The 137,083-nt window shown below is 35.3% G+C and overlaps 13 protein-coding genes and 2 pseudogenes across 26 annotated transcripts; 7 read left to right on the top strand and 8 right to left on the bottom strand.

The window, feature by feature from the left end:
* Positions 1-2,264: 2,264 nt before the first annotated feature.
* On the bottom strand, positions 2,265-5,959 carry LOC131005455 (chromatin remodeling protein SHL-like; annotated as a pseudogene).
* A 614-nt stretch (positions 5,960-6,573) lies between these two features.
* On the top strand, positions 6,574-8,138 carry LOC131005442 (uncharacterized). Of its 2 annotated transcripts, XM_057932445.1 has the most exons (4): positions 6,575-6,997; positions 7,262-7,363; positions 7,622-7,753; positions 7,821-8,138. In XM_057932445.1, the coding sequence occupies exons 2-4, from the start codon at positions 7,291-7,293 to the stop codon at positions 8,012-8,014; spliced, it is 399 nt and encodes a 132-aa protein (XP_057788428.1). In that variant the 5' UTR covers positions 6,575-6,997; positions 7,262-7,290; the 3' UTR covers positions 8,015-8,138. The 2 variants fall into 2 exon arrangements, with proteins under 2 accessions (XP_057788427.1, XP_057788428.1); XM_057932444.1 differs by having other exon boundaries at positions 6,574-7,363.
* An 18,903-nt stretch (positions 8,139-27,041) lies between these two features.
* LOC131012217 (putative E3 ubiquitin-protein ligase XBAT31) lies at positions 27,042-27,685 on the top strand. The gene is given in 2 exon segments (XM_057940125.1): positions 27,042-27,443; positions 27,446-27,685. Coding segments are annotated over 2 exon segments (405 nt in total). The 5' UTR covers positions 27,042-27,278.
* A 2,206-nt stretch (positions 27,686-29,891) lies between these two features.
* LOC131012206 (uncharacterized) lies at positions 29,892-31,348 on the bottom strand. Its single transcript, XM_057940113.1, has 2 exons — positions 31,153-31,348; positions 29,892-30,648 (listed from the first exon to the last, which is right to left on the bottom strand). The coding sequence occupies exon 2, from the start codon at positions 30,633-30,635 to the stop codon at positions 29,892-29,894; it is 744 nt and encodes a 247-aa protein (XP_057796096.1). The 5' UTR covers positions 30,636-30,648; positions 31,153-31,348.
* A 6,860-nt stretch (positions 31,349-38,208) lies between these two features.
* On the top strand, positions 38,209-39,266 carry LOC131012195 (putative E3 ubiquitin-protein ligase XBAT31; annotated as a pseudogene).
* Positions 39,267-42,216: 2,950 nt separating this feature from the next.
* Positions 42,217-43,193, top strand: LOC131005446 (uncharacterized). The gene is made up of 2 exons (XM_057932454.1): positions 42,217-42,731; positions 42,864-43,193. Exons 1-2 carry the CDS (start codon positions 42,594-42,596, stop codon positions 43,104-43,106), a joined length of 381 nt encoding a protein of 126 aa, XP_057788437.1. The 5' UTR covers positions 42,217-42,593; the 3' UTR covers positions 43,107-43,193.
* Positions 43,194-56,627: 13,434 nt separating this feature from the next.
* LOC131005349 (BEL1-like homeodomain protein 7) lies at positions 56,628-61,900 on the top strand. Its single transcript, XM_057932271.1, has 5 exons — positions 56,628-57,831; positions 58,519-59,438; positions 59,967-60,346; positions 60,437-60,497; positions 60,906-61,900. The coding sequence occupies exons 2-5, from the start codon at positions 58,557-58,559 to the stop codon at positions 61,566-61,568; spliced, it is 1,986 nt and encodes a 661-aa protein (XP_057788254.1). The 5' UTR covers positions 56,628-57,831; positions 58,519-58,556; the 3' UTR covers positions 61,569-61,900.
* Positions 61,901-62,006: 106 nt separating this feature from the next.
* LOC131005344 (protein CHROMATIN REMODELING 35-like) lies at positions 62,007-67,471 on the bottom strand. 2 transcript variants are annotated; one of them, XM_057932264.1, is made up of 8 exons: positions 67,273-67,423; positions 66,895-66,972; positions 66,152-66,702; positions 66,027-66,068; positions 65,734-65,943; positions 65,365-65,523; positions 62,389-64,157; positions 62,007-62,295 (listed from the first exon to the last, which is right to left on the bottom strand). In XM_057932264.1, the coding sequence occupies exons 2-8, from the start codon at positions 66,962-66,964 to the stop codon at positions 62,292-62,294; spliced, it is 2,805 nt and encodes a 934-aa protein (XP_057788247.1). In that variant the 5' UTR covers positions 66,965-66,972; positions 67,273-67,423; the 3' UTR covers positions 62,007-62,291. The 2 variants fall into 2 exon arrangements, with proteins under 2 accessions (XP_057788247.1, XP_057788248.1); XM_057932265.1 differs by lacking the exon at positions 66,027-66,068 and having other exon boundaries at positions 67,273-67,471.
* Positions 67,472-70,171: 2,700 nt separating this feature from the next.
* LOC131005353 (SUMO-activating enzyme subunit 2) lies at positions 70,172-75,231 on the top strand. 3 transcript variants are annotated; one of them, XM_057932274.1, is made up of 11 exons: positions 70,172-70,511; positions 70,594-70,683; positions 71,366-71,449; positions 71,535-71,753; positions 72,061-72,162; positions 72,515-72,973; positions 73,058-73,287; positions 73,606-73,699; positions 73,805-73,987; positions 74,069-74,166; positions 74,512-75,231. In XM_057932274.1, exons 1-11 carry the CDS (start codon positions 70,479-70,481, stop codon positions 74,858-74,860), a joined length of 1,941 nt encoding a protein of 646 aa, XP_057788257.1. In that variant the 5' UTR covers positions 70,172-70,478; the 3' UTR covers positions 74,861-75,231. The 3 variants fall into 3 exon arrangements, with proteins under 3 accessions (XP_057788257.1, XP_057788258.1, XP_057788259.1); XM_057932275.1 differs by lacking the exon at positions 70,172-70,511 and adding an exon at positions 70,816-70,964 and having other exon boundaries at positions 70,592-70,683; XM_057932276.1 differs by lacking the exons at positions 70,172-70,511; positions 70,594-70,683 and having other exon boundaries at positions 71,535-71,766.
* A 1,015-nt stretch (positions 75,232-76,246) lies between these two features.
* Positions 76,247-79,864, top strand: LOC131005392 (26S proteasome regulatory subunit S10B homolog B). 2 transcript variants are annotated; one of them, XM_057932358.1, is made up of 10 exons: positions 76,247-76,504; positions 77,417-77,536; positions 77,895-78,031; positions 78,155-78,316; positions 78,395-78,481; positions 78,552-78,638; positions 78,729-78,866; positions 78,980-79,171; positions 79,265-79,363; positions 79,586-79,864. In XM_057932358.1, exons 1-10 carry the CDS (start codon positions 76,402-76,404, stop codon positions 79,658-79,660), a joined length of 1,200 nt encoding a protein of 399 aa, XP_057788341.1. In that variant the 5' UTR covers positions 76,247-76,401; the 3' UTR covers positions 79,661-79,864. The 2 variants fall into 2 exon arrangements, with proteins under 2 accessions (XP_057788341.1, XP_057788340.1); XM_057932357.1 differs by having other exon boundaries at positions 76,259-76,504; positions 79,265-79,864.
* A 154-nt stretch (positions 79,865-80,018) lies between these two features.
* On the bottom strand, positions 80,019-83,211 carry LOC131005402 (bifunctional phosphatase IMPL2, chloroplastic). Its single transcript, XM_057932375.1, has 9 exons — positions 82,707-83,211; positions 82,530-82,608; positions 81,938-82,032; positions 81,807-81,856; positions 81,551-81,675; positions 81,309-81,375; positions 80,792-80,881; positions 80,421-80,532; positions 80,019-80,332 (listed from the first exon to the last, which is right to left on the bottom strand). The coding sequence occupies exons 1-9, from the start codon at positions 83,050-83,052 to the stop codon at positions 80,262-80,264; spliced, it is 1,035 nt and encodes a 344-aa protein (XP_057788358.1). The 5' UTR covers positions 83,053-83,211; the 3' UTR covers positions 80,019-80,261.
* Positions 83,212-84,908: 1,697 nt separating this feature from the next.
* On the bottom strand, positions 84,909-86,132 carry LOC131005441 (late embryogenesis abundant protein). The gene is made up of 2 exons (XM_057932443.1): positions 85,456-86,132; positions 84,909-85,352 (listed from the first exon to the last, which is right to left on the bottom strand). The coding sequence occupies exons 1-2, from the start codon at positions 85,705-85,707 to the stop codon at positions 85,113-85,115; spliced, it is 492 nt and encodes a 163-aa protein (XP_057788426.1). The 5' UTR covers positions 85,708-86,132; the 3' UTR covers positions 84,909-85,112.
* Positions 86,133-86,975: 843 nt separating this feature from the next.
* LOC131005390 (uncharacterized) lies at positions 86,976-92,031 on the bottom strand. Of its 2 annotated transcripts, none has more exons than XM_057932353.1 (5): positions 91,700-92,031; positions 90,268-90,701; positions 88,821-88,849; positions 87,722-88,690; positions 86,976-87,194 (listed from the first exon to the last, which is right to left on the bottom strand). In XM_057932353.1, the coding sequence occupies exons 2-4, from the start codon at positions 90,593-90,595 to the stop codon at positions 87,743-87,745; spliced, it is 1,305 nt and encodes a 434-aa protein (XP_057788336.1). In that variant the 5' UTR covers positions 90,596-90,701; positions 91,700-92,031; the 3' UTR covers positions 86,976-87,194; positions 87,722-87,742. The 2 variants fall into 2 exon arrangements, with proteins under 2 accessions (XP_057788336.1, XP_057788338.1); XM_057932355.1 differs by lacking the exon at positions 91,700-92,031 and adding an exon at positions 91,289-91,557.
* Positions 92,032-111,229: 19,198 nt separating this feature from the next.
* On the bottom strand, positions 111,230-113,937 carry LOC131005451 (protein CASPARIAN STRIP INTEGRITY FACTOR 1-like). The gene is made up of 3 exons (XM_057932462.1): positions 113,607-113,937; positions 113,337-113,386; positions 111,230-111,601 (listed from the first exon to the last, which is right to left on the bottom strand). The coding sequence occupies exons 1-3, from the start codon at positions 113,683-113,685 to the stop codon at positions 111,458-111,460; spliced, it is 273 nt and encodes a 90-aa protein (XP_057788445.1). The 5' UTR covers positions 113,686-113,937; the 3' UTR covers positions 111,230-111,457.
* A 4,012-nt stretch (positions 113,938-117,949) lies between these two features.
* On the bottom strand, positions 117,950-122,359 carry LOC131005404 (chaperone protein dnaJ 10-like). Of its 8 annotated transcripts, XM_057932379.1 has the most exons (10): positions 122,071-122,252; positions 121,523-121,631; positions 120,803-120,865; positions 120,281-120,363; positions 119,705-119,867; positions 119,489-119,618; positions 119,173-119,331; positions 118,906-119,078; positions 118,734-118,814; positions 117,950-118,245 (listed from the first exon to the last, which is right to left on the bottom strand). In XM_057932379.1, exons 2-10 carry the CDS (start codon positions 121,616-121,618, stop codon positions 118,219-118,221), a joined length of 975 nt encoding a protein of 324 aa, XP_057788362.1. In that variant the 5' UTR covers positions 121,619-121,631; positions 122,071-122,252; the 3' UTR covers positions 117,950-118,218. The 8 variants fall into 8 exon arrangements, with proteins under 8 accessions (XP_057788362.1, XP_057788367.1, XP_057788360.1 ...); XM_057932384.1 differs by lacking the exon at positions 121,523-121,631 and having other exon boundaries at positions 122,071-122,359; XM_057932377.1 differs by having other exon boundaries at positions 117,950-118,814; positions 122,066-122,255.
* Positions 122,360-137,083: the final 14,724 nt, after the last annotated feature.

Raw genomic sequence — 137,083 nt, 5'->3', positions numbered from 1 at the left:
ATAAAAAAAGTGTTAGATACCGAAAAATGAACTCCAACAAAATTAGACATATCATTTTACCTAAATTTATCCTCAAATATACTTATTTAATTATATATACTTCATCCGTCCATAAAAAATAGTCAATTTTTGTCATTTTGGAATGTCCATAAAAATTAGTCCATTTCCATTTTTGGAAAATATCTATCACATGGTGGGCCCTATTCTCCACTCACAACATCATTATAAACACTACTCATATTTAAATGGGTCTCTTTCTCCACTCACAATACAATAATCATTTTTATTAAAACTCGTGTCGTTCACCTTTAGGACTATTTTTGGTGAACGGATGGAGTATAATTTTAAAATTTCCCTAAAAAATCTAATTTCAAATTTATAAAATTTAATTGAATATAAATTTGAATGTGTGAACGCATATTTATCATTATATGTGAAATATATAAATTATTTAAGAATGACAATTAATACAAATTTTATTGTTAAATATTTTATTTTAAAACTAAATATTTATATATAAAATGAACCAATATAAAACACAAAAAAATATTTTATTTTAAAACTAAATATTTATATATAAAATGAACCAATATAAAACACAAAAAATATGTTGGGTCCCGGAGGGTTAACTGAACAGGTGTATGGGGGGATACACATGTAGGCTATTTTTGCGAAAAATAAACAAACCAAATTTCAGTTGAAAGATGGTTGTAGACTAATACTGAAATATATATTATATCAATTTCTTTATTTTTTATTTTGATTTCATTAATATCTTATAATTTTATGTATTATAATATATTTTTATGAAATAATTGAACGACATGATCAACACGAGACACAATTTTCATAGCTATAATTTGTTAGTATCAATTTCATTGATATCTTATAATTATAATCTTCTATATCGTAGTATACTTTTAAGAAATAATCGAATAATGTTGATTTGGAAAATTATATAGAAATTTAAAAAAAAACTATATATATCAAAAGAATTGTAAGAGACTTAAAAATATCGATGTAAAAAAAAAGCCGAAACTAAGAAAATTAAGAAAAAGAGAAAATGGTGGGGGTATCAAAAAATTTGGTCAAAGCAATAACATTTGAAATAAAAAAGAAAATTAAAAATAATTAAAAACATAAACTTAAAATAATCTCAAAACCTTTACACAAAATCTTGGGTAAACCTGGGTGTATACCGTATAACCGGGTTGACCCGTACTCAGAATAGTATTATTTATATGATTTGAGTCAGGATATGAGTTCAAATAAGAGTACGAGTCAAAGTGCAACCTAGTTGTACGGTACAATCCGGTGTACCTAAGATCACCTCTAAACTTTAATCGATCATATTTTTCATATTTTAAACTAGTTTTTTTTTTACAAATTATACATCAATAATTTTTTTTTATCACAATCTTTAATATAATGCATATTACAAATTTTATTTTAAATTAAATAACCCAATTTCTGGAAATAAAGAGCAAAAATAAGAGAAAAGAAAGAACTAGCCGGAAAAATGAAATTAAAAGAAAACTTTATCTTTGGCATGGGCAAAGCAACAAATTATGGTTGGTTTCGTTCTAGAACTTGGAGTTACTGTTCAAGCATTTTTTTTAATAAGACTGTTGAATTTAAATTGATTGCATATCTGTAAAAGATTATAGTGATTTTTAAGGATGCAAATCCATGATTTATTTCCTAATTCAATAGTGTATAGAAGGCAAAAATCAAAAAACTTGTCACATTTAATCAAATAACCGATAATATATGAAAGGGGCAAATCAGCCATGATCGTAAATATTTAATAATAGAATTAATTTTTGAGGGTATTATGTATGTACATGTTATGTAAGAAAATCTTTTCCCTTCTTAAATTATGCAAAATATACCGCCACAAGTTACTTTACTTTTATACTATACATTTTTTTTAGAATTATTTGTATACTTTTTTTTTTGATCAGTAAAGTAAAAATTTTATTAAAAGAAAAGGGATCAAGGCATCAGGAATGCCAATCAAAACAACAAAACAAGTTTGAAGTCTTTGGAACACCAAGAAGTAAAAGTAATTCCTAACTCCACGATTTTGTAGGCCTCATTCCAACTCCAAAGTCTCCCCTTAATCTGTAAAACAAGTCTATCAATATCCCAAGCCTTGTCCCGAAAACGACTATACATTAATCTCATTCTATTCACAGAAAAAGACAAATTTATCAAATAGATGCATCTTACTTCCCCCACATATTATTGGCATGAAGCCGCCATTTTCAAATGTCAAGCCCGGAACTCTGCAGATAGGAAAAGTGAAAACGCAACGCAAGCATGGAATTTCTACATCACATCTAAGTTGAAAAGGCTACAAATCCTGAAACTATAATGGAAATGATAGAAACAAGGGAACTAGTTCAATGCTTTGCACTAAATGCTATTATTAACTAAATCAAATCTACATGGAGATAATATAACACAAGGGAACTATTCATCTACCACTCAACCTTAAGCTCTATCCGGACAGGTAGCATTTGCGAGTTGTTGGAATTTGATGCTTAAATTTATCTGTATACACGGAAATTTACCCTAGTAAGTAGCATCTCATAAGCCTTCATAATATCTTACTCTAGTATCGGTCAGTACAGCAAGAGTCCTTGAAATGTACGTAAAAATGGATCAAAGGATCGTCATTCGACTAGCCTACAATACATAACTACAGCCTACAGACAACTGGAGACACCCCTAACCTTACGAGGACATAAGTTGGTCTTCGTGACGAATTTCCCAACTAGTTCAATTCTTACCTCCTCTTGGATTTTCTTTTCCACAATTACCTCGGAGTATTTTCCATTGTGTATTTCAGAGTGTGAATTCATTTCTTGCATGCATCACCTGCGACGGCGTTTTGTATTCACCTGAAAAGATCCATGTAAAAGATATTGAAATTGGAATTTTGAAATACCAATCCAGTCAATCTAACATCAGAGGAACGTTTCAACTGTTATAGCTCTTAGATTCAAGATTTACATATCGTGCAACTAATACTATGCTTGAGGCTCCTAGAAAGTGAGTACTAGGTTTGAGAGGGGAATAACTCCTAATTTGTTTTCAGCCCTAAGAGTATATTCAGTTTTGTTGTCTTACTATTGCTGATTGTTCATGCATACATTTCTTCTCAAAAGAATAAGGATCTAGCAGAAGAATTAATCATGCTCTGATCACCAGCTAATATCTGTTCCAATCTTCCCTAAGTTTTATAAAGAAACAAGCTCAAAACCTTATAACTGAGGAGATAAGTTTGGTACATTTGAGGATGTTGGGGAGTTAGAGTTTGCAAAGTTATCCCTTGATGAACCAGAGTTGGAGAGTGTTGTCTTCAATGATGAAAGATGAAAATGAAAATATAAGGGAAGGGGAAGAGGAAGAGGACGATGAATGAAAGACGGTAAGAAATGATTGAATGATTGAACTTTTATTTGTTTAGTGTGTTTTATTAACTATTAAGACAATGTTTTATTTGCTATTTGGTTAACTTTATTATGAATTAGTAGTATTTTGCTTATTTTATTGATGAATTATGAATTTATAATATATATAAAATATATATTAAATAAAAAAACTATAACATATTTTTGACATATCGTATCGTATCGTATCGTATCGTATTCGTCCCTATTCTTCTTAGGTGTAAAGTTCTAAGTATAAAAAGGTCCTTTTAGCTATTGGATGCAAATGCAATGAGTATAAAAGGAGATCTTTTATGCATTGCAACAGATATACTCTGCTCATAGACATCAATACTCTAGATTTCCTTTATTTATCAAAATGAGCTAGTGTATTTTACTTACAGATATTCTTGAAATCCTAATCATACAAATATATATTATCATGCTAAGGACCTCAAATTCATGAGTCCAGTTGTCCAATCTAGGAAACACTAAATAGAAGGAATCATTGAAATGTAGCCCATAATAGCCAAATTACCTGGACATCAGTGTCTCTAGTAGACACACGAGAATTGTGTAATTTCTTCTTATTTTCAGGGAAACAATCAAGACAGTAGAAATGATCTAGCCTTTCAGCTTCCTCTAGGTTCACGTCAATACAAATCGGATGAAACCTGAATAAGGATAAAGAAGTATATTTCTCAGTGCCACATCTAAGCCTAGCTCAAGAACAAACTGAAAATATAGTGCATAGGTTGGCTGGAAACACTAATTTTCAATATAAGAGCCAAAACCCTATCCCAATGAACAAAAAAAATGCACGACTTGCATAATATCTTCACACCCGTAAATTAACTCGAAATTGATTATGGACATATAAACTCACCAGTCGCTGCATCCATCACATTGAATCATTAGGTCATCAGGATTATAAGGCATCTCACATTTACAATACCTGCCATACCAAACAAGCTAGGAATAAAAACCTCTTCAAAACAAGGGATCAAAAACTAGTGTTTTTTCTAGAAAACCAAGGCTACTACACATTTCAGCATATGGTGGAGAAATCGACAGATGCTGGACGCTATAAGACACTTCAAGGTTTTCACTCTGGATAATGTGGTTGACAGTTTGGATAGAGAAAAATAATATATAAGCTAATTCACACATACTTTGATGGATTGGACAATTTTGAGCTTGTTCTTTCTCGTAATCCTTTAAATACTCAATCCTTTTATAGTAAATCCAAGCTATTATCCAAAGTAAACGCCCCAATAACTACACAACATACTGTGCAAAATACAAAGATAAAGAATGAATATATAAGTCAATCAATTACACAATCTTTTTTGTCTTCAAAAATGTAGTGAAATTTACATCATTCTAGTTGCAATTTTAGATGTTTAAAAGTAAGCTTCAGTTTCAATCAAAACTAAAAACTCTTCCATGAAACCATACAAACACCTCAAGAGCCACCCGAACTGATCAATTCAACATAGGGAAGCATAATGGAAAACTTAACTAAGCCAATCTCGTCATACATTCAACACCTAACTATATTAAGCATTTGAGTTCTCTCTTTTGTTTGAAAGTCTCTGAACTTATAAATTCACACATATATACACGTAACAAGTTCACACATAAATTCACTTATAAATTCACACATAAATTTTGCGAACAAGCTAGAAAACTCAAGTATAAAAAGAAATAACTCCTGGAACAAAAACCTGAAAACCTAGGATTCTCAATTTTAAACATTAACTCAATGAACTCATCATCTACTACTGAATTCAACAAATTAAGCAGATCAAAGAGGCAGAGCACTTATAGCACTATAAGAAAACATTAAACCTACACGGCGACTCTATCAGGATTGAAGGCACCAGTAGATGGATTGTACGCAAAACGACAGAAAAAGTAGTTGTTTCCAACGGCGTCGAGCTTAGTGTAACTCTTGAAGCTATGCACCGTACACTTGCCTTCTATGGTATCAGCACTCTGAATATCAAAATGATTAGACAAAAATACCTCATTCGAGCCGTGGAATTGCCGGCGGCCGCCGATCGACTCCTCCGGCCGTTAGTACCACCTCACGTTCTCGCCGTGGCCGTCAGCCTCGTTCTGCTCCAAGCGCGCGATGTATGACGGCTTCGACGAGTCCGACGGCCTCACTAGAACGCAATCGCCGCTTGCACCAACGAAAAATCGACGGAATACGTTAACAGATCTTATTACCTAGCTCGACGCCAGTTCAATCACGCATGAGACAGATGAGTTCGCGAAGACTCACGGCAGACAGCTTTGCCGATGTGCTTAACGACATAGGAATCGAGTGCGCGGCGGAGGAGTTCCGGCTTAGCCATGTACTGCACTGCGGATGAGATGAGCTGCGGAGGAGAGAGATAGAGACAGAGAAAGAGGAAAAGAAATGCGTTGTGTGTGCACGTAGAGAGCAATGTAGAGCGAAAAACTCTGACGGGCGATTTTAATGTTAATATGAAAACATTGAAAAGAAAAATAAAATAACCCTATTAATATTCTTCTGTGTCGCAGAGCATGGGCCCTAAATTTCGTTCAATTAGATTAATGGTGAAAATTTATTCACATCGTTATATCGATGATCACGTGAGGGTCGAATCGAGATTTAGTGGAAATTGAGGGTTATTTTGGAAAGGAAATTTGGGTTCATCAGGAAAAGTGATACACCACATCGCGAACGTGTGTCATGAGTTATGACATGGCAACGACAAAGTCTTTGTGGGTTGACTTTGTCCTTTAGTTTTTCATTCTATTTATTTTCTCTCTCTTTCAAAGAGATTAAATAGTGAGAAACTGAACCCAAAATTATATACATCATCCAACAAACTTTTCATTTATTGTTCTTTTCTGTATACTACTAATATTTTGTTTTTTGTCATTACTCGTGGAAATTCAAAGTTTGGTGAATTAAAACAATCTATATATTATATTAAAGACCAGTTAAACGGTCATTTTTCCCGCCATCTACCTCTCCAAATTTTAAATTTTCAAATTAATAGGTGTCATTTTTTTGAAAATAACTGTCTTAATATCATAAATACAATTATTTAATTAAACCCATTGAATGTATCCGAGTAATTTAATTAACTCCCACTAACTCCCAACCATAACCGTCTAAATCACACAATTTACAAATCTCTCTGATCACATCTCTCAAACTCAAGCACCCTCCCTCTGGAAACTGCCGCCGCCGCCGCCTCCTCCGGCCAACGACGCCTCTCGCCCCCTCTTAAACTTTCTCCTTCCCTCTCTTACTCTCTTCTCACAGAACACGCCCACACACGAACAACCTACGCCGCCGCCCAGACTCCGGCGACTTCGCCGACCGCCACTGCCGCGGTCACCACCACCACAGCCCACATCTCCACCGCCTTCCACCTCTTCACCCAAAAGCCATATATCTCCCCCCGGTACTCTCTCTCGTCGCCGCTGCACAGCCGCCGCTGCACATGCAGCGACGGTGGCCGTCGCCGCCCCCTCCTTCACCAACGTGCTCCTGCTCGGCCTCAATCCTAAATCCGGTGACCACCTCCACCTTTGGCCATCTGCCGCCTCCTATCTCAATCTCAAAGTGTCCAATTTTATTCCAATTGTGTAACTGACAGAATTTTATTCTACTTCTATTGGTTCTAATTTCTTTTCAATTTTCGATGAGTTTAGAGGAGATGAATCGTTGAGGGCATCAGATTATGTATAAGCGTGTGTGTGTTTTCTTTAACCGAAGATGTGTGTTTGGGCATCTGAATTTAAGAATGAAAATCATGTGAGAGGTGACTTCGCTACAGGCCGGAGAGCCTTGCACTACGCGGCTGAAATGGGAAATTTGGTGATTTGCGAAATCTTGATTGACAAGTTCGGAGCCTTTGTTGATATCCCGTCTTACAGCGGTTCTCTCTCTCTCTCTCCTGCTTGTTTTTGTTCAAATAATCTTGATTTGATATGATTCTTGATTTTTTCCTTCTGGGGTTTGGTTTAATTAATTGTCAATCTTGATATACTTACGCTATAACCTGCTTATGTTATTTTGAAATAATTTGGGATTGTCTGCCTCTGATACTTTTATTAATTTGACATGATTCTTGAAATTTTCTTATTCATTCATCCCTCAGTTAATCTTGGTGTACTAAGACTATAAACTGCTTCAGGGGATACTCCTCTGCTAGAAGCTGCCAAAGGGGAACATGTTAAAGTTGTGGAATATCTGATCAACCATAATGCTCTACATCAGGTGCCGAATAAAAAGGGATTCACCGCGTTGCATTATGCAGTTCTAAAAGGTCAGTGACTTGTTGTTTAGAAGATTGTGATGTCTGTTGTATGCTAAGTGATTGGGTTTTGTTTCAGGGAACAAGCAGCTTATGGAGATCTTGCTGGCAAACGGTGCTCCTACGGAGATAGATTCTGTGGATGGAACACCTTTACAAATTGCTGCATCTCTTGGAAATCTCAAGGCTGTGAAGTTGCTGCTGAGAAATGGGGCGGCGGTTGGAAATCTCATAAAATTTAGTTGTGCTAATTTTGTGATTAGCAGCTTATGAATGGTGCTCTGCTTTCTGTTTTGCAGAAAGTAAATAAATAAGAAGATAGTTGAAGGTATTCTGCTGTGTCGAATAAAGTTATGAAAATTTACAGACTAATAAATTTTACAGTTGAAGCTCTGCAGTGAAAAGATCTGAATGATTGTTGGGCAAAGAACAGAATGGGAAGTTTTTTCAAATGAGGAGTAAGATTTACGGTTTCAGAAGAAATGAGATAGAATGAACTTGATGAACAATGAATTTATGTGGTTGAACGTGGCTTAATTAGAAAAAGAGTGAGGATACGCAGATTAAATTTTTATTCCAAGAATGTCATTGACTCCTGCTGATCCAAGATTGTCATTTAAGTTTGAACGACGACAATTCCCCCTGATTGTATCTTATGCAATGACGATCAACAAAAGTCAAGGGCAATCGTTTTCTCATGTTGGTTTATTCTTGCCAAGACCAGTTTTTACACATGGTCAATTGTACGTTGCAGTGTCAAGAGTACGAAGTCGAGCAGGACTTAAAATATTGCTTTCTGAAGATGGTAGAAATGATGATACTACTACTACAAATGTTGTGTATAGGGAAGTTTTTCAAAATGTATGACAATATGTGTGCTATTGTTTTGCATTTAATTATAATTAAATTTAATTTATATGAATATCATGTCTTATTTTCATATTTATTTATTTAAAATATTATTTAAAAATAACACTCAACGTGCAGCACTTGTCGTGCAACGCACGAGTGGGTGTTCTAGTTAAAACAAAGGATCAATAATTCAATACCTTGAAAATAGTATCGTATAAACAAAAGATGATTTATTCCAATGAACTTCCATGCATGTTTGTGGAATTAGATCGTTAAAATTTTTCTTTTGGCTCAATCGAGTCTCCAACTATTATTTGGGTTGTTTTGTCATTAAGGTTTATGTTATTATTGTACAATCAAAATTTATGGTTTGATTTGATCAAGTTATTATTGTACTATCGAAATTAATTTATAATTTCATTTGATCATTAAGTTTTATGTTATTGATGTACTATCGAAATTAATTTATAGTTTGATTTGATCATTAAGTGTTATGTTATTGTTATAAAGGTAAATTGCCTTCAAACATATAAAAAAAAAAAAGCTGAAAATTATTTAATTTTCAATTGAAACTATTAGTATAAAATTATATTGTAACTGAAAAATGGTACGAAAGTTGTTTTTCTAAACACAATCAACGTGTATATCCAAATTGCATTAATATGGTGGGAAATTCAAATTTTACATGGATCACATGCTACATTGCAAACATAAGTTTGAAAACATAAAAGTCGCAAAGCCATAATATTCAATAAGAGTGAGGAAAAAGAGCATAAAATCAACTCAAAATTTAGTGAATGCATTAAAATAGTAGTACTTCCAACGTCCTATTTTTAAATGGCATATAAATAAAAAGGGCAAATTGCATGAAAATACCCCACTTTATACAAAAATCTGGTTTTTTGACAATCTTTTCAATTGTAGCAAAAATTTGAACTACCTTTCAATTTGTTGCAATTGACTTCCGGAGTAATTTTCCGGCCAACTTAATGCTGATGTGGATTCCCGTAAAGTTGATGTGGCACGCCTTGCCGGCTAATCAAACGACAAATTGCATGAAAATACCTCATTTTATACCAAAATCTTGTTTTTTGACAATCTTTTCAATTGTAGCAAAAATTTGAACTACCTTTCAATTTGTTGCAATTGACTTTCGGAGTAATTTTTCGGCCAACTTAATGCTGATGTGGATTCTCGTAAAGTTGATGTGGCATGCCTCGCCGGCTAATCAAACGACAACGTCTCTAATTACCTTAAACGATGTCGTTTTCCACGATTTTAAGCAAATTACAATTTCTAGTTTTATATATTTGTTGATTAGGGCTTCAAATGTCCTCATTTCTTCTCCCAAAATTTCTCATCTCAGTTGAAATTCTTGTTCCATAAATTTTCTAAAGAAAAAAAAACATATGAATTAAATAAAAGTATATTTTAAAGAGTACAAGATACTTGATGTGGGTATTTTTGTACATGATGAGAAGTAGCGCCTCTCCGGATTAGTCACACTATTTGAAGCCTGCAAGATGCACGGCTCTGGTTCTTCGCATCTGCAGAATTTTGGAGGTAAAGGAAAATTGTATGAGCTCAGTCGTCCCGTTTGAGAAGAAGAATCCACCAGTTCAAAGATTTTTGCTGCAAATGAGAATTTATGGAACAAGAATTTTAACTGAGATGAGAAAATTTGAGAGAAGAAATGAGGACATTTGAAGCCCTAATCGACAAATATATAAAACTAGAAATTGTAATTTGCTTAAAATCGTGGAAAACGACATCGCTTAAGGTAATTAGAGACATTGTCGTTTGATTAGCCGGCGAGGCGTGCCATATCAACTTTACGGGAATCCACATCAGCATTAAGTTGGCCGGAATATTACTCTAGAAGTCAATTGCAACAAATTGAAAGGTAATTCAAATTTTTGCTACAATTAAAAAGATTGTCAAAAAACCAGATTTTGGTATAAAGTGGGGTATTTTCATGCAATTTGTCGTCCGGCGAGGCATGCCACATCAACTTTACGGGAATCCACATCAGCATTAAGTTGGCCGGAAAATTACTCCGGAAGTCAATTGCAACAAATTGAAAGGTAGTTCAAATTTTTGCTACAATTGAAAAGATTGTCAAAAAATCAAATTTTGGTATAAAGTGATGTATTTTCATGCAATTTGCCCAAATAAAAAATAAGATGTTAGTGTAAAATGGATAAAGGTTGCTTATATATAAAGTGTAAAATTAGTAGGGATCAACTATTATTTTTATAAAGTATCGTTATAAATGAGACAAACTAAAAAATAAAATGAATCAGTATAAGAGACGAAAAGAGTAATAAATACCAAATTAATTACAGAAAGTGCACGAAAGGCTAAATATGACAGTGACTGTAAAAATGAAATTATGAAAAACTGAAATGAATAATGATAGTCGATTTAAAAAAATATATATATATTAATAGTAATGATAGTCGCAGGGAAAGAGATGCATTAGTAGACAGTTTGAAGCTATGGTCCCGTACCAAATTCAAGTTATTTGTGAGATTAGATTAGATGAACACAATATGTGGATATTAAATTATACAACTTTAAATGTAGATACTTTCACTTTTGATGCTCGTGCGTGCGTGTGAGACAGATTATATAAAAAGAGATTATTTTTTTCCCTCTATTTATTCTCCCTTTTTTCTCTATTCTCACACCATTTTTTTTTTTCACTTTTTTTCTATCTCTCTTTTTTAAATTATTCTTTGAGCATGTCAAATTTGATTTATGAAAAAAAATATTCAATATGTATCTTAAATTTAAGTTTCCGACAAGATCTTTAATATAATATAAAAATTATTAAAAATTAATTAAAACAAATAAGTTATGCAAATTTAAAAAAATATATATTTTATTTTATCTGTCTTTATTATTGATTACAACTTTTAACTTATATATTTATCTATTTATTAAAATATATTTTGCATTTTTTTATATTTTGATTATGTTTAATATTTATATTTATTTATTTACACGTGTTATTTAATTTGAATGATCATCGTGCATTGCACGGATGAACGTACAAGTTGTATTTAAATACTAATCGAATCATATCGAATATTTATATTTGAATTTGAATTCGAATTCGATTCAAATATTTGTCAAATACAAATATCAAAATTTGAATATCGAATTATAATATGAATTATTTGATTAGTTTACAATCAAAGTGGCTAAGTAGAATATGGCGGAAGAATGACTTCAATTCATAATTTTGGTTTTATAAATTGTGAAGTCTTACTTTTTGATAATTTTTCGTTATGTATGTATATTATGATTCTTTACATTTTTCCTTTTTTAAATTATCGATCTTTATATAATTTCATATTTTTTAATTATTTTTCTCTTACAATGTTATAATTCTCTCATATATATATATATATATATATATATATATATATAGGGTTAGGTTATATTGAGAAGCTCAAATGTGTTGAGAAGTTGAGAAGCAATCTAATAGATGAACATGCCAATTAGTTTTTATGAACACGAGTTTGATCTGGGGTTCGATCCTTGGCGGTGACGTATTTTTTAACAAATTAAATAGATTCGTATGTTCGTCAGTTATATTTGGTATGTTCAAAGAATTTATTGATCTAGGGTCTAATTACCATGTTCATCAAAATGTACTAATATGTTCATCTATTACATTGCTTCTCAACTTCTCAACACATTTGAGCTTCTCAATTGAACCACTCCCTATATATATATATAGGGGCGCGCTCCAGTGAGACCCCATAATTTTCGTGAAACACTAGGACAATGAATAAGATATATAATACTAATGAACAAAACGTATATCTAATGAACAAGATGTATATACTGATGAAAAATAAAATTTAAAAAATTCGTAATGAATAAGACATATATACTGATGAACAGGGCTGTATATACTGATGAACAATGCAGTATATGCTGATGAATAACAAAATTTAAAATATTCTGCTCCCTCCAGGATTCGAACCCTGTGAAAAAAAATCACCCTCCAGATACAATATCAGACATTGGATTGATAAAATAAACGCACCAGATCGTGCCCTAGATCTCACTAAAATTAGGGGGTCTCATTGGAGCGGCCCCCTATATATATATATATATATATATATATATATTGTTTAATTATTTAATCAAATATCTACGAATATTGAATTTTAATTGAATATCATAATTTTATATTTTTAATTGAATACTAAACAAATCAAATCGAATATTTTTGTTAAAATTAAAATAGAATAATTTCAAATACTAACATCAAAAATTCGAATTGAATCCAAAATCAAGGGGAAAAAAATGATTCAGTTACTAGCTTAATTGATGGTCATGGACTCATGGTAATATTAATTTAAAATAGCACAAAAGGAGTGGAAATTATAGGGGTGAAATAATAATAAATATTGATATTTTTATTATCTTTATAAATAAAAAAACATAGTGAATAAAATAGGGCTATATATAGAATCACCCTCCTTTTAGCCCATATCGCAAATTAAAAGGCCCACTTTAGCTTATCTGACCAATAAAAGTCCTACCCCTATCCATTCATTTATAATTAATCTTATTTTTTATTGAACTTATTCGACAATGTTTTTTTTTTTTTTTAATAAAAACTTATTCGACAATTTTAATTATAAAGAAATCAATCCTTCTAACTTGATTATTAATGTTGAACATAATTTAAGCAACCTCTTCATTAATTATTCATTCATGAGGTTACTTGTATAGTTGTATACACAGTGTGTGAATGTGTGATATAGAATCATCTAGAGAGGAGAGAGAATACCAAGAGAATTTATTGGAATTTAATTATTTATAGGGATATTAGCCCCAAAATATATGAACTTTGCTCCAATTCTTGTTTTGCCTCCTAGCTTTCCATAGTTGCGAAAAAATATACCAACTTTGAGATTTGTCTCAAATTGCACTTTTTCATGTCTTGAAAATTGGAGATTAACCCCAGAAAATGATAAATTTTTAGATTCACCCCAGAGACTAATGGTTTTGGACTAAAAGACAATTTATACCTAAAACATGTATAAGATTGGGCTTGAATGGTATATCGGCTGGAAACTTTCCTCGTGCCCGATAGATTACCTGGTAATCTGGGTCTGGACTGTGAGACAATGCCACGTACTTTCGAGCAAAAAACAGTTTAAAAGATCCTTGTTCAAAATGGTATAAGAGCGGGTTTTTATAGAGAAATTATATAGTTTTTAATTTATTTTATAATTAACCTATGTGGGAGGAGACTCCATTGAAATTTATGGATCCGGACGAGTGTCCGAGATGCGTACACTACAGGAACTCTCTCCAAAATCTGGAGATAGAAACCAGTCGCCTAATAGGCGATCTCAATTGGAACAATCGAGCCCTCGTAACCAACCTACGACGAGGAGGAGATATCGAGCTTATTCGCGATATTATCGCGAGTATCCAATTCTATCATGAGAATCTCATGAGAATGGCTGCAGCCAGAACGGCCATTGAACGAAACATGGACGAGGCCCATCAGTCACACGATTGATGGAACCAAAAGACAAGGCGGGAGTAGTTTATCCAAACTACCAAAAGATCGAGCCAAGCTCTTCCGACAACGTCAACTTGCGGGAGATCCAAAAGACGGTGGAATATTATGGCATCAAGCTGTATGATCTACCGATGGAGATAAGCAGAATATCACTCAAACAAGAGGAAATACTAACCCTCTTGCGTGATATCCAGACAAGAATGGAGGAGATCGAAAGGCGAAAACCATGTTCCGAAAAAATTCAGAATCAATGGTCCAAAGATCCGACGAATCCATCTCTATTCGATGCAGCACCCAAGGAGTTGCAGCCGAAGGACATAATCCGAATCATGAAAGGCAAATATCATGAATAGCCTTGACAGAATCGGATTAGAAGATCTACAAGAGTTAGCAGAATCTTTTGCTAACCTCAATATGGTTGATCTAAAAATGAACCAAGGAGACGAGGTTCCCAAAATCGAGCCTCAAGAAGGAGAATCGTCAAAGAAGGGGTCAGCTCAAGACGATGCAAGCCAGTTCCAAAGAACCAGGCGACGGAGGCCCCAGATGCAGGATACTCCTGTAGGAAAGGTCACACTAGAACCAATCCATCCATACGGATTGATTCTCAACCTTGACGAAGCCAGTTTCAAAGAATGGGAGGGTCTCATCGACGAGTGGGCTTCATCATTAAAAGTCGTGGTTGCTACAATTGATTACGACAAAAAAGAATTTGCCAGAGTCTTCGAAGCTAGCTTGGCAGGGATGGCAAAACAATACTGGGAAAAACTTGAAGTTTTGACCAGGGAAGAGTTGTTTAGTAGTACGTCATTATATGACATCATTAAGGAGACTACTAAACAGATTAAAATCCATTTCTTGGGAATGGGTTTTTTCGAAGGATCCGCGGAGGAGAAACGCAAGAAATATCAACAGGCACTTTATAATCTAAGATTGATGGTGCTAGAGCCCAAAGCTCTCGATGAATTTCTGCGTCTGTACACCCTATATGTCCATATGGGTGAAGTAGAAGATCAGAAGACCATGGACCTCTTCTTTCCAAAGTTTCCAAGTCCATGGAGGGAGATGCTCATCAATGAGTATGTTTCACCAGGAGGATATCCACTTGACAGTGCTTCAAGAAGGATGTCTTATGTCCACAAGAAGCTGTCCGAATGGTGCCAGAAGGCGGCGGACCTGAGGAATCTCAAGAGATTGAGGAGACTCAACAAGAAATCCCCATTGATGTGCGACAACATCGATCTTCCAACAGAGATTGGTGCTGAGTTGCTGTATCAAAGGAGAAGCAGAAAGAAACATAGGTATCAACCCTATGAAAGAAAGTCCAGAAGAAGTTCTTGGAAGCCAAGAACTATGTGGACCAGACAAAAGGCACGCTCCTACAAATCAGGCCAACGGAGCGGACCATCAAGGAACCGTTTCTCTTCGCAAAAGAGAACCCCGGCGAGGAAAACTTTCAGGCGTACTCAAGCCAAAACAAATGAAAGTTTTAAGGATTGCAACTGCTGGACGTGCGGTGCAAAGGGGCATATTTCAACTAACTGCCCAGACAACGAGAAAAGAAAGATAAGAAGATTCGAATCCACACCGGATATCGAAGACGCTATCTACAACCAGGAATTGATACCCGTGTATCAGTTCGAAGATATATCCTCTGATGAGAGTATATATGAGCAGGAAGAAGTCTTTAGTTCTGAAGATTCAGAAATGACCGATGGATCAACCGGAGACGAGTCAGACTAAAGAAGAGCACGAGGTTCACCACACCCAGAAAGAGGATCAGAATGGATTCACTAGCCATTTTCTGATTCCACAGGAAGAAGTGGTGAAGAAGCTCGTGAAAAAACTCAAGAAGGAAACCGAAGAGGTACAAACATACCAAGGGTTTTCTAATGGGAGACTGAATCGAGTTTTTCATAGCTTGATTCCAACCAAAAGGAAGCATCATGTCTATTTTGGCGTCACAAGCCAAGAAATGGCGCTTCCCATTGAGATCACAAGTAATCAGGTGGAAATCCAGTTGGTTCCAGCTGAAGATATTAAGCAGGATCTCAAGAAAATGAAGCCAGAAGTCGCAAATACGATGAAATGGATTCATATTGGAGCAATTCAGTTGGTAATCAAATCCTCCCTTTTCCCGGGAACAGACCAACCGATTGATGTTGCACTTTGCGACAAAAGAGTCAGAGATGCCAGAAATTCAATTCTTGGAGCTTTTTCAGGCAATCTCTATGCCAAGAAGATTATAACCGAGTTCTATCCACAAATCGCTTATAATCTGCAAGATTCATCCTTCAGCCGAGCCCTGACTCTTTATCAGGACTACAAGAAGAATGAGTATATGACGAATGGAAATAGGCCATACTCATTGACTTATCAAGTCTCGTATGCCTTATCAAATTCTCATCACACGGAATTATTTCTGGGAAAAGAATATATTGAAATCCCAGAAATATTCAAGGCGGTTGCCAAGGCAGTCAGTCAAGACCGAGTGGAGATTCCTCAAATCGGAGAAATCGACATCGACATTGGAGACAAGCCGGTGCTCAGCCATACCCAAAGTCTCAGACTTGGAGCACCAAGACTATCCTTCCAAGGAAATAGGCTAACTTCAGGGCCTATATCAAGGAGTTTCTCTCAATCATATGAGAGAAGGGCGATTCAGGAAACCCCAGTTTCGGACATGAGAGTTAAGCTTAAATGCCCCGAAGGATGGAGACAGGTTTCCACAAGATTTGATACAACTAACAAGGAGAACAAATTTCCTTGTAGTTCGTTGTATTATTTGGCAAATCCAGGAGACAACCGATACATCGGAACTCTGGAGATTGGAGGTTTTGAAATCCAGACCGAAGGCCAAGCCGGACAAGAAGCGGATGTCCTGATCTTAGGACGAGATTTCCTTGACAAATATAAACCATGGTCATGGAAAGGAGGAAGAATGGAGATCACAATTGGACACCAAAGAGTGATGATCCAATGACAAGTCCATTCTCAATATACATCTCTGTAGGGATGTTATACGAGAAATACAAAGCAGAATATTTTGCTGCTTATGTGGATTTAAGAGCAGGAATCTGTACAGCAAAACGAGGAGTCTTTCCAGCAGAAGTGGAAGAAGATCTACCTCGAATTGCAGGAAGGGATTTCTCCAAAAAGATTTTACTCCTATCAAAAGGAGTAAAACAGACAGAAATATTGATCGGCGGTGCAGGGCAGACACCTTGGTACAAGGTCAAGACTCCACCGATATATTTCCATGATACTGGAGCAGATATATTATTTGAAAATAATTTTCTGCAAAGCTTCAAGAGATACATACAGGACAATGAAGCCAGGAGGCTAGTGTTCACAACCAATTGTGATCACAAAATCATTGTGCAAAGGCTCAATGGAGCTTTTCATCGCTCAATGCCAATCAAATTCCGCAGCAAGCGTGGTGATGATGGCAGACTCCGGAGACCTCAAATGAAGGATCAAAGGAGATTCGGAGAAGTTTTGCTCAAATGCAGAACTGAGGGATTCCCAAATCTCTCTGAGGAAGAAACTCAAATCCTCAAAGTATCCCTGATATCACACAAAGATATCAAGGAAGAAGAACAGGTGTCCATTGCCGATGTCAAAAGGAGGATTCAGAGGTGTTACCATGAGAATCCTTTGGCATGGTGGGACAAGAACCAGCTCAAAGCAATCTTGAAAGTTAAAACTGGAAAGGAGCATGAGTTCGTAAGGTTCAGACCTATCCTGATGAACCCTCGAGATCAACAGGATATGATGAGTATAATCAAGGAACACCTTGATTTAAAGCTGATCGAAGAAGGAAGATCACCCTACAGCAGTCCGAGATTTCTGGTGAGAAATCATGGGGAGATCAAGCGAGGAAAGCCAAGATTAGTCATTAATTATAAAGGGATTAATGACATTCTTGAGTTTGACGGATACTTCATCCCAAGTAGAGAACACCTCATCAATTGCATCAGAAGTGCAAAGGTATTCTCAAAGTTCGATTGCAAATCAGGTTTCTACCAGATTCGCATGGAGGAAGGGAGTAAGAAGTTCACAGCCTTCTCAACTCCACAGGGACATTATGTCTGGAATGTCATGCCAATAGGGTTAGCCAACGCGCCTCAGATATTCCAAAGGAAGATGGATAATCTCTTCAAAGATTATTCTTCGTTTATGTTTGTTTACATTGATGACATCCTTATTGCATCAAAAAACATTCATGAACATGTCAGGCATCTGGAGATCTTTGCGGATGTTTGTCAACAAGAAGGACTAGTGCTGCCAGAAAAGAAGGCAGTCATAGCCACCCAGAAGATGGAGTTTTTGGGGATCGAGATCGATTAATCTGGGATAATTCTACAAGATCATATTGTGGAAAAAGTCCAGGGATTTCCAGAAGATCTTAAAGAAAAGAAGCAGCTCCAAAGCTTTCTCGGAGTTGTTAACTTTGCAGGAATGTTTATCAAAAATCTTGCAGAGCACCGGAAAATCTTCAGTCCTTTACTGAAGAAAGATGTTCCATTCATATGGAAGGAGGAACATCGGGAGGGTATGAAGAAGTTGAAAGAGATTTGTAAAAATCTCCCGAAACTTTCAATACCACAAGACGAGGATGATTTGGTCCTCTACACCGACGCGAATGATTTCTGGTGGGCAGCAGTGCTTACAAAGATCACCCCTTTTGGAGAGGAACCTTGCAGATATTGTAGCGGTCTTTTCTCCGACGACGAGGCTGTGCGATGGCACATAAACGAAAAAGAGTTTTTTGCAGTCAGGAAAGCGTTCAAAAAATGGCCGCTATTCTTACTTGCTAAAAAATTTGTTTTGAAAGTAGATAACACCAACGTTAAAGCTTTCTTAACTAAAAAGATTGAATCTAAACCTGAAAAGGCTAGATTGATTAGATGGCAAGCAGAATGCCAATATTATGATTATGATATTGTCGTTTTGAAATCTGATCAGAATGATCATGAGGATGTTCAATCTTCAGGAAGCAACCAACAAGCCGCTCTTGCGCGCTGTCCGTGAAAATCGGGCTAAAGCAATGCTTTCCGTACAGGGCGGATTACCTGTAGCAGGGGATTCAAGTACCCCTAGCACAAGTCCTGAGACAATGGTTTCACAGCCAGACTCTCGAGGAAAAGATGTTGTTAAGGGGTTACACCCTGAATCAACATGTCAACCCTCCACCTCTGGGGTAAAAGAGGGAGAGATCAATCTTAGGCCCATGACAGGCCAAGTTAAGGTTGATACTAACTTTTTTGAAATTTCTCCTTCTTGGCAGATATATCAAGACAGGTGGGAGAAACTTCTCATAAGGAAGGGCATTAATCCGGGAAATTGCCGGGTTGATGTTGCCGGAAAGTATCCAAGGGTTTGGACGACTCCAGGAGCCAATCCAAACGATGTCAAGGAATGGTATGAGTTTGGGGCTTTGGCCTCAGTTTATACCACCGCCCCATCCTTCACCGAAATTAAGGGTCTACCAAAATGGATCCAGAAAACGGTGTTCGACACATGGGAGAACAACGAGTCCCTCAAAAGGGGAGATGTTATGGAATTGTACTGTTTTAGTGCAGCACCAGAGCCAGTCGGAAAAGGAATCCATGAAGCTTTCCACTTCATCAAGCTTCGGAGACCTTATACGGGAGCCCTTAACAGGATCAAAGTTCCCGACTTCCAGGCCGCAATCGTCTCAACATTCACGGAGGATCAAATCTCCACTAGACGAGCATGGGGTCTATGGGTCTGTCTCACAGAGATGGACAAAATGAAGTCCAGATTCAAGTTCTACCAAAGCTCGGATCTGGGAACGTTCCTAGTTAATACCATGACAGGAACAACAACTCCTTTTGCCGAACAATCTTTCGAGAAGAAACGGCTAATGTTGTGGGAGAACAAGATTGCGGGGAGCCAGGAGACTCGTCGTAAGTTTTGCAATATGGCTCATTTGGGCCATTGGATCGAGAAAATCTGCGATCAATGCTCGTCACAGAAGGAGCCAGAATTCGGTAAAGGATTCTTTCCAAAACCGGATAAAAGGAGGTTCCGGTCTGATGAACATGATAAGCATCAGACTCCAAAGGGAAAGACACCTCGGGCACCAAAAAAGTAAGGTGGCCGACAAAGCTTAGTGAATCATGTGATTCACAGCAAGGATCGCACCCACAAAAGAAACGACAAAAGTGGGTGGAAGAACAGGAGGACCACTCACCAAACGCTCCAGGACAAAAGTGAGTGGAAAGAAAAGCAGCCGGCCCCTACCAGCATTATCACGAGACGATAAAGCAAGGGTCCAGCACCATGTGATGCCACTAACAAGTGTCGGCAATCAAGGCCGACAAAAGAAGGTGGATGTCATATTCAAGCAAGCTGGCCACAAAGATGGAATCCGAGGCCACCAACCGAGTAATAATAGAGGGGTTCAAACCTCTATATAAACCCAAGTGCTGGAGAGAAGAAGATCATCGAAAATTCACAACACATTTTCATACACCACTTCCTCTCTCTGGGAAAAAATTATCTTTGTTTTTTTTTTAATTTTGTTTTCAAAGTTTTTTCGTTTTAGTTTTAGTTCCTTTTTATTTAATGTACACAAGTATTAGCTACTATGTGTAGCTAAACAAGTTAGTCTCCTCCCTGGGGGAGTATTTTATGAAATAAATTAAATTTTATATAATTCCTCTATAAACGCTTAGTTTTTGTCCAACTATTCCGGGTTGAGTAAAAATATTTTCTTTATTTTTCCAACAAAGTATTGAGTCGACACTTAGTGAAGGAGAAGGGTTGCAACCATCTCTTGCGAGTGTGTGGTTGGTGCGTGCCGGGTGGGCAGACGAGCCGTAAAACTCAACAAGACCGACTCCTGAAGAAGACCAGTCGACAAAGGTATAATGTTGGTTTAAATTAAAGATTTATTTCGAAGTGTTACGGAAGCATGTTGGGCCTGATTAAATTGTTAAACTATTTTAGAAATCATAATGAGGGTATTTTGTCTTAGTTTTGTATCTTGTTGGGGTGATTCTGCAAATTTTATTCTTGATGGGTCGATTTCTAATTATTTGAAAATGGGAATGTCAAGATTGGCTACAAATTGAAAGGTGATATATTTCTTGGCAAAGATTGAAAGGTTAGAGGCAAAGATCGAACACATTTTGCCTCTAACCTTTCAATCTTTGCCAAGAAATATATCACCTTTCAATTTGTAGCCAATCTTGACATTCCCATTTTAGAGGCAAAGCTTCTATTTTACCCATCCTTGACCAACTCAAAGAGTTCATCGAAGCAACAATGAAGAATAACTCCGATGGAAGCTCCAAGTCATCGTTAACTTACTCCAAGCCATATACTCGGCGAATTGACAGTATGAGGATGCCTCTTGGTTATCAGCCCCCCAAATTCCAACAATTTGATGGCCAAGGAAATCCGAGACAACATGTGGCTCATTTCATTGAAACATGCAACAACGCTGGTACTTATGGAGATCATTTGGTCAAACAGTTTGTTCGCTCATTGAAAGGTAATGCCTTTGATTGGTACACCGACTTAGAATCAAACTCAATTGATAGTTGGGAACAACTGGAGCATGAGTTCCTCAACCGCTTCTATAGCACTAGAAGAACTGTCAGCATGGTGGAGCTCACAAGTTCGCGTCAATTCAAAGAAGAGCCAGTCATTGATTACATCAACCGATGGAGAAACCTTTGTCTCAACTGCAAGGACCGATTGTCTGAATCATCTGCCATCGAAATGTGTATTCAAGAGATGCATTGGGGCTTGCAATACATCTTGCGAGGAATCCAGCCAAGAACATTCGAGGAACTAGCCACTAGAGCTCATGATATGGAGTTGAGCATGATGGCAAGCGGGATCGAAGGACCACCAATCCAGGAGTCTAGCAAATTCAAGCCAGAATTCAAGAAAGAAGGAAAACCATATGACAAAGCACCAAAGAAGGAATCCATGGCAGTGAAAGCAACTTCCGTGAAATTTCTAAAAAAGGAAGCTAGACAAGAAGACAACCAGAACACTCCACGAGACAATCAGAACTCTTCCCGAGACATGGGGCAAAGAAGATCTACCTTGAAAGAAATGCAACAAAAGCAATACCCTTTCTTAGACTCTGATGTTTCAGGAATTTTTGATGACCTGCTCAAAGAAAAGCTTATCGAGTTGCCAGAAATGAAGCGACCAAATGAAGCAGGGAGGACAAATGATCCAAGTTACTGCAAATACCATCGTCTGGTTGGGCACCCCATACATGATTGCTTCATCTTCAAAGACAGGGTCATGCGGTTAGCTCGAGAAGGGAAAATATCTCTTGAAGAAGACGCTACTGCTGTAAATATGGTCTCCACCGACTTGAATGACATAATAGAAGGTATTGGAGCTCTGTATGATACATCCAATCAAGTAGATGAAGAACCTGAGCTAAATATGGATGAAGACGATGATGCATTGGCAATCACATTCTCCAATGAAGACTTGCAGCTTGGATCTGAACCTCATAACAGGCCATTGTTCGTGAGTTGTTATACACAGGAGCAAAAGGTTAATCGAATTCTCATCGATGGAGGCTCGGCGGTCAATATTTTGCCACTAAGGACTTTGAAGCAATTGGGAATCCAAGTAGATGAGCTGTCAAACAGTCGATTGATGATCCAAGGTTTCAATCATGAAGGGCAAAGAGCTCTTGGAACTATAAGGTTGCGATTGCTGATGCAGGACATGGATTCGACAGCGTTGCTTCATGTTATCGATGCCAAGACGTCCTATAATATGCTTCTGGGTCGACCATGGCTTCATGAAAATGGTGTTGTTCCTTCTACATTGCACCAATGCTTCAAGTACTATCAAAATGGTGCCATAAGAAAAGTGGTTGGTGATCAAAAGCCGTTTACGGAAGCAGAATCACATTTTGCTGATGCTAAGTTCTATTTGGAAAGAACCAAAGTCTCAATGGTGAAAGATGATACATCACATGACGAGTTGAGATCTTGCCAGGAGAAAAAGAAAGAAGAATCTTTTCTGAAGATGGAAGGATTCACCATGCCTTTAACGAAGATTGATGCCAAGAAGCCAATTCACCAACCATTTGAAGGGTTTGTCCGACCAAAGCAAAGTAGCATCACAGAGCATGAAGATCTCTCAGACAAAGAACTCTCAAAGCACTTTGGTCCGAAGGCATATAAACTCCTCGTGAATGCTGGATACAATCCTCAAGAAAGCTCTATGTCAAGGTCTCATTTGGAAAAGACTGATAACGCAGGCCAAAACTCCAAAGCAGGTTTGGGATATACAGTGCAAAGCCCCATTCGAATTGCCATCAAGAGAGCCACTGCTAACTATGCTAGCACCAAGCAAATCCTGGAATCTTCAAGCAATCGGAGAACCCAAAGGGTTTCTATTTTCAATAGGATGGGTAAAATAGAAGCTCAACAAGTATCTGTCTTTAAAAGACTTGGCAAAGGCAAATCATGGAAACGAAGCAAGACAAAAGGGAGTGATGAACTGCACATAACAGAGAAATGGAGAAGTTTGATCCCTCCTCGAATGAAAAGATACACCACTTTGATTATGTCATGTGGGAAAAAAATGAAAGCTCAAATGAAGACCACCATCTTCACACGAGATGCCATAGATCAAGAAGATAGAGAAAGTGTGGCTTCCTCTTACTACACTACTAATAGTGCTAATAATCCAGTTCCTCTTCCTCATACTACTCAAAATCAAGTGCGTCGTGAAATTGCAAGTCTCGTTAGAAGTGGCGTTATCACAACAAGCGTTGCAGAGAATATAACCTTCATACGCCAGAGAAATGAAAGCATAATGACGTGTTTTGATTGCAAAGATCCTCGCCGAAAAGATGAAGACGATGTCACAGCAAACCATATCACCTCCTGCGAGAAAATGGTCGTTGGAGAAGAGAATTCGCACTTAAGCCCCAAAGAACTGGAAACTCTGGATGAAGAGAGACTAGAAGTCCAGCAAAAATTGGAATACTATCAAGCTCTTCCTTCAAGATCCTTCAACAAAGCAGTGCGAGCGCCCTCTTTTCAAATTGGAGACATGGCCCTCGCTGCAAGGAGGCCAATTGTTATCACTCTCAACGGAAAGTTCTTGAAGTACTACTATCCTTGAAGGGTGGTAGAAGTTGAAGCATGTACATATGTATATAGTTCCAAAAAAAAAAAATAAAAAAAATAAAAAAAATAGAAAAGCCAAAAAAAAATGGAAAGCATAAAAAGCCAAAAAAAAAATAGAAAAGCAGAAAAGCCAAAAAATGAGTCAGATGAAGAAAAGCAACAAAATGGAGTGTATGAAGACAGCTCCTTGACGCACGAGCCTAAACTGCATGTTACTCCTGGCCCGCATGAGTATAAACTGTGCACGGCACCCAATCTCAAACACTTGTTGATCCTATGAACTACGTTTTGACTTGATCCCTTTCAAAAGGGTACGTAGGCAGCTTAGATAATTTCTAGGTTCAGTCATGAATTGTGTTTGGCTCTTTTCAATTTATATCATCAAAGTTATGATTTAAGTTGATTATGTGAAGCCGAATATGTCTCAAATTGGGAAGAAAATCAAGCCATCAAAAGAAGCACAAGCATTTGGAGAAGATGTCCCATCACAAACCAAATAAAAATCATCAAGAGAGAAATGATAGAAATTGCGGTTTGCACCAATACTAAGCAAATGGGTCTTGATCCTCCAAAGTTCTCTGAGCAAAGATCAAAAGTGACTCTGAAGTCTTCAAAATTCCGCAGCATTTCCTCATCAACATGTGCAACTTTATGTTTGTCAAAATCTCTTTTGAATTCTGGGATTGCACCTCGGACAATATGAAAGGAGGCACTATCTTGCTTGAAGGACAACGTCATCTCTGTCTTCCACCTCTCTATCATAGCAAGCACTTCCTTGATTAAAGCAATTCGGACGATAGCTTCATTCTCCTTGGCTTAAGCATCAAGAAGAAAATACTCAATCTTCTCGAGCCGTTGTGCAGAATTCTCCCAACTTCGTGAGATGCCAAACATAACAACAACCTCACTCAAACCAGATTCAAACAATCCCAGGCCTGAGCGCACCCAAGACCTGTCAAAGAATTGAGTCATGTGGCATTGAGGTCGGCTATGCATAGACAACTTCACTTCTCTCCAAGCTAAAGTTGAATTCGTTCGTGGAGTTGAAACACATGTTCGCCAAACATAATAGAACACCATTGAGTAATCTAGCCTGCTCGAATGCGCGCAAAGAGAAAATGTAACCAGCAATCTTCAAAGGTTGGACTCACAATGGCCCAGATCCGAGCGCACCCGAAATCTGATTAAAAGCCAATTGAACCACCTGAAGTGCAAAGTAAACATCACTCAAATAAGGTCTTAGATGGTCTGCTGCCAGATTTTTGGACAAACTCTCTGAGGATGGTCTTTAGTCGGAATGATGGAGTCTGAAAAAAAAAAAAAAAAAAATGACAATAGATTCCAAACTTTGCAAATACTCAAAGCATCTCGTTTGGGGCAAAATCCGCCATCAAGTTGGTTGATAAGACTGCGTCAATCCTGAACATAACCCTCCAAGGTTGTATCACCAAGCTTTCGCTGCTGCCAACTGCAAAAAAAAAAAAAAAAAAAAAAAAAAATTGAGAATTTACTTTTATAAAAAAAAATGTGAATTTTGAGTTATTGAATTGCAATAAAGGAGACTTAAAAAGGAAATTCTAAGAGAGGATTAAGAATTGGCATGAGCCTGATCAATCTGGACCTTACTACGGAAATGGGCTAGATGAGATTTGGGCCTGTTTAGATAATTGGCTGAAAAAAAAAAAAAAAGAGCCCAATTTTCCTTTTCTCCAAAGAAAAAGGCCCAACTCAGAAATTTCTCTCTCAAAATAGAGGCCCATCAGCCTGAGACCATCTCTTTCTCTCTCTGGAAGTCGCCGCTTCGTGTAGCCATCGCCACCGAACTTTGCCACGTCTCGCCGGAGAATATGTCGCAAAAAAAAAGGGCAGCAATAAGGAGCCACTCACACCGCCGTTTCTCTCCACGCTCGACGCGATCAAAGAACTTCCTCACCGAGGACAACCCCAACTCAACCTCCATTTGCTGCACAACCTTCCCCGCAGCAGCAGATAACACCTCGTCTCTCCTTCCGCCGACGTTGCTGCTCTGAAATCGATGAGGACCCTCCGCTCGCGTCTGGATAAGCAAGGTCTACGAACAGACTCTCACCGCCATCATCATACACACATGCACGATGCTGATCCGTTCCTTTTCTTGAATCCGGCGTCGCGCCGCCGCATAGCTCCGACAACAGCCCACCCGCTGAAAGAGCACCGCCGCGGTTGACCGCCTTTGTCGACAGCAAGAGCTTCAGCAACGGCCCTTCTCCCTCCGGCCGCGGTCACCGCCATCTCCCGGCATGAGCAGCAACAGCCTCAGCCACTGCCGCGCCTCTTTCAAAGTCTGCCGGCGATGTGTGCCCTCCTTCACGTCGGAACGCTTCCTCAGATAACCGGCGACCGCTGCAAACCAAAGCCAAAAGCCACCGCCGGTGAGATAAAAATAATGATGCGGTGAAAACTTAGAGTCCTCTGAAACGGAAGCAGATACGATTTCTTAGGCATTGGAGAACATTGAGAAGATAAGATCAGAGAAGCTCTGCAGCCCGTGATTGTGCAGGACCAGCGGCTGCGGCGAGGGGATGTTCAGCTTCGACGTTTGCCTGCTCAACGAACTGGATTTGACGAGCTTGTGTGTGAGGAAGGATCTCAGCATCTGCTCCCCTTGTGACTTCTCCTCCACCTATGGCAATTCCTCTCCGACAAGAACATAGCCCGGTTGCGAGGCGAGTCGATATGCCTGGAAGGTGTTCGTAAAATTAGAGATAGCAAAGGGGCAACACCGTTGCACTTGGCAGCGCGTCAAAGACGCCCTCAATGTGTTCATATATTGTTGGATAATGGAGCCCTCGTCTGTGCTTCGACTGGTGGATATAGCTTTCCTGGTAGTACTCCTCTTCATTTGGCTGCAAGAGGTGGTTCTCTTGATTGCATCAGAGAATTGCTGGCTTGGGGCGCTGATCGACTCCAAAGAGACGCCTCAGGGCGAATACCATATATGGTAGCTTCAAGGCATCGCCATGGTGCATGTGCCGCCCTTCTGAACCCTTCGTCAGCAGAGCCTCTTGTTTGGCCATCGCCTTTGAAATTCATCAGTGAACTCAATCAGGAGGCAAAAGCTCTATTAGAACAAGCCTTGATGGAGGCCAACAGAGAAAGAGAAAAAAAACTATCTTGAAGGGAACTGTTTACTCTCTCCCGTCTCCATCAACATCCGACTCTGATGACAATATATCTGAGGCAAGCGATACAGGTCTCTGCTGCATATGCTTCGATCAAGTTTGCACGATTGAGGTTCAAGAATGTGGCCACCAAATGTGTGCACAATGCACGCTTGCCTTGTGCTGCCACAATAAGCCCAAACCAACAACTTCTAGCTCTACCCTCAAACGCCTGCAACTCTGAAACCGCCGCTGCTACTGATGCAGCCGAGTATGCTCCCTACCCGAAACTGGAGCCGGACGATGTCGCTCTAGTAGCCGATACTTGGAGCTCCGCCCCTACTCACGCCGCCACCACCATGCTCAAACCCAAAGCTTCATGCACCACCAAGATGTTTTGTGGCAAATGAACATGAGATCAAGGGAACAGATGGAATCTGGACCTTATCCAGTGCGTGAAGGTGAACCGGATTGTTCATACTACATTCGAACAGGAGTATGCCGATTTGGGCCTACATGTCGATTTAACCACCCTCCCAACAGGAAACCGGCTATTGCCACAGCAAGGATGAAAGGTGAATATCCAGAAAGGATAGGACAACCTGAATGTCAGTATTATTTAAAAACAGGGACATGCAAGCTTGGAGCCACATGCAAATTTCATCATCCTCGAGACAAAGCTGGGATTACCGGAAGAGTTGCCTTAAATGTTTTGGGCTATCCCCTTCGCATTTTGCAGAAAATCAGCATCGGATGAAGACCGCAAGAAAGCCGACAGCGGCGCTGAGCTTCGGAGATACGGTGGTGAACGTGAAGCCGTCGCCGGTGGCGGAGAAGCCCACTGCCCCGGAGAAGGACGTACCCCCGCAGCCGGAGCCCGAGCCCGAGCCGGAAAAGGTAGCGACGCCGGCGAAGGAAGTGGCAAGCAAAGGAATAAAGGAAACAAGAAAGAAAGAAATGAGCTGAAGGAGAAGCTACTGCTGTCAATACCAGGATCGCAGCATCTCTATTTATAAGCAAACTTCTCACCAAACCTCTAAACTTAGCTGTTCTTCCAGCGCCGAAGAGTGGAGTTCCAGCTGTTTTCCAGCCTGCAATAGCTCTCAAGCCAAAAAAAAAAAAAAAAAAACATTGTTGCAGACTACATTTAATGCCATAATACTTCTCTATGCATAAAACTCCTTTTTTTCAGTTATGGGGCCAAAAAAAAAAACTTGCTGCGAAAAGGATAAAAGGGCAGTGGAGTTAGCTGGAATTGAAGTTGTGTTGCTGGAAAGGGTAGCCAAATATAAAATATTGGGCCTAGCCTTAAAAAAAAAAAAAAAAAAAAAAATTCGTAGCAAGTTTGCAAAATTTTGAACTCCTAAATACGAGTATAAATTATTTACAAATTCAAATTCAAAATCAAGAAACTCCTAAATACGAGTATAAACTATTTATAAATCCAAAGAAATTCAAGAACTCCTAAATACGAGTATAAACTATTTATAAATCCAAAGAAATTCAAGAACTCCTAAATACGAGTATAAACTATTTATAAATCCAAAGAAATTCAAGAACTCCTAAATACGAGTATAAACTATTTATAAATCCAAAGAAATTCAAGCACTCCTAAATACGAGTATAAACTATTTACAAAATTCAAAATCAAGAACTCCTAAATACGAGTATAAACTATTTACAAAATTCAAAATCAAGAACTCCTAAATACGAGTATAAACTATTTAAAATTTCAAAATCAAATGAAGGACTCCTAAATACGAGTATAAACTATTTACATAAATTCAAGAAATTCAAGAAACTCCTAAATACGAGTATAAACTATTTATAAAATTCAAAGAAATTCAAGAAACTCCTAAATACGAGTATAAACTATTTATAAAATTCAAAGAAATTGAAGCACTCCTAAATACGAGTATAAACTATTTAAAATTCCAAAATTCAATTCAAGAACTCCTCGATAAGAGTTTAAACTATCAAGATAAATTTCGAGACTCGTCTATTACCAAAGACAGTGGCGGAGCCAGACTTTGAGTTCAGGGGGGTCCAATTTTTTTTAATAAAATAAATAAATAAATAATAAAAAATTCGAAATAAATAATAATCACTAATACAACTATAATGTCATTTAAATTACATAACAAGTCAAATAAACAACATAAACAATTTTTTTCAGAAATCATAACATTTCTCTCCTGTTTTTCATGTTCTGAAACCTCTGCATAATAGCTTCATTAGTAACATTTACAAACACATCCTTTTCGATGTAAGGTACTAAGCAATCGTTCAAAAGATTGTCTCCCATACGATTGCGAAGAACACTCTTGATGATCTTCATTGCTGAAAAGACTCTTTCAACTGTAGCAGTAGCAACTGGTAAAGTCAATGATAACTTAACTAACAAATACACCAAAGGAAAAATGTCATGTTTCCTTGTAGAAACCATCTTCTCAGCAAGATCTCCAATCCCTGATAAAATTGCCTTGGTTCAAAGATTCTTCTGACTCATCATGTCCTCGAAAAGCCATTCCTTGCATAAGGAGATAGCGGAGACACTTTATTGATGCATCTAATCTAGAGCGATAATCCATCTGTGACTGTTTAGATACTCTAGAAATTGTCACCTCAATGTGTTGGGCTTGATTCATCAAATCTTGACATGCCAATCTACATTTATTATGATCACTATTAACCTCTCCAACATGATCTCTCAATCTATCTTTCTTGCGCCAAGTATTAAACCCTCCAGATATAAAAGCATCATGTCCTTTTTCGCTACTACCCGATGAAAACAAATAACAATATAAGCAAAAAGCAGCATCTTTTGCAATACTATATTCCAACCACATCTTGAATTCATCAAACCAAGCCGAAACAAATTTTCGCTTTCTATTGGCCTCTATCTTCTGTGGAAAATCATGATTACGCGGTTGACATGGACCTTTTAATAAATAAGCTCTACGCACCTGCTCAATCATGTTTGGAGGATAGCTCATTATGTTAGGCCGTAGTCCCGGATCACTTGGAAGATTTAATAAATCAACCACTTTCGAAGATGGCTCAAGCTGAAGATCAACTTCAATATTCACTTCTTTTGGTGATGCTTCAGGTTCCACACGTGCATTAGGACCATTAATCGTTGAAGATGAACCCGCCCCACTTGTAGTAACTATGTGATTATAATATCGTTTCATTTTCAGCTACTTCCTGTGAATAAAAAATATATACATTTCAGTCAATATATAAACGCATTAATACCAACAAATATATAAGGCAAATCACCAATCAAATGAAGGGGGATTGAACTAGGTAATTACAAGAGTGCTCAATAATTCATTTGGGGGGTGATTAACTTATTCATTTGGAAGCAAACAAACACATTGCAGTAGTTCGGCAGTTCCCATTTTTGGTGATGCTACTGGATTCTTTTTCAATATCAAAATAACAATTCTCATTCATACCAAAGGAACATTACAATGTGAATACTACTGATTTAGACATCACATCAAATCATCAATAGAGAAAAACAAAAGAACAAACAAAAAAGATCAATTGATTTAAACATGTTGCAGTTCGGCAGTTCCCATTTTTAATTTCAAAGAAGAAGAAAACTAATTCAGATTTTAGAATCGCAGAAGTGAGTCAACATTCTTAAGCATACAAACTTATATTTTTAAAACCAACATGAAATTAAAGCAAAAGACGTCGCACCGGAGAGAGACGACGCACCGGAGAGAGATTGCTGTCGACGGAGAGAGATTGCCGGCGACGGCGTCGACAGGGGCAGGCTGGCAGCAACCGGTAGAGAAGTTGGAAAGCGGCGCGGCACCTGGAAGTTGGAAAGCGGCGCAGCTGCGCAATGGAGAAGGGTTCAGAGGTTAGGTTGTGAGGCAGGGGGCTGCGAAAATTGTTCCTAAAATTGTTTTTTTTTTTAATTTTTATTAATATATATGAAATTACTAAAATACCCCTGCGAAAATTACCAAATTCCAGGGGGGTCCAGTGACCCCACTGCCCCCCCCTTGGCTCCGCCACTGACCAAAGACATTTCGTCCATAAACAAGTCTCGATGGGGCAATTTGTAGACAATTAAATTGTCGTCGAATTAAATCGTGCCACGTGTAAATTCATGAATTAAATATTCAATTATATTTTCTATTTTATTAAATGGGATTTTATTCCTAATTAAATAGATATATATGATTAATATTTAATAAAATGAATTAATGGGCTTATTGGCCACCTAAGGCCCTAAGGCCCATGCATGAAGGCCCAAAGCCCATAAAGCCCACGAAGCCCATCTCTAAAATCTATAAATAGAGGTGTTGGGAGCTCATAAATGACAACTCGAAGGAGCAGAAGATCGAAGAGCATAAAGAATTCTCTCTAGTATCACAAGTTGAAGTGGAAGATTGAGGAGTTCAAAGAATTCTATCAAGTATCAAGTATTCATCAAGTATCCTTCAAATCTTCAAGATCTTCAAGGCAACATTCAAGTATCTTTCGAACATTCAAGTATTTGAGCATTCAAATCTTCAAGTATCCTTCGAATCTTCAAGTATTTGAGCGTTCAAATCTTCAAGTGTCTTCAAGAATTCTATCAAGTCTTCAAGTATTCTTCAAGTATCTTCAAGTGATCAAACCTTCAAATCTTCAAGTGATCAAGGCGTTCTTACAAATTCCAAGAACGATCTTCCTCAAATCAAATCAACCAAGTCCCAAAGCTTCAAGGCGTTCTTACAAATTCTAAGGACGTTTTTCTCAAATCAAATCAAGTTCAACGTTCAATCCAAAATCATGACTTAAGTCCTTTGGATTGGCGTCATCAAATCAAGTATTTCAAGAACCTTCGAACTTGTTCAAGAATCAAATAGAAGAGAAGAATCAGAGGATTAACTAGAGATTGCAACTCGCATAAATCTATCTTCAAATCTATCAAATTATCTTTGTAACGCGTTTTGTATTTTATCAAATTGAAATACAAAAATTTGTGTTTACAAATTTTGGCACGCCCGGTGGGACATCTCTACCTCTCATCTCTACTCTTCACCAAAAATCTTGAACGATGTCTACTCAATCAAATGCAGCTGCTCCAGCTTCATCCAAAGCTTCTTCGGCAAACGTGGGTATGATCACGCGAAGCAAAGCAAAATTGATGCAAGAGGTGTCCAAGTCGACCTCCCGTCTTCCATCTATTCATGAAGAGGATGACAACTCCAGAAGAAGCTTCACATTCCCCACTGAAAATTATCAACTCCATGCAAGTGTCATGATGACAAACACTTCCACCATGGAGGAACAACTCTTGAACTTGACAAAGATGGTTGAATCTCTAACCAAGCACATCCAAGAGCAAGATGCCCAAATTGCAAAGCTTAAAGGAGAAAAAGGAGATTCAAGCCACGCCAACAACGATAGGGAAGGCGAAGAAAGCGAAGAAGATGGAGAGAATAATGATGAAGAAATCTCCAAAGACAAGCCAAAGAGTGATGGAAAAAAGCCTTCAGGAAAAGACATTCTCTTCTCGTCTGGTGGCCTCATTCCCATTGACCAACTCAAAGAGTTCATCGAAGCAACAATGAAGAATAACTCCGATGGAAGCTCCAAGTCATCGTTAACTTACTCCAAGCCATATACTCGGCGAATTGACAGTATGAGGATGCCTCTTGGTTATCAGCCCCCCAAATTCCAACAATTTGATGGCCAAGGAAATCCGAGACAACATGTGGCTCATTTCATTGAAACATGCAACAACGCTGGTACTTATGGAGATCATTTGGTCAAACAGTTTGTTCGCTCATTGAAAGGTAATGCCTTTGATTGGTACACCGACTTAGAATCAAACTCAATTGATAGTTGGGAACAACTGGAGCATGAGTTCCTCAACCGCTTCTATAGCACTAGAAGAACTGTCAGCATGGTGGAGCTCACAAGTTCGCGTCAATTCAAAGAAGAGCCAGTCATTGATTACATCAACCGATGGAGAAACCTTTGTCTCAACTGCAAGGACCGATTGTCTGAATCATCTGCCATCGAAATGTGTATTCAAGGGATGCATTGGGGCTTGCAATACATCTTGCGAGGAATCCAGCCAAGAACATTCGAGGAACTAGCCACTAGAGCTCATGATATGGAGTTGAGCATGATGGCAAGCGGGATCGAAGGACCACCAATCCAGGAGTCTAGCAAATTCAAGCCAGAATTCAAGAAAGAAGGAAAACCATATGACAAAGCACCAAAGAAGGAATCCATGGCAGTGAAAGCAACTTCCGTGAAATTTCTAAAAAAGGAAGCTAGACAAGAAGACAACCAGAACACTCCACGAGACAATCAGAACTCTTCCCGAGACATGGGGCAAAGAAGATCTACCTTGAAAGAAATGCAACAAAAGCAATACCCTTTCTTAGACTCTGATGTTTCAGGAATTTTTGATGACCTGCTCAAAGAAAAGCTTATCGAGTTGCCAGAAATGAAGCGACCAAATGAAGCAGGGAGGACAAATGATCCAAGTTACTGCAAATACCATCGTCTGGTTGGGCACCCCATACATGATTGCTTCATCTTCAAAGACAGGGTCATGCGGTTAGCTCGAGAAGGGAAAATATCTCTTGAAGAAGACGCTACTGCTGTAAATATGGTCTCCACCGACTTGAATGACATAATAGAAGGTATTGGAGCTCTGTATGATACATCCAATCAAGTAGATGAAGAACCTGAGCTAAATATGGATGAAGACGATGATGCATTGGCAATCACATTCTCCAATGAAGACTTGCAGCTTGGATCTGAACCTCATAACAGGCCATTGTTCGTGAGTTGTTATACACAGGAGCAAAAGGTCAATCGAATTCTCATCGATGGAGGCTCGGCGGTCAATATTTTGCCACTAAGGACTTTGAAGCAATTGGGAATCCAAGTAGATGAGCTGTCAAACAGTCGATTGATGATCCAAGGTTTCAATCATGAAGGGCAAAGAGCTCTTGGAACTATAAGGTTGCGATTGCTGATGCAGGACATGGATTCGACAGCGTTGCTTCATGTTATCGATGCCAAGACGTCCTATAATATGCTTCTGGGTCGACCATGGCTTCATGAAAATGGTGTTGTTCCTTCTACATTGCACCAATGCTTCAAGTACTATCAAAATGGTGCCATAAGAAAAGTGGTTGGTGATCAAAAGCCGTTTACGGAAGTAGAATCACATTTTGCTGATGCTAAGTTCTATTTGGAAAGAACCAAAGTCTCAATGGTGAAAGATGATACATCACATGACGAGTTGAGATCTTGCCAGGAGAAAAAGAAAGAAGAATCTTTTCTGAAGATGGAAGGATTCACCATGCCTTTAACGAAGATTGATGCCAAGAAGCCAATTCACCAACCATTTGAAGGGTTTGTCCGACCAAAGCAAAGTAGCATCACAGAGCATGAAGATCTCTCAGACAAAGAACTCTCAAAGCACTTTGGTCCGAAGGCATATAAACTCCTCGTGAATGCTGGATACAATCCTCAAGAAAGCTCTATGTCAAGGTCTCATTTGGAAAAGACTGATAACGCAGGCCAAAACTCCAAAGCAGGTTTGGGATATACAGTGCAAAGCCCCATTCGAATTGCCATCAAGAGAGCCACTGCTAACTATGCTAGCACCAAGCAAATCCTGGAATCTTCAAGCAATCGGAGAACCCAAAGGGTTTCTATTTTCAATAGGATGGGTAAAATAGAAGCTCAACAAGTATCTGTCTTTAAAAGACTTGGCAAAGGCAAATCATGGAAACGAAGCAAGACAAAAGGGAGTGATGAACTGCACATAACAGAGAAATGGAGAAGTTTGATCCCTCCTCGAATGAAAAGATACACCACTTTGATTATGTCATGTGGGAAAAAAATGAAAGCTCAAATGAAGACCACCATCTTCACACGAGATGCCATAGATCAAGAAGATAGAGAAAGTGTGGCTTCCTCTTACTACACTACTAATAGTGCTAATAATCCAGTTCCTCTTCCTCATACTACTCAAAATCAAGTGCGTCGTGAAATTGCAAGTCTCGTTAGAAGTGGCGTTATCACAACAAGCGTTGCAGAGAATATAACCTTCATACGCCAGAGAAATGAAAGCATAATGACGTGTTTTGATTGCAAAGATCCTCGCCGAAAAGATGAAGACGATGTCACAGCAAACCATATCACCTCCTGCGAGAAAATGGTCGTTGGAGAAGAGAATTCGCACTTAAGCCCCAAAGAACTGGAAACTCTGGATGAAGAGAGACTAGAAGTCCAGCAAAAATTGGAATACTATCAAGCTCTTCCTTCAAGATCCTTCAACAAAGCAGTGCGAGCGCCCTCTTTTCAAATTGGAGACATGGCCCTCGCTGCAAGGAGGCCAATTGTTATCACTCTCAACGGAAAGTTCTTGAAGTACTACTATCCTTGAAGGGTGGTAGAAGTTGAAGCATGTACATATGTATATAGTTCCAAAAAAAAAAAATAAAAAAATAAAAAAAATAGAAAAGCAAAAAAAAAATGGAAAGCATAAAAAGCCAAAAAAAAAATAGAAAAGCAGAAAAGCCAAAAAATGAGTCAGATGAAGAAAAGCAACAAAATGGAGTGTATGAAGACAGCTCCTTGACGCACGAGCCTAAACTGCATGTTACTCCTGGCCCGCATGAGTATAAACTGTGCACGGCACCCAATCTCAAACACTTGTTGATCCTATGAACTACGTTTTGACTTGATCCCTTTCAAAAGGGTACGTAGGCAGCTTAGATAATTTCTAGGTTCAGTCATGAATTGTGTTTGGCTCTTTTCAATTTATATCATCAAAGTTATGATTTAAGTTGATTATGTGAAGCCGAATATGTCTCAAATTGGGAAGAAAATCAAGCCATCAAAAGAAGCACAAGCATTTGGAGAAGATGTCCCATCACAAACCAAATAAAAATCATCAAGAGAGAAATGATAGAAATTGCGGTTTGCACCAATACTAAGCAAATGGGTCTTGATCCTCCAAAGTTCTCTGAGCAAAGATCAAAAGTGACTCTGAAGTCTTCAAAATTCCGCAGCATTTCCTCATCAACATGTGCAACTTTATGTTTGTCAAAATCTCTTTTGAATTCTGGGATTGCACCTCGGACAATATGAAAGGAGGCACTATCTTGCTTGAAGGATAACGTCATCTCTGTCTTCCACCTCTCTATCATAGCAAGCACTTCCTTGATTAAAGCAATTCGGACGATAGCTTCATTCTCCTTGGCTTAAGCATCAAGAAGAAAATACTCAATCTTCTCGAGCCGTTGTGCAGAATTCTCCCAACTTCGTGAGATGCCAAACATAACAACAACCTCACTCAAACCAGATTCAAACAATCCCAGGCCTGAGCGCACCCAAGACCTGTCAAAGAATTGAGTCATGTGGCATTGAGGTCGGCTATGCATAGACAACTTCACTTCTCTCCAAGCTAAAGTTGAATTCGTTCGTGGAGTTGAAACACATGTTCGCCAAACATAATAGAACACCATTGAGTAATCTAGCCTGCTCGAATGCGCGCAAAGAGAAAATGTAACCAGCAATCTTCAAAGGTTGGACTCACAATGGCCCAGATCCGAGCGCACCCGAAATCTGATTAAAAGCCAATTGAACCACCTGAAGTGCAAAGTAAACATCACTCAAATAAGGTCTTAGATGGTCTGCTGCCAGATTTTTGGACAAACTCTCTGAGGATGGTCTTTAGTTGGAATGATGGAGTCTGAAAAAAAAAAAAAAAAAAAAAAAATGACAATAGATTCCAAACTTTGCAAATACTCAAAGCATCTCGTTTGGGGCAAAATCCGCCATCAAGTTGGTTGATAAGACTGCGTCAATCCTGAACATAACCCTCCAAGGTTGTATCACCAAGCTTTCGCTGCTGCCAACTGCAAAAAAAAAAAAAAAAAAAAAAAAAATGAGAATTTACTTTTATAAAAAAAAATGTGAATTTTGAGTTATTGAATTGCAATAAAGGAGACTTAAAAAGGAAATTCTAAGAGAGGATTAAGAATTGGCATGAGCCTGATCAATCTGGACCTTACTACGGAAATGGGCTAGATGAGATTTGGGCCTGTTTAGATAATTGGCTGAAAAAAAAAAAAAAAGAGCCCAATTTTCCTTTTCTCCAAAGAAAAAGGCCCAACTCAGAAATTTCTCTCTCAAAATAGAGGCCCATCAGCCTGAGACCATCTCTTTCTCTCTCTGGAAGTCGCCGCTTCGTGTAGCCATCGCCACCGAACTTTGCCACGTCTCGCCGGAGAATATGTCGCAAAAAAAAAGGGCAGCAATAAGGAGCCACTCACACCGCCGTTTCTCTCCACGCTCGACGCGATCAAAGAACTTCCTCACCGAGGACAACCCCAACTCAACCTCCATTTGCTGCACAACCTTCCCCGCAGCAGCAGATAACACCTCGTCTCTCCTTCCGCCGACGTTGCTGCTCTGAAATCGATGAGGACCCTCCGCTCGCGTCTGGATAAGCAAGGTCTACGAACAGACTCTCACCGCCATCATCATACACACATGCACGACGCTGATCCGTTCCTTTTCTTGAATCCGGCGTCGCGCCGCCGCATAGCTCCGACAACAGCCCACCCGCTGAAAGAGCACCGCCGCGGTTGACCGCCTTTGTCGACAGCAAGAGCTTCAGCAACGGCCCTTCTCCCTCCGGCCGCGGTCACCGCCATCTCCCGGCATGAGCAGCAACAGCCTCAGCCACTGCCGCGCCTCTTTCAAAGTCTGCCGGCGATGTGTGCCCTCCTTCACGTCGGAACGCTTCCTCAGATAACCGGCGACCGCTGCAAACCAAAGCCAAAAGCCACCGCCGGTGAGATAAAAATAATGATGCGGTGAAAACTTAGAGTCCTCTGAAACGGAAGCAGATACGATTTCTTAGGCATTGGAGAACATTGAGAAGATAAGATCAGAGAAGCTCTGCAGCCCGTGATTGTGCAGGACCAGCGGCTGCGGCGAGGGGATGTTCAGCTTCGACGTTTGCCTGCTCAACGAACTGGATTTGACGAGCTTGTGTGTGAGGAAGGATCTCAGCATCTGCTCCCCTTGTGACTTCTCCTCCACCTATGGCAATTCCTCTCCGACAAGAACATAGCCCGGTTGCGAGGCGAGTCGATATGCCTGGAAGGTGTTCGTAAAATTAGAGATAGCAAAGGGGCAACACCGTTGCACTTGGCAGCGCGTCAAAGACGCCCTCAATGTGTTCATATATTGTTGGATAATGGAGCCCTCGTCTGTGCTTCGACTGGTGGATATAGCTTTCCTGGTAGTACTCCTCTTCATTTGGCTGCAAGAGGTGGTTCTCTTGATTGCATCAGAGAATTGCTGGCTTGGGGCGCTGATCGACTCCAAAGAGACGCCTCAGGGCGAATACCATATATGGTAGCTTCAAGGCATCGCCATGGTGCATGTGCCGCCCTTCTGAACCCTTCGTCAGCAGAGCCTCTTGTTTGGCCATCGCCTTTGAAATTCATCAGTGAACTCAATCAGGAGGCAAAAGCTCTATTAGAACAAGCCTTGATGGAGGCCAACAGAGAAAGAGAAAAAAAACTATCTTGAAGGGAACTGTTTACTCTCTCCCGTCTCCATCAACATCCGACTCTGGAATTGATGACAATATATCTGAGGCAAGCGATACAGGTCTCTGCTGCATATGCTTCGATCAAGTTTGCACGATTGAGGTTCAAGAATGTGGCCACCAAATGTGTGCACAATGCACGCTTGCCTTGTGCTGCCACAATAAGCCCAAACCAACAACTTCTAGCTCTACCCTCAAACGCCTGCAACTCTGAAACCGCCGCTGCTACTGATGCAGCCGAGTATGCTCCCTACCCAAAACTGGAGCCGGACGATGTCGCTCCAGTAGCCGATACTTGGAGCTCCGCCCCTACTCACGCCGCCACCACCATGCTCAAACCCAAAGCTTCATGCACCACCAAGATGTTTTGTGGCAAATGAACATGAGATCAAGGGAACAGATGGAATCTGGACCTTATCCAGTGCGTGAAGGTGAACCGGATTGTTCATACTACATTCGAACAGGAGTATGCCGATTTGGGCCTACATGTCGATTTAACCACCCTCCCAACAGGAAACCGGCTATTGCCACAGCAAGGATGAAAGGTGAATATCCAGAAAGGATAGGACAACCTGAATGTCAGTATTATTTAAAAACAGGGACATGCAAGCTTGGAGCCACATGCAAATTTCATCATCCTCGAGACAAAGCTGGGATTACCGGAAGAGTTGCCTTAAATGTTTTGGGCTATCCCCTTCGCATTTTGCAGAAAATCAGCATCGGATGAAGACCGCAAGAAAGCCGACAGCGGCGCTGAGCTTCGGAGATACGGTGGTGAACGTGAAGCCGTCGCCGGTGGCGGAGAAGCCCACTGCCCCGGAGAAGGACGTACCCCCGCAGCCGGAGCCCGAGCCCGAGCCGGAAAAGGTAGCGACGCCGGCGAAGGAAGTGGCAAGCAAAGGAATAAAGGAAACAAGAAAGAAAGAAATGAGCTGAAGGAGAAGCTACTGCTGTCAATACCAGGATCGCAGCATCTCTATTTATAAGCAAACTTCTCACCAAACCTCTAAACTTAGCTGTTCTTCCAGCGCCGAAGAGTGGAGTTCCAGCTGTTTTCCAGCCTGCAATAGCTCTCAAGCCAAAAAAAAAAAAAAAAAACATTGTTGCAGACTACATTTAATGCCATAATACTTCTCTATGCATAAAACTCCTTTTTTTCAGTTATGGGGCCAAAAAAAAAAACTTGCTGCGAAAAGGATAAAAGGGCAGTGGAGTTAGCTGGAATTGAAGTTGTGTTGCTGGAAAGGGTAGCCAAATATAAAATATTGGGCCTAGCCTTAAAAAAAAAAAAAAAAAAAAAAAAAAAAAAAAAAATTCGTAGCAAGTTTGCAAAATTTTGAACTCCTAAATACGAGTATAAATTATTTACAAATTCAAATTCAAAATCAAGAAACTCCTAAATACGAGTATAAACTATTTATAAATCCAAAGAAATTCAAGAACTCCTAAATACGAGTATAAACTATTTATAAATCCAAAGAAATTCAAGAACTCCTAAATACGAGTATAAACTATTTATAAATCCAAAGAAATTCAAGAACTCCTAAATACGAGTATAAACTATTTATAAATCCAAAGAAATTCAAGCACTCCTAAATACGAGTATAAACTATTTACAAAATTCAAAATCAAGAACTCCTAAATACGAGTATAAACTATTTACAAAATTCAAAATCAAGAACTCCTAAATACGAGTATAAACTATTTAAAATTTCAAAATCAAATGAAGGACTCCTAAATACGAGTATAAACTATTTACATAAATTCAAGAAATTCAAGAAACTCCTAAATACGAGTATAAACTATTTATAAAATTCAAAGAAATTCAAGAAACTCCTAAATACGAGTATAAACTATTTATAAAATTCAAAGAAATTGAAGCACTCCTAAATACGAGTATAAACTATTTAAAATTCCAAAATTCAATTCAAGAACTCCTCGATAAGAGTTTAAACTATCAAGATAAATTTCGAGACTCGTCTATTACCAAAGACATTTCGTCCATAAACAAGTCTCGATGGGGCAATTTGTAGACAATTAAATTGTCGTCGAATTAAATCGTGCCACGTGTAAATTCATGAATTAAATATTCAATTATATTTTCTATTTTATTAAATGGGATTTTATTCCTAATTAAATAGATATATATGATTAATATTTAATAAAATGAATTAATGGGCTTATTGGCCACCTAAGGCCCTAAGGCCCATGCATGAAGGCCCAAAGCCCATAAAGCCCACGAAGCCCATCTCTAAAATCTATAAATAGAGGTGTTGGGAGCTCATAAATGACAACTCGAAGGAGCAGAAGATCGAAGAGCATAAAGAATTCTCTCTAGTATCACAAGTTGAAGTGGAAGATTGAGGAGTTCAAAGAATTCTATCAAGTATCAAGTATTCATCAAGTATCCTTCAAATCTTCAAGATCTTCAAGGCAACATTCAAGTATCTTTCGAACATTCAAGTATTTGAGCATTCAAATCTTCAAGTATCCTTCGAATCTTCAAGTATTTGAGCGTTCAAATCTTCAAGTGTCTTCAAGAATTCTATCAAGTCTTCAAGTATTCTTCAAGTATCTTCAAGTGATCAAACCTTCAAATCTTCAAGTGATCAAGGCGTTCTTACAAATTCCAAGAACGATCTTCCTCAAATCAAATCAACCAAGTCCCAAAGCTTCAAGGCGTTCTTACAAATTCTAAGGACGTTCTTCTCAAATCAAATCAAGTTCAACGTTCAATCCAAAATCATGACTTAAGTCCTTTGGATTGGCGTCATCAAATCAAGTATTTCAAGAACCTTCGAACTTGTTCAAGAATCAAATAGAAGAGAAGAATCAGAGGATTAACTAGAGATTGCAACTCGCATAAATCTATCTTCAAATCTATCAAATTATCTTTGTAACGCGTTTTGTATTTTATCAAATTGAAATACAAAAATTTGTGTTTACAGTACGATGATTAGGGTATACAATATTTGCAATTTTTTTGCATGCAATCCATAATCTAACCCGATTTTATCTGACAATGAGAGATATCTTCAGAATATTAATTACTCACATGCATCTATATATCCCATTTCATGAAATTCAATTTGATTCTCTTACAAAGATACAAACCCTAAAAAAACATAGTCCAACAGGAAATTCGGAAATAAATTTTTTAATAGGGAAAATTGCACCTAAATACACAAAGTTTGCCGAAAATCCATATTTGACGCGAAGTTACGATTTTACATTTTAATACACCAATTTAATAACTTGTTCAATTTTGACACAATTTTCATTTCACCCAAATTAAAATCCGACGTGGCGCCTATGTGTCTGGCCGGCACACGCCATTCCGTTCGCCGGACTAAACACAAAACGACGGCGTTTTTTCATAAGAAAAACTACGTCGTTTAAGTAGTCTTCATTATTTAATCCCAATCTTCTGAACCTAATTCCAAATCATCCTCCCCAAATTGAAATTTCGAACCCTACTTTCATCCTCGTTCAAACCACGGGCGATTGAGACTTTCAATCGCAGAATTGGAGTGGTGTAATCATGTCGCGCTCTTCGTCGTGGTCAAGTGTGCAAGAGGATGCTCTCATTACATGCCGTTGCAAAATACCGGCGAAGGTGGAGACGTCTAGAACTTCAAAAAATCCTGGTCGGAAGTTCTATTGCTGTCAGTATGGAGACGTAATAATCCCGTTCATTTCTATTTCTCGCGGAAATTTTGGAATTCCTCTTTACAGTTTTCGAAATTTCTGATTTCCCCATTTTAAGTTGTAAATTTTGCAACTTATATTCTTTATTTTGCGCCATTGTCAGTGTCAATTCTTTCTCTGGGTGGATGCAGTACAGAATGCTTTGAATGTTGTTTCGAATGTACGTTTTGCTGAATTTGCTGACATGTGCTTAGCAAGAGTGGCCGAGCTCGAAGAGAATTTTAGTGTATTGGAGAACAAGATGAAAGAGTTGGAAGATATGAAGATTTCTTGTTTGAAGAAGCTGTTTTGGATGCGTTTGTTGGTTGTAGTTCTTATCACTTTGATCTTTAGATCACTATTGTAATCTTGTTAGTTGCATTGTTAGGTGCTAACCTTTTGTAAGATTTCTGACTTTGTTCATGGTATGAAATGAATGGCATATTTTGATCCATCTCTTGGCAATTCCAACACTCTAAGTATTGTGCAATGAAGAATAATGAATAAGAAGCTTAATATCACTGCAAACTGAAATGGCATTTCATTGATAAACTGAATAAGAAGCTTAATATCACCATAGCATTTTGTTCATGGCTTTGAAATGTTTGCCAACACAGAAATACCTTACAAAAAAATAGCATCTTGGTTTCCAAAAACAAAAACAGAAGAAATGCTATCTACTCCCACCAAAAGGACAATCCAACATAAGTGCTTCATTCAGTAACATGGCTTTGTTGGGTTCCAATTTCAGCTTGTGAGCTTGGTTGATTGACTGCATCCGGTTGAGCTTGTGAGCTTGTATTCTGACCACCTTCTTTGCTTGCATCATCTCCTCCTCCTTTTGAGCCTCTTCTTGCTCTCTTCCTTGAACCACCATCAGTTATCAAACTTTGATTTCCTTCATTGTTTGTTGCCCCTGTTTTCCTAGGTCTCCCTCTCTTGCCCTGTACAATGAATTGGTTAGACATTTATGACAAAACTGAAAATATGAACCGAAAATAAGTAATGATGTACCTGCTCCTTCGATGGCTTAGTCACTTTTTCATTTTTACAGCCCCTTGCATTGTGCCCTACTTGAAAACAGTTTTGACAAGTCACCCGAGATCCAATCTTCCTCAAGCGAGTGGGCTTCTTTGGATCCACCTCATCATGCTCTCTTCTTCGTTTTTTCTTAGGTCTTCCTGGCATGATCCTAACCAAGGGGGGCAACACATGATCTCCAGTGGCTTTTGGCCACATTTTCTCACCGTTTATAGGCTCAAGTGCATAGGAATAGGCTTTCTTGTATTTCTCCAATGTGTAAGCATCATGTACAAAATCTAGTGGGTCAAGTTTCATGTAATTAATGGCTGCCAATCCATGAACACATGGAATTCCAGTGAGATTCCAAGACCTACATGTGCAGGACCTATTGCTCAACTCCACTACAAACTTCTCATCTAGTCGTTGCACTTCGAATTTCCCCCCCAAACCAGGATGAGCAATGCATGATCTAGCATTAACCATCAACTTGTCAACTTTCTTCTTTATACCTGGACAAATCCTACCTTCAAATTTTTCAGTCAATTGTAGTTTCTTTACTTGCCTCTCCATCAAAGCGATCCTAACTGACCTCCCAAATGTGTCTTCAGAAAACATCCATCTAATCCCAATATCCATCTACAACCTTCCATAAATCCTTTCTTCAATGAACTAAACCCAATGTATAAAGCTTTAAATACCCCACCATCAGTCAAGAGCTCAAACCTGCCCTCTGGATCAACCCTCATCAACTCTAATATGTAAGGCCTCAAGCTGGCATAGTGGTGACTAACTGACCCTCTCAACAACTCCAAGGCCTCTGTCTTGGCTCTATATAACCTGCCCCTCGAGGGTTCAATGCCATACTTTGCTACAATGTCAGCCTGTAGCTCACCTACATCCATGTGTGGCCTCAATCTAAAATGGTTTAAATATTGCCTAGCAATCCATTTGTAATTTGCAAGCTTTGTATGGATGGAGAAGCTACAAATATGTGGTTCACCCTCTAAGATTTTTATCTTAAAAACATGTTGACTCTTGCTCATACTACCATAGATTCTCCACTTACATGGAGCTGTACACAAAGCCTCACAGCTTTTCTTCTTAACTCTCCTAAAGTGCAGTGGATATCCTTTGTATATTGCCCAAGTCCTTAATGCCTCTTTACACTGAAACCCTGTTTGAAATCTCATACCCAACTTTGGTACAAGCTCTTTATGATCACATTTAGGATCATATACCACTCTAGGACACCTCTTCTGCCCTCCACTCTCATCCTCATCAGTGGAATCTGAATTCACATCTTCATCTGAGTTAACATAATCAGATGTGAATCCAGCTTCTACACCTTTCTCAACCTCATTCCCTAACCTACCCAATACTGCATTGCTAGTTTCTGGAACTTCACTCCAGTTAACATCAGAAATTACATTCTCCTGGAGCTTAATCCCAACTCTTGCAGCCCTATACTCCTCATCATCACTCACTAATTCACTATCCCCTAAGCTATCATCAGTCTCTATCCCTTCATTATCATCTAGAACATCAAAATCTACATCCTCTGAATCACTGTCAGTTTGACCTTCAACCACTTCACCCTCTACAACCTTCCCCTTCCCCTTATCAGCAACTGTACCCTGCTCCTTATCAGCAACTGCAACCTTCCCCTTTCCCTTATCAGCAACTACAATCTGCCACTTATCAGCAACTACACCTATATTTCCACTCTCTTCAACTGCAACCTTCCCCTTCCCCTTATCAGCAACTACACCCTCTTTCCCCTTGCTATCACCCTCTTTCACCCCATTATGTAAGAACACTTCAAAGTACTTACAAGAAGAAGACAAAAACTCCAACATAGCCATACAATCACCATCATCATAGATGGGATAGTATTCCTTAGTTTTAGGGACTTTATATTCTAAGTCACCATAGTCTACATACCCTAGTTTGGTGATTTCATCCTTTATGTCAAAAAATCCGAATCTATCTTTATCAAAGTTGGCTATAAACTTAACTTCACCCCCCAAATACAATATTTCTTTTCCTAAATGTCGGAATGAACCCCCATGATGGAGATAAATCCCGAAAACATCACTGTAAAACATATACAAACATAAAACAAGAATTAGACACGAATTAATCAGTGTAAAACGACTAAAACATTAAAACCCCGCAAAAATTAACACTAGTCCTGAACAACAAGCACGAAAAAAGGTAATAAGACAGAGGCAACAGCAAAAGAAGAGAAGGGGAGATACGGTGCAATACCTATCATTCTCCATTATGCCACGGTGCGACGCCACTTCGTGCAACTATCCGCCAGTGTAAAACGACAGAGTGAGACGCCGGCAACAGTTTTAGAAACGAAGAAAGGGGTGATCGGAGAATGAAATTGGAAGAGAGAATGAAATGGAGATGAAACGTTGCATGAAGGAATATGAAGAGTGCGAAGAAAACGATGTCGTCTTGTTGATAATTCTTCTGAAACCCTATTTTTAATTCAAAGAATAGAAACGACGTCGTTTTGTTATTATAAAACGCTGTCGTTTCCATTCCACGCTGGATAAGTTAATGACACGTAATAGCCACGTCAGAATTTCCGATCACCGGAAATGAAAATTGTGTCAAAATTGAACAAGTTATTAAATTGGTGTATTAAAATGTAAAATCGTAACTTCGCGTCAAATATGGATTTTCGGCAAACTTTGTGTATTTAGGTGCAATTTTCCCTTTTTAATATTACAACTTTGTAAATATTTACAATTAATTTTCTGATAAACCAAAAGATAAATCGAGAAAATGGCTACACTTAGACTAGGCTTTGCATCATCAGCCACCGCAGGGGCCCAGCCCTTTGTCGCGTGGGCCCACTTCGACGTCACAGCTTACGTCGTGGCAAATATTAATCATCAATTAATTATAATCAATAATCATAGACTTATTTAATAAAATATCAGAAGTTTATCGTCAAGGTTTGAAACTTAGATTAAATAATGTGTGGTGTCAGGTGTGTGCGTGTAAGTTGTAACTACGTTTTTGAGATATCGATAATATTGAATTCAGAAACAATTTCAATGGGTCATGTATCAAAATAACACAAAAATTTGAGTAAAATCAAGTCTACGAGACAATTGAATTGACCTGCACTAAGATCTTGATCTATATTTTAATTCGAGCTCGCATTCAGATTCAATTATATAAATGACACTATTCGATTATATAAATGACACTGTCTATAATTGACATTATTCGATTATATAAATGACACTGTAACATTTTAAAATATTATAGTGTCATTTTCAATTTTATAATATCCCTCCGTCTTAGACCATCTTTATTCACGACTCGATCGACCGGTCATCAGATAAGACAAAATGTTTGATTGAAAATAAAATAATAAAATATTTTTAACATCACAACCGATTGTAAAAAGCATGTTATGACCGACTTGTACCACAACCTAATTTGTCAAATGAAGTTATGCCATTTGGCATTTTATTATTGAAAAAATACAATAAACAATAATAAAAGAATAAAATATATTTAGGTTGGGGTGGGTTATTGATAAAGTAAAAAAATAAAAATAAAAATTGAATTGAATTATAACCTTTATAGGTTGTATATGTGGAAGAGAAAGAAATTATTTTTATTAAAAAGTTGGGTTAGAATGCGGATCGACCGGGGTGTAACTCGATTGTACCCAAGATCACCTCTTAAAATAAAATAATCACCTAATTAACTACATATTTGTTTATAACTCAGAGTTTCATGAATTCTATACTATGATTGGATTCCCCCTCTCCCCCTCCTCCAAAAAAAAAATAATAATAAATAAAGAATTCTATACTATGAAGGTGTGTTTGCTTTTTATCTCTTTAAATGGAGGGATAATGTAATGAAGTATAAATTTATCACTTAAAGTGTAGATCATATTTTTTATATATTTTATTGGATTTGAAAGATAATATATTTATCCACTCTTTATAAGGTGGTATAAAAGTATACCACCATCTATTAGATATAAAATTATTCATTTTCCAAGGAATAAAGAGTTGTCTGAAAAATTATACAACTTGCTCGAATTTTTTTATACATTAATTAAAACAAATAAGGTATTAAGTGATAAATATAGTTTATTCATTCCTTATATCTAAAAGCAAACACACCCCGATTATTATGCGTGAAACTAAAAATTAGAGTGAATTGTCGAAGTTTACTATCTTTTATCAATTTTGCAATTACATTGCAATTTTTAAAACATTACACAATTCACATATCGCAATTTTTTATTTTTTACAATTCTAGCATTCTCAATTTTCTTATAAAATGTAAAGTGCACACGTACATTGTGAGTCTTCACCAACAAGTTAACTCAAACGACGATTATGAAATTATTATATTTTTGTGAATTTTATTGAGGATGCTATAATTGAAAGAATAAAATAATTGTAGCATATTATAAGTCACGTTGTGATTATAAATTTACTAAAATATTGTGTTAAATTCAACAATTAATCAAAAATAATGTACGCCTGATAATGTTAATCATGTCCACGTAAGATTTTTTTAGTTTTATCACATCATTTATTGCACGTATTAATTTCACCCATTTTTGAAACGTGGTGATTCAATATCAATAATTTTAGATTGAAATTAATATGTGATGGATTTCAACTGAACAATAAATTTATATACACACGCGCGTTGTGTGCGTAGAAATTTGGATTTTGAATTTCTTTTAAATGATTGGGTTTTCAAATTGTATTAATAGGCAAAAATACCCACATTCTTAAGTTTGATAGTAAAAATGCTCTAAATTGTATTTTAAATTTTCACTCAATTGTATTTGTGTTAATAGACAAAAATATCAAATTTCTTTAAGTAAATTTACCAGCCAATAAGAATTCTTCTCATCCCCTTTTTTCGCCTTTATTTTTTGGAAACGGACGATTAAACTTTTTATTTTTTGTCTACATTTTGTTACATTTTCTAATTTTGAAGGCATATAGTTTGAATATAATATATCGCTTCACTATTCATTGTGAGCACACATTAATGTGCTCATTGTTGATATAGCAATGTCATATGAGCAAGAAAGTCAATCAAATTTGAATCGTTATTATTCAATCTGTCTCACTATAAGTGAAACTCCTTCTATTTTGAGTATTCCATCATAAGTGAAACTCTTTCATTTTTGGGTAAAAGTTTTATTCTTTAAACACCTTTTCACTTTTTCACTCACACACAAAATACACATTTCTTAATTTTCGTGCCCAAAAAAAGGGTCTCACTTATAATGGGGCGAAGTGAGTATTACTAATTTTTTTAAAAAAAAGTTCTTAATAATTATAAAAATATTATTCTAACAAAATATATACTAAAATTCATAAACATGTACGCAACATAAAACAAGAATTAAATTACACGTCCCTCGTTCGAAGAAGCCATACGAGGCAATGAAAAGAAAACAAAGGTGAGAATAAAATGTAAATAAATTGTTAATTAATGTGTGAAAGTATGTTTACAAGCGTATTTAAAGGTTTGAATGGTGCAGATGTGAAGGAAATTAAAATGGATGATGGCCACTTGATATTACAATCGTTTATTTTTTCCTCATCAAAAAAAAAAAAAAAAAGGAAACGACCAGTTCCAATCATGTTGCCCATCTTATCCATTTTCTTTCTCAAAAATTTATTGCACGTGGTAGAAAATCATAGATAAAGAGCTCATATTGCACTTTTGTAAGGCATTGTTGTCGGGGAAGATTTAACTTAGATTTAATTATATATTTTATTGTAAGTTTATATTTAGTATAGATATAAATATATAGCAGAGATTCATCCATTCAAGTACGAATAAATAAATAAAATAAAAACAGAAAACTATATTTAACTCTTCGATTATCAAAATCTACGGTAGATGCACCATCTTGCTGGATGAATGTATCACATAGGCTCAACTCATGAATGGAGCAAAAATATTTTTTTAGTGCATTAATTTTGATAACAGATGCATTAATTATTGGTTAATATAATTCTCATTGGAACCGCACCCTATATATGTACAATAACTTGATTAACAAAAATAATTTAATATTTTTAAAAATATAAAAATAATAAAAATAAAATATTTTACTATAGATTGACATGTAGATCGATTGGAGATAAATATAAAGTTACACTCCATTTTCATTACACCTTGCATTAAAAGTTTAATAAAAAAAATTTATGGTGTGTAAAACTCATAATTTAGTCAAAATTAAGTAATTTACAAGCTATTATGATTATCCCAACTAAAAAATACTCATATAAACTTGGGAATCTTTTGAAGATATTATCAATTTTTTAGGCATATTCCTAAATCCACATCATACGTACAAGCCATACATGTTTGTATATGCATTAACAAGCATCTCGTGGAATAAAATTTAAATATTTGGTGTTGTCGCATATTTGAGTTCTGGTGTAACAAAATTCTGGTGGAGTGTGGTTTTAAATCTATGTTGGTGTCGTATATATGTGCTTGCCGGTATGTTATCATTCAACTAAAACATATAAATATGAATTATTTAAATGGAATTTGGTTAGTACGAACCCAACTACCGTGACATAAGCCCTCGCCGAAAAGATAGTATTCTTTAAAAATTTCATTAATCATGATTACTGGCGACTAAATTTTACCAGTGTGATGAAACTTAGCAGATTGAAAACCGACACTCTAATAATTAAGATATAATTAGGGTAATCAGTATATTAAAATTACAATAATCTTGCTTATTTATAATAAGATCATTATTTGACAGTAATTGTAAGTTCAGTAAATGGTGAAGGTCAAAGGATTAATTTTATGCATAACTGTTCATTTGACGACCTACTACATAATTATTAAATAAATTAATTAGTCCTTATTTCAACAACCTCACTAATTAATATAGTTTTCTTAGTAATCTAAATCAAAATCTGTTAATTCTTTAATACCCGCAGCTACAATAGAAGCTGCTATCTTCACGACTTTAATTAAATATATGTGTGGTGGATAGATCTAATTTTGGCTTAAATTTAGAGTAGTACTCCCATTAATAACTCGGGAATTTAAGATAAATATTTTTATTATTATTATTTCCTTTATACAAAATGAAGTTTTTAGTACTGTTCTTGCTCATCATTTTTTTTCCATTAAAATTTGCATTTGCTATTTTCCAAACGCATTGGTCTTTAGGTAAACTCACATTTTTGCAAATTTGATTAAGATAAATTTCTTATTCGGCCTAATTGAGTATTTGGCGCAGCCAATTAATTTGCGAGCTATATATGATGAACTTTTTCTCATATTTGTTTTTTTTTCAAAGAATAAAATCTCTCTCCTTATGCACACATCACATCAATTTAGATTTCGTAAATTCGTGTCTCCTCGTTTATTTTGTTTTATGTTATTTGTCTCACATTTTCACTTTTACCATCGGTAATAAAGAACAAAATCTATTTCTCCCTATTCGTTGCAGATTGCATCAATCAGAACCACGTAAGTATTTGTATTCTAGTTTATTTATTTTTTTATTTTATCACTGTCATATTTTCACATTAACCAGTAATAACGACAATAATTATAATAATAAGGTTAATTACCCTTTTTAACACAAATATTTGAAAACATTTTTCAAGTCGTTCTTTCTATTTTAGTCCTAATTTTACCCATCCTTCTCATGTCATCGCAACAATCCGGTATCAGAAAAAGGGCTCAATCCAAATTTAAAAATGAAATACATTGAGAGTGATGCTAAACAGTCACGCCGTAGTCACCCACAAATTATTTAAATAAAAAAAATAATTTATTTAACTTATTTTTGAAAAAATAAAAATAAAATTTAATTATTTTATCGAATTCTCTACATTTTAGTTATTTTTTGTAACTTTTTTATTTTTATTAAAAAATAAAATAAAAATTAAAATGCAAAAAAATTAAAAATTAAGTACAATGTAGAGAATAAAAAAAATACTAAATCCTATTTTTATTTTAAAAAATAAATTAAATAAATTTAAAAAAATCTATTAAATTAAATTATGAATTACCACAATTTGACTGCATAAATTTATTGATACATTTATTATATAAATTGTAAACATCAAAACTAATGTTGAAGTCCCGTATGCACCACATCATCAATTTGATTAAAGATATATTGCTTTAATATAAGTTAAATAATTCTCTCTCCTTATAAGCCATCTCAATAGAACGATGAACTTATTCTAATACGATAAAAAGAAATCGATTTGATTCACGTGTAATAGTTAATGGTCATATATATTGACTTACATGTGAGGTGTGGTTGAAATTTCGTTTATATGTCTAGACTGAAGTGAATATATAAAAATTAATTTAATCCGTTTATTATAAGCTTATTGATCATATCGATCTACATGTAAAAAGTGTGGTCACATATAAGTAGTATGACTGAAGTCTCGTTTATACCCCTCCACGTTTAAGCTTGTATAAGTGGAGATATGTATAAAAAATAATTTAGTCCAATTATTATAGGCTTATATATATATGAACGAAGGGGCGATCGAAGTCTTATTTGCTCTCATATGAATGAATACTGAAGTTTGATTTGTCACACTTGGATTTTGATGAAAAGAATGCGCAATTTCCCTAATAAAATAATAATCAGATGCATATGCATTAAGTCAGCCTCCATGCTCCAGCCAATGATTTCTCTTCTTTTTGCAACCTTAGATTCTTCCCTTTTCCGAATCCCTATGCTTTTCTCTCAGACTACAGTAATTCTCTCTGATATCTCTCTGCATATCACTTGCTGCTTTCTGGCCACTGTCTAATTCACAGGCTTTAAATATTGTTTTTTTGCTTTTTAGCCCCTCAACTTTTAGTTGATTGCTTACATGCCCTTTTCATTTGTTCCTAAATTGGACCCCAATATTAAAAGTGCATGGACCATGAATAACAAGAAATGAAGAATCAAGTTTGTTATATATTTGAGGGTTACTTATTTAAGATGGAGTACGTCACTATTTAACTAGTCTTCCTCATAAATCTTATTCAAGTGGAATAAATTATGTGTGCTTTGGTGGGACTAAATGTAGGCATGAATATAATTACTTTCCATTATATAGGTTTGCTTTTTTTTTTCAAAGAAAATGATATATTTTTAACTGATATATTAATGTACCTCTATTTAATTATTTGATTTAATTTAACATTAGTGAATTGTCAAAAAACAAAATAAGCATATCATCAACAAATTACTTGTATAATTTTCTTTTAATAACTTTCTAAATAATTGTACAAAATTCAATCAATCTATATATAATTTGGGCGGAGGTAATATATGCAATATAAACTATAAATCAATGAATACAATCACGTATTATGTTTGATTTTTTCAAGAATACGAAACTAATCAAGTACTATTTTAAATTATTGATTTAGATGATCCCACGAGTGTTAGACCACCAATAAATATTGCTAAAAAAGGTACTATTATCCCCCATTTCTCTTGTACTTTATGGTTGAAATATCATATTAACAAATGATTTTAAATCGTTCGGAACAGATGATAATGCATTTTCTTTCAAATATAGTACTAGCTACTTCTTATTAATTTGGGGGGAATCATAAACTATAAAATTTACAAAATGAAACAATATTCGATGAAGGATTTTTGCTACCAAAAATATGCTCTCCAAAAAGAGATGCTCTTGCAATCCACCTATCAACAAACTTCCAAAAGAAAAAAGACTACCAAATTGGGCGATTTTAGTGCTTAGAACAAGTGAGGCAAAGAAAGTTGGCAGGCATATGCCACTCTTTTGGTACATGCCTACCTTCATTAAGCAAAAGTTGGTGCTCACTACTCATTAATTTTGATTTTAATTTAATATATTTCATTGATCATGTTTTAATTTTGGGTTAGTGGTATATAATATCACATTTTTTTTCGTTGTATGATTCACAATACAATTTTTAAATTTTAACACCAAAATACACGAACTTTTACAAATTGCCTCCGTCCACGAATCATCTTCCTATTTGGTGTTCGGCACGGGTTTTAAGAAAGCTGAAAAAGGTGGTGTAAAGGTGGTGTAAAAGACTAAAAGGGTATTGTTAATATATTGTGGTTACTTTTACTAATCTTGCACTAACTATTTGGCATTATTTTATTAGGTGAATTAAATGAAAGCATTTAAATGAATAAATTAGAAATAAATTTTTCAAAAAATAAATAAACTTGAAATTCAGAAAATAAATAAATAAATAAACTGAAAATTCAGAAAATAAATAAATAAATACATAAATAAACTGGAAAATAAATAAATTAGAAATAAAATTTTCAAAAAATAAATAAACTGAAAATTCGAAAATAAATAAATAAATAAACTGAAAATTGAGAAAATAAATAAATAAATAAACTGGAAATAAATAAATAAATAAACTGAAAATTCAAAAATAAATAAATAAATAAACTGGAAATCAGGAAATTCGAAAATAAATAAATAAATAAACTGAAAATTCAGAAAATAAATAAATTAACTGGAAATAAATAAACTGAAAATTCAAAAATAAATAAATAAATAAACTGGAAATCAGGAAAATAAATAAATAAACTGGAAATAAATAAATAAATAAACAAACTGGAAATAAATACACTGAAAATACAAAAATAAATAAATAAATAAACTTGAAATTCAGAAAATAAATAAATAAATAAACTGAAAATTCAGAAAATAAATAAATAAACTGGAAATAAATAAATAAATAAACAAACTGGAAATAAATAAACTGAAAATACAAAAATAAATAAATAAATAAACTTGAAATTCAGAAAATAAATAATCTGGAAAATAATTAAACTGAAAATTCGAAAATAAATAAATAAACTTGAAATTCAGAAAATAAATAAATAAATAAACTGAAAATTCAGAAAATAAATAAATAAATTAACTGGATTTTTTTTTCAGAAAATAAATAAACTGAAAATTCGAAAATAAATAAATAAATAAACTGAAAATTAAGAAAATAAATAAATTAACTGGAAATAATTAAATAAATAAATAAACTGGAAATAAATAAATAAACAAACTGGAAATAAATAAATTGAAAATACAAAAATAAATAAATAAATAAACTTGAAATTCAGAAAATAAATAAATAAATAAACTGAAAATTCAGAAAATAAATAAATAATTAAACTGGAAATAAATTTTTCAGAAAATAAATAAACTGAAAATTCGAAAATAAATAAATAGACAAACTGAAAATTCAGAAAATAAATAAATTAACTGGAAATAATTAAATAAATAAATAAATATACTGGAAATAATTAAATAAATAAATAAACTAGAAATAAATAAACTGAAAATTCAAAAATAAATAAATAAATAAACTGGAAATCAGGAAATTCGAAAATAAATAAATAAACTGAAAATTCAGAAAATAAATAAATTAACTGGAAATAAATAAACTGAAAATTCAAAAATAAATAAATAAATAAATAAATAAACTGGAAATCAGGAAAATAAATAAATAAAATGGAAATAAATAAATAAATAAACAAACTGGAAATAAATAAACTGAAAATACAAAAATAAATAAATAAATAAACTTGAAATTCAGAAAATAAATAAATAAATAAACTGAAAATTCAGAAAATAAATAAATAAACTGGAAATAAATAATCTGGAAAATAATTAAACTGAAAATTTGAAAATAAATAAATAAATAAACTGGAAATAAATAAACTGAAAATTCAAAAATAAATAAATAAATAGACTTGAAAATTCAGAAAATAAATAAATAAACTGGAAATAAAATTTTCAGAAAATAAATAAATTAAAAATTCAGAAAATAAATAAATAAACTGAAAAATTAGAAATATCCTACTCCATTTAATTAACTTCAAAATTGGATTAATTAGACAAGTAATGGTAAAGTGTGGTGGGTCCAATTGGTAAAGTGTAATAATTTAAAAAGTAAGGGAGGGTATATATGTCTAAAAAGCAGAGTAGGAAGTTAATTGGTGGACAAAATTTTAGAGGCAAACAGGAAGATGATTCGTGGACGGAGGGAGTATTCCTTATATATAATACTATTAACTTAAATAAAGCAAAATCAAAGTTGATGTGATCGCCGTAGAAATACATATGGAATAGCCAACAAACCGACTTAAACTATGGTATTGCAATTTTTCATAATTCATGTGTACTTTTTCTGGCGGCTAATTCATAATGTTCTATAGTGAATTCACAATACGTGCAATTTTTATAATAAACAGTTAATCACTCTTTATATATATACTTCCTATGTTTCATAATAAAATATCATTTTTTCTATTTTCATCCGTTCAATAAGAAGTTTCACTTTTATTTTGGAATATAAATATGCATTATCTATCGCACATTATTATTTATTCTAAAAATTAGTGGATCATTTTCTCCATTCAATATATGATCTACTAAATATTTCTTAAAATTTGTGTAATCCCCCAAGTAATACTCTTCTCTAGCATGAAAGAAGTATAAAATACTCCATTCGTCCATTATAAGTGAGACTCTTTCTATTTTGAGTGTCACATCATAAGTGAGACTCTTTTCTTTTTGGGCAAAAGTTTTACCCTCTAAACACATTTTCACCTTTTCACTTACACACAAAATACACATTTCTTAATTTTTGTGTCCAAAAAAAAGGTCTCACTTATAAAAAAGAAAAAGCGAATGTCAATACAAGCCAAACAGATAATCTAATGAAGAGGAATTCCAAAATAAAGGGAAAATAAAGAAAAATAAAAATTACTACTATTACTTTAATGCTCGTATGTTACAAAATGCACAAACAAATGAGAGGGGCAATAAATAAATAAATCTATTGCAAACTGACAGAGGCAAATACACAAATATGGGAAATGAAAAGGTCCCAATAGAAAATAATAGTATGCCCAAGAATTAGGTGCCACAACGAGACAAAAATTTTAGTGACATGGGCACCCTATTGGTACAATGTAAAAAAATCCAAAAATCTTACATAAAAAAAATAAAGATTTTCCTAACCATTAAAATATTCCATCCAAACCACTAGAATAATAATAATGCAGGCAAAAGAATAAATAAAGAAAGCATTAGATGGTGGATATCGCAGACCTTCCATCCATGCTTAACTTAAGAGATGAAACTCAAGAGAGAGAGAGAGGGTTAAGGGAAGCTTTAGGTCCACCAACTGGTGGTTAGAGATTGGCACTCCATAACCAAACACCATCAACAGCAACAAAGGAATTAACCAAGTCAAGCAACAAATAATAACAACAAACAACAGCAACAGCTAAGAGAAAGATAGCTTGCTCTATTCTATTCCTCTTCATTATTTATAATTTCCCACAAACAAGCCTAGCAGCAGACAGGGGTTGGAGAAAGGGATGTTTTAGAAATAAATATATCAACAAAAAGAAAAGATTTGATTTTTAATTTTTTTCTGTTGTGTGGTGTGGTGTGGGGTGGGGTGGTTTCTTCTTAATAGTAAAAGAGAGCACCCTTTTTTACATGCTAGATATAGAGAGATAGTTGGGAATGCAGAGAGAGAGAAAAAAAGACTCCCTTTTTTTCAAAAATTTAAATAAATGAAATTGGTGTATGTAAGTCTCACGTGGGAATAGATAAAAAGAGTAGATGATGAACGAACTTATGCAAGAATAGTTATCATAAAGGTGAAAGGAAAGATTTAAAGGGGTGATAATGTTCTTGTACTTTCAACTTTGAAATTCTTGCAACTCTACTATATACTAGGACAAGAGAAAAATAAAATAAAAAGTTTCTGTCTTTTTTTTCTTTTCTTTTTTCCTTTTCATTTGGGATTTTAATTGTTCTTGCTTCTTTCTCTCTTCTTTTCTTCCTCCTTCCTTGATTCTTTTTAGAGAGAGAGAGAGAGAGAAAGAGAAAGAGGGAGAGAGAGAGAGATGATAGTGTTGAAGTATTGGGATCTGTTTGTTTGCAGTGAAGAAATATTTTTTTAGACGGATCGTGGAGCTGCTGTTCCCCATAAGCAACACAGCTTATGCTGAATTTCAGGTTTGGATATATGATTAGAATTTATGTATTTATTTATTTGTTTCTTTATGTTATTACAGCCTTTTTTAGCTGCTGCTAAGGAAATAAAAAAGAGGGGATTTTGGTGTCCCTATTCTCTCATATTGATTGTATTTGGATGATGTCGGTACAATGATGTGATTATAGATTGCAGCCTTTGTTGAATTACTGCAATTTTTTGTTTTATTTTTCTTCCTTCCACTTCTGTTGGTCAATTTTCTTTCTTTCTTTTTGGTGTCTAATTTCCTGGGATTTTGTAATCGATGTTTGGTTGGTGGATTGGGGTTTGTAATTTCTTGCTCTTAGATTGCCAATTTATTATTTTTTCTTGATAGCAAGTTGGTTCAAGATAATGAAAATGAATATTTAGTTTTTGGATTTCTTGATCGTTTTCTTTTTCTTTTTGAATTACATTTCTTGATCGTTTTCTAAATATAGTTTATCACAATTATCCTCTGCGTACGCTTGTATTTGTGTGTTTTGTTCTTTTGTAATCTGATTATGTGTGCATAGTCAAAGATATTCATTTAAATTTATTTGTCAATTTCTCCAAGTAATGTATGCCTAATTGCTCTTTTGTGAATGCCTGCATGAAATCAAGAACACAGCATGGTTTTTTTTTTTATTTATGTTGAATGTTGATGAATTTTCCACCTGGGAATTTTCCAGGGCTCCTTGATTTCTCTCTCTAGCTACACTTAAGAGAGATGGGAACCTATTTTCCTGTGTCAAACAATCAAAGAGATGCTTCAACAATGCTCTACTTGAAGGATCCTGCCCCAACTTCTCACTCATCAACTCCGATCCTCACCGGAAACACCATCATGTACATGAACTTCCCCCCGCCCTCGTCCGAGCCCTTCTCCGATGCAATAGCCGGCAACTCACACAGCCACACCACCTGTATGGATGCTCCACCGGCTGCCTCGAATTCAAACACCTCGCCACAGGAGGTTCTCCTCAACTTCGGGGGCTCACGGGCGCTGGAGAGCCAGCTGAACACGTGGAAGGACGGGAGGAACGAGATGCTCATGATGCATCAAGCTCAAGCAGGGGGGAGCTCGTTTCAAGGCGGTCCGAGCTTGCAGGGGCAGGGGCTGTCGCTCAGCCTCAGCACGCACGTCCCCCTGCACGTGTCCACGATGCCATACCAGAACGAGGGCGCTGATTTCTCCTCGATTTTGGGGTCTAACGCGTTGATGCACGGTGAAGATAGGGGGAGGAACATATCCTTTGAGAATGAGGATAGCTTCGGGGCTGGCGTGCCCGGGGCCAATGTGGATGGAGCGAGTGATATGTCGTCGTATGGTATGCCGAGTATTGCAAGGGCTGTTCCTAACTCGAAGTATTTGAGGGCGGCCCAGGAGCTGCTGGACGAAGTTGTGAATGTGAAGAAAGCCATCAAGGAGCAGAGTGCTCGAAAGGAATCGAGGAGGGAGGTTGAAGGGGAGTTGAAGGATGGAGGCTCGGACCCTTCGTTTTCAGCCACCCCTAAGGGCAACGGGGCTTCTTCCCATGTCGAGGTTTCTGCAGCCGAGAAGCAGGAGTTGCAGAATAAACTTACTAAGCTTCTCACAATGTTGGATGAGGTGAGAACTAATGCTTTTTCCCTTTAAAGGTTGTTTTGTCTTATCACATTGGTTTCTCAAGATTTTGATATGATGAGGTGAGAAACAATGTTAAGGTTGTTTTACTTTATTCCATATAGATTACTCTGCTCAATACCATTTCTTTCAAATTCAATATATTTTCGTTGGCCAATTGATTAGAGCAGAAGTATTTCTAGTTCGCATGGTTTGATCATTGGTCTGAAAATATTCTACGATATATTGGGTAAATTCTTGGATTTCTTCCGGTCCTATTCTGTGAATAGCCGGAACATTGAGGAATATCGAGAAAGGCATTTCGGGAATGCATTGGTTTCTCATTTCAAGATTTTGATGAGGTTGGAAACAAGTGTGTTTTTTCAACCATATGTTGTATTTTGGTTAAGGTTGTTTTATTCAACCACATTGGTTTCTAATTTCAAGATTTTCAAGAAACAATTGTTCCCTTATCAAATTTTTGTTTAGGATGTTTATCACATTGGTTTTCTCAGTTCAAGATTTTTGATGCAGGTTGACAGAAGATACAGACAGTATTACCATCAGATGCAGATTGTTGTGTCTTCATTCGATGTAATAGCAGGATCCGGAGCAGCCAAACCTTACACCGCACTTGCGCTTCAGACCATCTCCCGTCACTTCCGCTGCCTGCGTGATGCTATAAACGGGCAGATTCAAGTAGCACGGAGGAGCCTCGGAGAGGAGGACGCCTCCTCAAACGAGAGAGGGATTGGGATATCCCGACTGCGCTATGTGGATCAGCAGCTCCGGCAGCAGAGAGCCCTGCAGCAGCTCGGCATGATGCAGCAGCACGCGTGGAGGCCACAGAGGGGATTGCCTGAGTCCTCTGTTTCGGTCTTAAGAGCTTGGCTTTTTGAACACTTTCTCCACCCGTAAGTAGCTGAAAGGATTCTTGTATTCGTCTTTCTCTTCTTTTCTGGGATTTCTATGATGAATGTGTTCGTGTTGTTTTCGTGCTGCAGCTACCCGAAAGATTCGGAGAAGATCATGCTGGCGAGGCAGACTGGATTGACAAGAAGTCAGGTGAGAATTAAGATGCACTTTTTAGATAAAAACTTATTAGTCATTTTTAGATTGGGAAGTTGCAACTCTTGTTTCTTGATATTGATGATGGTGAACATAAATGTTTCGGTTTTTTATGGAGAGAATTGTTGGAAAAAATTTAGAATGTTTCTGTCCTTTTTTACAGTAAGAAACAATCATAAGAAACAGGTTGAAACAACAGAAGCTAACAAAGGTGTGTGTGGTGGTCTAGTGGTAGAGCGGTTAACGCCCTTAAGTCAAATATCTCGGATTTAAGTTCACCATGACGCAGTCTGTAAATTTTTTGTTTCCAATAAAAATAAAAATAAACTAACGAAGGTGATGAGTGAACTAACCAACTAATCTTTTCTTGCCTCTTTTGCTAATCTATATATGTGGTTGGTTTAGGTCTCAAACTGGTTCATCAACGCGCGGGTGCGTCTCTGGAAGCCGATGGTCGAGGAGATGTACAAGGAGGAGACGGGCGATGCTGATGTCGACTCCAACTCCTCGTCCGAGACAAACCCACGGGCCCCGAAGCCAGGTGCAAAAGCATCTGAAGATAGAGCAGAGGATCTGCAGCAGCAGCATGGCACGGTTTCCGTGGGGCAGCAGCTCATGGAGCCGAAATGCGATGAGATGAACGATGTGGAGATGATGGGATCGGATGCCAACTCCATTTTCCAGAGCGAGTACGGAGGAGGGAAGACGACGGGGGTAGACAAGGCCGACCACGAGCCGGGCCACTTCCAAGACGCGGTGGCGGAGTCGAGCTGTGGGAGTGAGAGGTTCATGGCTGCAGCTGCTGCCGGCTACCATATGTCGGAGCTCGAGAGATTCGGCAGTATCAGTGGAGGAGTTTCGCTCACATTAGGGTTGCAGCAGTGTGAGGGTGGTGGTAGGATGGCTATGCCTAATAGCAATCACAATGCATTCATTCCACTCAGAGAAACCGATGTATATAACACAGCAGCTTCTGCTATGGGGGGTGACCCTGCAGATTTTGAGTGCCTGGATTCGGGTAGCCGGCAGCATCGGCTCGTCTCATCGCTGCTCCCGTCGTTTACCTGACCCTCCCTCCTCCTGGAAACGCTTCCGGGCGGGTTTGAGGAGTCAAATCTTGATACTTTGGGCAAGAAGCTCTAGTTTTTCTCCCATTTTGTGAATCCATTGTAGGAAGAAAAATTGGTTGAAGGGTTCATTTGTAAAGAATTTACTTGTTTGGTCTGTGTAGAAACCAGCATACGATGATTTTGTTGTATCGAGGAAATAAGGTTAACTGTTGCATCCCACGCAAATTTTTTTTTTAAGGTTGTAACTTTTTTAGTACAGAATTGACATGTAATAGTGGAACTTTATCAGTTAAGAATGTAGAATATATCTGATCTCTCTGTTCTTTTCAATCTTGGCAGAAATGTAAATGAAATCTACAGGACTGGAACTCATGAGAATTCAAGTTTGATTTTTGTGTTTTGCATCCACAAATGTTGAGCAAATTTATCAACAAAATGCAAAAAGTAAAAGCTTTAGATTGAACAATTTGAAAACCCCACTGGAATGCATAACTGTTGGAATGAACTACTTCACAAAAGCAAAAATTTCCAACAAATTGAACTATATAAGAAAAGCCAAATCCAGAATGATAGAAGCATGCTTTCCTATAGAGGACAATATCTACAGTGCGCCACTAAACCTATTTAAAAGTTTCACAGCCATATATATATATAGATATTACTGAATGTATGAGATCGGTGATGGGCCGTTGCAAAAGTAGATATCAACATTTCTGCAACATTACCTGCGAAGAATCAAAAAGCACAAGGAAACATCATTCAAAGGTATGTTTTAAGAACATCCATCGGGAAGGGAAGTAAGGTTTACGCACACTTACTTTCTATAGACTTTAACTATGTCTTCCCTCAATCGTGCCGTTTCCAAAAAAGTGTCTCCACAATTGCTGATATCATCAACTTCCTCCATCTCAAAGTTTTGCTGACCGCTGCTTTCGTCCCATTCAAACCACAACTTAGAAATGGATTCCTTCTTGAAGCAGGTAGCGTGATCCTCCTGTTCAGGTGAGTCCGAAGCAATCAATCTGTACGTGTAGACTTTCTTCAGTTGGCCGGGTCTAAAAGCCCGCCCTATTGCTTGGCGAGTGACGGATGGATTTAGATGAACATCCAGTATAATGATGCGAGAAGCCCCCACAAGAGATATCCCCTCACCACAGGCTTTGATTGAACCAAAGAACACTCGAGCTTCAGATGAACTGTTGAATTTCTCCATGGAAGATTCCCGTGTCCCAGCATCTGAATCACCCGTGATCATGAACATCTCCTTGCCAATGCTGTAACCCTTGACCTTAGACGTTATCCTCTCCAAGAATTTCAGGGGTAGGAGAAATTGGCTAAAAACTAGCAGCTTCTCGCCACTTGATTCACAGAGCTGCAGAAGATTCATATAGAAGTTGAGCTTTGCTCCTTCTTTCACATTCAAATTCTCCAAGATAGCATCCATTTTCGTCTCATCAACTCTATCTTTTACAAGGGGATTCTTGGCGAGAGTCTTTAATATTGGGTGCAGATAAATAGCACTTCCTTGTGCACAAATTGAGAACTTCCTAAACGACACTTTCTTCAACTCTTTAATGTCAGCTTTTTGTCTGGGGCTGAGCTGAAGATAGACTGAAAAATCTACAAGCCCCGGAAGTTCATCTAAGTTATCCCCCTTGTAATAATGCAAGACCCTTCTTGTCATTTCCCGTAAATCTTGTATCACAGTCACCTTCCGGGATTGGTTTTCATCTTTGATCAGGGTGTGCTCTATTAGATCATAGAACCCATTGTCTCTGCCATGCTTCATCCTGCCACCAATCTCTGCCCTACTCAAGATACGCCTCCTTATTGCTTTAGACGTGTCCATCTTCAGAAACTTTGGGCGCACAAGATTTAAGATGTTGAAAACTTCTTGCACGTGGTTCTGATAGAGTGTCCCAGAAAGAACCACCTTTCTTGGAGTTTCAATCCTCTCCAGTGACGTCAAGATATCAGTTTCTGGGTTCCGAGGAGTGTGACCTTCATCTAGGATGAGAATTGATGGGACTTTCAGCAAATAATTTATGCAATCAGTAGCAACTTGCCCGCTGCCAGTGTCGCAGATAATAGAGGAGAACTGTTTGTATCCTAAAAACAGTATGCTCCTTTTGCTCACCCATTCTTTCAGAATTTCGAGTTGCTGTGCGCGGCCTTCAGCTTTAGCTGAGTAGAAATCCAATAAAGGTATCTCCTCGACTTGCCATCGGAGGAATTCCTTTTTCCATATTGACAAGATGCCCCTTGGCAGCACAACTAGAGGTCTTGCAGCTGGATATTTTGCCATGAAACTCTGAAGGAAACTGATAATCATGAATGTCTTACCGGAACCAGGAGCATGTGCCAGTATACAACCTCCAGGATTATCTGACACTAGGTTGCTCAGAAGAAAGTTAAATCCCTCAGTTTGATGGGGTTTCATCTCTTTTCTGTGGCGTGGATGTGGATGAATTTCAGCAACCCCAGGATCACCATCTGATAATTTGAATCCATCAATGGGAATATCAGTTTGCTCATATTCTCTAGTGGTTCGTCCTTCATATCTGTAAGTTCTTGTAGTCCTTGTGGTCTGTATTTAGAATAGAGCAGGTAAAGCAGTTCTCAACATCAAGTAGTCTTTGCCACAAGATTATACCAATATGAACAAAATACTCATTCGCTCACACATTAAACATACATTCAAATTTGATTATAATTACAAAGGGGGGATTTTATGCAATGCAAGTATCAGAACAAAGGGGGAACAAACTTTGCAGATATAAGGCCAATACAACAACAAACGAGCCACCTGTCAAATACAATAATTGGGTAAACAGATAAAAGTTGTCCCAAATTGGCTTGTGCAAAAATATTGCACCTAAAAAATGGCGAAGGTCATATGAGGGCGTAATTCCACAAGAAAATGGCTCTTTGGTACTCCCTCCGTCCACTAATTGTTGGCCTACTTTCCTTTTTGGTCCGTCCACCAATTTTTGTCCTACCCATTTATAGTAAGTCTTTATAATTTTTTAATTGGTGGGTCCCAATAAACAATACATTTTTTTCTCCACTCAACTAATAAATAATACACTTTGTGGGTCCCTTTCTCAACTCAACTAATAAACAATATATTTTATGGGTCCCTTTCTCCACTCACTACACTTTTTCTTAAAATCCGTGTTTCGCCTCCTAGGCCAACAATTAGTGGACGGAGGGAGTATAAATTTACAAAATATAAAATTCACCTTGAATAGTTATAATTTAGACTAGATTTAGACCTCAAGTTTGAGTACAGACTAGATCATTTCGATTAATTTTCTGAATATCTCATACCCCAATAAAACCAGCTCCTTTCTTATTCACTCTTCCTACATATCCCCCTGACCCCCCCCCCCCCCCTTCTAATTTTAATCATTGGGTTTAGGCATTACTTCAGCATTTCTTAATTCTTTCAAAGTGGCAGCAACATACCCTATTTTATTTCTTTCTATCAAAGAATCCTATGGATGGTTGATTTTAGTATGATACACATTGAATTGATCATATGTAACCACCAACATCACATCAACATGAGTGACAGAAGACTCCAAAATTGACATTGTTCTCAAAATGACTTAAGGAAGCATATTTCCTGGAGATATAATCCCAGTAGAGTAAGTATGTAAGGTTAAATTGTCTATTGAGCTCTAAACAGTTTTAAGTACCTAAACCGGGAATTTTAATGTATTCCCAGAAACAACCAAGCTCTATAATCAACAACATAGTTTATAGCATAGATAAGTGTGTGTAAGTCATACCTTTGAGAAGTTATATTCAATGATGGTTTCAATTCCTCTCTTAATAACCCCACAAATTCGGCATACATCACCAATGTCATCTTTAAAAATGAAAGAATGTTCGCAGTCTTCTTCCTCCCCAACATCATATTCATCATGTAGAACTACTCCAGGAGCATCCTGCCACATATCAAAGGAAGAGTTGTTAAATACCTGTCTCTAATTGCAGTTTTGAAAGTAGGCACAAAAATCAGATGCTAAGAACATATACAAATTAGAGAAACATTGATACAGCTGGCATAGAGCTTTTTTATTAGCCTGTGAATGAGAGTAGGAAATAGTTTTCAAGCAGATACACCTGGAATTAAGGAACTGATAGTAAGAGAATACCTTTGAACCCTCTAGAGCAAAGGTCATCTCCTTCCAAATATTATCTAGACCATCTGAATTGGTATCAGACAATTCATCACTTTCCTCTAGGTCATCAGTACCCACATACTCTCCTTTATCCTTCGTGAATCCAATTTCAGCTTCGCCTGTAATATACATTTGCACACCCGCTTCTTGAGAATTTTTGCTTTTACCAGAAGAACTCCGGTCCTACATAATATTAAGGCACTATCAGTTGAAATGGCATGAAGATCAAACCATAAGAAGCTATAGGTGATTGAGAAGTTCATTACCACATAATCCTTCATCAGAAGGTTACCAGAAGAACTCCGGTCCTACATAATATTAAGGCACTATCAGTTGAAATGGCATGAAGATCAAACCATAAGAAGCTATAGGTGATTGAGAAGTTCATTACCACATAATCCTTCATCAGAAGATTTCCAGCTCCAGAAGGTTTATCCCTAATGACAAGATCAAGAGAAGGTGGCTTCAAATCCACTTCAAGATGGCCAGTTGTAGCATCATTATCATCGTCTGAATCAATGATAACCACTGGGGCAGCATGATGAGAAAGCTGTGATTCTGGAACCAACCGTTCCAGTTCGTCATCCTTGTCATCATCAAGGTCAATCACATCAGGAGCTACCTCCATCGGCTTTGACGCCACTTTGTCTTGCACATCCAGACATATCGTCGATGATAGTTCAGGATTCAGAGCATAGAAGGAATCCAACACCCGCCTCCTCCGCTTGATAAGGTCTTCTATCTCCTTGGTCACACTTCCAAATTTGCCAGAATCCAATTGGTTCAACAAATCCTTCGTGGTGAAAGGATCCGACTCATTCAGAACTTGTCTTTTCTTGTCAAATGCGAAGCGCCATGATGCAGGAAAGCTACCATAGCTAGAAAAACTATAACCATTTCCTTCATCCGCTTTTATCCGTTTGCGTCGTTTTGAGCCCAAATCTGGCCAAGAAGTTGAGCATATTCAACAAAATTTCTCTTTCCATTTTTTTTTACTTTAAATAAGAATACATAAACAACAATAAGAATGAACAGTAATAGACGTTTCTCTTGTTGAAAGTCACATAAAACTTGCGTGTGTGTGCGCGCTTGTACGAAAAGAATCACGAAAAAAGAGCGGCCGGAAATTATTACCGCTTGAGGAAGTTGCCGGAAATCTTTTCAAAAAGGGACTGAGATAATTTCTATCGGTAGCAGCATCCATTTCTCCGGCTAAATACACCAAAAATACAAACGGAAATAATGTCAACTCTATCCAAACACAAACGCCAAATGGCAAATGCATGTACCTCAAAAGGAAATATCAAATGCATGCCATAACATCTGAATCGTACAGCTCTAGTTAACAGAAACATAAACAACAAATTTGAATTGCCTAACAAGGATCCGAACCCCCAAAATTTGAACCCAGAGAATACGAAATTGTAATCAAAACTGAGGGTGGAATTGCAATTCCTCCTGACCTACGATCATAGGATAATAGATTGAACGAATTGCAGAATCAAAACTTACATGTTTCAAATTAGTGTGTGAAAAATGAGAGGATTTGCAGAAGAGAGTACGGAGCTCACAGTGATAGGGGCAACTGAATAGTTAGCAAAAAGTTAAAAATAATTATTAAAAAAAAAAAAAAAAGGGAACGGAGAGTCTTCCCTTCTTCAGTTATTTGGGTCTTTTTCTTGTGCAGCGCACTATGCAATGTGGATCTCTATTTTTTGCAAGACAAAATGCAAATAACTCTCTTAATTACAGTGAGCTCAAAAAACTCTCTTAATTATACTATTATAAAAATGTAAGAAATAAAACGACTATAAAATATGTTCAATTGTTTTTCTTACTTCAAAATATGTTTAATGTATTTGAATCACTAGAACTTTCCATAGTATTTTTAGGATTAATGATTAAAGATATCACCATCTTTAACAATTTTATAAATTTATCCCAATTTGAAACTTATCTATATTTTCAACATACATCAATGACGCACAACATGATAACCGTTGCTTCGGCCAAAAATAAATAAATAAAAATGTTAGTTAGATTTATTTAACTTTATTTTCGTTTTTGATATTTTATTATCTTATTTCATTAATTGCTAATTTGCCACTGCTTCCGTCCCATTACAAATGTCTCACTTTTCATAAATGGGATGTCTCATTACAAATGTCTCATTTGTTTTTCAGCAATATATTCTATCTCTATACCTAATATTTAAATAATTTCCATCAACCCACTTTATCTACTTTCTACACATTTTTTTATCTCTGCGCCCAAAAGTAATAAGACATTTATATCTATCTACTTTCTACACATTTTTTAATCTATTTGCCCAAAAGTAACTGAACATTTGTAACGAGACGGATGAAGTATTATTTGTTGGGAATAGTTTGTTGAAAATGGAAAATAAGTTGAAAATTAAAGAGAAAGAATTGAAGAAAGATTTAGTCAAGTTACATTTTAAAATAACTGTTCAAAGGATTTGGTCATCAAGTTTATTTTAGCACCAAACACTAATCATCACCCATATTCTTCTCCTCACGTTCTCAACAATATAACATTGTTCTCCAAATTTCAAGACCTCTATAAATAAAAAGGAAAATTACTGCATTCGGTACTAATTAGCATAGCCATAATATAAGTATCGAATAGCATGAATGCGTGTTGTTTCAACATATAAATCAACATCTAATTTTAGATAGACTCGTAAATTTAAAATTAGATTGAGAGTGTTTATAATTGTTAGTGAGTCTATATTAGTTTCAGTAATTCTAGCTTGTTGCTAGCATTCACAATAAGATTAGAAGTTATTTATATTCCTATTGTGTCTACTTAATAATATAATTTTTTGTTAGATAGATCGCGTAATTTAGTATTGAATGAAATTTTTGTACTAAATTGACCATTGCACTTAATTACATTGGGTATAAAAATATAAAAACATTTCATTGTACTTTTTTCGTTATTTTACCTCCTTTCACGATTCTTTGTTTAAATAATTAGTTCAACATACTTTGTTTTGCCCTATGTTGCATAGGTACGGAGGTGCGGATGCGGGGGCGATACGATACGAGTATGGGGATACGGATTTTTAAAAATTATAGGGTGCGATTCGGCAATGATACATCTAATTATTAAAATTTTATGATATAATGCTTATAAAATATATACAATTTAAATTTTCCTAAATTAATTATATGTAATTTACATTTTATTTTACCCAGAAGTTAAGCATTTTCAATTATATAAGTTAATTAAGCAACAATACAACGATTCAAATATTATTAGTCCAATATATAAGTCATAACTGAAAATAAAATTATCAAAATAATCTTGTGTAGGCCTTTCGTGCACGAGATACGTGAATAGAATTACCCTCGAATGTTGTTGCTCCCATCAATTTTTTACATATTTTTAAATGTTCATTGCATTGACCTGGCTTTTATAATATTGATACAAAGCTAGAAACGTTACGATGCAATTGGTAAAATATATAATTGCAATTGTAATCCCAAACTTTAAACCTTGTTGCAAATTAAATTAAATTTAGTATTTAAAGCGTTTCAATAACATTTAAATATTTCGATTTGTTGCAGAGTCGATCAATGTTGTCAAAATAGCGAGTAATGGTGGTCATTGTCAAATGTGTTGTTGCTCTGACAAAAATTGACATACCTCAAAGAATTCATTACATCAATGTTCTACATTTGTTATTTTTTTTATATTTTTTTTAATGAAATCTGAACCTAAGAATTTTTCATCTTAGAAATACAGAATTTTTGGGTACCATATTAGGTACTTCGTATGTTCACGAAGATTGTATGATGTAGTGGATGATACATATTTTAATAATTAATTAAAAAATGTGTATAAAGTGTAAAAGATGGTCAATTAAAATTGAATGGAGAAAGAGATTTGTCAAAGTTAATGTATTAAATAGTTGAATATTTTATAAATATTAAGTGTGAACAAAATTTAAAATATAAGAAGTCAAAAAAAAAAAACATACGATCTTTGTGGACGGACGGAAATAATAACAAACATACGATCTTTATGAACGAAGGAATTAAGAGGTCTACATATATACCTTTTGCATTATCATTCATTAAAACATCTATAAAATAATACTACTATATAAACTACTAATAAATTTTCTTGGTCCCCATTTGGGCTAGTTTAAAAAATATCATGTTTTTAATAAAATAATAAAAATAATATTGCAATTATGAATATACAGATGCTGTTAAAATTATAATAACCGTATTGTTTACAATAAAAATATCGATTCAAATCGCTAATTACGATTCGATTTGGTGATTTGGGTCCCAACTTCCAAGCAATAGCTACCAATGTGAATATAATATAAATAAATAATAATAAAATATATCCACACATTAATCGCAAAGTCAAACAGATAGCGAAGACGGAAATTATTAAAAAAGAAAAAAAAAAAGCAAGAAAGAAACAAATAAGCTCTTCCTAGCGAACACAGTTTTTCGTCTACCATAAATGGAGTAAGAGTAAACCAATTTTCTTTTCGCGCCCTTTCTTTGATAATTTCACCCAACAATTTGGTGCCGAGATTCTCTCCGCTGCTTCACTTCCCCCAGACGCTTACGCTTCCCGAGAAACGGATTTTCTCCTACATTTTATGCAATAATTGGGCGTAAATTTGCCGCCGTAGTCTGCAATTGCTGGAATTTTGTCGTTCTGCGCCAACAATGGTTTCCGAGCAGCAGTTATCCGCAATTGAGGTAATTTTTTTACTTAATCTTGCTTGCAGATAGTTATTAACTCTAATTTGAATGAAGTATTGATTTTATTAAATGCGGTTAGGGCGCAAAAGTGCTTATGGTGGGCGCCGGCGGCATAGGGTGCGAGCTACTGAAAACCCTCGCGCTGTCGGGGTTTAGAGATATCCATATTGTGAGTTCTGTTTTTTGTTTTAAAATTCAATTTCGTGTGGTTTTGAGTTTTGATGGTCATGGAGTTTTAGGGGTCTTTTACTAGGGTTTAATGAAGTGCTTATTCATTTGGTTGGAGATATTGCTTATGCAGATTTTTACTTGTGGAAACCCTTGCACTATCGGGGAATCCGTGTTTCTCTTACCTTATTGTGAGCATCGACTGATGGAGAGGGGCATTCCGGACCTTTTTGCACATGAGTAGGGATTTTGAAAAATAGAGGGTGCATTTGGAGAAGGGAGGTGGGGTATGGAGATTTGAGTTGAAAATAATTAGTTTAAGTTTGAATTACAGTGTTTTTTTAATTATGCCTGCTGCTTTAGTTTTTTTGTCACTTGATATCTGATAGCTTGAGATGCATTTTGAAAAGCTTGTGTTGAGTAACATATGACGTGACAATTGTGTACTCAGGCGTCCATTTTTGCTCAAGTATGCTGCAGGGTCAGGAAAGCGGATTAAAATTTATTTGTTTATTTAGTATTCCTGAAGGAAAAATGAAGTTGTCATATATTTTAGTTACTTGTGTATTCAACATCCCATAATTCCTATTTGCTGAAGTCTGAGAATTTCACGTATCTTATTTTGTAATGCATAATTGAGCATAGAATGATAAAATGATTAAAGTTTTGCTTCTCTTGATCAGATTGACATGGATACAATTGAAGTCAGCAACCTAAATAGACAGTTCTTATTTCGACAATCACATGTTGGGCAGTCGAAAGCCAAAGTGAGTGTAAAATTCAACCTCCTTAATCCTTGGCTGTTCTGCTGTAACATGTTTCCTGATATAATCTGGATAAATGTCAATCCAGGTTGCTCGAGATGCAGTATTGAAATTCAGGCCCAACATCAGCATCACATCCTACCATGCCAATGTGAAAGACCCTGATTTCAATGTTGATTTCTTTAAGCGGTTCAATGTTGTTCTGAATGGGCTTGACAATTTGGATGCCAGACGGCATGTCAACCGCCTTTGCTTGGCAGCAGATGTGCCGTTGGTTGAAAGCGGTACCACTGGCTTTCTGGGACAGGTGGTGTTTTCTTGTAAGAAAATGATCATAGGAATTCTATCTAATTTGAACTATAGCTGTTCCTGCATTGGATCCTACATTCAGTTGCACAGTTTTTTGTTTGCTTGTGCTGAAAAGCCTGAAATATACTTCACTGGTCTGGTCTACGCTTGATGATATAAACCTAGTTTATTTGCTGTTATATTTAATGGATTAGCTTGCTGATCCAGTTTACTAAAGTAGTTTTGTGCATTTCTAATGAATTATCATATCTATTTTTTGCCGTCTGTTTTTCACTGAACTTTCCATTTGAATGATTGAATGCAAGGTTACTGTTCACGTGAAGGGTAAAACAGAATGTTATGAATGTCAGCCTAAGCCAGCTCCAAAAACTTACCCTGTTTGTACTATTACAAGTACTCCTTCAAAGGTACAACAATCTCTATACTGCACACTGCTCTTGTGTCTCGGGTTTTATTGTTCTAAAGAACTGTCATACATTTGTTTATTAACTACAAGGCCGCTAGGATTGGAAATTTACATGGAATTTGGTATCTAATTCATAGTTATTGTGCACAGGAGTAAAAAATCTACCAGGACTATTAGTCTTCAATGCCTTGATATAGCAATTTATCAGGACTATAGATGTTTCTTCTTTTTTTTTTTACTTTTTTTTTTATCACTTTGCTCGTTGAATCAACTCATTGAGCCCAAATGAATATAGCAATGGATAAAATTATCTACTCAATTGATTGTTATTATTTGTCTTTTCAAAATTGCAGTTTGTACACTGTGTAGTATGGGCGAAGGACCTGCTTTTTGCAAAATTATTTGGACCCAAAAATCAGGAAAATGATTTGAACGTCCGTTCTAGTGATTCTTCAAGCTCATCTGAACAAGTTGAAGATGTTTTTGAACACAAAAATGATGAAGACATTGAACAATATGGAAGGAAGATATTTGATCATGTATTTGGTTATAACATTGAGTTAGCTTTGTCGAATGAAGATACGTGGAAAAATCGTAGCAGGCCAAGGCCTATATACAGCAAAGATGTTATTCCAACTGAGTATGTTCTCCAGAATGGAAATCAAGGTAAAGGTTCAGCAGCCGAAGATCTGTCATCAGTGTCTGCAATGGCAACTCTAGGTCTGAAAAATCCACAGGATCTTTGGAGCTTGAGGGAGAACTCAGCAGTATTTCTCGAGGCTCTAAAATTATTTTTATCAAAACGACAAAAGGTCTGAGGCAACTTCTGAAAATGTAATTTTCTTGGTCATGTGATTCCTTCTTTGTGCCTGATATCTAAATTATTTTCATATCAGGAAATTGGTAACTTGAGTTTTGACAAAGATGATCAGCTGGCTGTAGAAATTGTTACTGCTGCGGCAAATATCAGAGCTTCTTCATTTGGCATCCCCTTGCATAGCCTTTTTGAAACTAAAGGTATTGCTGGAAATATTGTACATGCTGTTGCCACAACAAATGCTGTCATTGCTGGATTGATTGTGATCGAGGCCATTAAGGTGCTGGAGAATGACGTTAAGAACTATAGGTAGGTCATATTTATACGACATGTGCTCTGACATTTGCCTACTCATTTAACTCATATTTTGCTCTTCTTTCTCAGATTTTTATTGTGGGTGTATTTAATTTCTTCTAACTTGATGTTCTGACCTACCATGCGTCCCATGAACTTATTTCATTCAAAATTTTGAGTTTGATTCCTAAAAAAAAAATCTGAGTTGCTTCAACTCTTTGTCTAGCCATTTTGTGAGAAGATTGCGAAGTGATAAACTTACATCCTCTTTTTTTTGAGTACTTAGAAAATAGCTTCAGTATATATTAATGTTCCATTTAATTCTGCATGTAGGATGACTTACTGTCTTGAGCATCCTTCAAAAAAGATGCTACTCATGCCAGTTGAGCCCTTTGAGCCAAACAAGTCTTGCTATGTTTGCTCCGAGGTATATTGTTTAATCATCTTTTCAAATTTGTGCTTTGTTTTGGCTGAGAATGCATTTCAATGAATCAGACAATTATTTCTAATACTGATATGTTTCTGTAATTAGACACCTTTGACGCTTGAGATTAATACACATCGTTCAAAGCTGAGGGACCTTGTCGACAAGATTGTGAAAGCAAAACTTGGCATGAACTCGCCCCTAATCATGCAAGATTCCACACTTCTTTATGAGGTTGGTGATGATCTTGATGAAGGAGAGGTTGCCAACTATGCAGCAAATCTCGAAAAGGTACTTATCTTCCTATTTCATCATTTACATATTTGTATCAGTGCCATTCTTTTTGAATGATGGTTTTGCACATCTTCCTAGGTGCTATCTGAGCTTCCTTCTGCAGTCCGTGGCGGAACAATTCTTACTGTTGAGGATCTTCAACAAGAGCTTAAATGTAGCATTAATGTCAAGCACAGGTTTGTCTTGTGCTTTTGCTAGTTGTGGCCACTTCGATTTGATCCTCCATATCTTCTTAATCAGTCTTTTAGTGTTCAAATTTCGTCATTTAGGAAACATGGTTAATTATATTTTTCTAGTTGGCATGGTTGGATTTCTAACCATTCAATAATCTGCTTAGAAATATTAAATGCCAATTGCTTCCTCTACTTCAAATTTGTGGAACTCTGCACTCAACATGATAGTATCCTTCCATTCCTTCACCTTTCACACCTTTTGTTATCTATACTCCACATAATAATATCTTCGGAGTCGTCTGAAGTAGGCTAGTCGCCGGAGTCCTATTCATACTCACAATTTTGCAGGGAGGAATTCGATGATGAGAAGGAACCTGATGGAATGGTTCTCTCTGGCTGGACACAAGCTCAGGCAGCAGAAAAGAACGGCAATGCATCAGCTGACAATGGTGCGAGCACCTCTGGCGCGTCTCAAGCTGCTTCTGCTGTGCCCGAGGAAGACGATGACATACAAATCATTCCAGCGGTGTCAGGAAAGAAGAGAAAGCTATCCGACGTTTCTGGTGCTGATAATTCTGATGCTTCGCCTGCTGCCAAGGAACCAAAGATCAAGAGAAAGGCAGAAGAGATTGAGATCGACGGCAACGACATTGTCATGCTGGACGACGGCGATGCCGCGAAGAAAGGAGAAGCATAGCAAGACCCATTTTTGGGTTTGTTAGACTTTTTGACGAGCACCCTCTCGCCCTAACTTGGTAGATTACAAAGAGAAAGGTGATTCTTTTTGGTGCTTGTTAACTTATAGACTTCTGAATTCTAGGCACCTTCAATTTTTGAACAGGAGCTTTGGTCGGATCTAATGTGAATGTGCAACTGATTTTGCCCTCTTCCTATCATGTACTCTACTCTTAAGTCTCTGAATTAGGTTGAGCTTTAATACTAACAATTGTAATTTTTCACTCTTACTATTTTGGTACCAAGTAACTTGGAAATTTAGGAAAAACATGTATGATACAGTTATTTTGCTATTTTGGTAATATGATAGTGTGGAAATGCATGCTTTCGATAGCTTCTGGGTCACTTGTCCTTAATGGGACATTCAAGCAGTGTGTGTAGACTTTAGTTAGCAAGCAAGGAGGATTAGAGTTCAAATTTCAACATTTTCCTCCCCCTAAATAAAAACAATAATAACAAATTTCATTTTGTTTATAGAGGCTTACCTGAAATATTCAATCGTACTATGCTGCTCTTCCGAAATCACAACTCTTACTTTAAAAGGGTATTTACTGTTTATGATTGTTACAACTTGTCAATTTATTCTTACTTCTAGAATTTCTCTAATCTCACTATCGATGATTCTAAACTTTTACACTGTACCCTTCTTTCAGAAAAAAACAAAAGAAGAAACATCTTCTTCTAAAAAAAGAAAAAAAACATATATATTATATACACAAAGACTGTTAACTTTTTTTTTTTAATTGAAAGTACAAAGACCTCCAATTTAGTTATTCTGAAAAAAAATATTATCCATGGAAATGCCTCTAACTTTATTATAGTTACAAAGTTTTAATTCGGAAAACACTCTACTAACCAAGCACCTCAATAATTTATTTTAAAATAAAATTATACTCCATATTTTTTATTTTTTTTTTAAACCGAAGACGTGCCATATATTAAAAAACGTCCTCCGCAAGCACCACATGGAGCCAACGAGGAAAAAAAGCAGTCCAACAAACAGGCTGCTGACAAGAACGCGCAAAATACGCAAGACTATGGGCAAACTCTATTCGCCTCTCTATACATATGATTAACACTCAAAAGAATAGACGAACGAGCGGCATAAAGAATATCAAGAATATCATTCGGTAGAAACTGACCTTTCTCCTCCGAACACGCCATCACTCTTGCAGCCAACATGGAGTCTGTATATATCTCAACGGGCATAATATCAAACTCAATACACCATGTAATCCCCGCCACAACAGTCATAAGTATTCATTTGTTCTATAAAAAATTATAACTACAATATTTTTCTTGAAAAAAAAAAAACCCTGAAAGGCGAAATGGGCCACAAACATAAAAGAGCCCAAATCCAACAATGTGCTCAGACTCCCAGACTACAAAATTGTCTCTTGCTTCGGTAGCAAGTTTGAATTGCATTTCTTCAGAAATTTTTGATACTACACAACCAAAAATCATTCGATTTTTTTTTTAATCGAAAGAGAATAAGAGAACACAATGAGCGGCGAGAACGACGATGCTACTCGCCGCAAGGTGGCCATCGCCGATTACCGGAAGAAGCTGCTGAGTCACAAGGAGCTCGATGTCCGAGTTCGATCTGGTAATCGATTTGTCATAGCCCTAATTGTTCGAATTTATTTATTCGATGTCAGGTGCTATTGCCTAATGTGAGAAATATTAATTTGCATTTCTCACTTGTTCTGAGCAATTGTAATTAGCTTGTTTGAATTGTGGAGTTTGAATGTGTTGCTCGATATCTCTTATGATAATGGAGTATGATTTCATATGTTTTCCTTGTTTGAAATTTTGAATGCATGCATTTTACGTTTTTAGAGTTGCCTTGTTTGTTTTGCTGTGGTATATGACAATTTGGACTCAGCTGCATAAGGTTTTTTTAGTTAAACCAACTGAACAGGGTTGTTGGCTCAATTTGATTATCACTTGTCTATAATTTTGGAACTGGAGTGCGGCTTGATGTACGGTTATAGTTAAATCCTATATTACTGTTCAAGTATAGGAATCTTTATATAGCTAATTTTGTATTCATTCACGGAATTTGTTCCCATTTTAATAAGGGTTGTCTAAACTGGATGCACTAATCTTGAATCCAGGAGTGAAATGTCAAGATTACTCTAATGATCTGAGATGCGTCTTTTTCTCAAGGTGGCCATCATAGTATCATTTACTTTCTCTTCTTGTGTTTTCACTGTTGGTGGGGCCAAAGTTTGGGGTATCTGGCTGGTTGTACGAATAAAAGTACCTCCAATTTCACATAAGTGTCTGAGTACTCTTCTTCGTCTTCTTTGTAAAGCACTTAATTTGCTCAGTCATTGATTTTGCTATCTCTGCTGCAGTTTTGTGCGATCCATGCTCTTAGTGTTATGGTATATTTAATTATTTTGTTTTCAAAGTGGTTACTCTTACTTTACCAGACGACGTGTGTTTTTGTCTCGGAAAATTTGTTGCAATTACTTGTGATATATGGTAAATTGGTAATATCTGATTTGTGCAGCAAGAGATAATCTAAGGGCTACAAAGAAGGAGTATACTAAAACAGAGGATGATCTAAAGTCACTTCAGAGTGTTGGACAGATAATCGGAGAAGTTCTGAGGCCCTTGGATAATGAACGCTGTAAGCCATTTATGTTGCCTTTTCTTCTGGTTATTAGTTTGTTCTTTATTGGCATTTTTTTTCGCCAGTGCTGTAGCACACTGCAACTTTTTTGCTGCTTTTCTCCTTTTTTCATGTCCTTAGAACTTTTGCATTGTGAATATCACCAATATAATTTATAGCTGAGGAGGGTATATACTGAATCTTCAAGTTTCAAACACAAGGTCTGCTTAAAGTGCTTTTGTAACCAATGTTATCGTTACTGCCTCTGAAGTATTTTTTGAAGATCATATTTCTTAGACGTTGTCATGATTGATTAGGATCCTGGAAGTTATTCTCTATGCTTATCAATTTAATACTATTATTTTTCCTATACTAGTGATAGTTAAAGCCAGTAGTGGCCCAAGATATGTGGTGGGGTGCCGTAATAAAGTGGATAAGGACAAACTTACAGCAGGCACTAGGGTAGTTTTGGATATGACTACACTCACAATCATGCGAGCTCTCCCTCGTGAGGTATGCAGATGTATTCAACATTAATGCTTGATTAACTGGATCATTTGATCATCACCTAATACTTGGGTTCAAGTGATTATAGCTCGCATTTCTTATGCATTAGTATTTTATTGTACTCTGCAGGTAGATCCTGTTGTTTATAATATGCTTCATGAAGATCCTGGGAATGTTAGTTATTCTGCTGTTGGTGGGCTGTCGGATCAGATCCGAGAACTGAGAGAATCTATAGAATTACCTCTGATGAATCCCGAGCTCTTCATCAGAGTTGGAATCAAGCCTCCCAAGGTAACGAGACAGGGTCATTTTTCAAAAGCCCATCATCCATCTTTTGGATTATAGCAATAACTCGTGTACATGTCTTAGGGTGTACTTCTCTATGGGCCTCCTGGAACCGGAAAAACGTTGCTGGCCAGAGCGATTGCAAGTAATATTGATGCCAATTTCTTAAAGGTAGGAAGCTACCAATAAATCTCATATAATCCTCAGTTGAAGTGCAGTTGTTGATAACTATTAACTGCAGGTTGTATCAAGTGCTATTATTGACAAGTACATTGGTGAGAGTGCAAGATTGATTAGGGAAATGTTTGGTTATGCTCGTGATCACCAAGTAAGCAAAATATGATGCAATTTAGTCTTTGGATATATGGAAGATTTGGATATAGGATGGCATTAACAACGATAATTTCTTTCTATGAAGCCCTGCATCATATTTATGGATGAGATTGATGCCATTGGTGGACGCCGTTTCAGTGAGGGAACAAGTGCTGACCGTGAAATCCAGAGGACACTTATGGAGTTGCTAAACCAACTTGATGGATTCGATCAGCTTGGGAAGGTCTTTGTTAACCATCATTGTTAACTATGGATGTTTTTTTACTAGGATGTAAGAATCATCCCATTGTCTTCTGTGGCATGCTAGGTTTTTATGTGAATGAATTGTTGATGCAGGTTAAAATGATAATGGCGACTAACAGACCCGATGTCCTGGACCCCGCACTTCTCCGTCCTGGTCGCCTAGACAGGAAAATAGAAATACCATTGCCGAATGAACAATCAAGGCTGGAAATTCTGAAAATCCATGCTTCTGGGATAGCCAAACATGGTGAAATCGATTACGAGGCTGTTGTTAAACTGGCTGAAGTAAGTTAAAATCTACTACTTTCAACACCATCAGATTGAGAAAAATGTCGATCTTTTGTGTGCGTGTGAGAACTGACAAGCTGCTTCCTTCAGGGGTTTAATGGGGCAGACCTTCGTAATATCTGTACTGAAGCTGGAATGTCAGCAATTCGGGCAGAACGGGACTATGTCATTCATGAAGACTTTATGAAGGTATGTTTCCTATATTTTTGTGAAATCAGTCAAACTTTATCTCAAACTCTAACTTGTCCAAGCATAAATAATCTGCACAAAGTAGTATATAAAATAAGTGTGGTCTTTTTCCTCACTCCCTCTTGCAGTTGAGTTATGATTGCAAAATGTGAGAGTTTGATCTTTGCATTTGTTATTTGTTGTGTAGAATTTGAGTTGGGTTGTGGTTGAAAATGTTTGCAGGCTGTAAGGAAACTGAACGAAGCGAAGAAGCTGGAGTCGAGTGCTCATTATAGTGCTGATTTTGGGAAGGAATAGAAATTTTAGGAAGGTAGGCAAGTATGATTAGACACTCATTCATTTTCTTTTCATTCACAGAAAGAAAGAAACTAGCACCAAACGACCAAATTGCCCTTCCATGCTTAATTTGTTGGCCTATATGTCGATTTGTATTGGATTATTAACCAAATGCTTGCATATGTGCATGAATTCCAAGGGTAAAGCCATAATTTTTAAAGCAAATCCGATAAGAATAGGAAAGAAAAATAAAGGACGACGAGATCGTTTGTAAATGGGAGAGATGTATTTCGTTTCAAAACAAAGAAAGCAAAAAGGATTAATTTTACCGGAATTACACGTGTGGACACATTAAAGATAAAAATGAACGAAAATATGATTGAAAACATCAAAAACCGGGAATCTAATAATGTGACAAAACTGTTAACATTGATAGTATATGTATTAAACTGATAAAGGGAGTCGATAAATAAAGGGAGCTGTTACATAAATGCTACAACGGCCAACTAGATATTAAGATTTTACAAAATCCATGCTGCACAAATATTATTTCCTCTAGGGTTATTGTGTGTAACTGGTAGGTGGATAAGCGGAAGACTACTAACCCAAGGTTTTTGCAGCACTAGTGCCATTCCAACGTCTCCAGAGCTTCTTCATGGACCCTTTTGTCCCCTGCCGCCACTACGTTAAAGCCTGTAAAACAGAGAAACGGCGTCCTTTTTCATATGGGTTTTTCGTTAAAATTATGAAATTTGCAGAGCAGTGTATCGAAAGGTCATACTAGGTGCATGTGATTTAGAAGAAGCCTCCCAATAAAGTTGATCCCCTTTCCAATCTGTTATAACTCCACCGGCACCTTCGATCACAGGTATCAGGGAAAGGAAATCGTATGGCTGAGAAAATAGGTTCAAAACAGAGTTTGAGTCATACATTTATAAGCATATAAATTGTTGCAAGGCAAAAAGGTGGTATCAGTCACAATATCACATATTGCAGTTTAAGGCTATTGCTGATCTAGACCAACGAGCATTCAAGATATTAGATGAAGGAGTAAAGCAAAAGAAGAATAAATAAAAGTGTGACCTCCAAATATCAAATACTACTGAATTATAGTTGGATGCCAAAATAAATAATGCATCAAAATAGACACACCTTGAGGCCTGACTCAATCACGAGGTCCACAAAACCTGAGGCCAAAAGGGCGTAGGCATAACAATCACAGCCATAAAGTGGCACTTTGACCTGTCGAAGCAAACAAATTAGATATCAGAATAAGAGAATCTTGTTTATATTTTTCATGAAAAAAGAAGGAAAATCATAATAGTTTGTCTTAATGAAATAAGAAAGAAATTATAAACTTTCGCTAACAGAACTGGCAATCTATAACACCGACAATAGAAAAGAAGGGCATATGATAGATCCCATCCTACGAAAGTATCGAGATGGTCAAAATAACAATGAACTAGAGAAATATTTCTCTAGTAATATACATCCAGATTTTTTTTTTCTAAATAAATCTACAATACCATCCAGTAAGGGCTCTATACAATGATTCTGCCAGGAAAAAACTTGTCGATAAAAATTTCAGCTAGTAAAGTGTCCATGCACACCCGAAAACGAGCAGCAAGACCACACATGTTAAAACTGTACCAACTAAAAGTGGACATACCTTACTTCTAACCCGAGCGAAGGCCACCTCAGCATCCCCAGTAAATAAATGAGGGCTTGTTGTATACCTGAAATAGAATCCAACCACCCATCACCAACCTAACAAATGAGGTGAAAAGAAAAAAGCATAAGATATGTCACGGACAAACAGCTAAGAATGAAAAATTCTAAAGTGACTATATCAACTCATTTGTGAAGATTTGCACAAGATAAGATGTTTCTCTAGATATGTGGTAAACATACAGGTATGCTTTTGACAGTTGTTCACAATAACGTGATGAGATCTCCTGTCCATTCAAAGCAGTTCTCTTCCCAGATATGCCGATCCATCTTTCTTTCAGGATAGGTTGATCAATAATGCCAAGAATCTGGTTAAGCATACACAGAAAAAAGTTGAATGATTTTAAGGAATTGGAAAACAAAAGAAGGAAAGCCAAAGAAGCAGAACATAATTCTCTTCATAGCCTTCCTGACCGGAGTAGATACCTGAAATCCTTACCGGTTTACCCTTGTGGAGTAAAGCGATTAGAGTTCCAAACAAAGGTTTTCCTGAAATAGTATTTGAACGATTACTCAGCAAGCAAGCAAAGGTTCATACTAACAGACAACAATGATTGTGTTGACATATACCAGTGATGAAACTTTTAGTGCCATCTATAGGATCCAAAACCCAAACAAAGTCGGCAAACTCTTCCTTGCACATCCATCCATTCTCCTCTCCATAACTGAAATTGACAACGTGTAGTTTTGTTAGACAACAAAACTGAACAAGCTAGAAGATAATTGATGACAAATAAAAAATTCGATGCATCTTCTCCCATTTTGCATGTGTTGTGTGTGTGTGCCCAAATATATTATATACACGACGTGCACCATTTTGCTTTTCCTGCCACAATAATACATTCTTCCTGAAATATTCATTTAATTTTAATTATTGTAACATACAATTACAAAACACTCTGATAGGGAAAAAATAATTCATGTTTTTGTGGAATTTATGCACTTTGATAGCCAATTTTGCAAAATCTATCACTGGTGTACAGTTGAGAAACAAAAAAAACAGAATACAATTGAAATCACTTCATTCAATTAGGAAAAAGATAACAACAAACAAACAAACAAAATTTGCCGATAAACTAGACAAAGATAACGGTGGAGCTTAGAACTCTTTTAGATGGAACAATTTCCTCTAAGGCAAAACATAAACAAAAATAACACTCACATTGCATGGGAAGGAAAATTCTCCTGTATTATTTTCACCATTGACTCCTCCGCGGCCTGATCAGCAATCGTCACGGGACCTAATGACAGCGTAGTAACTTAAAATAGTCCAGACTACTGAAGAACACTACCGACTATCATTTCAAAGACAACAAATTAGAGAGAGATGAAAACCGACTCAAATCCGGTTTATCGAGTATGTCGAAGCTCTTGCGGAAATAGCGGCGGATGACATCGCCGGCGGCGTCTGCTAGCTGATTGCCGACGTCGGCGAAACGGTCGAGGTCGCAATCGTCAAATCCCAGGGCAATGGCTTGACTGGTAGCGCCGAGTCCATTGGAGAGAGAATAACGAGCAGAATCCATCTTAATCGAATTAAATCGAATCGAACCGAGATTTAGGGCTGAGGGCGGGCAGTTCCGATCGGAGGAGAAAGAAACAGGAAATGCAGGCGGAGGGTTTAGAGAGAGAGAGGTGGAGCGGGAACGGGGGAGCAGCTGAAGAGATTGCATCTGCAATTGCATTGATGGAATTTAAGGGCGGGAAAAGTGAGAGGAAAAGTATTTGACGCAACGAGGGAGGGGTGTGAGTGGTGATGTAAAGCAGTTGGCTCAAGTAGGAAACGCAAGTGGGGAAAAGGAGGAATGGAGAAGGGACGTGTTCTCCACCGTTGGATCGCTGCTGCTCATGTAACGACAACCACACCACAAGATACTTTCTCTTTTCTTTCTTATTTTTCCTATTTTACAAAATTTATTTTAATAACTATAGTGTATAAGATAGTATTCTTATATAATTTAATTTAATTTAATTTAAGTAAATTTTAATTTTTACTTATAAAATCCTTATATTTATTTGAATGTTTGAGACATTTTAAGTAAATTAATATGAGAAAGTCGTATGTAAAATCGTCTTAATATAAGATGAGTCAAAACTTAAACACAAATACTCATGTACAACCGGTTGCACTGTGCAATTGATTTTCAGAATGACATTACTTTATTCGAAAAATGACACTTGAACATTTTTGATGTCATTTGTATGCTGAAGTAGTATCATTCAAAAATCAGTTGCACGAGAGAGTGCTTCAAACTTAAATTCAAATTTATAGTACTATTTAATAATTTATTTTAGTAATTGTGATTACTTTGGATCTAAGGTCCATCTCACTCGTTCGTAATCTCGAAGAAATAAAATCTTGATAACGAAGTGCATCTCTCTCATTTCATAATCTCAAAAAAGTAAAATTTTAATGACAAATCGCAACTTGATGATAAAGCTCTTTTTCGTTCATAATTTCAAAAAAGTAAAATTTTGATGAAAAATGACAATAAAGTACAATTCAATTAATGAAATATTTCTATTTAATAAGTATCTTACAAAATCCCTCTCCTCTTATTTGTGATTTGAGGATCCCATCCTCTTGGGAATAGCTTAGGTGATGTGATTAAATACAATTAATGAAGCAGCACTTTTGAGTTGACAGCTTGATATAGTGGTTAATTGCATATGCTTTGTATCGGCAAATGACAACCTGACCAAATGCATTTTATGTTAGCGCCTTATACATGCATGCTTCCACTAACCTACTTGTTCAATTTGTTGATATTATTACTATAATCTTTGAATACATACAACGTTTTTTATGCGTCATGCAAAATTTTGGGGGGATAAATGTTCGTATTGTTGTTGGGTATAATAATATGTATATATATAGTATTTATTTTTTTAGCTAAACACCTGAGGGGTTAGACAGACCCTCAACTTGTAAATAAACATCAACCAACATTGCTCATAAATGGTATTGCCCAAAAATGACAACGCTCAATATAAACCATAGAAAACAAAGGAAATCGAACAAATTAGAATCATACATGTAGCCCAAAAATGACTAGACAAAAGAAACGTCAAAAAGGTATAACAATATATTTTAGAATAAAATATCGTGTCTGTAATAAATCATAAAATCGTGTCTGTAATAAAACATAAAATAAAGTATTGTCACTTTAATACTCCCTCCTCTATAAAAATGTAGTGACATAAATTTTAAAAAATAATAGATGAATGTGCGGTTAATAAAAGATGTCCACTTTTATTGGTGAAAAAAAAAAAGAACACATTCTTATAGAACGAAGAGAATAAAATCAAAATTTATTTTGTTAATTAATTCTAAGTCAAATTTATTTTGTTAATTAATTCAAGTCTCACTGGAGCTCGTTGTGTAAATTATATTTTATTTAAACAGATTAAATTATATTTATCTAATATTTGATCTAATATTATTATTATTATATTAATTTAAATATAATATGCAATATCTCTAAAAAAACCCCAAATTACTGATAACATAACAACCGAAATGTGCTATGTGAGACGCGAATACACAATAAATGTCCACAAGGTTTCATTTCATGTCCAATATATAGCACGAAACCCCAAAACTTCAAACATACATGGATATAATCACAACAAGCAAAACAAAACAAAAAACATTTAATAAAAAAAGAAGGCCAGCTAGCTAAAAATACACAACCAGCATCGTTTATATATATGATTATTTGTTTTTTCTTCTCCTTGAGCAGCCTTAGTGATTGTGGTGGTGGCCGGGGAGCTTCTCCTTGATCTTCTCCATTATGCCCTTCTTCTCGTGACCGGGCACCGTCGTACTCGTAGTCGTCGGAGGCACCGTCGTCTTCGTGGTTGGCGCCGCGCTCTCGTGTGGGACCGCAGTCGACTCTTTTTGCTTCCCTCCGCCGAAGGTCTCCTTTATTTTCTCTTTCACCCCTTTCTTCTTCCTTCTGCCCCCTTCCCCATCATCCTCAGACTACACATTCACAAATCAAAGGATTACTCACTTAATTAATTGATTAATTTAATTAATTCATGCGTAGTGAGTGAAAGAGTGTTGCTAAGAAAGATGAACTGACGGAGCTAGAGCTGGAGCTGCCCGAGCGCCGGAGTTGCTCTTGCAGCTGCTGATGATGCTGAGGTTCGGGCGCGTGCAGCGGTTCGGCCACGGGAACCGGTGGCGGCGGCGGCGGCGGCGCAGCCTTGCCGTGCGTGGTGGCGACGCCCGTGATGTGCATGGGATTGCCGTGCTCGTCGGTGAGCTGAACCGGTTTGCCGAACTGATCCGCCAGCTGGATCGGGTTGCCGTGCTCGTCGCGCAAATCCGCCATATCCACACCTAATATCGAGCTTCAATTTTTTTTCTTCTAGTTTTGGAAACCTCAAATTTTTCTAGGTTTTATAAACGAGTTCTCTCTCTCAAATTTGAAGATTTGGATGTGCAGTGGGGTTGGAATTGGAGGCAGAAGGTTTGTTGTTTATATTGAAAGAGGTGAAGTGGGTTTAATTTGCAGAAGAAAGAATTGTATGTTTCTGCATGTTGATGAGGTCTTCACACGTACGTGTTGGCTGCGGATTTGCATGAAATTGTGAGCTGCCACGTAGGTGAAACTGGGACACGTAAGATTTTAATGGTAGGTGCAATGCTATAATACATATATATCTATTCAATTATTTGTACCCATAGAAACGTGTGCTTTTGTATGGTGGTGATGAACGGATGATATTGGATATTATAGGAATATGTAATGGCATTGACAATCTTTAATAGTAGTACTTATGTGGGGGAAAATTATGAAATCGGTTTAAATTTTCATGAATGTACAGCACATAATAATACAATTATGTTTGTTATAAATATATATATATATATATATATATATATATATCTTTTTAAAAATATTTTGCATTCATAGTCTATTTGCTCACCATTTATTGAATATTAAGTGGTCTTTTGTGTACTCTTCTATTTACTAATTAAACAAAATAAAATTCTAAATATATATTATCATCTACTACTAATTTAACAGTAAATGTATTAACTAGAAGAAAATGTCTGAAACTTAAGAGAGAGAGAGAGAGAGAGAGAGAGAGAGTATGAATAAGCATGAACTTCTTAATATTATTGAACATACTTGTTTGTTTTAGCTATTTCAAAAAAAGATTTAGGACGATTTTAGCTAATTCATCTTTTATTTGATCATATACCAATAAATGTAAGAGCCTTAAAAGATAACTGGACAAGTGCTTATCAGTTATCAATAATGAGGCATTTGAAAAAAAATATTATCACCTTAATCAGCACCACAAAAGATGAACAATTTTGCTTGGCAATATTATAGAACCTAAAATTTAAAATTAGATAGTTGTGATCATGAAATTTAACATTGAAAATGCCCAGAGCCAAAAAGCATGGCCAATTTGGGTTCAGTTAGGGGTAGGAACGTAAATTCACTGTGCATATCCATACATCACAAATGAGGGGTGAATATCGCAGCTGCGGTTAAGATATATGGGGCAAAATCTACAAAGCCATAAATGAGATATTGAGATGTTATGCTTCGAGCACCCAGAGGATGATGCCAGGGGCAAAACAGGGTTAAACAAAAACAAATTAAAATTATATGATGAATAGCACACAAACATATAATCCATTTTCCTATGAATATCATTTTTTCTATATCATGATGAATTGGAAACTTCACTTAGTATTAACGACCTTCTTTACACTGTGTCTGCAGAAGCTATCCTATGTTGGTGAAGATGCCAATGACCTTCTGTCCCAATATTTTCCAGTGACTGTCCAATGGATAATTTGCTGCAGAGGAAAGTAATACAACTCAGAAATATATACATATATAGTAGGATAAGGATCAAACAGAAACCCTCATGAATATGTCAACTAGAAACCAATCAAACCGTAGATTTGATTGATGGATGGCTAAGATTGTTTTTTCCAAATGGGATGTAACTATTTAGGAATAAGATAATGTTTTCTCCATAACTAGGCTGTTTTATGTACAAATAATTATTTCTCCATTATTATGCTTTTTTACACATAAAATAATGCTTTTTGAATGTACAATAATATGCTTTGTTCAGAGTTTCTAGAATGGGGTCGGTTTTCAGCAAAGCCTACCCCGGTGTGGTTCAGATAAAAACATTCTTATTGTGAGAATTGTGAGAAATCTACACTGAACCTAGAAGTTTTTATTTGAAACACCCTATATATATATGTAGTGGAATGTGGAATGTTATGCCGACACGAAGGAAATGCAGATTATATGATGTTTACAATGAAGAAATGCAACATGTTATCGGTGATCGCTGAAAAGCGGCACTTACATTGGAAATCCATGATGAACCTCAGCCCTTGCTAGATCTTGACCAGAAAAAGCTCCTCCTAGGAGTAGATTGATTTTCAGAGACAGATCTACTTGTTTTGGAGCCGAATGAGAAATGCCGTTTCAAAAAAGGCTTTCCTGCTGAGCTCTTCATGCTAGAACTTGAGCTCATCTTCGGACCCCTTGCATCAAGTCCACCACTTTTATGCCGACCAAACATAATATCATTGCTCAGATCACTGTCAATAACACGTTTCCTAGAGCGTTTTCTTGCTTTTGAATCCAGTTCGGCTTTCAAAGCCTTTTCGCACATCTTCACGGCCCGCTTCTCCCCAAAAGTACAAACTGGGCAAGCTGGGTCGTACTTGTTGATCTCAGGAGTCATAGACTCCAAGCATTCAGCATGGTAAACATGTCCACAATTTAAGACAGAAACCACAGAAAGTTCGTTGGTGGATACCATTGTTTGACTACTCCACCCCCACGAGGATCTCTGAGTACAAAGCTTCGTACAAATTCCACAAGTCTGAAGATCAGAACTAAAAGAACCTGGATCACGGCCACTTGATCTGGTAATTTTCTCTCGGCTGAAACCTGATGTTTCGCTATCAAAAGACCACCTCTCTCTACGAGTAGTCATGAGCTCAGAGAAGGCAGGGACTGACCAACTATCTGAAGAACCGCCATTAGATTCCCTAGATGATTCATTGCCCCAACCTGAGGGCATAAATATAGATGGCTCCTCAGATATTGAGAATGTGGGCGACTTGTACTCAGGAATTCTGCTATCAGATACTTGGCGTAGTAACCGACGTCCCGGAGATCGATGATGCCATCTTGAAGGAGTTGAGCTTGGAGGAGGCAGGTGGCTCTGGTAGGACAGAGGAGATGCTGACATTGATGAAACAGAAGGGGATAGCTTTACTGGTGATGGGTATGATACAGATAATGAGTCTGTTGACTCCTTCACCTGAACATCGAACAAAGAAAAAGAGTAAGGAAAAAACTATGTTTAGCTTCAGAGGAGTTCCACATTACATAGTTGCATGTTCATATGGACGAAATAAATCAAATGTGGATTTTTTATGCCCTCCACATACCTCTACAACAGCCTGTGACATAGCTTGATCTGCAAAAGAATGAATGAAATTGTAAGGATTTGAAAAACAATGGAAATATATAACGATACATTAGTTTAAGAAGAGCTTGAACAATGATTGCTGGTATTTTATACTCCCTCCGTCCCACTTATCTTGGCACACTTCCCTTTTTAATTTGCCACATTTATGATGGCACTTTCCAAAAATAGTATGTGGTCCCTAATTTCTCTACACACATCAAATAAGTGGTCCTACCCACTTTACACTCTTAACACATTATTCTTAATCTCTGTGCCCAAAGCAAATGTGCCAAGATAAGTGGGACGGAGGGAGTATTATTTTCTTGAATGGATCTGCTAACAAAATGAGCATATTCTATAATCATCATTAGTATATGAAGCATATGTATCCTTCATTTTCTAGCAATTGGAATGATAATTTTCCTTACACTAGTTTGAGTACAATGGCACCAGTACTGCTAATGACACACTGTATGAAGGAGCTCATTATACTTTACTGAATGTGCTATATCAGCACTCAGCAGTGAATTAGACTCATACGCTGCCAGAATACAGACCCTAAAGTTTCCATGCATAACGAGTACACAAATTTTACTCCAAAGAGAATTCTTAATTTAGCAAACGAAGTTTCCAGTCTGTACACTAAGCATCCATAAATCTTGTGTAGGTAGTTCCAATCTCATTGCAACTTGAACTTAGCAAGGCCAAGAAAGATCAACAGCATCTACTTGGGCAACATATAAGCACCTTTGTGTTCATTCACTTCTCTTGATCCAACAAAACAAAAAATTGCAAATATGTTATGAGTATATTAAAGTAGCAATCCTTCCATCTTCCTAATCCAGCCTTCAGCTCACCTTTTCCCCTACGAGACATCCCATTCTTTTAATTCATTAGATAACTCTGTGTATTGAAAGTAATGATCCCTCTATCTTCCTTATCCAGCCCTAAAAACTCTTTATCCCCTATGGAGGCGTTTGGTTTGAGTGATAAGGCATGATTGATAAAATAATCCAACTTAATCAAGTGTTTGGTTGGCATAATTAGGCCCGTGATGGATAACTCAGCCCGCACTTTAATCAATCCTATCAAACTTATCAATCTTATCTATCACATCCACCAAACCAAAATGCCTCCTACAAGATATCCAATTTTTCTACTTCACTAGATAGATGTTTATTGAAGCATTACCTGGTTGGTACTACCATTGCCTGAAGATAATTCTTAATTTTATCTAAAGAGTTGCAGATACATGACTTTTCTTTCAGCATACAGTTCTTAGTCTGGAAAGGAGATATACTACGTGCTTGGGCAAAATACTATTTCAGTTGAAAAGAAAACAGCAATTGAAGAAATTTCTATTAATACCACTTCACATCTTTAGAATGTTATAGTAGGAAGATAGGAAGTGCCATATAGTGATTTACCAGATGACGGAAGTCTTGAAATTCCACCATTTCCTTCTGATACTGGGGACTTCTGCCACGCAACTGATCGGAAACTATCAATTGGACTACCCTCCTCAGAAGCAAATGCGGTTTCAACAGTAGTACCAGATTTAACTTCTATTCTATCATTAGCACAACCTCCATCATGGGACCAATTTGTGTGTGTCTCTTCCCCAGCTACCCGTCCACGATTATCCCATCGAAAGCTCCAATTTGGTGAATAGCGGACATGCCTCTGCAAAGAGTCACCAGGTGACCCATCTGTAATAGTTCTGTCCTTAGCAGCAACACAGCATGCAGCCCCCATTCTTCCTTACAGACAGATATAAAAGGTGATAACTGTGATCGGTTGCCTTTCACATTGATGACCAAATAGAATATTTTTGCATGGGACCAGAAGGATACAAGCTTACCTGCAGCAGTAAAAGAAAAAGACAAAAGAAAAGAAAAGTTCAACTATCCATCAACTGATTTAGGAAAACAGTCATAAACCACTAATCTAAACAGTGGGGCTTATAAAATCATAATTCAAACATGAACATCTCAATTAGCTTTAGGCTAGGACGAACCACAACAAAGAACAAACACCATATCACTAGATCATTGAAAGGGACAAATTAGTTTACAACTTGCAGAAAATGAAAATCACTATGGACAACGTGATTATCACAGAATGCAAGAGTAAAGGTATAAGCACCGTACAAAAAGCCTTTTACCAATTAAGATTCTCACAAACTGTCCTTGGCAGTAATAAAATAATTTCCAGAGTCCAAAGTCTTATTTCAAGAGCAAATAACCTCAACCAAATAAACATATTAATCAACTGAATTAAACATTCAGCTAAACGAGTATCAGAATAAAGGAAGAATCACTGTACAAAAAGCCTTATTTCAAGAGAAAATAACCTCAACCAATTAAACTTATCAATAAACTGAATTAAACATTCAACTGAACGAGTATCAGGATGCACTTTAGTAATTCACTCCTGCTAATTCCACACCTCGAAAAACTGGGAAGCAGCTATTTACGGACAAAATACAAAACGTGCAACAGTCCACAATAAATCGAACATTTAAACTTTATATTGAATATGTACACATAATATCCTATATGTATATGAAAAACTGATGCTCGAGTTTTAAGAGCTATTTTTGGAGAATACTCGCAAAAACCCTACAAATACGAAGAGTCCGAGACTGCGGAGGTCAATAGAGATCCGAAACTCTTTCCCAAAACCAACTGAAATCCAATTTAAACTATTTTGGCATTATTAATCATTTCCAAACCAATTTTCATCTCCGATTAACCTAATTCTGCCAACTAAAGCCAAAATAAAATAACAACAATAATAATTATAACAAATTCACATAGCTCATAACTAATTAATCCGTATAAAATAAAACAAACTTACGTGATCGAACGGTGCCCCTTCACCAGTCAGGAAACCTAGAACAGGAAAGAGGAGAAAATAGGAGACTGTATTCAGATTTCAGAGTATGTTGAAAGTCAGTAATATATAAATGGCAGTGTGTATGTATGGGATATGTGTGTGTGGTGAGAGAAATACGTGGAAAGTAGAGAGAGAAAAAGGGTCTGATTCTACTTCTTCAACAACAGTGCTAGTAGTATTATTTTCGGGAAGGCAGGGAAGACACGGACATTGGTTTGACGGCGTTAGTTGGCTCTGTGGCGTTGTGGTCTTCGTTCCAGACGGGCTAACGGCGCCGTTGTTGGAGAGGCTCCATTACGAACGGCAAAGACAAAAATATATATATTTAAAAATGCGTGCAAATACCGAAAGCAACTGACCCTGCATTATTTCTTTATCCTTTTTTTTAATATCTTTTTAGTGAGCTTGTAAATTATTATTAGAGGCAAAATTTGAGATAATTATTGTAGAAATAGTAGAAATTAAAAGGTGTTTATTAATTTAATTTGAGTAAATTATAGTTGATTTTAAGAAATTCAAATCAAATTATCTTTAGAATAAATAAGGTCAATTTAATATTGTTATTGCGTTGATCGAAATTTACTCACATTCAAATTATAGTATTTTTGTATTTTAGAATATCTTTCTACGAAATATTTCTCTGAACACTATTCCTTTTGTTGCGTTGCCACAATCATTGCTTCGATCAATTTACAATCGCCGCGTGCAACTTCTCTAGGGCAGCTTCAGTTTCCATCAAATTTATTCCATTTTTTTCAAATATAGCTTAGTTTCTTCAATTTGTAGATCCATATCTAAATTCATGCGTCGGTTGATGAAAAAATGGTTCAAGTGGAATTTAGTGTTGACGCAACAGTTATTGATATTAATGGTACGAAGAAGGTTAATTCATACAATTTCATATCAAGTTATGCGCCAATTTGTTGGAACGAATAGTGCGAATGAGGCTCATTCGTACCAATTGTTGGTGCGACAACCAAAATAAGAGCAACCATAGCCAAAACAGGTATTATTCACAACTCAAAGCATATTACTGTGTCATTTCATTGTACTCATACTGTGCGATAATTCTATACTGCAATAAAGAAAAAGAGAAAGATCGAGCATATTACACATATACTGTATCAATTAGTTAGAACTTATTGAAATTAAATTGATGATTAATATATATAGAGAAAAAGAAAAATAGAAAGATCGAGCAATTTATTCAAAGTAAATCTTCAAAAACAACATCCAACTTCGAAGAAATTCCTTGCAAATTGAGCTAAACAATGTATTGCTCTATTAGCCGACGTATAAGCATGACTAACACCAATAAGCACGTCCTTCATAGCTTTAACTAAAATATCACTCGCATCATCCGGTAAAAGTTGATCTTCTCCAAAGCATCAGCTTTGTTGACTAATATTTATTTCCACTATCCATTTTGCATACCACTATTTACACTTATTATTAATCATTATATTTGTGAGAAATATAATGTAAAATAGATTTATTATTTCCTAAATTTGGTTGTCGCATAAGATTGTGTTACGCGGATTGCCGATAGTGGTACTTTATGTCGGCCGAGTTGCACATTTGGACTCTCATGACTTTTTGCGTGCGGTCTGTCGCCTGTGGCTGTGGGAGGAATTTTTTGACAAACTAATGCTAATAATACATTATGACGATATTTGTTGTTGATATGTGAAGCGTAAAGTAATTTATCAATTAAATAAAATAATTGATATTATATCTATTAGAGTAAGTTAGGCGGTCTCAAAAGTTGTTCGATTTTTTTAAAATAAAATATAAATCAATCATAAAAGGAATGTACAAGTAATTGAGTCAAGTTTGGCATATTCATTTTGCGTTGAGTCTAATACAAGCTTAAATTTTAGATTTTTGGGTCCAGTTCGACAATACTTTCGTTTCCCAAATTATACAGCCGTAAGCATGGTATAAATATGAATTTTTGTAGTTGATAGAGAGTATCTCATATGTTGTGTAGTGAAAATTAATTGTTGATTAAACAAAGTTACTTTTTTATTTCTTTTCAATTATAAAAGAAAATCCTTCGTGTTATGTATTTTCGAATTTAGAAAAATTTATATGAATTTACTGAAAATATTTCAAGTAAATCGTGAAAATAATTCACTGTTTTATTGGACTTAATGCGAATATTAAGCAAAATCTCGTGTAATAATTTCGGTCCAACTTTGTTGGAATTTGCTAATTATATTGTACTTGTAAATTTGTAATTACATCAAAATTAGTAAATTCTGATAATAAAAAAAAAGAGTAGTGCTATTTGGACAAAATTTGTCCGGACAAAAACAAGGTTAAAATTTTTAAAAATCAATTTATTTATAAATTTTGATTCAAGTTTAAAAGGATTTAGTTAGTTTTATTGTTTTTTTCATATTGTAATTTTTTCGTTTTTTTTATAATTTTTTCTATTTTTTGTTATTTTATTTGTAGTTTGTGTACTTTAAAAATAATAATAATTAAAAAGGTTATTTAAAAATTACAAAAAAAAAGAAAACAATAAAACTAGTTAAATCCTATTTTATTTTGAACCAAAATTTTTAAATAAATTTATTTTATAAAATATTTAACTATATTTTGTGCGGACAAACTTTGTCCAAATAGTATTGTAAAAAAAACATCAAAATTAGTAAATCTAACTACGTAGCTGTGTTCTTTTTGTAGGTCATAGGTCCACAATTGGAATGTACCACCATAAATCTTGGATGGCGTGATTGATAAATCAATTAGAAAAATCAAGAAAATTATTGTGATCTTTCACATGCTATTCATTCATAATTACTACTTCTATTAAATTAAATAATAAAATAGACAAAACGTGAGTGATCTTTGTTTAGTGTATGGTTTGGTTCAAAATGAACTCATATAAGAATGTAAGATTAGTTAATCATAGTTTTAGTCTGATGTAATTAAGGATTTATATACAAGTAAAAAAGATGAATTTTTATAACTTAATATCACTAACAAAGTAAATGTAAGATTAGTTAATCATAGTTTTAGTCTGATGTAATTAAGGATTTATATACAAGTAAAAAAGACGAATTTTTATAACTTAATATCACTAACAAAGTAAATGGATAAATACGTCATTTTCACTTTTTTCAACTATTAATATAAGTAAGTAAGTAAGTAAATGGCTTACAGATATTGCTTCCCGTGATTTTATATAATGGTTTGGTTTCTCTCTCAAAAAAAAAAAAAAAAACTAAGCACACTAACAAAGTCGGCGACAAAGTTAAAGAAAAATATGCATGCTGTATTCATTTTGAAATTTATGTTTAACTTTGGAGAATATGCATAAATCAATTCACACCGTGTATGATGACTACGAGGATTTATCTTGATCCCATCTTTTGACAATTGTATTAAAAATGCACTCTTTTTTATAGTACAAAATTAGGCTATAACTCCATTTTAAACTATATATACATTATATAAGTTCATGGTGACTTTATCATGAAAAATATACTCCCTCCGTCCCACCATTTTAATCCCTTATTTCATTTTGAGATGTCCCAAAAAGATAGTCAACTTTTCTAATTAATACTATATAAAAATATTATTTTTACTAAATTAACCTTATTTAATGCTTCACTTAAATGTAAAAAGGATGTGTGAAAATAATAAATAAGGGCATAAAAGATAAAAATATAAAAATTAAATGCATTTTCTTAATATGTGTGAAAAGTGGGAGGGGACTAAAATGATGGGACGGAGGGAGTAATATATAATTTTTTTTTTTTTTTACCTTTTATGAGATTTGAATTAAAGATTACGAATTAATTTTACAAAGTGACAATTTTTTTTTTTTTTTTTGATCAGTAAAGTAAAAATTTTATTAAAAGAAAAGGGATCAAGGCATCAGGAATGCCAATCAAAACAACAAAACAAGTTTGAAGTCTTTGGAACACCAAGAAGTAAAAGTAATTCCTAACTCCACGATTTTGTAGGCCTCGTTCCAACTCCAAAGTCTCCCCTTAATCTGTAAAACAAGTCTATCAATATCCCAAGCCTTGTCCCGGAAACGACTATCATTCCTGCTTTCCCAGAGCAACCACACTGTTCCCACCCACAAAGCTTTAAGCAGTCTTCTTTCTCTCTTCTTTTTTCCAGCCGCAATGAAAGAAATGAAGTGTTGAAAAATACCTCTCGGATTTGCCGTTTTGATGTCAAGCCATTGAAAGATCTGGTCCCACACCGCCGCTGCTTTAGGACAATAGAGGAACAGGTGTTCCGTCGTTTCCTCACTAGAAACACAGGCATTGCACCATCTCTCCTCCACGCTGATCTGGACATTTCTTCTACTCAGATTATCACATGTTGCCAATCTGTTTCTAAGACATCTCCATGCCGTCACCTTGGCTTTATTTGGTGTTGGGGCCTTCCAAACCTTTGCCATCTCCAAAGGTAAAACTTGTTGCTCCTCTCTTGTTTTTGCCACAATTTCATATGCCGACTTGATTGTGAAGCATCCATCTGGTGTCGCCTTCCAGTTCCATCCGTCTATTACATCTACACAAGGAACAAAATCAGCTATAACCAACTGGAGATCCTCCGCAAACCCTTTCTCCCTCTCCCTTAACTCCCTCCTCCACTCCACCCTCCACACCCACGACCCTCCTTCCCAAAATCCACTTTCACCAACCAGCCTTTTCTTGTTCAGGCTCAAATTATACAGTCTCGGAAACACAAACTTAAGGGGTTTGTCAACCGCCCACACATCCTCCCAAAAGCTGGTATCAAGCCCATCCCCAATTCTTCGCCTCAAATTATTGATGAACCACCGATCTCTCCTTCCTCCTACCTTATCCACAATTTTCTGCCACCACCCTTTCTGTCCACCTCTTCCCGCCACCGAACATTCACCCCCTTCCCCCCACACTAGCCCCCCATAAATCGATTTGATCACCCTTACCCACAGAGCTTTCCCCTCCCCTAAAAATCTCCAGAGCCACTTACTTAACAGGACCTGATTAAACCAATCGATATTCCGAAACCCCAGACCTCCTGAATCCTTGTTTAGGCACAAGGCATTCCACTTGAACCAAGTGATACCCCCCATCTGTGTGCCTCCTCCCCACAAAAATTTGGTGAACAGTGAATTAAGTTCCTTAATCACCGCTTTAGGTATGAAAGCGAGGGATAATTGATATACCGGGATGGATTGCAACACCGACTTGACTAGAGTAATTCGCCCTGCCAATGAAAGGTGTCTCTTCTTCCAGCTTGCCACTTTGTTTGAAACTTTTTCAATCAAAAACTTCCAATCTCCAACACCATTGCTGCGCCCCCCCACTTTAGTACCCAAGTAGTTGCACGGAAAGGAACCGATCTTGCACATGAGGAGCGATGCCCATCTCCTCTCAACTGCCTCATCCACTCCCACTGTCAGAAGACAACTTTTGTCGAAATTTACAGCTAAACCCGAGGCGAACTGAAAGAGAATCAGGAGTTTTTTTACGCTCTCCATATTCTTGTCATCTGCCTCCAACAAGAAGATAGTATCGTCCGCGTACTGTAGATGTGAAATGGGCACTTTATCCTTGCCAATCTTCGCCGGGACCAGGAACTGCCTCTCCGTTGCTCTTTCAATGAACTCGTTAAGGCCTTCCGCCACGATAAGGAACAGGAAAGGTGACAATGGGTCACCCTGTCTCAAACCTCTCTCCATTTTGAATTCTCCCGTCGATGACCCGTTCACCAATACACTTGCCATTCCAGATTCCAGACACCCTTTAATCCACTTCCTCCAAACTCCGTCAAAGTTAAGTCGATCTAGAAGCATATCCAAGAAATCCCATTGCACAGAGTCGTATGCTTTTGCGAAGTCAATCTTGAAGAAAATACGGCCCACTCTCTTCTTTTTTGCCTCAAAAATAGCTTCATTCAGGATAACCACCCCATCTAGGATGAAGCTACCCTTGACAAAAGCACTTTGATTATCGGAAATGATCGACCCCATAACCCTCTTCAATCTCTCAGCCAGGATTTTAGCCACAATTTTGAACAAGCTAGTGATAAGAGAAATTGGGCGAAAATCATCGAGCGACCCAGCCCCTTCTTTCTTCGGAATCAAAACAATAAAAGAGGCGTTACCACCTTTCGGTATTTTGCCGCTTTCATGAAATTCCTTCAAAACCTGGAGTAAGTCCTCTTTAACCACGTGCCACGCCGCTCTCCAGAATGTGAAGTTAAATCCATCGGGTCCCGGACTCTTGTCTCCACTACAGCTCCAAACTGCTTCTTTAATCTCGTCCAGATCAAAATCCCTGATCAGCCACTGCCTCTCGTCATTTGAAATTTTCCTCCTCATGAAGTCCAGGGGGAAATCGGGCATCAGTCGTTCATTCCTTTTGAAAAAAGCTTCAAAATGATTTCTCACTCTTGCTTTAACCTCTTCCGGTTTAGATATCCACGAGTTATCAAAGAGCATTCCGCCAATCTCGTTTTTAACACGTCTCCCACGAATTGCCCTATGGAAAAAACCCGAATTAATGTCTCCCTCTTTGAGCCATTTGATTTTGGCTTTCTGTTGCAGCATCATCTGTTTATTCTTCAGTTGAAGGGAGAGCAGGGCTTGAATCTCATTTCTCTTAATCACCTCTGATTCTTGAAGACCTCTCTGTTCGTCCACCTTATCTTTCTCTTGAAGTTCCTTCTGAAGTTCTTTAATTTTGTGATCAATCTCACCGAAAGATGTCCGATTCCACACCTTCAAGGCCTCTTTTAGTTTCTTTAGTTTCTCCTTAACCTCAAAAAATCTCCATCCCCCCACCTTAGTCCCTGTCCAAACCTGCTTGACCATCTCCTCGAACTCCGAATGATTCACCCATGCATTGAGGAACCGAAAAGGTCTTGGTCCCCAATCCTCCGATCTTGTAGTGAGAATAATCGGACAGTGATCCGAAATTGAACGTTGAAGTCCTCGTGCCGACGTCCGTTCCCAAGCAGCCAGCCAATTCTCATTAACGAGGAAGCGATCAATCTTACTCTTGCACTTTCCATTTGGTTTGTGCCAAGTAAACTTCCGGCCTTGAGTTTTAATTTCCTCCAAATCGTTCCCCTGAATAAATTCTTCAAAACTTCTTGCATCAGCCGCGCAAAACGTCTCCCCACTGCCCACACGTTCATCCCTCCTCCTAACTGAGTTAAAGTCGCCCAAGATACATACACTCCTATCCGTATTTTGTTCCACAATTGAGCTTAAGACATCCCACAAGATCCGCTTATCCCCTGTGCCGACTGGTGCGTACACGTTGATGATGCAACATAAAATATCACCCTCCTTGTACCTACCATTCACCACCACCGCCCCCGGTAAATCCCACGTACTAGAAGCTTCGAAAACCTCCCTATTCCACAAGCATACAATTCCTCCTGCCCTTCCCTCCGAATTCCTAATCGCTCTGTCTGTATAATTAGACCCCCACCAAGATTTACAAAACAAATCCCTGAACACCTCCATCTTTGTCTCCTGCAAGCAACAAAAATCGATCTTCTGCCCTTTCACCAAATCAGTAACATCTCTCTGCTTCGCAACACTCCCCAAGCCCCGAATGTTATAAGATAACAAATTCATTAAACATTCCTCAAAATACTCCTAGCATTTACGCAAGAAAGAAAATTACCTTGCGCCTCAATCTGTCGAGCAACATCTTCGTCTGGAATTTGACTTGAAAGCCCGATCTTCTTTCCAAAATCCCAGATCTGCTGACCTGAAATTTGCTCCCCAACTGTCGTCTCATGCCCTTCTTCGTTCTCCCCCTGTCTTTCCTGCTCTGCCACTTCCTCCCCCCTTCCATCAATTGGCTCTAAATCTGAAATGAAGTGTTCCCATTTCTCTTTCTCCCTGGCTCTATTCTTTTTCTTTTCTCTCCCTTTTTTTCCTTTTGAATTTTGTTCACCAAACCTTTTGCTTTGCTTTGAATACCTTTTGCTTTGCTTTGAACGACTTTGTTCCTCAGAGCTTAATATCTGAAGCTCGTTGACTTCGATCCTTTGCCCTTCCTCATTCCACGCCTTGTCCTCCACCACATTTTTGGCACCTTGACAATCACTGTACACAACTGAATCGGCTTCTTCCCTTTCCGGAATAGGGCATCTATTCTCTCCTTGCGCTTGGGTCGACATTAAAGTAGGACCTCCCTCATAAACGCTTCTTCGTGGCCCATCAAGAGAAACACCAGTAAAGCCACCAGTTGGACTTTTTTCCTGTACATTCTGAAAGTCGGTCCAATTCTGTTCCTCCAAAATCTGATTTGGACTTTGAAAAGCGTGGCAGTCCATCTGCCCATCCTTAACGAATGGCTGAGTCTCACCTTCGACCTCAACCAAATTTAAAAGCATTTTCGATCCTCCCTTCACCGCCCCCTCAAAATTAGTTTCCTCAACAAACGTGTCTTCAACGGTTTGGAACAAAGGAGACGGAACGATGATTTCTTGGAGAACCGAAACATCACCATCCCTTTCACCGCTCTCGTTCCGATCTCCGAAGGTTGCAGATGCCGGATCCATGGAATCATCCCCGCTCGTCCATCCCGAATCCGACCCCGAATCCTCGAGCTCCGACTCTCCGATCATGGAAGTGAAAGGATTCTCGTGAATTTCCTCAATGCGAAACGTGAACCTTGCTCCATTAATACAACACTCCGTCACTTGATCAATGGATCTAAGGCCCGTGGATATTTGAATCAAAGCAACATCCAATTTTTCTTTTTCTTTCGTCTTCTCATGCATCTTCAACACCCGACCGAACTTTGCAGTTGCCAACTCAAAGAAACGAGGATTCCATGCATGTAGTGGAATCCCGGCCCACCTCGTCCACACAACTCGTTGTTGAAACACATCCACAACGTTCCATTTCCTCTTCCATTGAAACCAGAACTCACTCCATTCATCCATCTCCGTTAAAACTTTTTCTGTTGGCGCGTCGCAGACACTACGAATCAACACCAAATTTCCTCCCATCGTCGTCACTTTCAGTTTGCCAGCACTTTCACTATTGATTTCCTCATTAATCTCTTCCCACAAGAACTCATTTTTGATGAAACCCGTGAAAGCTCCATCTAGCCATCGTGTTTCCTCATCCGAAGTTTTAAACTGAAGCAAATCTGAAAGTCCTGACTCTCCTTCTTTGGATCCAGTGAGTACCTCCTTAAAAGAAACCCCCATCATCCTTTTTGCGGCATGCACGAGCTTATGCTTTTCCGGCTTTCTACCTGCGTCAGATTTTATTCCCTTCCCTTTACTTCCTTGGACCTTCACTTCTCTCTCGAATCTCGGTTTGAACACCCTAATTTTATAGCTCCCAATCCACAACTTATTCAACTGCACTAGCAAACCGTCCCTATCTTCCACATCTTCGAAGCGAACAAAACCGAAAGGTTTCCCTTTTTTGTCTCTCTTTCTTGGACAAAAGATGTCTGTCGGTTCTCTCACGGAACCGAACTTTCTCCTCAAAAAATCGAAGCTACATTCTTCTGGAATGTTGTTGAAAAAGAATGTAACTCTTTTTGCTTCATTCTCGTCTCTTTCTTTCCAATGTTTCGAAAACCTTTGAGTCTTTTGGTTTAACTGCTTCTTCACCATCCCATCTTGTCCGGTCCTCACCACCCCTCGTCTCCTCACCTCTCTCCATACCTCATCTCCCATCTCTTAAATTGGAACTATTCTGCCATTATCATTTACCAACAATCTGTCATCACCATTCACTCAACTCCAACAACAACCAATCAGTTGAACACAATCGAGGTAATTTGTTATCTCAAGCACTCAATTCAGTTCACATCCATATTTAGCATAATCACAGTTCATCAACCTCAAATAGCCATGGGATGCTTTACAACAGATCACTCACTCGATTGGGAGGCGGCAGATCTGTTATGGGAAGCGGCAGATCTGGGACGGCGGCTGGCGGTGCGCACGAAGGTCGGCGGCTGAGCTCTGGCGATGCGTGCGGAGGTTGACTGCTGGGCTTTGTCTGTGGTCAACGGCTGGGCTGTGGCTGTCTGGATCGACGAAAGCTTGAGAGTTGAGAGGAGACAACACTCACAGATCTGTTATGAGAAGCGGCAGATCTGGGACGGCGGCTGAGCTCTGAACGGCGTCTGAACGGCGGCTGGCGGTGCGCACGAAGGTCGGCGGCAGATCTGTTATAGTATCATCAGTTTCTCTCTCCCCAATTTCAAATTGTCGTTCCCTCACAGCGAAGCACACGATGTTCTCTCAGCGACAGCGACGTTTTCAGTGCAGCAGTAGCGCAACGTTCTTCCTCCAGCAGCATCGACGCGATCTTTCTCCAGCAGCAGCGACGCGGCGGCGAATCCTTCGGCGTTCTCTCCCGCACGATCCTCAGTCAGTGACCTTCTCGAAGCGGCAACGGCGTTCCCGATGCGGCAGCGGCGCGACCAGATCTCCGATTCTTCTCTCTCTGATTGTGCTTGAAATTATGCTCTCATACAGGTCATAATCACACAAAGTGACAATTTCATAGCTAATTTTCTCTATTTACCAAAGCCTTTTTTCATGATCCTATTTTTGTTTTCATATTACAAACTTCGTGTCGATATTAATTTTCTAAATATGATTAGTTCTTTTTTTTGAGGTAAAAATATGATTTCTTGTTGTGCTATTAATTGACAAATTCCAAACTTGAAAGTTGAAACATTGGTCATGATTATTTACAAGTCAACCTTTCGTTCCATGAAAAGGCGTCAAATTTCTATATATGGTTGGGGGATTCCTAAATAAGTAGTATTAAATACTACACAGAATGAAAACATGAATATAAAGAGTATTCTAATATATTTTCTCACTGGATTATTTTCAAAATAGTAGTCTTCGATTTATTATTTCCTTTAAAGTATGTTCCTTCAGTTTCCAATATTAATCTTATATTTCATTTTAATTTATATTAAAATATTAATCAATTTCAAAACATGCATTGAGATTTGAGGATATGGAATTGTAAATAGAAAATTATACTGGAATAAAATATTTTACACGGAATGGTCACCTTGTTGGAATAAATGGCTTTATTAGTCCATAATTACTTTGTAATTAATGGAATTAAATGGTATATTTGGAATCTACATTTTGAGTAGATTAATTTGGTATATTTACTTGTTCAAATCTATTAAGAATTGAATGAGTAATTAATGCCCAAAGATAGCCATTGAAGATGGAAATGTGGAGTGTCATCCCACATTGGAAAATTAAGGAAGTGTAAAGCTATTTATAAAGTGCTCTCCACCATAAAGGAACAATCAAGTGTGCTTCTCTATGGTGGACCTATGGTGCACCCAAGTGGGTTTTGACTTAGCCTTTTAAGGCTAAAACTCAATTCCTACGAGGATTTGCACCTTCCGAGGCCGAGCACGTGCACGTCGCACTTGTCGCAATGGGCGCTTTGTAGGCGCACTTTGCACTTAGCTCGTTCGCGACGTCGTCGCGAGGAGCTTTGAGGAGCCTTTAGTTTTGACAACTGAAACGGTGGCTCGTGTGACGTGGCACCGCGTGGCGGATAAGGAATCTGGGTGGATGAAGTTGCTGACGTGGCAGCGGTTGGATCAGGCTGGTGAGGTGGGGGCGGTTTGGCTCGCACCTCTTTGATCGAACCAGTGCAATGGTTCGGACCATTGGCTTGTTCGAACAGCCACCTCCTGGCAGACACCTCTTCATCGCACCCCTCCTTCTCCTATAAATACAGCCCTGCAGAATGAGATTAGACACACCGAAAATTAACTCAGATAATTATTTTACTCATTCTCCATTCTAGTTCATACTCAAGTCCCGAGTATTCTGTAGTTCGCTGGAAGTTCGAGTTCCTAGTACAAGGTCTCGTACTCGTTAAACCGTTGTATCTTGGGGACATTTGCCGTCGAACCGTGTGTACTGTACGGGGCAATTTTGTCTTACGGAGAAAGAGTCCAACTCTTGCCTCGGTTCCTGTATTCACGTCGTTACTCTGTCCACATTTCTACACACATCAATAACACACCTCACCCACCCCTTTTATTAAATTTATCTATTATATACATCAACACAAATATCATGTTACATATTTTATGTGAGCACCGCTCATACTTAGTTCACACTATCGTTATTTTTTATTTATATATTTACTTCAATTTTGATACTTCATAATTAAATTATTATTAAGTTCATTAATTTATAAATTAAATCTCGATTTCTTCATTGCCCCTTTAACTTCAAATAACTAATAAAAAGAATAAATCGAGGTTTGATTTTTATGTCAAATTACTAATCTTAATAACTATTTACGAGACATTAGAATCAAAATAAATACATTAAATAAAAAATTACTAATCTTTATACGTATTTTTATGATTTAGGTATAGACGAAATAAAATTGTAAATTTTAAAACCGAAAAAAAAGAGATCACTTTTATCATAAATATAATTGATTATCACAAAAACTTTATTTATCTATATTATCCGTATTGGTTTTTAGTGGTACAAAACTCATCCACGATCAAACTCTGTTACTTATCCATTTGATCCTGGAAGCACACATGTTAAGCCTGTGTGAAACGATAAAAGAAATACAAAAATTGGTAGATAAAAACAAACAAAATATATTTCAAAAAAAAAAAACATGTACATTCCCGAGAAGCAATCACAATCAATCTTTGTATAATATTTATCTGTCTTAGGGCATCTACAACGAATCTAACTTTAAATTTGAGCTAAAATAATAAAAAGTGAGATAAAATAATTATTCAACAGATCACCTATATTAAGTTGGGCCCACAAAAAAATTTACACCCCCTCAAATTTAATCCTAAATTTACACCCCCTTAAATCTAATTCTAAATTTATAAAATAGATAAAAAAAAAATAGGAGAGTTGTTGAGTGTAATTGTAAAATAGGGGTTAAAAATAATTTAGAGAAGACTTTATGAGTATTTTTAGAAGTAAAATTTTGAGAGATTTGTCGTGGATGCTAAAAAAATAATGTAAAAAACAAAGGCAGGCAGTTGTACAGAAAAGATCACCTACCCACCGTGGGCAAGCATAATGTGCCCACTACTGATTTGGAAATTTTAATTAGGAAAGAGAATTAATAAATTTTACTCTAATTAAAATTATCTTACTAGCTATAATTACAATTGTCACATCATGATGGGCACATTATGCATGCCCACGGTGAGTAGGTGATCATTTATGGGCCGTTGTAAATTAAGTGAAACACACCTATGAAAAATAGGGCTTTTGAATCGGGGCCCATTTTGCCATTTGTGGCCCGTATTCATGGAAATTTTGGCCCGACTGTTTGATGTAGCATTATAGGAAACTGTCTGAAAAGGGGGAAAGATAAAGGAACTAATTAAAGGAAAAAGGCAACACCAAAAATTCATGTTTTGTGTAGGAAGGTGATCATTTGAAATCTCTCTATCTCTATCTCTCTCTCTCTCAAATTTGTGAAGTGTTGATGAGAGAGAGGGAAAGGGAAATGATGTGGAGTAAGAAAAGTATTGGCTTTACTTAGAGCATCCGCATTGGGACCTCCTTGATAGCCTCCTTGATAGCCTACTTGATAGTGTTTGTGTTATTGAGTAGGTAGTGCTGCATTGGGGTTCCTTGATAGCCTCCTTGATAATATTAGTTTTGATTTTATGTTTTTCATTTAAATTTTATTGCATAATTTAAATTGCATATTTAAATACTGGATTAAACATAAAATTTAAAAAACCTATTTAAAACATAAAAAAAAATACATAAAAATTTAAAAAACCTATTTAAAACATAAAAAAAAATACATAAAAAATTAAAAAACCTAAAACATCATTAAAATCACATAATTAAAAGCCTAGGATAGACCACGACGCCTGAGCACGTCGGCGACCATGGACGCGTGCAATGCACGTTGTGCGTCCGTCATGTTCGTCGTATCCGTGTTCAGGAGCTGCATATCGAGCTCCCTCTCTCGGATATCGTTCATCCGCTGGTACTGGGCGGTGAATGCCCTCATCTGCGCGTCGTTCCTATCCAACCTCTCCACAATTTCTGGTGGAGGATCCGAGCTCGTATGCGACGCTGCTGCCTTCCCTTTCCCTTTCTCCACCGCCTTCGCCGCCTTGGCCGCCGCCTTCGCCGCCTTGTTGCCAATGGGCCGAGCAGAAGAGATCTCATCGCCCGACGCCGAGGTGGTGAAGCCGCCCTCTTCCGTTGTCTTTGTCCTCTTGGAGGCATGCACGTCTCCAAGGAGGTACATCGACTTGAACTTGGGATTGTTCCGGAGAACTCTCCACGCGTTCCAGAAATTGAAGGAGGCATTGGTTGGGCTTCTAGCCTTGAAGATGGTTTGGGCCTTTTCACGAATCATATCATCCGAATGACCGGACGGCCAATTGTTGCGCGTCTCCACCCAAACAGCTTCCCAGAGACGCACATCCGCGCTCACCCGGGACCAGTGGCCTTGAAGTTGCTTGATGCCGAGGTCGACGCCGAGGATGGGGTTCACACGTTCGCGGATCCGGCCCCAATATGACTCTCCCTTCTGATCCGTCCCACGGATCGAGTCGTTGGTCTCATCCGCCCAAATTTGGACGATGAGATCCGTATGCTGTGGAAGGTAAGTATGACGGTAAACTTTTGGTTTGTCGTGCTTCATTTTGGTGGCCTTTTCCTTCCTCCGGCCCCCTTTTTTTGGTGGGGAGACACTCTGCTGAGCACTCACCGGTTCCTCCTCGGGCGGGCTCTCCTCCAAGTTGATTCCTCCCATATCGGGTGTTGTGGATCCATGACGGAGAAAATTGTAGGAGAAGAAGAGGTGTGAAGAGAAGAAGGAAGAAGAAAGAAGGAGAATAGGTGTGGAGAAGAAGGAAGAAGATGGGTAGTTTTAAAGAAGAGAAGAAGGAGAAAAAAAAAAAAAAAAAATTCAAACGGTCGGTCAAAGGTGCGGAGACCGAGGCGCTGCAGTCAAAAAAATATATATAAATTCGAATTTTCGAATTTTTCATATATATTTTTTTAAAAAATTGGGCGCGTGCATTGCACGCGCCATCTCCACCGGCCTATCGAGGATACTCGATAACTCGAGGAGTCCTCGAGGAGCTCCTTGCCGCATCGCCCTCCTCGACGCAGATGGTCTCCTCGAGGACCTCCTCGAGTACCCGCGATGCGGGTGCTCTTAGTAGAAAGGTGTAAATAGTCATTTAAGATCTTATACTTGTAAATTCGTGTGACATTATTTATTGAATGCATAGATGATAGATTAATGACATGTGATAATTTTAAGGATTTAAAAATTGTCTAATGTTAGTATGTATTTTTTTTAATCATTTAATAATCTAATATGAGATGATATAAGGCAAAAAAGTATCTGAATTGGTAAATAGTGAAATGGAAGATGAAAGAACTTATTTTTTTTAGGGAATTATTGAAGTACGATCAAAATAACACAAGTTTTTTATTTCCCCTTTTCTATAGTGAGAATATAACTTTTGGGGGCTATGTTGCTAGACAACTTGTTGATATCTCGTGTAATCTTTAATTTCACTGGAAAATGTGTTTCGAAAGGATAAAAGGAATAAATCATTATTTTTTACTTGTTATGTTTTGATTTGTATCACACTTTATTATCCTTATTGGCAAGTCTTCGAGCATAAGAAATCTTTATTTTTTTTTCTTGTTATATTTGATTTTGTTTCTTACTTTGTTATGTATCTGTTAATAATGCAACATTCTATATGCATGGAATTGAGTATTTTATCTTATTCTCTCAGTTTTAATGTCTTCATTATTGAAATACTAGATTTGTATTTTCACGAAATTATATATATATATATGTTGTTTTAATAAAGGCTATTATATTTAAAAATATCTATTTATCATAATTAATTTGTTTTGTTACTTGGAAAAGGTAAACAGTAGCACATATGGGTTGGATTGATAAATGCTGGAAAATATATAACACCAAGCAGGCTCTTTAGCTTTTGCCCTTCTCGTCAAAGCAAAATTGTTTGAAGAAATCAACAATGTTTCCTTTCTATTTGAAAATTTTATTTACACCTCTCCTTATTTTTTTTTTCATAGTGGGAATGCCATCATCATTGAAATAAAATAAATTAAGAATCTCATTTCTAAATAATTAATAGGGTTAAGGTACAGATCCACCCCTGAAGTGGACACCCCTAGAGCGTATCACTCCCCATTCTCGACGTTGGCCCAAATAAACCCCCAGAGCCCATGAAAAGGGTACATTTAAACCCAGCGAGAAAATGGTGGGTTCACGCTGTTAACTATTTTTTTTTTTAATTTTGGATTTCGCCCCTTTCATCTTTTCCGACCAGCCTACCTTCACTGCCATAAAAAAAACTCTTGGACTGTTAGCCATTTCTTCCGATTCCATGTGATTTCTCCATGGGAATTGTTTGATCTGCACAACAAATTAAAACAAGAAGCCATGGGAAGGCATCTTTGCACCTTTTTGTCCACATGAATTGGGTCCGCTGGTTGGTGACGATGACATCGATCCCTTGCAGCTCCATTTCCGACTTGCTAGCTTATTCTCATCCGAAAAAGGGTTGTATGGCCACCACTCCCAACACCTTGATCCGAGCAAATGCTGTCTCGGACTGGACGACGCATAGAGTTGGATATGGGTGCTCCGGCGCTAGGCGATAGTTCACCGACACCACCACGATCGGGAGCGTGCGAGCGAAGGGGCGACAGACCTCATTGTAGGCCTTCATATCGAGGGAGAGGTAGAAGAAGCTGCCGTCGTAGAAGAAGACAATCACGGGGAGTTTCTACTGGTCGGAATCGCAAGGGACGAAAAGGCAGAACCAGAGGTCGCGGGTGGGGTCCACGGGAGTTCAGAACCTGCATTCAGACCCCATTTTGCAACCGCGCCCGCTCCGAAAAACCGGGCTCATGCTTCTTGATTACGTCCGATGTCTCGATCTCCAACGGCGATCTAGTCGAGGTGTCCGATGTGATTGAGTCCGATTTCTTGAAGAAGAAGCTATGACTGCTGAGAAAGAGGATGGTGAAGATTGGGAGGAGAGGCCATCAACTTCCGAGAATTGATGAAAATGAAGACGAGGGAGTTGTGCAAGCAACGATGCTTGAGAAATGGCCGAAAAATATGAAAGGGGAGAAATCCGGAAAAAAAAAAAAAAAAAAAGTTAACGGCGTGAACCCACCGTTTTCTCGTTGGGTTTAAATGTACCCTTTTCATGGACTTTGGGGGTTTATTTGGGCCAACGTCGAGTATGGGGAGTGATACGCTCTAGGGGTGTCCACTTCAGGGGTGGATCTGCATCTTAACCCTAATTAATATATCCTCGCGCGCAAGCTTTGTAATTTAGTTTTCTCATCTTTATAATGATGAGAAACTAAAAATTATTTATCAGTGAGTCCCTATTTTTTTTGTTCTTGATATATACAAGATATATGAGTATATTATATTTAATTAAATAATAATTATACTATTATAAATCAAATTAAATATTCAAACAGTTAATATAATCTAACATCCAAACAAATACAACACAACCCAACATCCAAACAAAATACAACCCACATGCGCAGTGTGACTTGAATCAATCACCTTTTGAAAGAGATGGTATTTGATGCATGCCTCAACTTTGTCGCTTGGGCTAGGCCTCATCGACTAAGTCCCCTATTTGAAAACACCGAATCTTGTAAAAATATTCTGTTTCATAGTATCGTAAAAAATCATACTCCCTCAATCTCATTTAATAAGTCATCTTGTCTTATTTGGACATCTCATTTCAATAAGCTATTATTCAAAATGAAATTTTAATACATAACCAATATTCCCACAAAACTCATTATTAACATAAAAAAATATTTATTCCATCTTACCTACAATTATCCTTTTTCTTACTTATTTTGACAAATATAACCTAAAAAGTTATATTTTTCATGTTTTATCATAAATTACTCCTTTTCTAGTATTTGTGTTCGCAGGCCTATTCAAGTGAGACAGAAGCTTTTCATATATACAATAATGCATTTTGTAATAATGCACTTTTCTTTTATATACTCCCTCCGTCCCAAACGAAATGTCCTATTTCTTTTCGGCACGGAAATTAAGAAATGTGTATAAAGTAGATAAAGTGGGTTGGTGGAAATTATTTAAATATTAAGTATAGAGAGAGAGTGTATTGCCCAAAAATGAAACATGACATTTCGTTTGGGACGGAGGGAGTATATTATAATATTGCAACTTTGTGATAACACAGATATATAAATAGATAGATATAAACTATAAATTTCATAGTATATCAAATTTAATCTAGACCATTAATCTTTGTAATAAATGCAAAAAAAATTATGTATCTAGCTAATTTAAAAAATTCATAATTTCTAGTAACTAGCATTTGCATCCCGTGCAATGCACGAGAAAATATTTTTAATTTTTATATTTATATAAAATTATTAATTTAATTATTATACTTATAAATATAATAAAAAATTAATTTTAATTGAATATTAAAAAAATAAAAAAGAATTGACAATTATAAAATTTGATATTATGAAAAATAAAAACAAAAAATAAGTTAAAAAATTAAAAATTAAATACTAATTAAAAAGAATTAAAATATATTTATTCAAAAAAGATGAGAGAGGAGAGAAAAATTTATAAAACTTTAATATTTAAACAAATTTAATTTTTACATTTTAAATCAAATATATTCATAAAATATATATTAAAGCTCTTATCGTGATCTTTAATTTGATATACATATTAAATATTTTATAATTAATCAAATTTCACAATTTTGGAAAAAAATGTAACAACAAATAAGAAGTTAAAGAAAATGAAAATGAAAAGGAAAATATATAGTTTAAACATAAATTTTCAATTTTATTATAACTACAAAATTATCACTCAATTTTAAATTAATTTGAAATTGATTTCAAATTGGAAACTCCCTTTTTAATATAGTATAGATATAGATTAGAATGAAGGTATAACCGTATAAGAGTGTGTCTCATATATATAAATTATATGTCAATTGTACATCTATCGACTATTGTGCGCTTACACAATGACATGCAAAATATAAATTATTTGAATTCGCTAGTTGAAAGTTGATAATTATTCCATAAATCATACTTTCTCCGTTCACGAAAGAACTTTCTATTTTTTTCTTTTGGGACGTTCATAAAAGAACTTCTTACTTATTTTTTGGATTATACACCACTACTTATAAATATCTCATTACCCTTACTTTTCACTTTTTCATCACTCTTAATACCAATTAAAACATTTTTTTCATCATTTCCAATACACTCAACAACCTTTTCTCCACTCTCAATACACCCAACAATTTTTTAAAAAAATTAAACTCTTATCGCTCACTCCTAGAAAGTTTTTTCGTGGACGGAGGGAGTACAGAGCTAAGTACCTCATATAACATTTCAAGTAATAATAAAATATTCATGAAATTAAAACGAGGCACCTCATAAAGTCATAATATTTCACATATAGCATCCTACATATATATATTTGTGGCTTGAAAAGCCTGACATACAAAACCCAACATTCATCGTATAAATACATGCGATGCATACATTCATTACTATATATTTTCGTGACACACTAGTTATTTATGATTCACATATATTGCATACTATATATATAGAGATATATTATACGATGATGATGTCGGTGGTGATGGCGTTTGATCAATATTAGTTGGGAATGAGTTTGAAAGGAGGCTTAACGAAAGCTGGCGCAGGATCATATCTTCCATAATCATTTGTTTTCACTTTCAGAACTCTGTCATGTATCTCACTCTCTTCATCGTGCCTTACTGCCTCCCACGATTCTGAATCCTGCCGTTTTTCAATTTAATAAATTATATATCACACACATATATATACTTGATCATCATGTGTTCTAATATAATAAAGGGTAAATTGTTGCAAAGTACACAAAATTTGGACGAATTCTAATTTTGCACACAACCTTTGAAATTCGAAATAATTAAAATACACCAAATTTAAGTTTTCCCCTAATTTAAATTTTTTCCTAAAATTAAATAAATAAATGAAATAATGAAATACCATGTATAGTAGGATACCACGAGATTCAAAAAAATATATATGATCCAAATTGAATACTCTATACGTCCACAAAAAAGAGTCTCATTTGAGAGTGAACACGTGTTTTAATAAAAATAAATTATGAGTAAAATATATATATAATTTGTAGAGATAGTGTTAGTATAAAAAAATACTAGAATAAAAGTATAATTTATAATTAAATATAGGATAGAAGTACGATGTGATGATTAAAAAATGAAATTAAGTCTTGAAAAAAAAAGGGTTAATTGCCCATAAAATACTAAACTTTCATCCAATTCTGGTTTTGCACACAAACTTTGAACTGTAGCGTGATAATTACTAAACTTTAGATTTTATCTGATTTTGCTACTAATCCAAATTCCGGTCAAATATCAAGCTAATATGACGTGCCGATATTTGACGTGACTATTGTTAATTTCTTATTAATAAAAAAAAGAACACAAAGCAAATAACCCAAATTGTCAATATATAACTTAATATATCAAATCAAATAATAGTATTTTTTAATTCTCAAGTTTAAATCAATTTTTTTCTAGTTCACTATTACACAACTGATTTCTCCAATATATAAAATAGAAGTCATTCAAATAGTATAAATATATATAGTTTATATATAAAAAAAATCTTTAGATAATGAAATTTAATAAACTTTATTACTTAGCTAAATAAATTTTTTATATATTAAGTTATTGATGATTAAAATGTTCTTTGGCTGACACACCTAAATTCGAAGAATCCCCCTACTATTATTGAATTTATTCAATTAATTAATTCAACTAAAAAATACTATTATTTGATTTGATATATTAAATTATTGACAATTTGAGTTATTTGCTTTGTGTTCTTTTTTTATCGATAATAAATTAAATAAAAAATTATTATTTTGCCAACTAATTGTCACGCAAAAATAAATAAATTACGTCAAAATTGGCACGCCATATTATATATTAGCTTGGCCGAAATTTGGATTAGTAGCAAAAACCAGATAAAATCAAAAGCTTAGTAATTATGACGCCACAATTCAAAGTTTGTGTGCAAAATCAGAATTAGATGAAAGTTCAGTATTTTATGGGCAATTAACCCAAAAAAAAATGATAGATATGACTCTTTTTCGTTGATGGAGTATTACTAATTATTAATTAACTTAGTAGGTCGGGAAGAGAATAAGATAGATTTTGAACCAAAACGTGAAGAGTCGTATGGGTAAGTTTGTTGATCACACCTAGCTACAACACTACTAATTTCCAAAAATTTATTTGTTGATCACATCAGTTGAGAATACTTTAGGTAAGTTTCTGTCGTCTTTTAATTTGTCAACTGTCCAAAATAAGAAGAAATTAATACTATCATTTTCAAGAATTAAGGAACCCTACACACAAAAAACAGACATCATCACAGGACTCTTGTACACGTAAAACAATTTCTTTTATTACCACACGACATATTTAAGAGTTTAAATTTAATTGCAGAGATTATTAATTACCTCATAACTTGTGCTCACTGCCTTTGACACCATTGATTTACGCACTCGGCCTGCATCATTTTTTTTAGCAAATAACATCAATATGAATTAAAACACAAAAATACAAAAAATCTATACAAAATCCGAGATGCAACATTAGATTCCATGCATGGTAGCTCCATTTTAATCAGTAGCATACAGAAGCAAAATATGGAAATGAGAATAATTAAAAGTGTTTCATCATCAAATATAATACAAAACATATATGAATTGATGATAAACATTAATGACCTGCAAAAGAAGTAGAAAAAAGAGCTGCAGAAATGATGAGGAAAAGGAGGCTGATTTTCTTGAAATGAATGGAGCTCATTTTGTTATTCTTCAATTCTTCATCAACAAACTTTTTTCTGTTTCTTTTCTCTGAGTAGCAGAAGAGAGGGTTTTCTCTTTTGGCTGCTCAATATAAAAGCAAACCAATAGAAACAGTGCTGCGATTAATTTATTATATTTTTCCATAACAGTAAATTTGATCATATTTTAAGCAGATAAACTGGAATTATGTTCTAAAGAAGCCACTGTTTCAGCCTTTTGATATTTAAAATTGGGAAAAATATCCATAAAGTTGAGGGACAGCATTTTGTTGTTGTTGGGGCACTAAGTCTAATTAGCAGTTAGTGGATAGATAATAAATTATTTAATACAAATTTAAACAGAGAGTATAATGGCTCGACGAAACTATATATGAACTCGATTTGGGTGCAACACCTGTTTTAATTTTTGAATAATGCACATATAAAGTTTAGCATTTCTTTTAAGTAATTGAATTTGTGTATGGTTATGTTAGCCTAAATATAATTGGGACCTTAAAATTTGATAGTGGTTAATTGGATTATGTCTTCAACCCTAGAGTATATATTAATTATGTAATTAATTAATGGAATGTTTAAAAACATAATTAAGGTCAAAATTCGATAGAAATAAACCAAATCAAGCTTAGAAATTCGTAATTAAACTCGAACATGCAATATTAGAATCAAAGTCTTAAAATGGGATATGAAGTGGACCATGATTGACTTCAAATCATGTCATGCAAATTGCCATTCAAAATATATATGCGGCTAAATCAAGCATTATTGGACACTGTAAAGGTGCACCATCGGTGGATAATTTATTTTTTTGCAATTAATTAAGATAAATTATCATTCCCTACTATCTTTTTGTTAAAGTTAACTGCAGGTTTGATGCATGGCATGTTCAAGTATATCCAACCGGCTGAAAAAAAAAAGAAGAAAAAAAGATAAGAGATAGTATTAAAATTTGAAATTCATGTAGGTTTAATATCGTTGAATTACTCTTTGAGTAATTTTAATTAATATATAAATTCATGCATGTCACAGAGAATTTCCCATTATTTGGTCATTATGATGTTAAACTGCGTACATGGTTATTTTAATATTGTTATAAAATTGAGTGAATAAGTACTAAATATTCAGGCAAAAAAAGATCATAAGTAATATTTTCCTTTTTCGAGTCATAATAATTAGCTGTGCTTCTTCTTCTTCTTCTTCTTCTTCTTCTTCTTCTTCTTCTTCTTCTTCTTCTTCTTCTTCTTCTTCTTCTTCTTCTTCTTCCTTACAACAAACACGGGTTTGAATAACAAACCAATGATGTATTAGTGGATATAGTTCACACGTAATTTATCTCAGTGTTGCTTTCATTAATATGTATAAATCAATCACACTTAATCAGAAGTTGGCACGATATATTTTAACGTAATTAAGCTGCCAATCATATACTGCTACGGAATGACTTAAATTATAAATAAAATTAAATGTGGCATTCTATCATTTTATCAGTTGCTATCACAGGAATTCAATAATCAAGACACACCATCATAACATTCAATTTTGGCTCGTGAGTGTACAAACACTCTAAGAAATTAATTAGACGCTAATTAAAAAAAATAAAAATAGAACTAAGATAATCTCTTCTCTTATTCCCCTATGAAACTCAGAATTTCCTACTCTAGCTAGTAGTACATATTATTCCCAACTTTATATAGAGAATCCGATAATATATTTTAAGATTTATCTTCATACCCAATTAAATTGATCTTTACATTGCTCTTATCTTTGTTCACATAATACACGTTGAGTTATGAAGTCCAATCATTATAAGTATTGTGCGCATGAGTGTGTTACCAAGAGCTGAGGTCCTGTGTTTGAATTTATCATCGTACGGTCTTTAAATTTATTTATTTATTGAATTTATCAAAAAAAAAAAGAGCATTGTGCACATGACTATAATGTTTACTATCCAACTTCTATTTATTTTAGATAAAACTGAAACCCAATTAAAGTTCAAATTAGTTGGGTTTTATTCTCTTGCTAAAATTAGTACCTCGTGATAATTTTGTAAGTGTTTGACCATAAAAAATTCCCTAATGAAATACTCCTTGGTTTGAGAACACCTCCACATATATTCACAATATTGTTCGTTTTTTGTTTTGACTAACCAGAAAATCACATCGATCACGCATGCGCAGTAAGTATTAGGAGCTAATAATTAAACTAAATAGAAAAAGAGCAATAGGGGTAAAAATGTAATTTCAAGTGGATGGTTTTTGGACAAATTAGGTAGGGCTAAAAATGGCTTTTGAGGAAGACTGGAAGAGTAGTGGGTTTCATTAATCATCCAAAAAGACAAAGACAATCCACCAAATGCCACTCCAAAAGACAATCGTGGATAATAAAGATCCAAAGCACTATCACTCTTTTTAATTAATTAATCAAATACAATTTATTAATCATAATTAGTCACTTCTTTCCTTTTTCTTTTTGAAAACAAAGGTGGTGTTAGGAAGTTTGGGCACCTCCCCTCAAAACCAAGTAATCCCATACCTAGTAAACCTTTCATCCATTATCATCAACTTTAAAAATTTTACAATTATTGGTGTGTTAAGATCACTTTTTCTTTGCTAACCAACTTTATTTTTTCCTTTAAATACATATTATATGATTAAATACTTATTAAATTGCTTATGAATTGACAATATATTGAATATGGCAGCCTATCTTTGTATTTTATTACGAAGAATTCTTACCCCTTTTCGATACGAAATAATTTATTTCCACCATATGAATATGTGAAATAGATGTCTTTACCATCAACAATCGATTTTCTATAGTACATTGATAGGCTAGTGCAATCCTATAGCAAGATGTCAAATATATTTTCCAACATCAAATATAGATGATATATAACATGATTATCCATTCAAAATGAAGACTTTATACCTTCTCATTAATTATAAGTTAGTGCACAAATTATTGAAATTCCAAGGAGTAAAGCGCAATAAAGTTCAAGACTTCAAGTAGCATTTGATATTATTTTTATTTTTATACCTTCTCATTAATTAAGTTAGTGCACAAATTATTGAAATTCCAAGGAGAGTGAAGTGTAATAAAGTTCGGGTAGCATTTGACATTATTTTTATTTTAATAAATTAATGAATATATGATGATTATCAATTTTTGGCTTGAACTTTGGCACGTTTTGCAAAGGTGTCGGCACCTTTTATTTCTGCAAAAAAAAAAAACCCCTAATATCTCAACAATTTTCCCAAAATATCACCATTGGTCCAGATAAAAATTTCATTAGCATCGAATATTGTGCCTGGAAAATAGAATTTTCAACTTAGTAGAACTCAGGATATTATATGCGCTCCATAAATAAACGAAAAAAGAAAAAAAAAATAGTTAAAAAAATAAATAAATCAATATTTGATTCTTTTTTTTTGATAAAATCAATATTTGATTCTTGAGGCAAGAAGAAGTGGCATTTTTGCTTAGGTGGAAAAAAGAATGTCTACGTCATTTTTAAGAATATAAATATATATATAGGCTCAAATTTATTTAAAAAGAGAAGACGAAATATTCTCAATTCTTCATGATATGTATCGTGGATGCATCATGCATCTTGATGGATGAATGCAATAATTCAATTCGAAATTCTTACATATTAGTACAATGTTCTCCATTCTCATTTTAAATTTTAATTTTAATGATGAACAACTCATATAAAAACATATGACTTGATTTTTTTTTTTTGTTTGTTTGATGAAAAATGCAATTATTACATAGACAAAAGAGAGCGAAAAATAAATTACAAACTAGTCCAAGGGTGAACAACCACAACAATCTTATAGATTTGGGTGAGGGGGCGGACTCAAAGTCGGGAGCCCATGAAAAAAATAAAGAAGACTTTGCAAATTAAAAATATTACTCAAAGTTGGGCCCTATTATTTTATTACGGCCCAACAAATGAATGAAAATTTTAAAAGTGCCTTATTTTATTACATCATATATAGAGAACGAGTCGGAAATTGAGGTTTTCAAATGAAACTCACGCCCCTTTATTTTTAAATTTGAAAACCTAAGAAACTATTGGGAGTTGAAGTCTTTCATCACACTAAATTGAAAATATTAATATTTGACTTTAGGGCCCAACAAATGAAAATTTTAAAAGGCCCTTATTTTATTACATCATAAATCTAAACACAAATCTTGTGAATTTTTGTCATTGCATTGCATTTCTAAGTACCACTTTTAAACACGAGGCCAAATATCTCAAGCTTGAATCAATAGCGACATGGGCTTTAAAATTATTATTTTTTCTTCTACCCCCAAAAAGGCTCAAAAGTGAAATGCCAAGATCCTGTCCAAGTGCAGTATATTCTATGCCAGGATATAACTATTCTTTTTCCTGTCTATAGTTGCTAGAAAATTCAAATTAATTCACATCGTATCGACATATATATAACAAGACTCTGCACCTAAACAGACCTTAATTCAGACATCTGCTTGCAAGAGCCGTTTTGCCACATAGATCTTGCCTTTGTACACTATATACCAGAGAAAAGCACTTCCTCCTGAAAAAAAGAAAGAAAAAAAAATAGTTGTTGTAAATATATCTTATAAATATTTCTTATGTGTGTTGACCAAGAAATCTCCCTAAAACCCTAGCTTCCTACTTGTATAAATAGAGGCCTTTGGCCCTCATATTGAATACGCCTGAATACATATTCTCTTCTCTATTCTCTCTAATTTATAACAATAGTAAAAATAATTGCACAATCACATGTAAGGCCTAGAACTAAAAATGATTCGAGGGGAGCTCAAATCGAAAATTTCCAGCGACAGGAGTGACGAAAATGAAAATTTTCAAAAAAATACTAAATATAAGGTGGAAGGAAGAAAAAAATGGTAGGGGGTGCTGGAGCTCCCCCCAGAACCCCGTGGATCGTCCCATGCCAATGTGTACATATAAACTTCGTTAATTTCTCGCCTCAGGCCTCCAATTTTCTTGATCCAGCCCTAAGGATACCACGAGTGAGACCGGGGATACTAGAAAACTTACTTGGAAAATTTTACCGAGCATTTTCAGCCCACGAGCACGTCGCCTCAGAAAATCCTTGGAAGCACTGTGATCTCTGAGAACCTGATGTATAGCTTTAAAAAGGTCAAGACAAGAAAGGAATCCACAAAGTGAGTTGGAATGTGATTCGAGCATACGACGAGGCAAGACTTACAGCTTGGCATACGCGAGATAAGGTCATCTCGATATCTACCACGTTCATTTGCCAGAAAGAAACAAAGATGGCGTCCTTTATATTTTCGGCTGTTTTCAGCGTGTTCTCGTTCTTCACCTGCTCCTCGTTGCACTTCTTCCATTCCTCCCGTAGATGGATGTAGGCGATGGCAGCTGAAACGAAGAGAAGGGAACGAGGCTAGGAACTCATTCTATACATTTGAAATGAACAGAATGTGTGAAACTTGAAGCTGATGTGTATTGACACCTTGAGCTGCTGCAGACTGTGTGTTTCTCGTGTGTCGTTTATCCCGCACCCATTCTGCTAGAAACGGGACCTTCATGTAGCGCTTCCCTTTCCCGATTTCTTTTGCTGCTTGCCTTCTGTAGATGTATCCAATAGTATGCAACAGCACCTTGCCAAAAGCTAAAAAACAGCATTTCCCTAAATGAGTGAACAACATAATTGTCCAATTTTGCTGAGAAAAATCGATTTCATAATTGCTAATATGCAGCTAATAGATGTGAATAATCATTTTTCATCGAATAAAACATGTTCATATAATTAAAAAAAACATATATACCGGCTTGACAAAGACGTTTGGACTCCAACTTTGCAGATTCCACAAAAGCATCTCTTTGGCCTTTGATGTATGGTTCGAGGCGATCTATCAGAAGCTTTATGAGTTTCTCTTCCCTCTCCTCTTGCATTGTCTTTAATGTGAAGAGACGAACAAAGGCTCAGGCCAAGCATCCACACGAAAAATCATTGCACGAATTTACAAAAAAAAGAAGCAAACCTTCATTATCTTCTCAAGTTTGGGTTTTTGAACCTCAGGGGGTATGTCCGGATCAAATTCAGGAGGCGGTGATGAAAGCAATCTAAGCTGCCCGACATAGTTCTCAAAAATCTCATTCCCAAACATCATCCCAAATAGAACTGTAGGTTCAACCATCGAGTCCCTAAAGCAAAAAACAAAAAATTAAGACTAACTGATTTCATGTTTAATTAGTAAAGGAAGAGCAAAAGCAAGAAACCTAGCTGCAACTTCAAGATAGACTATATCATTTTAACGAGCATTTGAGTGAAATACTTACATAACATAACGATGGTAGGCGATATAACGCTCTAGCATAAGTTGGTTGTAAGGTTCATTTAATCATTTCTGCCTCGATAAATTTCATGGTTTCATAAAAGCCATAGCTATGTTTACGGTAAGTTATGATTTTCAAGAATATTTACATTGTATTTGTACTCCATCATCTCTGTCACAAGTTAGCTAGACCGCAAACAAGGAATCTTAGAAAGAGTTTCGGTTACAACACAAAAGCTGCAAAGACATCGTCCTTCGATAAAATTCAAATAAGAGACTTACTTCATCACTCCATCTTTCCCACATCTATCATATGCTTCACGTTGCACAGGGTTGCTCAGTATCTGATAAGCCTCTCCCAGTGCCTATTTAGAGGAAACATAACTATGAACAATATGATTCAAAGCAACAAACGAGAAGTTGGAAGAGTCGAGAATAGCTCATGCATCTAGCATCCAATCCAAGACATACTATCCCATAACAGAAGAGAAAAATCAAGAAACTCATGAATGCTTGTGGACATGATTTTATTTAAAAATCCCAAATCAAAAACTCATATTACAGGGAACGGACTTTAGATAACAGAAACAGCAAACATGAATACGAAGAAGAAACACACTCTTACTGAAACTGACATTGCATACATATTTGGGATTTTTTTTATAACTCGGATTGGCTAGTTGAAACTCAAACTAATTCCTAATGCCGGATACTATCCGTAGCTTTTGGAAGTAAGCCAAATTTGGGTTGCAGCTTCAGACAACTAAACGTATATCTATAAACGAAAAAGGCCACTTTTCTTACATTGAAATCTTGGGCTGCAGCTTCAGGATCTCCATGATCTTTATCAGGATGTACATTTCTTGCCTAAGAATCCAAGTATACTCAGAAATCGAAACAAACTCCAAAAATTTCAATAAACAATGTTATATAAAAACAGATACTGCTCAAACTATATATTAGAACTGAAGAAGTGACATTTGAAAACAAGAATGCAATATCTAATATGCAATCTACTGCAAGCATATACATCCTAATAGAACTGAAGAATAGTGACATTTGAAAACAAGAATGCAATATCTAATATGAAATCTACTGCAAGCATATACATCCTAATAGAACTGAAGAATAGTGACATTTGAAAACAAGAATGCAATATCTAATATGCAATCTACTGCAAGCATATACATACATTAGGATGTTTGGAATGTGTCATACTAATCATATTATTTAGAAAAGGAACATTGTCGTGGTCACTCTATTTGTGTATATGCATCTGAATCGGACAATTAATCAAATCTTGAAATAGAAAAAATAATTTGAGTAAAAAAAAAATGAAGCTGACACTGAATCCAGTCACTTTTAAGAAAGCTTTCAAAATCTTTAACCCCTCTTACCTAAAACATGCACCATACAACTGTCATAAATCAAAAAATAAGGCTAGATAAATATAAATATAAATATATATATATATATATATATATATTATACATATAAAATTTAATAATTTAATTGTAGGGAAACCTTTTGGTAGTAAGCCTTGCTGATCTCTGCATCAGAGGCATCAACTCCAACTCCCAACTTTTCATAATACTCTTTGTCCACAGCCATGTTCTCCATTTAACTATCAAAACTAGTAAATAATAATTAAAAATAATAGTAATCTCAATTCTTTGTCGCAGAAAACTAAAAAAATGTAGAGTATATATGATATATAAACCACACACTCTGCTATTTAACTTCTTATTTTTCCAGCTAATTTAAAGCAACTAATAAATAATTAAAAAATAATATTTATCCCAGAAATCCAAAAACTATAGGGTATATATGACTTTTTCTAGCTAATTTAAAGCGCGTTGAGAGGGGAAGGGAGACTTTTCTGTCCCTTCAGATAATGCGGTTCTATAAGAAAAGGGAAAGAAAAAAGAAAAAAACTCATAAAAATTTTAACTACAAACCACTCAACTTTTACACATGTATTGATAAATGCAGAGAATTTGAAGCAGGGCATCAATGGCAGATGAGGATTTAGGAGAAGAAAAACAACGTAAAAATAGAGAGAGAAACCTCACGAGGTATGACATTGAAACGGAGAAAATCAGTTGAATTTTGAGGCCTCGAAATTCGATTGTTGAGGTAAAACTCTTTGGATGAATCAAGATCTGATTTTTCGTGGCGTTTGACGATGATCTAGGCTGCTGTTTCTGTGCCTCAAGACTGACCGTTGAAATAAATTACTTATATATATATATGACTTACCGCGTAACAACCAACGACCAACTTCATGATATGTATATACATATATAAATATCTCAATTTCAACTTAAAAGGAAAAACACAGTTTTTGTGTGTGTTTTTTTTCTTGTCCGTACTGCACTGATTTATATTTATTTTTTAGTACAGCTAAATACACATAATATATGTATATATAATGCCCTTTAAAATTTATTACTTAATTTAAAATATTGTTATTACTTAATTACCCTTAATTTATTTTAGAAAATTTCTAAAGATTTTTTTTCTCTGTACTACAACAATTTAGGAAACAAATTAATTCATATGGCCACTAATCAAGATCCTATCTACCTAGATGTGGAGCATTTTTTATTTTTGGTAGTGTAATGGCTGGCTACTACATAATAAATTAATAATACTAGATTTTATGGAACTCAAAATCATGACTTTACAATTGCAGTAGCTCGGGAAATATATCTGTTACATGTTGTATAATTTCTATACGTAAATATAGGAACTCTTCGTAAAATAGGAGCAATATTTTAACATTTCGTTACATGAGAGATTGCAATTTGCACACCTTATGAATTCGGAAAAATAATTTTTTTGTTTTTTTTTTGTTTCATATGATTTATCAGTCATGTTATAATAATTGGGGTGTTATAATTATCAATCACTTAGAAGTAATACAAAACAATTACAGAATAAATAAAATACTGTATAGATTTTCGTCATAGTCATTTGATAAGGCACGTAGTATAAAGAGTCAAGTAACAGGTCCATGTCGCCAGCTAATATTTTATTTTAATAATTTTATTGAAATTTAGAAGATATATGTGATGGGGTCTAATATTTTTTGTCGTTATTTGGAAAGGAAAAACTGCAGTCACTTGCTAAGCACTCAAAGCCAAAGCCCAAACGCATATATTCTCTCTATTTTTCTAAAGGAAAATATTCTTATTACAGCTGGATGGCAGTATACACTACTCACGTGTTTAGAATTAATAAATATCATCACTTATTTTTGGAACTGAAATTGTCACATGTTCAAATGCATAAAAAATCTTGCAACATACGACGTAAAATACAGTAAAGAACAAAACATCAAAAAGATCATCTAATTCGGTGATAGAATATTTATATATGGGGCCTTATCGGGAAAAAACGTTCCACTATCTAAAATTAAGTTACTGAATGACTTACAATAAAACTCGATCTTTCATAACTTATATAATTTCTCAAAACCTCACCAACGATGGAATATTATAAATTAAAAATGGCTAACTTTCTAATATGAACTACAATGACCACCAACTAATCCCTTACAACGAGATTCTCCAATTGCATAGAGAAAAATACAAAACACGAATACTATTGCTCAAGAACATGAAAGAGAAATAACACCGTATCGTGCTCACAATGCAAAAGTATATCTAATATATAACTCACTAAATTATGCTAGGACTCAAGAGAATAAAAACTGGTGACACCATCTTCTTTATTCTATTCGCTTATATAAAAGTCCAGCTTGATAAGAACTCAATTTGGATCATCTTGACGAATTAGTTTGATAATTATCATACATCAAAAAAGTGTTCAGTCGCATGCTGCTTGATTAAATCCATGAGCGCCATACAATAGTTATACTTTAAATAGGAGTCTTGTACTTATCCGTAAGAATATAACTTTTGAGGAACGTGTGCAAATATACATTCTTAGGAGTCTCTAACATAAACATATATACTTCTTAGGAGTCTCTAACATAAACATATATACTAGTATCTCTTATTTAAAATATACATGCGCAAATGAAAAAGATACTCATTCGTCTCACAAAAATATGAACTTTTTGTCATTTTGGGTCGTCTCATAAAAATATGAACATTTATATTTTTGCACATTACCTCACCACAATCTTTCTACGTTTTATCTCTACTTTTTATGAAGTGGAACTCATTTTCTACTTACAATACATTTTTATCTAATACTCCCCCCGTCCACGAAAGAACTTCCTATCTTTCCTTTTTGGGTTGTCCACAAAAGAACTTCCTACCTATTTTTGGACTATACCCCACCACTTATAATAACTCATAATAACTCTTACTTTCACTTTTTCACAGCTCCCAATATTAATTATAATACTTTTTCACCACTCTCAATACACTCAACAACTTTTTCTCCACTTTAAATACACTCAATAATATTTTTCTTAAAACGTGTGCCACTCCCTCCTAGGAAGTTCTTTCGTGGACGGAGGGAGTATTTCTTAATACATGTGTCACTTACAAATACTCATGTTTTTGTGAAACGGACGAGTAGATGTTTCTATTGGAATAAGGGGAGAAAACCAAGTTTTACTAAAGCAATCTAATTAAAATTAGGAAACTTTGCGGGTAAATCTGGTTGCAAGTAAAAATTTGATATTTTTATTTTAGAATTTATATTATAAGGGAATAGAAAATGAAAGGTAAAAATTCGGGAAGATATTAAAAGAACGTGAATGATGATGGGCTTTCAATGGGCTAAACTTTGACCCATAGTTTTACAAAAGTGCAAGTGTAGTGAAATAGGGTTTCGTCGGCCCAATTTTTTGAAATCAATTTTTAATTAATTTATAGAAAGCAGGATGACTACATTAATTTTTAATTTTGCAATAATATGCTTGCTTATTTTTTTGTAATATATATTTAATTTCATGATATAATATAATTATATCCTGTATCTCAAAAAGAAATTACGATAAATAAACCATGAGATAAATATATATATATATATATATATATATATATATATTAGTATTTATTTACGAACTAAATGACATACTAGCTTCCAAAAGTACAAGATATATGACGTAAAATAGCTACTTGATTCTTTAATGCGTATATACGGTGGAAATGGTGTGTAAAGATAATGAATTATGCTTCAAATAAATTGTGAAATGTTCATGGATTTATTTAGAAATTAATATATATATGCTAATGAAAACTCTATATTAGCTGTCTCTCTTTCTCACATACACACATAGATTTTAAAACTCAATTAACATCGGTTAGACAACTAGGGTTTGAGCATTCGGTTTCAATTCAATTTTTTGCTAAAATCAAATTAAATCAAATCAAACCGAATTAATCGAATAAACCGAAATATATTATTAAATATACAATACAATTTTTGATTTTGTTCGATTTTTGCAGAACCAAACCGAATCGAACCAAAAAACTAAATTCTTCTAAAAAATAAAATCGAATCAAATTGAAAATTGAAAAAATCGAATCATATTTTAATATTTTAATTTGGATCGATTCGATTATTAAATTTCGATTATCTTGCTCATCCTCGTATAGTCATATGCAACCATGTTTTTTCGATGACTAAAAATGGGCTGGTGTCGGCTCAATACAGATTGATATGTGGGCCAAGCTTTCTTGAACAAATTTAGATTCAGGCCATGATAATATATTCGGGCCTAATTTAGATTTGATATGTGGCCTAACTTTCTTCAACAAATTTAGATTTGTGATTTAGGATTATTGATATTCTAAGCAATATATAGTTACTAACAGTTAACCTAATTTCCTTAATAAATCTAAACGACATACCTCTCACGTGTTGTGAAAGCGTTAGATTGTATTCACAGAATTCATTTTACTCTGTAATAAAAAATAGTAATTGTGAATTCAAGGGAATAGCCATTAAAAACTTCTGCCAAATCTACGTAAGAATAAACTAGCCATTAATATGAAAAAAGATGAAAGATAATCACTCTTATCTTTTCATTCTTTAATTCACGACTAAAAATAGATTTAGTTACACAGTGCGTTTAAATAAGGCAATTTACAGCCAAATGTATTATTAATAGTGGATCGCCTATTCATTGAGCAATTCATAACTATAAACCTATTATTAACTATTTAACTGTGAATTAAGGGCACAACAGTAATTTAAGCTTAAAATAATTATTTTTTAAAAATGATTTAAGTCTAAGTCTTTAAATTATGAAAATGACTATTTTGATATATCAACTATTAAAAATATACTCCGAAGCAAGTTGCAATTGTTTGATGGGTTGCGTACGCACACACAAAACAAATGTATAGAAAAATATTCTCTTACTTTTATGCTCTAAAATCACGCGACAAATAAAGCGCTTCTCATGGGCCTACAACATTTCTAAATCAAAGTAGATTTCTAAAATATGAATAATGATTTGAAGTGAGAGAATCATTACGGTATATGTATTAAATTATTAATTATTTGTTTGTGGTTTTAGCAATGCAAGTTGGTTTTTACTCGAAATTATGTAAAACCAATTTTTTTATACTATCCATTTTTGAAAAAAACATTACATACAAAGTGCTGTTTGGCTAACATTTTTAATGATGCCAAGAAATTTGTGAACAAAACAATTCTAAAGTTTTTTCCGTTGATAATTATTATTATAATTATTATCAATTTTGGGGCTAAGAAAATGTTAATTAGCATCATCAATATGCCTTCCATATTTGCTAGTGTGTGTTGTGCGTGCTTTTCTATCTTATTTATTAGAACTATAGCTATATAGTGATTTGAATGATTAATTGCTTGTGGTTTAGAATTAAACAGAACCTGATTCTCCAGTTATGTCAGTTTAGCAACAAAAGTTAGGATTAATATTCCCTTAAATTCTTTTGTTTCCATTTATGAACAAGCCAAACATTTTGAGTAGCAATAATGATTTTGAGACACCTAAGTGTCTAGACACCTAGGTGTTAACCGGGTTTTTTGTGATTTTTTAATTGAACCGGTTTTTTGTTAATTGATGATTTTACTAAAGTATCCAACCTAATTTTACTCTATTTTTTTCCGGTTGTTTTCCAGCTTTTTCGTTTTTAATTGTTTCCTTAATTATAGGTTTTGTTGTTACCTTATTTATCTATTATTTATTTTCAAAAATTTTATAAATCATATAATAATTCGAATTTATGAGTTTTAATTGCAGATTTTTTTTATTTATTTGTTTCAAGATTTTATTATTTAGTTTTCGAAATTAATTTTGTTTTTCGAAATTAATATTTATTTGTTTCAAATTTTTAGTATTATTTATTTTTCGGATTTGTTTTTTTTTTTGCAATTGATATTTTTTCGAAATTAATATTTATTATTATTTTTCGAAAATTATGTTATTTTTATTTATTTTCACTAATTTAGAGATTATCCTAAAATAATCCTAGATTTGATTCCACTAATTTAGAGATTTTAATTTCTCCAAATAATAATCTCAGATTTGATTCCACTAATTTAGGGATTCTCCTAAAATAATCCTAGATTTGTTTTCATTTATATATTTTTTTTCGAATATTAAAAAAAAACATTTCGAAAATGATTTAAAAAACAAAGAACCAAAATAACAAGAAAAAGGTGTTTCATTTATAAATTTTTATCAAATATTTTAAAAAAAAATCGTTTTCATTTATATAATTTTTTTGAATATTTAAAAAAATTCGTTTTCATTTGTATAATTTTTTCGAATATTTAAAAAAAAAATCGAAAATGATTTAAAAAACAAAGAACCAAAATAACAAGAAAAAGGTGTTTCATTTATAAATTTGTTTCAATTTTTTTTTTTAAAATCGTTTTCATTTATATAATTTTTTCGAATTAAAAAAAAAAAGAAATAACAAGAAAAAAGGATGCTTGAGGGGATTTGAACCTGAGACCTCAATAATATGTGAGTGATACTTTGCCACCTTCTCCGATAGTGGCAACCGCATTACTCAACCGTCAGAAATAATAATAAACTAAATCATACAAAGGGGCATTGTTCGAAAGAATAAATAACATATAATTTACTAAACGTGATATAATAATTATAAACTGAATCATACAAAGGTTATATTTGTCTTTTACTATTTACTTAATTAAACCTAGATGATTAGTTAGTCGTGTGTTAATAATTCCTTTATTATTTACAAGTATTAATCGTACTTAATTATTAGTGGAGAAAAATTAAAAAATCACCATTTTTGAAAAAAATAAATAATAGAATTTTCAAGAAAAATAGTACATGTGGAAAACAATCTACAATTATTTTTAAGAGAATCCTAAAATAAATGTAAAAAAATGAATAAAATATAGTCGAAAAATATAAATAATATAAATTTTGGAACATATAATATGTGTGGAAACAAATTTAATTGTTTTGTTGGAGAATCCTCATATTAAAGGAAAAAAATAAAAATAATACTCCATCCGTCTCACAAAAACATGAACATTTTGTTATTTTGGGGTGTCTCACAAAAACATGAACATTTTCATTTTTATACATTATTTCCTTATTTTTTATCCCTCCTTTTCATACTTATTCACAAAAAAACCATCATGGCCCACCACTACTTTTCCTCAATTAACTTATTACTCTCAAAACACTTTATAAAGTAGGACCCATTTTCCATTCACAATAATATTTAACTAACATTTCTTAAGACCCGTGCCACTTCCATTTGTTCATGTTTTTGTGAGACGGAAGGAGTAATACAATTTTCGAAAAAATAAAATAAAATTACAGAAGAAAAAATAACAAAAAGAATTAAAATCGAATATAATACTAAAAAACGGATAAGATCATTTTGGAAATGATATTCTAATGGAAACAAATCAAAAAGATTAAAACAATTTTCGGAAGAAAAAAAAAATTGGCTGAAAATAGAACCCTCAACAATCGAACAAATTTAAAAGAAAACATAGTCAATTCATAAATTTTCGAAAAAAATAAAATAAAATTCGAAAAACAAATGGTATAAATTTAAAAAAAAAATATTTTCGAAATTTTTTTTATTTTCTGAACAATAAAAAAATAATATATGCAAAAATAATTACTATAGGATTATGTTTACAACAATTCATAATTTCATCGAAAAAAAATAAATCTCAGAAATAAATAAATAAATAATAATTTGAAAAAAATAATAAAATTTTCATTTTTCAGAAAAAAACAATTTTCGAATAAACAAAAAAATAGGGAAAAAAACTAAAATACTAAATAAATAGGATAAGATTAGAAGTAGTTGAGGAATTTAAAAAATGATATTTTAATATAAAAATAACAAAATTCGAAAAAAAACAATTAAAATAATATATATTTTTCAAGAAAAAAAATTTGGCAAAAAAAAACGGCAAACAATACTGAAAAAAACAAAAATACAAAAAAAATTAGAGTAGATTATAAATATTTGAGAAATATAAGGAAATGATATTTTAGTAAAACCATAAATTAGCAAAAAACCGGTTCAATCAAAAATCCACATAAAAATCGGTTAAAACCTAAAAATCACTACTCTTTGAGTAGATATGGCCATGCGTGGTGTAAATTATAGCAAAAAAAATGAATTATTCTTTGCGTGTTATTCGCCTTCAAGTTTTGTTTTATTTTCTTTTATTGCTATAAAAGAAAAGAAAAAAAAAAGGAAAAATAAAAGCTGACATTTCACTTCATTGGAATTGAATGGAGTTGTAGCAGATCTTTTTCAGAACAAAAATTAACTAAGCAAAATGCTTCATTCTTGCTTTTTGTACTTGAATTGAATATAAAGCTGAAGAGATTGTAATATTTGTGATGAAATATATGTGAAAACTTTATGGTGTATGACACTAACAAAGTATCCGTTGCAAGTTTTCTAACGGGGGAAGAAAATGTACGTATAGAACTATAGAAGACAAATTTTTCAACGGAAAACTACATTTTATTTTTTTAAAATAATGATATCAAAGTATGCTTTTCGTTATGTGGAGAGAATATATTCTACTGCCCACAATTTACCTACCTATGTCATTCTTAACTTAGCTATTCTAAAATTATTTATTATAAAAATAAAAAAAAAATTATACAATGAACTATAATTAATATTTATCACTAAAAATTAGTTTTAAAAAAAAACATATACCCTGACTTTGAATGAATTAACGCGGATAATTAATTATTAATTCAACTAAATATTAAAATATAATTATGAAACCCTAATTGGATGAATAAATCTTAGTTAATTATCTTAAAATTATACTGAAACATAATAATTAAAATTGAAAAAGGTCAAAAATCTAATAAAATGAAATTAATTAATACGATTGAATACAATAAACTATGTGGAGATAATATATTCTACTATCCAAAAACACTGATGGGATCCTTAGTCCCATAATTTATTTTATTCTACCATATGCCATTCTTAATCTCGCTATTTTATAATTAATTGTTATAAAAATTAAAAATATTATGCAATGAACTATAATTAATATTTATCACTAAAAATAAAAATTTCAAAAAATTCCACACCCTAACTTTAAATTAATTAACTCAGATAATTAATTATTAATTCAAATAAATATTAAATAGTAAAAAAAAAAAACGGCCTAAACTGTACCTCGAAAACCTAATAATTTAGGCAAAGAATAAAAAAACAACAACTATAATAATTTAGGCCCAAGAGATCAGCTGGTGGAATAGTATTATAATTGCGATTATTATAAGCCCGCTTCAAAAAGTTACCGCCACTCTACTGACTATTCCACTTCATTTCTCATTTTTCGTATTATAAAATGTAAAAACAATATATTTTTTTGAATTAATGTGAAAACAATAATTAGTCAATGGATAAAACGCCATTAGTACTCTCTCGTCTCACTAGTTCTTTTATAGAGTCAAAATAGCACAGGATCCGCCCCCCAAATCCTATCTAAATTTGACCTATTTATTTTTTATATGTAAATTATTATTTTTATTTATTAATATCATCACTTTTGTTAAGAATAAATGTAACTTTTGTAATTCTCACTTTTAATTATAAGAATTGTTACTTTTGTTTGAACATTATGATTTTATTAATGTAGAATAATTGTCGCTTCTCTGTATAAAAATTGTTGCTTTATATAACAGATCATAAGTTAAAGATTTGAATCGAATTTTAACTGATCCAACCCATGCATATTGTGGGTCCCCACATATGCAAGTGTTTGTGAAATAATTTTAGGTACATAAAACTGAAAAGTATTGGCTAGCCACATGCTATGTACCCTATAATCTTAATTACTATTATTATCATTAATTAAAAAAGAAAACTCACAAACGAAGAGCACCACTAACTTAATTTACACGACGGTTTGCTATCTCAATTCCCTTTCAATTTATAATAAAACATCATCGTAGAATATTATATAGAACATAGATATATTATTAATTAATAGCTGTCCGTATTTAATAGGTTTGAAATGCTGAAAGTCTAGGGTGAGAATAGAATAAACCGAAAGGGCTTCATAATGGAAGTGTTTTCTTCTAATCAAAGCTTTGTTTAATTTACTCTATTATAATAATTGCAACTTAGAATTTTCAGACATTATTTGTGATGATAATCAAATGAAATTTGGTCTAGCCTGTGGTGATGCCGTGGATTGTTCCATGAGACTTGGAATCCATTTAATTTTTCTGATTAATCAACTTTATAGGTGGAATTAAAAATATTAATTATAATAGATAAAGTGGAATTAGATTATTTAAAATGCGATAGTTTAAGGCCTTGATCTTTACACACACAAGAAAATGAAACTTTATAATTATGGATTGATGGTTCCTATTCAACGTAGAATGAGGTATTACATAAAAAATTAGACAAAGGGAAAACATGTTTAGTCACCTTTTTGTATATTAATGTTTGATTTATTTCTAAAAAAATAATAATAATAATCATGAAAAAGGTGAAAGTTACATTAACATACATTAGTGGTTGGTTTTCTAATCATAAAAAACACTTTTTAAGGCTTGTTTGATTGGAGTATTTGTACACGGCTCGTTACTTTGGCTCAATTGATTTACTTTTATGATTTATTTATTTTTGAATTTTTTTTATTATTAATTATCACTGAATGCGATCATAAAAATAAGTAAATCAATCCATCACATGTATACTTCAATCACTACTCAACAAGAAGGGATTAATTAAATCAGATCTCACAAAAATCACTCCATTTGGCAACTCGTTTATTTTTTATTTTTTATTTTAAATAAAATAAATAATAAACTGGGCTGACCAATTTTGGAGATTCCTCGTGTACAAGAAATCAAGAATATTATGTTATCTGAATTAGTAGGCCCAAATCTAAAAATTCATCAAACATCAATACTACTTTATGGGAAATTGAATTTCCTTTGTACTAATCGAGTGTAGAGTAAATGTCACAGCCCTTATAATTCTTTTTTTCTTCCTTTATCTACAACTACAATCACTTTTTACTCTTTAGGAAAATGAAGCTGTTGCCCAATTTCTGATTTCCATCTTTATTTCCCCCAATATTCCTAACTTTTGAATTGCCCCCACTATTTTTGCAATTTTAGGCTCATGGCCGAATTATTTTCTGTTTAATGTCCTAACATTAATTGTCACGCCATTTTGACTTAGCTGGATGGTTTCTAGTAGTAGAAATAAGTTGTCATGTGGCATGCGATAAACACGACTTTAACTTTGCTCTACCTTTCTTTCTTGTCTTTGTCTACCCTTTCTTCAATCTTCACTTCTTATTTATTTATTTATATTTTTACATAGTTTAGATTCCAGATGACTATAAAATCACTGCGTGCTTGCTACTGGCTAGCTACCTCATTTTTTTGCAAGGAATAACTACTACTACTACTTATGAAAATAGAAGTCAGAGACACATTAAAATATGCTTAAAATAGTATAATCGTGCATGCATGTGTATTTTTGTTGCTTTAAATAGCTCGACTGGTGCACGAAATTACTTAAAGAAAATTTATTGTCACATCGATGATGGTCCGAAATTTGAGTATTAATAGGGATGGGTTTTGGAGGAATAATCCCTAGTGTAGCAATTAATTAAAAGCTAGTAAATTTAGTTCATAAATATACATAATAATGCATCTTTATACACTCTACTCGTCCACGAAAAAGAGTACGACACAAGTTTTAATAAAACTGTTATGAGTGGAATAAATGTATAATTTGTAAGGGTAATGTTCGTACAAAAAAAATGGAATAATGTACATTATTAGTTAATTTTTTTGGAATAAAGGTACAATAAATGTCAGATATTCAAATCTTATGACTGATGTTAAGTTATTCAAATTTACTATGTAAAAGAAACTAACGAATAAGCGAATATAAATTTATGAATAAACCGTTTGTAATGCATGAATAATCGTTTAAATATGGGTTGTAATTCTGGAGCAGGCGAAAATTCTGCTAGCAATACGTCTCTGAGACGTGTGAGGGTATTTTTGTAATTTTCCAAACCCTTGACCGACCAACTTACATAGTACTCAATGCAAAGGTTAGGGAAAAGGAAAGCTACACATGGTTCCCATACAAGTTTGATTTTGCAGCACTAGATTGTGCCTAAGACATGGCAGCCTTTGTCTTGTTACAAATGTTTGTTTGCTTTACCACATATATATATTTATGAGATCCAATTGTACAAATGGGTAGTCAGATTTTTTTCTTTCAACCTAAGCATATCTTTGGAGAAATTTGATTAACTTCTCCTTTTCTTCAAACAGTGTTGCATATCATCTTGGAATCTTAAGAAATATGTAATCCTTTTTTCCTCTTATTAGACAGCCAACTTGCAGCCCATATTTTTTTTCCATGGTTCTTGGCCCTTTTTCCCTCCACATGAAAAAAGTGATCATTTTTTCCCCTTTTTATCATTGAAAATTAAATAATACGCTATTTATACGTTTCATCTCGAATCGATTGATCTTTGGCTTGTGTCAAGTATTTTATAAAAAAAATTATACATCGATAAATAATTAATTCAGTAATCTACGAGGCAAGACATGAAGTCGAGGGTTCGTTAAAAACTAATTTGCACATGAATGTAGTTAATTTTTATTTTTTATTTTTTATTTTTTATTTTTTATTTTTTATTTTCACTATACGAATTAATGCCACACGAGAATTTCTCTTTTTCACCCTTTAAATTGATGTGTGTAGAGTGCTTAGTGGTTGTCAATTTTGTGACATATGATATGATTAATACTATGTTTTCCTGCCATCAATTGATGATGCCACAGCCACACTATTTAAATATCTTTTACTTTTTGAGTTCCACTAGATATGTGACATGAGTTTTATTTACTTGGGATAAATCACCAAAAGCATGAAAATACATAAATGTCATCTAAAGCTGAATTATCTTCTTTAACTTTTATTTCTTTTTCAGATTTGGGCTTTTCCTTTGATCAAGTGTCTTTCCTTATGTAAATTATGGAACTCATGCACGAAAAAAAGAAGTTATATATATATGATCAGTTACCTTGTGAGTAATCTTCGAATTTCTAGGGTTGTATGTTTTAAATAATGAAAGCTTTTTTATTCTATCGATCGTTACTAGCCAGTGTATATATGTCGTACTAACTATAAAGTGAGCCTATACCATATCAAAATAAAAGGTTACTTTTGATTGTTTTAAAAAAAGAATGAATAATTGGAAATATTTAAGCATGTGGCGTGGAATAAATTAAATGACAACATATTTTGATAAAGGTGTCAAAATCTTGATGTATAGGGTGAAAATGGTATCTAGGGATGCCCACGAATTAAATAATTTTAGTTTGATTCAGTATTTGATTCAACTTTTTGATATTCGAATTCGAATTTTTATGATTCAAATTGAAAAAAAAATTATTAGATTATTTATACTCCCTCCGTTTCCAAATATACTTCTTAGAAAGAAGGTGCACTGAATTTAAGACAAGAATTTGAAAAACTGAAAAAAAATCATTTGAGCTCAAAATCATTTCCTTCATTTCAAATTATAGATGGTTTATGTTTATATGCATAGCATAAACATGATAGTTGATTATTGTGAAAACATTACGTTGAATGTGTTACGTTAACAACTTATCCTGTGTGATATACACAGGTTAGATTCATTCAAATTCATCAGGAAAGCAATTGTCCATCCGATTTTATGTCTCAGTCATAAATATGATGTTTTAGTAATATCTTTGTTTAATTTGATGTTTTCACTGCTCCTAGGTATTTTTTTAATATTATTATGACGGATCAATTGAGATATCTAATTTTAGATTTAGATAGATTGGTTTTTGTGCTTCATGTTTAGCTCCTTTTGTATTTTCTTTTGGGATTATCACTTGTGGACCGTTCTCAAGTTAGTGTTCGATCGTTTCGTTTTTTAGGTTCTTAGTTTGGGTCACTTGTAACATCTTTTTAATTTGATGATAGGTCGTTGCTTATCAGTTGTTATTTAAGGTCTTAGCCATTTTTAAAAGAGATAGTCACCATTTTTCCTTTCTCATTTTCACTTTAAGATGGATAATAATCTAATATTATCACCCCAAAAATTGAGGGATAATATTATTCATCTTTGAAGTGAAAATAAGGAAGTAAAAATGGTGAACATCTCTTTTGTGTCAAATGTTGGAAAAGGGAGAAGATATTTAAAGGCATAAATTTATGTTATCCATCTTTTTCCATGGATATATAAATTTATCCATCAAAGTAAATGCAGCTTTAAGGTACATTCCGTGATTAATTTATTACCTAAAAACTTTAGACACAGTACAATAAGAATAATTAATTCGTAACTAATTTTTGAATTCCCGGTAAACACATGAAATTAGTACTAATACAAATAATAAATTATAGCCTCCCATATGCCCCTTGGGGACGCTCAAACTCATATGGCACGAGTGAATTCTGAATTACTATATTTTTATTTAAAAGAATTATTAATATTCGCAGACCACGATGTGAGATTTATGACTTAAATGAGTTTTATTAATTAATTATCATTAGACAGACTACTCTCTTTTGTCCTTGTACTAAAAGTGCTTGCCCCTGCACGTGCGACTTGTACTCTGCAGATTTCCAATCCCCCCCCCCCCAAAAAAATACTTAATTGCTTTTTTACTCCAAAATTTATAAATAAAAGATTTTTGTGACAAAAGGTATTCGAAGGACATCTTGAGAAGATGGGTCTAAGATACGCGGGTGATTGGTGCTAGGGCGAGTGGGAGATTGAAAGAGTTACACCCGGCGCACCAATTAGATTGGTCATTTTTATTTATATGTAAATTCAATCTCATTGGAATTTATATTAATAAAGGCATTTACTTATCTAATGTATTTGTTTTTAATAACTTATGCGATTTAGATGAAGTCCTTAGACCATAAAGAGTTATAAGATATGATCACGCATATGATGGTGATTATGAAATATGTCTTTGAAGCTTTGGTCTTAAAATAGTTCCGAGTGAAATAACTATTCAAGAAAAGGATATTGAATTGTTGGAATTAGCTCGCACATATGATACACACTCATAAGATGAGAATGTTGCGTTTCATCAACATTAACGTAGTTGACGTAAGTGTATATATGTGGGTGCTTGTTGGAGAACAAGTACACCGAACTGACCCGATAAAAATTCTTATATGGAATTTGTTTTATCGAAATAAGAATTACTATATTATGATAGTATACGATTAGTCCTTTGACTTGAGACACCATAGTAATCTTGTATTAGTTCTATTTCATTTTGATATATTTTCTGATTGCTAGTCAATCACTAAAGATTTTATGTTGGATGAAATATGAACTTATATGGAGATTAATGAGTGGTCAATAAAGAATCTATTACTTGTGAGACAAGAGAATTTCCTATAGTTTTCATTGTTCATAACTTGAAGACCTTGGCCAGGGCATAATGAATTATGATTCATTAAAGAGTTATTGAATTCAATTGAAAATATGATTATTGGATTATATTGAGTTTTCGATTTAATTCCATACTCAATATCCAATTGGGAAATTAGATAATAGAAGGACTGTACGTGTATGACGATT

The sequence above is a fragment of the Salvia miltiorrhiza genome, chromosome 1, assembly GCF_028751815.1.
Source record: "Salvia miltiorrhiza cultivar Shanhuang (shh) chromosome 1, IMPLAD_Smil_shh, whole genome shotgun sequence".
Taxonomy (NCBI): domain Eukaryota; kingdom Viridiplantae; phylum Streptophyta; class Magnoliopsida; order Lamiales; family Lamiaceae; genus Salvia; species Salvia miltiorrhiza.
The sequence above is the reverse complement of the archived record's forward strand: the minus strand, read 5'-3'. Positions and strand labels throughout refer to the sequence as shown.

Coding starts and splice junctions, on each gene's coding strand:
- LOC131005442 (XM_057932444.1), top strand. CDS start 7,201: ATGTGTGTTTGGGCATCTGAATTTAAGAATGAAAATCATGTGAGAGGT. Junction 7,364..7,621: donor TGATATCCCGTCTTACAGCG/GTTCTCTCTCTC, acceptor AAACTGCTTCAG/GGGATACTCCTCTGCTAGAA. Junction 7,754..7,820: donor GCATTATGCAGTTCTAAAAG/GTCAGTGACTTG, acceptor GTTTTGTTTCAG/GGAACAAGCAGCTTATGGAG.
- LOC131012206 (XM_057940113.1), bottom strand. CDS start 30,635: ATGAAACGATATTATAATCACATAGTTACTACAAGTGGGGCGGGTTCA.
- LOC131005446 (XM_057932454.1), top strand. CDS start 42,594: ATGTCGCGCTCTTCGTCGTGGTCAAGTGTGCAAGAGGATGCTCTCATT. Junction 42,732..42,863: donor ATTGCTGTCAGTATGGAGAC/GTAATAATCCCG, acceptor CGCCATTGTCAG/TGTCAATTCTTTCTCTGGGT.
- LOC131005349 (XM_057932271.1), top strand. CDS start 58,557: ATGGGAACCTATTTTCCTGTGTCAAACAATCAAAGAGATGCTTCAACA. Junction 59,439..59,966: donor TTCTCACAATGTTGGATGAG/GTGAGAACTAAT, acceptor TTTTTGATGCAG/GTTGACAGAAGATACAGACA. Junction 60,498..60,905: donor CTGGATTGACAAGAAGTCAG/GTGAGAATTAAG, acceptor TGGTTGGTTTAG/GTCTCAAACTGGTTCATCAA.
- LOC131005344 (XM_057932264.1), bottom strand. CDS start 66,964: ATGGATGCTGCTACCGATAGAAATTATCTCAGTCCCTTTTTGAAAAGA. Junction 65,524..65,733: donor TTGCTCTAGAGGGTTCAAAG/GTATTCTCTTAC, acceptor GATATGTGGCAG/GATGCTCCTGGAGTAGTTCT. Junction 64,158..65,364: donor TTGAATATAACTTCTCAAAG/GTATGACTTACA, acceptor TTCTAAATACAG/ACCACAAGGACTACAAGAAC.
- LOC131005353 (XM_057932274.1), top strand. CDS start 70,479: ATGGTTTCCGAGCAGCAGTTATCCGCAATTGAG. Junction 70,684..71,365: donor GGTTTAGAGATATCCATATT/GTGAGTTCTGTT, acceptor TCTCTTGATCAG/ATTGACATGGATACAATTGA. Junction 72,163..72,514: donor TTACAAGTACTCCTTCAAAG/GTACAACAATCT, acceptor TCAAAATTGCAG/TTTGTACACTGTGTAGTATG.
- LOC131005392 (XM_057932357.1), top strand. CDS start 76,402: ATGAGCGGCGAGAACGACGATGCTACTCGCCGCAAGGTGGCCATCGCC. Junction 78,317..78,394: donor TTGGAATCAAGCCTCCCAAG/GTAACGAGACAG, acceptor TACATGTCTTAG/GGTGTACTTCTCTATGGGCC. Junction 78,639..78,728: donor GTTATGCTCGTGATCACCAA/GTAAGCAAAATA, acceptor CTTTCTATGAAG/CCCTGCATCATATTTATGGA.
- LOC131005402 (XM_057932375.1), bottom strand. CDS start 83,052: ATGCAATTGCAGATGCAATCTCTTCAGCTGCTCCCCCGTTCCCGCTCC. Junction 81,676..81,806: donor TACTCCACAAGGGTAAACCG/GTAAGGATTTCA, acceptor ATGCTTAACCAG/ATTCTTGGCATTATTGATCA. Junction 80,882..81,308: donor TCGCTCGGGTTAGAAGTAAG/GTATGTCCACTT, acceptor TTGCTTCGACAG/GTCAAAGTGCCACTTTATGG.
- LOC131005441 (XM_057932443.1), bottom strand. CDS start 85,707: ATGGCGGATTTGCGCGACGAGCACGGCAACCCGATCCAGCTGGCGGAT. Junction 85,353..85,455: donor GCAGCTCCAGCTCTAGCTCC/GTCAGTTCATCT, acceptor GTGAATGTGTAG/TCTGAGGATGATGGGGAAGG.
- LOC131005390 (XM_057932353.1), bottom strand. CDS start 90,595: ATGGGGGCTGCATGCTGTGTTGCTGCTAAGGACAGAACTATTACAGAT. Junction 88,850..90,267: donor TTCAAGACTTCCGTCATCTG/GTAAATCACTAT, acceptor ATTCTTTTGCAG/ATCAAGCTATGTCACAGGCT. Junction 88,691..88,820: donor TGTCACAGGCTGTTGTAGAG/GTATGTGGAGGG, acceptor TTCGATGTTCAG/GTGAAGGAGTCAACAGACTC.
- LOC131005451 (XM_057932462.1), bottom strand. CDS start 113,685: ATGAGCTCCATTCATTTCAAGAAAATCAGCCTCCTTTTCCTCATCATT. Junction 113,387..113,606: donor TTTTTCTACTTCTTTTGCAG/GTCATTAATGTT, acceptor AAAATGATGCAG/GCCGAGTGCGTAAATCAATG. Junction 111,602..113,336: donor CAGTGAGCACAAGTTATGAG/GTAATTAATAAT, acceptor GAAAAACGGCAG/GATTCAGAATCGTGGGAGGC.
- LOC131005404 (XM_057932377.1), bottom strand. CDS start 121,618: ATGGAGAACATGGCTGTGGACAAAGAGTATTATGAAAAGTTGGGAGTT. Junction 120,866..121,522: donor GCAAGGCTTACTACCAAAAG/GTTTCCCTACAA, acceptor TTGGATTCTTAG/GCAAGAAATGTACATCCTGA. Junction 120,364..120,802: donor CTGCAGCCCAAGATTTCAAT/GTAAGAAAAGTG, acceptor TCCTCTAAATAG/GCACTGGGAGAGGCTTATCA.